The sequence below is a fragment of the Pseudorasbora parva genome, chromosome 14 (genome assembly GCF_024679245.1).
Source record: "Pseudorasbora parva isolate DD20220531a chromosome 14, ASM2467924v1, whole genome shotgun sequence".
NCBI classification, from domain to species: Eukaryota; Metazoa; Chordata; class Actinopteri; order Cypriniformes; family Gobionidae; genus Pseudorasbora; species Pseudorasbora parva.
The window spans coordinates 15,023,339-15,167,517 of record NC_090185.1 but is presented as its reverse complement, the minus strand read 5'-3'; the positions used below and the strand labels follow the sequence as shown (position 1 = coordinate 15,167,517).

Sequence of the window (144,179 nt, the reverse complement as noted above, 5' to 3'; positions counted from 1 at the left end):
CAGACCCTTTTTCTGTCATTTAAAGGTCGTTTTGCACAGAATAATATGGAGCATTTTTCCCCTTTATAAGAGTTGAAGCACCACGTAAGTCTGCCAGCTTCTTTAGCATCACGTGACGCATGCGCACGCTTGATTTGGTGACGCTGTATGCAAATCAGGCAGGAAGAGGACCGCTTTCAGCCATTGAATGGGATTTTCCATAGAAATGCATCATTTTGACAGCTTTTTAGTTGCTATAGCGCCACCGAGTGGCGGTCCGCCGTGTCCTTTTTCACGCAGCCACAGAGTGAGCTCTTACATAGGCGTGCTGAGTTTGGTGACAATATCTCGTTCCGTTGACGAGTAATAGCCAATTGAGTAAAAGGGGCCCCTCCCACCTCAAACTTTTTGGTGGCCCTTAGGGACCGTGAACCCAAATTTGCACTTTTTTTTAATAATTATTGACATTCAGACTCCAGAGAATCTGGCTGCGCTGGTTTGGTTCCGGTCGGGCCAAAAACCTAGGACTAGTTCGCAAAAGTAGGTTTTTGGAAAATGCCAAAATTCCCGAAATTTTTCCCAGGGTGACGAGGCAATCCGAGGCATGCGTTTTGTCCGCCCCGAGCCAAGGATTCCAACGATATAAGACACTTGAGCCCACGCCTAACGGTTAAGGAGTTATGAGCCGTTTTGTACTTTTGCTTGCTGTAGCGCCCCCGTCAGGCCGATCGGGGCGTGCCTCGGTGGCGTAGGTAGTCGGTGTGAGTACCACCAGCCCTGAAAGTTTCAAGTCTCTGCGACTTACGGTTTGGTCTGCCCGATCAGTTTTAGATGGAGAATGATGCATCATGGGAAAATTAACAATAACAATAGGGTTTCAGCCCTTCAGGCTTGAACCCCTAATAAAAAGGGCATAAAAAGAGCCTTAAAAAGCCTATAAAAAAACAACGATAGGGTCTGAGAACTTGATTTTCGGGCTGCTGGTTACAAAAACTTTATCAAGCGTTTTGACATGCCCATCGGGGGGGAAAAATGTCGATTTTCATATTTCCAGCTCATTTATCATGCGAATGTGGTGCTTTTTTTAACCTTTAAAACTGTAAAACCTCTACCGATGGCCCGATCTCCGTAAAAGTTTGCACGCTTCTTTGGGATAATATGGCGCACGTCCTCAGCCGATTTGGTGAAGTTTTGCGCAGAGCAGACCCTTTTACGGTCATTTAAAGGTCGTTTTGCACAGAATAATATGGAGCATTTTTCCCCTTTATAAGAGTTGAAGCACCATTAAAGTCTGCCAGCTTCTTTAGCATCACGTGACGCATGCGCACGCTTGATTTGGTGACGCTGTATGCAAATCAGGCAGGAAGAGGACCGCTTTCAGCCATTGAATGGGATTTTCCATAGAAATGCATCATTTTGACAGCTTTTTAGTTGCTATAGCGCCACCGAGTGGCGGTCCGCCGTGTCCTTTTTCACGCAGCCACAGAGTGAGCTCTTACATAGGCGTGCTGAGTTTGGTGACAATATCTCGTTCCGTTGACGAGTAATAGCCAATTGAGTAAAAGGGGCCCCTCCCACCTCAAACTTTTTGGTGGCCCTTAGGGACCGTGAACCCAAATTTGCACTTTTTTTTAATAATTATTGACATTCAGACTCCAGAGAATCTGGCTGCGCTGGTTTGGTTCCGGTCGGGCCAAAAACCTAGGACTAGTTCGCAAAAGTAGGTTTTTGGAAAATGCCAAAATTCCCGAAATTTTTCCCAGGGTGACGAGGCAATCCGAGGCATGCGTTTTGTCCGCCCCGAGCCAAGGATTCCAACGATATAAGACACTTGAGCCCACGCCTAACGGTTAAGGAGTTATGAGCCGTTTTGTACTTTTGCTTGCTGTAGCGCCCCCGTCAGGCCGATCGGGGCGTGCCTCGGTGGCGTAGGTAGTCGGTGTGAGTACCACCAGCCCTGAAAGTTTCAAGTCTCTGCGACTTACGGTTTGGTCTGCCCGATCAGTTTTAGATGGAGAATGATGCATCATGGGAAAATTAACAATAACAATAGGGTTTCAGCCCTTCAGGCTTGAACCCCTAATAAAAAGGGCATAAAAAGAGCCTTAAAAAGCCTATAAAAAAACAACGATAGGGTCTGAGAACTTGATTTTCGGGCTGCTGGTTACAAAAACTTTATCAAGCGTTTTGACATGCCCATCGGGGGGGAAAAATGTCGATTTTCATATTTCCAGCTCATTTATCATGCGAATGTGGTGCTTTTTTTAACCTTTAAAACTGTAAAACCTCTACCGATGGCCCGATCTCCGTAAAAGTTTGCACGCTTCTTTGGGATAATATGGCGCACGTCCTCAGCCGATTTGGTGAAGTTTTGCGCAGAGCAGACCCTTTTACGGTCATTTAAAGGTCGTTTTGCACAGAATAATATGGAGCATTTTTCCCCTTTATAAGAGTTGAAGCACCATTAAAGTCTGCCAGCTTCTTTAGCATCACGTGACGCATGCGCACGCTTGATTTGGTGACGCTGTATGCAAATCAGGCAGGAAGAGGACCGCTTTCAGCCATTGAATGGGATTTTCCATAGAAATGCATCATTTTGACAGCTTTTTAGTTGCTATAGCGCCACCGAGTGGCGGTCCGCCGTGTCCTTTTTCACGCAGCCACAGAGTGAGCTCTTACATAGGCGTGCTGAGTTTGGTGACAATATCTCGTTCCGTTGACGAGTAATAGCCAATTGAGTAAAAGGGGCCCCTCCCACCTCAAACTTTTTGGTGGCCCTTAGGGACCGTGAACCCAAATTTGCACTTTTTTTTAATAATTATTGACATTCAGACTCCAGAGAATCTGGCTGCGCTGGTTTGGTTCCGGTCGGGCCAAAAACCTAGGACTAGTTCGCAAAAGTAGGTTTTTGGAAAATGCCAAAATTCCCGAAATTTTTCCCAGGGTGACGAGGCAATCCGAGGCATGCGTTTTGTCCGCCCCGAGCCAAGGATTCCAACGATATAAGACACTTGAGCCCACGCCTAACGGTTAAGGAGTTATGAGCCGTTTTGTACTTTTGCTTGCTGTAGCGCCCCCGTCAGGCCGATCGGGGCGTGCCTCGGTGGCGTAGGTAGTCGGTGTGAGTACCACCAGCCCTGAAAGTTTCAAGTCTCTGCGACTTACGGTTTGGTCTGCCCGATCAGTTTTAGATGGAGAATGATGCATCATGGGAAAATTAACAATAACAATAGGGTTTCAGCCCTTCAGGCTTGAACCCCTAATAAAAAGGGCATAAAAAGAGCCTTAAAAAGCCTATAAAAAAAACAACGATAGGGTCTGAGAACTTGATTTTCGGGCTGCTGGTTACAAAAACTTTATCAAGCGTTTTGACATGCCCATCGGGGGGGAAAAATGTCGATTTTCATATTTCCAGCTCATTTATCATGCGAATGTGGTGCTTTTTTTAACCTTTAAAACTGTAAAACCTCTACCGATGGCCCGATCTCCGTAAAAGTTTGCACGCTTCTTTGGGATAATATGGCGCACGTCCTCAGCCGATTTGGTGAAGTTTTGCGCAGAGCAGACCCTTTTACGGTCATTTAAAGGTCGTTTTGCACAGAATAATATGGAGCATTTTTCCCCTTTATAAGAGTTGAAGCACCATTAAAGTCTGCCAGCTTCTTTAGCATCACGTGACGCATGCGCACGCTTGATTTGGTGACGCTGTATGCAAATCAGGCAGGAAGAGGACCGCTTTCAGCCATTGAATGGGATTTTCCATAGAAATGCATCATTTTGACAGCTTTTTAGTTGCTATAGCGCCACCGAGTGGCGGTCCGCCGTGTCCTTTTTCACGCAGCCACAGAGTGAGCTCTTACATAGGCGTGCTGAGTTTGGTGACAATATCTCGTTCCGTTGACGAGTAATAGCCAATTGAGTAAAAGGGGCCCCTCCCACCTCAAACTTTTTGGTGGCCCTTAGGGACCGTGAACCCAAATTTGCACTTTTTTTTAATAATTATTGACATTCAGACTCCAGAGAATCTGGCTGCGCTGGTTTGGTTCCGGTCGGGCCAAAAACCTAGGACTAGTTCGCAAAAGTAGGTTTTTGGAAAATGCCAAAATTCCCGAAATTTTTCCCAGGGTGACGAGGCAATCCGAGGCATGCGTTTTGTCCGCCCCGAGCCAAGGATTCCAACGATATAAGACACTTGAGCCCACGCCTAACGGTTAAGGAGTTATGAGCCGTTTTGTACTTTTGCTTGCTGTAGCGCCCCCGTCAGGCCGATCGGGGCGTGCCTCGGTGGCGTAGGTAGTCGGTGTGAGTACCACCAGCCCTGAAAGTTTCAAGTCTCTGCGACTTACGGTTTGGTCTGCCCGATCAGTTTTAGATGGAGAATGATGCATCATGGGAAAATTAACAATAACAATAGGGTTTCAGCCCTTCAGGCTTGAACCCCTAAATATTAAATGATAATTAAATTCTACATCTTTTCCTTCCTTTTGTCTCTATTAATTGGACACAGAGCAAGTCAACAGCCAGATTCTTTTTCCCTCCTTGTGTCAATGACCATCTTTTGGACAACTGTCAAGTCAGCAGTCTTCCCCAGTGTGTAGCCTACAGAACAGACTGAGAGACCATTTAAAGATCTTTGCAGGTGTTTTGAGTAAATAAGCTGATAAGAGTGTGGCACCAGGTGTCTTCAGGATTGAACCTTTTCACAATATTCGAATTTTCTGAGATTTGGGATTTTCCTTAGTTGTCAGTTATAATAATCAAAATTTAAATAAACAAACATTTGAAATATATCAGTCAGTCATTATATGAATGCATATAATATACATGTTTTACTTTTTGAATGGAATTAGTGAAATAAATACTTTTTTTGATGATATTCTAATTTTATGCCCAGCTCTGTAATTACACCAAAAACTGAATAAGCACTAAAGCCTAACAATTGTATTTTCAATATGACTTTAAAAGGTTTGTTATTCAATCTTTACGGTCTACTCAATCCCCATTTTTTTGTTTGCCACAGCCCTGAACACATGCTTTTTTTCCCTTAAGACTGAGCACACATTTCCTCCACCCATAGTCTACTAATGGCGAAATACAGAATGCATTGTGTGAAAATATACAAATGGCTACATTTAATACAAAATAAAAAAATACTTACCATGTGAGAGCCAAATCCACAGGCAAAAGAAGAAATACTTATGAAACATATTCAGAATTTTACAAATATCCGGAAAAAACTCCTCATGATTTAGTAGAGCGCGTTTTGCTTGATAAAATCCAAAAATGCACTAGACGAACTCCACGTAGTTATTAAAGTAAAACGTCTAAAACAAAAAAACAACATTTTGAAGAATTAAGTTAATAGAAGTAGCCTAGTACTTAAAGCTGTGAATTGTAACTATCGTTTCGCCAGATGGGATAAACAAAAGCCCGTTACAAAGTGGTTGAGCTTCGGCTGGTAAATAAGATATAGCCTATGCCTATTCACGATTCATCCATCCATTAAAAAACGCACATTTAGTTTCGCGAAAATTTTGAAAAATACAACTTTTTAAAAGTTGAGCCCAAAGCCCCAAACCCCAGTTCGCAGACTTCCAGATTTCAGTTTCTGGAACGCCAGCTCCTCCTCCAGCTTGAGTGAATGTTTGGTTCAGTTCCGTTCAGTTCTTGAGGCATCTTTACAGTAACGTGTATTAGAGGAAAATCAGCTCTTTCATCGACACAAACAGGATGAAAAAGGTGAGTTTTAACTGTTACAGTGCAGATTTTTGCATGATTATTTTGTCTTTGCTCTACTTGTGGTTTGTAGCTCTAAGCTTCCACTGCTTCCTGTCATTTTCCTCTCAGAAAAAAAACCTACATTTTTTCATATCACTCTATACCTATCAACTGAATGTATGTATGTTTTCCCCTCATCGAGTTCCTAGACCTGAGTTATAATTTATTACAGATTTTTGCTGAGCTAATAAATCACAGAATCGGTTTGTATATTATTACAAAGAAATGGTGATTAACAGCCCAGTCAAACCAGTGCAAAAAAAATTACATAAACTCTCATAAATCTCGAATGCTTTAGAACACACTTAAAACATTTTTTTCAAATAAGACACCTGGCAGATTATTGCTGAAGTGAAGAAAGTTTTACATTTTTAATGACTATTTTTATCAGGCCCGTATAACCTTATTGAGTAATCACATTCATTATGTTTTAAGTGTTCACAAAGCAAGTGCCAAAACTTTTATAAAAGTTTTGTAGTATTGCAATAAAGTAAAAAATGATTTAAAACAAACCCAAAATGTAATATTTTATCATTATAATAAGGCCTATAAAAATACATAGCCAACAAACATATGTTCCCTCCATCTGCCACCCTGACTCCTCATTATTGGCTGGTTACTATCTCAGCTAGGGATATGGAGGGAGTACTCTGGGTTCAGTCCAAGTCCAAGCTCGGAGCCCTCCTCATGGACAGCATCCCAAATATGCAGGGGCCTGGGACTGGGGGGATAAAGGGTACTGAGTAACCAGGGCCCGAGGCGGGGGCCTTAGAAGTCAGTTTTCTATATATACACATACATGGTACGGGGTACATTAATACATGAAATAGACATTTGTCAGCACCTTTTTTTTTTTTTTTTTTTTTTTATCAATTTATTCACTTTTTGAGCACAAATAAAATGTCTAGCTTTAAAGGGATAGTTCACTTTGAAATAAAATTTTGATATGTTTTAGCTTACCTCATGGGCATCCGAATTGTAGGAGTATTTGTTTCCCCAGCAGTTTCAACCAACCGTTCTTGTCTGTGCCTCACATAATGCAGGTCTATGGTCACCACCTCAGAGAGCATACACAGAGAAGTCCAAATTAAACAATCCCCCATCGTAAGTACACACTGATGGCCTAAGACACGAAACGAGCGGTTTGTGTAAGAAAAAGAACAGTATTTAAATCGTTTTTACCTCTTGTACATCACTACGTCCGACTGATCCGAGTGCGCGCGTGCGTGTTTCCTGTTGTGACATTCGTGCGTTCTGGCTTTAGTCTGCGCAAGCGCGGAAAGCGCCGGAAGTGGATCTCTCGCGCGTGTCCGTCTCTCATTGTTTACACAGAAATTCAGGAAGTGTTACCTTTCACTGTGCAGATCTAAACATAGTTAGACGTACAGGACATCGCAATGGAAGAAGATTTTGATATATTAACAGACAACGTTGAATTTTTTTCACAACCATATTTATTTGAACCAGAATACACTGATCAAGAACTCAGAGCGATGGAGGAAGCATCCGCTGCATCAGCACGTCTTCAAGCCTCAGAGAGAGATCTCTTCAAAATGGGTGGTGTTCTTGTAGCAAGTGTTGTGAGATGCCAACAGAAGTGGAGAGCATATGTTGTCATGAATGGAACATAGCAATGCCACAACTACAAGACAAAAATATATTTTAAACTTTACCAGTACTGGTATTCTAGCTTGATAGTGAGTACTTAAAGATATCTTATTTGTTTATATTCATACTGATAAAGTTCGATGTTTTATTACATGTGATTCTGACATGATATCACTACATGCACACTGCGCCTCTGAGGTAAATGTCTTCCAGCCGGGCGGTCGGTGAGGCGCGTTCATGTATTGTGGGGGCGTGGCTTTGGAAAGAGCCCAGAAGGGAGAAGGTGGAGTGAATGGAAATAATGAGCTGTCTTTAAAACAGTCGGGAGAGGTCTACAGACACTCAAATTTTATACTTTCTTTTTTAGAGTACTTACATTTTAATTATGTATTGATATATAAAGAAAGTTTAAATAATTTTGAAAAAAAAAAGTTTTTTAACCAATTCCTACCTACCCTACCTTTAAGGGGGGAGGGGGGGGGAATGCTGTTTCATGCATACTGAGCTTTTTACACTGTTAAAGACTTGGATTCCCATCCTAAACATAGTCAAAGTTTCAAACACTAATGTTGGACGTTTGATGGACGTTTTTTTTCGAGTATGGCTCGGCTTGACGTCGATAGAGCGGAAGGTCCTTGTATGAGCCGTACGGGCTCTTCTCCCGGAAGGGTGCGCGCGTTCGTGACTAGAGCGAGAGAGGAAATGCACTGCGCCCATAAACCATCGCTCAGCTGCAGATCCACTCGTCCGTGAACACTTCTGTCACGCCGCGTTCCACTTTATTCCAATGGGTGACGTCAGCGAGTAAACACACACAAATGTTGACTAAATACAGAACATACCACGGAGACGGACGTCCTGCTGTTGTTGCTTCTCCTGTTCAATTTATTTCAGCCTCCAGATCTGATTCTGGATCATATCTGTATTAGATGAATCTGATTGATAGCCACCATGGTTTATTTAGGGTTGTTTTTTTGACAAGCCAGACCCACATCAAGATGTTTGATCTGGAAACTCACCATAGACAGGGCTCAATCCGAGGGGCGGATAAACGGTTGTCTTTCAAACTCCCTCTGCACGCGATAGGATAGAGCTACAACCAACCAGAGCAACGAAGGTGAAGCAGAGCTTGTTGATAGATTAAACATTCGCCGTATCCGGACGGCAGCAAAACTCAGAACACATCTTCCCTTTTTAAGAATAACTTCAGTGCCGTTCTTTGTTCTTTTCTCAGAGAAAAGCTTAACTCCAAGTCTTCCAGAGTCCTGGTCAAAGCTGATTTGAAAGACCGCCGTTCGCCAGTTTCTGTGTTTACTAGAAGCACGCAAACGCAACTCGGCCGTCGTTATCATGGCCCCGCCCACCGACTCTATACACAATATGATTGGCCTGGCAAGAGTTAGGGGAATACAGCTCAGAAGAGTATTGAGAGTTGCTAGACGACACTTGCGGGCAGATTAAATTTGCTGCCGCTAGGGTGCGTCTAGATTTCTAGGCTAGTTTTCTTCTCCAAGCTTGAGGACGTCACCGCTTTGTGCACACTCGTCATTCATTAGCTCCGCCCACACGATACGCCTCCAGGCACTCGTTTTTTTCCGGAAAGACTCTGTACAGCCTATATTTATTTTATAAATATAATAAAACTAGACTTTTCGGAGATATGAAGGATGCAATACTACTCTATAGGTACTCAAGATTGACGAGATTGACTGAAACTGAGTGTTTCACCCCCCCTTTAAAATGTTTCTTCTAATATTTTTATTATTTAGGCCTATATTTCAATTTGTCTAGTAATTAAGGTTAAAATAGAGAATTCCAATTCAAAGAGGTAAATTAGAGTCATTTTGTTGCTTGAAAAAATAATTTTAATTTGTAATGCCATTATCCTTTGCCTTATGGTTCTTTAATAAATATACATGTATCTAATGTAGTTGCTCAAAAACAGTCTGCCATTTGAATAAATAGGCTATTTAGATAGGAACTGGCACTGAGAACGCCTCTGCGTGTCATGAAGCACTCGTGAAATCAGTCCAATGGCGTGACGGGACGTCAGGCGGGTGACGTCATTGACCAGGAAGCTATAAAGCGCCCCTGACCCAAACGATGTTAGCTTCTGATGTCTTCACAAGCTCTGTGTGAAATTGTCTCTGTCTATTTATTGTTGTTTGTCCAAAAAAAAAAAAAAAAAAAGCATATATAATGGCGAGCAGACATGTAGCCTATTTTTGATCGTGTTCCTCTCAGCTTCATTACGAGTGGGGATACACCCGACCCGATTAATGTGTTGTTTGTTTGGAGTGGCGAATGCTGCACGGTCAGCTCTAGTAAAAAGGAGCTGACAGTGTTCATTCATAAAATTCCCGACGTGCAACATGCACTATCGAGAGTATCTGCACCTGTTGGCTTCTTCTCGAGGGGAGAAAGAGGCAGCGTGTAGATCACGGGGTTGAGTCTATCTTGGGTTTGCCGAGGCAGTAGATCACGGGTCTGTGCAATATAGATTATATGACTCGATTTACGGATTACGGGGTTGAGTCTAGTGGCTCATCGCGTAGATTATGGGTCTCTACAATAAGAATCTGATTGCTACAGATCGCGGCTCAGATCTCGCATTTGCTGAGGCAATATAGATTATGGGTCCGCAGCATGCGTGGGGAATTGAGCAGACGGGAATTTCCCTTTCTCTCTCTCTTATGATCGTGTGCAAACTAATTAAGTAGCCTATGTGTTTGTGTGGTATACAGAATAATATGTGATCTAATAAGTGCGTTATTATCGCTATCCGTTTTTATGTATTTAGATGTATGTGTTCACATGAGGTTTAATGAAGTAATCAGTTTAAATAATTATTAAATATTAATGTTGGTAAGGACATTGAAATGTTATGGTTTGCATTAACTAAGACATTTATTAAATTAGTATGAGGATAAAAATTAACTGTTAATACGTTTGGCATGGGTGCATCTGATTGGTCGCGTGTGCGTGCGTTTGCTCATAGCTGGGGAGTTCTCACGAGACGCTTAATTCTTTCTCAGTAAAAACAGGAATGAAAAGCATCGTGCCTGATTTGTGTATTCGCAAATGTACTCCCTACAGGTATATAAAGCGTAGTGATGGGCAGACCGAGGCTTCGTGAAGCACGGAAACAGTTGAAGCAAATGTGCCAAAGCTTCGAAACAACATCCGACACCTGTTTCCATGACGCCATCTAGTGGACACTTGTGTGTATTGATCTGAAACCTTGACAGTGATCTACTGTTTGTAAAGAAAAACAACAAACAAACCCGTTTTTAACATCCGTCTGACATCTACTTGGTTTTATAACCTTTACCTATGTTTTTCATGAAAAATTAAGATTAAAATTAAATATTAAAAGAAAAAGCCACAATGTATCATTTGTTACATACATGATACATACATACAAAATATGAATTGTTCTGCTGTTGGAGGAATTTTTTTTTTTTTTTATTATTTTTTTTACATAGACCTATAATTTCTTCACCTTTTGAATAAATCCTCTCATAAAGGACACTTGTTGCTGGCATGCACAAATATTTTTTTAGCAAGTACATACAAATGAGGAAAAATTGCTGAAAATTAAGTTAATGGATCATACATTCTGGGCCAATACAATGCACAATACACACATCTCACTTTATGTGGTGTTTCCAAATGGGAATGCTCCCACATCAGATGTACGGCATCGCTTATGTGGAGCCTCCATATCTATAGATATTTTTTTATATAGAAACCAGTTTGATTGTTCATTTGCATTTATTTATCTCACACACTCACAGAGGCATATTGATAAATGTATACATTTATGAATTTTATATTTTAATAAAGAAACAAGTTTGATTTTTCACTTAGATTTATTACACACACACACACACACACACACACACACACACACACACACACACACACACACACACACACACACCTTCTGTAACACATACAAGCTCTCATATATACTGTACCAGCTCAGAATTATTTTGTTTTTTAAAGGCCTAAAGTAAACGTTATAATTCCAGGTCATTCCAGCATCTTACATTACCCTGTCAGACTTGCAACTGGGACTGGGGAGCTTCTTCCTTTAAAAAGAACTGTTTTGCACAGCTTCTTGCATATGCTTGCACTCTGCCTCAGTCCAGCCCCGGTATCTGTACACATGACGGGCGTCAAAAATATCGCTAGAAAAGCCTTATGGCTTTATAGTTTCCTGGTCAATGATGTCACCCGCCTATGACGTCCCGTCACGCTATTGGACGGATTTCACGAGTGCTTCACGACACAGTCACGCAGAAGCGTTCTCGCAGCGTTCCCTCTCTTACATAGGTAACCTTTCCCACTTCCCAGGTTCTTCCAGGTATTGATCAGGCTCAGCCCTGCTTAGCTTCAGGAGGAAAACAGTCTTGGGCTACAGGGTGAAATGGCTGCTGGAATATGATCATGATGTGTCTTCATACATGGTTGTTTAAGAAATGATATAGTGAGGAAAAGAAGTATTTGAACAACCTGCTATTTTGCAAGTTCTCCCACTTAAAAATCATGGAGGGGTCTGAAATTGTCATCGTAGGTGCATGTCCACTGTGAAAGACATAATCTAAAAAAAAAAAAATCCAGAAATCCACAATGAATGATTTTCTAACTATTTATTTGTATGATACAGTTGCAAATAAGTATTTGTTTGAACACCTGAGAAAATCAATGTTAATATTTGGCACAGTAGCCTTTGTTTGCAATTACAGAGGTCAAACCGTTCCTGTAGTTTTTCACCAGGTTTGCAGATGAAGTTTAACAGTGAAACTTTAATCAGCATCTCAAATGATGCTGGAGTATAGTTTCCTATTCCAGGAACAGAAGAAAAACTACAACCACGCAAGGGGACATTCTCAGAAAGTGTGCTAATGTTACAGCATAGTTCTCTAAAACTTATGAGCAAACAATCATTCAATAGAATATTTGTTCATTTATGTAGCCATTAAAAGTGATCTTAAAATGTTAGCATGAAAACATTATCAGGAGGGTCTGATTTCGAACACTGTCAAAAAAAAGGTACATAGCTATTTCTGGGTCGGTACCCTAAAGTACAAAACAGAAAAGGTACTAATACACTTAAAGTATTGATATGTACCTTTTAAGGTACTAATATAATATGTACCATTTAGGGGTGAGTAAGTTCACCGCACTGACAGCACTGTACCTTTTTTTTCTGAGAGTGAAGACTGCGTCCTCCAGGGGTCGCAATTGTTTTGTTTTTTTACATTTTAACCATTTTACATGATTACTTTTCTGAAGTGAGACATGTATACAGTATGCGGCCAACAAATGGACTGGTGCTGATCTAGTGCAGCTGTCCTGAAGGATTAAGTCAAAGATAATCAGAGCATGAGACACTGTAATAATACCCAAAGAAAATATAAAGGATCATTTTTAAGCACTTTTTAAAAACAGATTGAGGGTGAAGATGCAATGTAAACTGAAACACCAATGACATCTTTAAACACCAGTGGAAGCACAACTGCAGGTGTAAACAAAGGCCAAAGAAACAAATACAGAACTAAATTACCAAATAAAATAATACAAAAATAAAATATATAAAACATATGCAAAAATAAACATACTAAAACACAAAAAATATATAACAAAATATAGCCTTATACTAGCCTGACAAGCCAGACCCACATCAAGATGTTCGGTCTGGAAACCAGAGTTAGGCGATTACAGCTCAGAAGGGTATTGAAAGTTGCTAGACGACACTCGCGGGCAGATTAGATTTGCTGCCGCTAGGGTGCGTCTAGATTTCTAGGCTAGCCTTATACATAATAAATGACACAAAAAAATCAAGCAACAACAAACTCTACACTAGTACAAAAGGTTTTAACAACAATATCTAGGTGAGGGCCACCTTCAGAAACCGTCTCTTTAATACTGATATATTCTTTATGGTAATACTGGACTGATATTATGAAATGTGGCGTGAACTAAAAAGACAAAAATGTTAACCTCATCAGACTTTAAAGGTGCACTATGCAACTTTTCGCTTTTTCCGGTCAGGTAAAAACAGCTATTTTTATCATATCAGATACATTTAAGGGGCCAAGGGCTTCGGCCATCCGTCCGCTCTCTTCCCTGAACTGAAATGAAGTAGTGGGCTGTACTTTCCACACGATTGACATCAGGGTCAAGTAGGCCAGGTTGGCTGGTGGTTATGTTGCCCGCATACCGCCTCCAATGGCCGAGACTGGTATTACGATACCTGACGGGCCAGAGCTAGTAATGCTAATGCTAATTAAGGTTGATATCTCTGCAGCACTATAACTTGACATTTTTTTAATGACATCATCACCCTTATTTCTTCTCATTCATTTGATGCCTGTAGGTCATTTTTTGAGATACCCCTCGCTGCAGACTGTAGCGCGCTGACGTCACGAATATACGTCACGAATATTACGTATCGCATATCTTTAAAACGCATGCGCAATAACGTGGTGACAGCGCATGCGTGTACTATTTGCGTTATGCGGTGGTCACATGTTTTGATTTCTTGTTTGACGTCCCACGTCTTTAAAATGCATGAGAAAACTTGACTTAATAGGTTAATAAAATGTTAAAAACGCTAAAGTAATAATAAAAAACAGCAAAACGGAGTACACATATCCTTGGTTTTGACCATGCCATCTGAGGTAAAACAATATAATTATAAAGAATTACAGAGTATACTCTGTAATGGCTGTGTATTTTATTTAAACTAAGTGTAGTTTAGATTACAACTCTTTATTGTCCACGCAGGTGGAAATTCATCTTTAGCCTCACAAAAATTATTAATTTGAATTCCCAATTCAATACAGCAAACACACGAAGAAACTTGCAAGAATTACATGCCCCATGCATTACAAACGTATAAACTAATTACGCTAAGACCATAAATAAAATAAGTAATATCACTAAATAAATAAATAACCACCCTTAGTAACATAATGTACATAGATCATTAATTGTATAAAATAATGGCAGATGGTATAAATGTGTTATTTTCACATTATGTTGTAGCCTACATTGTTCTTCTTTATTTTTGTGTATTATATTTTTTGGACAGTTTCTGTTGCTTTGACAATACGGCATGTAAAACATTTATGCCAATAAAGTAGTTTGATGTTAAACTTATTACATACAGTACATTTTCAGTGTCTATATCCCATATTATAACTCATAAGAGTGACAACTTTCTTTTATTTCAAAGCAAAGCAGACATCGCTTTTATCATTATAATTACAGAATTATGTACACATACAGATTATCATACACACATATACAAACATTCAACCCGAGCAATAGCCCTCATCCTCGTTATCTGGATGAAATCACCACAGGTCTCCCCATCCGCCATCAGGAGCAGACCCGGGTGGGCAGTCCTTCGATAGTGCAGAGCAAGCACAGTGTCAATGAGCAGGGCACCCAAAACTCTTGTTTGTGTTCTGTGGAAAATGCACACCAGTTCTAGACACCTAATTTAGATAAAATATAGAACAAACAATGTTGAATAATTTTGAAGAAAGGCATTAACATCGTACAGGGTCATACCAGGACAATATTTTAAAATGTATTATTGGAAGAAGTTAGACAAAGATATGCTTGAGTGTTATTAGCTTTGTCTGTAAAGTACCTAAGAGACTTATTTTATTAAGAATAAAAACAAGATAAAAAAATTCTCAAGACAAACTTTAGATTGAAAATAGCCTGAAAGTTTGAAATAGTTTCAATAGCTATGAAGTTGGAAGATTCATTAGTTCAAAGTAGTTTACAAACTGAAAGTTTACAGTCTATCAGAAACAAAAACATGATAAATAGATAGACACAGACAGACATAACAAACAATTATATATATATATATTTTTTTTTTTTTTTTTTTATTTATTTATTTTTTTTGGCAAGACAAACATTACAGACAGACACATTACAGACTGGCATGACATGCAGGCAGACAGACACATTACAGACTGGCATGACATGCAGGCAGACAGACACATTACAGACTGGCATGACATGCAGGCAGACAGACACATTACAGACTGGCATGACATGCAGGCAGACAGACACATTACAGACTGGCATGATATGCAGGCAGACAGACATATTACAGACTGGCATGATATTCAGGCAGACAGACACATTACAGACTGGCATGACATGCAGACAGACACACACATTACAGACTGGCATGACATACAGACAGACACATTACAGACTGGCATGACATGCAGGCAGACAGACAGATATTTGATTTGTTTTCAACATAAATTCCCATAATTTTATTAATTCTTTTGAGACTCCAATTTACATTTGCATTCCATGTAAATGCATCTCTGTTTAAAGATGTTTAAATATCTATTTGGAAAAACAAGACAAAAATTAGGATTTTTATTTTATTTAATTTTTGCAATGCATGCAACAATCAATGACATGACTTCCTTAATTTAAGTCTTTCTGCTCTATTTTAAGACATCTTCAAAGCATTAATTTGTTTAGAGGCACACATGTTAAACATTAATAAATTAAACATTTATGACGCTCTATATGGCATCCCTAACAATTAAAAGCTGTTAACACAAACACACAATTGTAAAAAACAACATAAATACACTGCTTATTGACTGCCATGGAATCCATACCTTTCGAGCGAACGCTAACATCATCCTCAGGTGATTGAAGTTGAAAATGAATGTACGCGTATGCGCGAATACACAAAAGTGACATCATCGGCGCGCATGCGTATTAAATACCGACGAAACGTCACTTTGCGCATGCGCGCTAACACATTCGTGACGCAATATTCGTGACGTCACCGCGCTACAGTCTGCAGCGAGGAGTATTTGCATTTTTTGGATATTTTTACCTCAATATTTACAAATGGCACCTTTAAAGGAAGTGTATGTAACAATGTGGCCAAAACTGGTACTGCAATCACTTTTAAAGCTACACTGTGTGATATTTTCCCCCATCTAGCGGTGTAAAGGTATATGATCATCCAGAGAATATTAGTTTCTGTTCCTCTCAATTCTGATTTTGTTTTAACTCCTACGGTGGCCGATTTAGTCCAAGATTAACATGGCAATCCCCCCTTCACATTTGACACTGTGCCATCGAGTGTTAAAGGGATCCCCTGGTGTTGAGACTTGTATGGCTTAATATAACATAAATGATGTCTCTTACTGAATTATGTGGTAGAAAACCCATGAAAGATCTACGTTATTTAAAAAATCGATTTTATATTTGGACCATGGGCGGCGCCATTTTGTTTGCGTTCTAGGTTGATGACGTAGAATGGTTGCACTCCTCAATCAGCTGGCGTTACCCGTAGCTATTTTTACCACAACGCAACTCGAAAATTGTTTCAGAGTTAAACAAAACCAATGAATTGCTTTGTAATTGTACTTAAAACACACTCAAACATACATGTGCACACAAACTCACCTACACAAACAGATCGGCGGCCGGGCACACACACCTGACAGACTGCGTTGTCTCAATCGAGATGTTGGGCTGCTCAGTCTCCACGACAGGGGCTGAATCCGAAATCGACCCCCTATACCCTGAAATAGGGCATTATTTGAAGGGACGGCCATTTGTAGTGTTGTCCGACATCATAGTGGACATGTTCGAGTGCAGTCATTCAGTCTCACGTTCACCGCAATAACGAGTGTACAGCCGATTTACAACAGCTGTCCGACTTCACGCACCCAAACATACATTTGCACACAAACTCTCTCGCTCACACAGACTCACACACACCCCAACAGATTGGCGCGAACACACACACACACACACACACACACACACACACACACACATATGAGGCGCGAACAGATCGGCGCGAACACACACGCACTGCGTGCGCGCATACATCACTATTCCCTGTGTTGATATCATAGATAGACTGTTGATATGCAGTAGATTAACTGTAATGCCTAATGTATCCAGCAGAGGGAAATATCTAGGTAGGATGATGGGATAAGTTAACGTGAGGAAGAGAGTCAGGATGTTTTGGTGATGATGCATGGGATTGTTTGTGCATTAAAGTTTGAGCACGCTCAGTGAATTAACCTCAATCTTTAAACTTTCACTTTTAAGACACAAATTACTTTCGCTACTTTTGTTCACTAATACAACTTGAAGGAGTTAATGAAGACGATCGAGTGCGTGAAGTCGGACAGCTGTTGTGTGTAAATCGGCTGTACACTCGTTATTGTGTTGAACGTGAGACTGAATGACTGCACTCGAACATGTCCACTATGATGTCGGACGACACTACAAATGGACATGTGTTGTCCGACACCATAGGGACATGTTCGAGTGCAGTCATTCAGTCTCACGTTCAACGCAATAACGAGTGTACAGCCGATTTACACACAACACTTCAAATAATGCCCTATTTCAAGGTATAGGGGGTCGATTTCGGATTCAGCCCCTGTCGTGGAGACTGAGCAGCCCAACATCTCGATTGAGACAGCGCAGTCTGTCAGGTGTGTGCGCGCCCGCCGATCTGTTTGTGACTTGTGTAGGTGAGTTTGTGTGCACATGTATGTTTGAGTGTGTTTTAAGTACAATTACAAAGCAATTCATTGGTTTTGTTTAACTCTGAAACAATTTTCGAGTTGCGTTGTGGTAAAAATAGCTACGGGTAGCGCCAGCTGATTGAGGAGTTCAACCAATCTACGTTATCAACCTAGAACGCAAACAAAATGGCGCCGCCCATGGTCCAAATATAAAATCGATTTTTTTAAATAACGTAGATCTTTCATGGGTTTTCTACTACATAATTCAGTAAGAGACATCATTTGTTATATTAAGCCATACAAGTCTCAACACCAGGGGATCCCTTTAAAACACGAAAGGCAAAGCTTGAATTTATGGGTATGTCCCTCTTTGCCTAATGTACTTTAAAGATTGAGGGGCAACATGGCGACCAGCATTCAAATCCCTCACCCGTATGTATTTTCAATGGCATATTATAAACTTACGAGAATACTTTATTACTTGAAAGAAGTAAATATACATTATGAGCACATATATTTTTGAAAGAACTTAATGTTTTTAGCTAAGAATAAACTAAAAAAGTTACAGTGTAGCTTTAAATGACTGTAGAGCAGTGTATCCCCTCTCCCCCTCCCCCTGACTCGAGGTTGCCAGATAGGCTGAAGTATCCAGCAGGAACGTTTGTAGCTGCAGCTGTGGTAACTAGAGCAGAGCTGGCAACCCGGATGCTGAAACACTACTGACTTCATGATTGATAGATAGCTGGAGGGCGGTATCCAAGAAATCAAGACGCACCCTAGCGGCAGCAAATCTAATCTGCCACGAGTATCGTCTAGCGACTCTCAATACACGTCTGAGCTGTAAAAACCAAACTCTGGTCGGGCCAATCACATCGTGTATAGAGCTGGTGGGCAGGGCTTAACATAATGACGGCCGAGTTGCGCTTGTGTGCTTCTAGTAAACACAGAAACTGGCGAACGGCGGTCTTTCGAATCAGCTTTGACCGCGACTCCGGAAGACTTGGAGTTAAGCTTTTCTCTGAAAAAAGAACAAAGAACGGCACTGAAGTCATTCTTAAAAAGGGAAGATGTGTTCTGAGTTTTGCCGACCGGATACGGTGAATGTTTAATCTATCAACAAGCTCTGTTTCACCTTTGCTGCTCTGGTTGGTTGTAGCGCTATCCTATCGCGTGCAGAGGGAGTTTGAAAGACAACCGTTTATCCGCCCCTCAGATTGAGCCCTGTCTATGGTGAGTTTCCAGACCAAACATTTTGATGTGGGTCTGGCTTGTCAGGCTAAGAAAGTAATTCATTAAAATGTAACGGTATTGTGTGACATCATGTAATTCAAAGTATATTGTACAATGTAAAGCTAAGTAATAAACACATTGTATTATTGACTACAAAGTGTATATTTTTAGTAATTTGAATACGTATATTGCTTGTGTGTTCTGAAGATACTGGTAATTAATTTGTAATTCACTTATAATACAAATAAAGTATACTATAACACAGTGTACTTATAATACAAATAAAGTACTCTATAACACGAATAATGTATACTTATAATACAAATAAAATATACTTAACAAAAATAAAATATACTTATAATACAAATAAGGCACATTTAATATAGTAAATTAAGCATGTAATTAGTCCCTATACTTAAAGTGTACTAATACTTAAAGTTGTTCCAATTTAGCACACAAAAGTACACTAAATACACTTAAAGTTATGCTTTAACACAACTTAATTGCCCAAATTTGCCCACTGGCCCCTGTCCATCATGGCCTCCTAATAATCCCCATATAATGATTGGCTTCATCACTTTCTCCTCTCCACCAATCAGCTGGTGTGTGGTGAGCGTTCTGGCGCAATATGGCTGCCGTCGCATTATCCAGGTGGATGCTACACATTGGTGGTGGTTGAGGAGATTCCCCCTTTCTATATGTAAAGCGGTTTGGGTGTCTAGAAAAGCGCTATAAAAATGTAATGAATTAATATTAATATTATTATTATTTTTATAATTACAACTAAAATATACTTAGTACAAAATTAGTTGTGTCAAAATAGCACACTTCAAGTTAATTAGTCATTAACACACTTAAAGTATACTGAAAATAGTCTGGCCACAAGTATACTTAGCATGCTTTTTTTTTCTACTATAAGGAGTATTTGAAATTAACATTATTTCTTAATGTCCAGTGACATATCAGGGCTATTTTATGATTAATTGAAATACATTTCTTACATACACTTCCTTTAACTTTAGCTGCTCCTAAATGAAATGTTATGAAACCGGGTAAACATTAATAATGTTAAGGTGATCAGATTTGATGAATTGCCAAAATTCATGGCATTGACCTTCACAATAAAAATGTTGAATCTTAAATTCATGCTGAAATAGTTGAGTACACCGTGAGATCTTCTTCAACAACATCCTGCAAGGAAACAGAATCACAATAAAAAAATTAGGTCAAGAAGGTTAAAAAACAAGCCATACAGAAGCGAGAGATGGATTAATGTAACATAAGAGCTGTAATTCCCTCAAATGAGTGACAAACGTTTCGCATCATTATACCATTAAGGCTGGCCACACACTTGAAGATTTTAAGTCCGATTTTGAGTCCGATTTGCACCCCAAAGCGATCGGGGGGCGTGGCCCAATTCAATGCTTGTAGCAAACTACTTTTTCTCCTCAATCGTGCGGTGTCATTACGATTATTTCCCGATCGCGGCAGCGCCCACACAATCAAACATATTACGCTTCACCCAGCGATGCACAGACCGATCGGCGGCAGACTTTAAGCAGTGCATGCCGGTTAGAAATTCTGTCCGACTTGAGGCAGCGCGGACGGTACATGACCGTGACCTATGTCAACAAAGTACCGCGAGAGCGATTCAAGACTAGCCGGCTGATGCAGCCGCTGCAGATCCTCAAGAGGGACTGCAGGAGGACGCAAGAGCTCTGATGACGACACAGCTGATCCATGATTGGCCAATTCACCGCATGACAGCGATCGTGTGTTTAGTGTTTATTCTAAAACCTTATGTTACGCTAATGCTCACAAATCATTAATTTATGATAGTAAGACCTCTTTTCATGTAGTTGAGATATGTTGTCATGTTTATCAAACTAAAACTGATAAAAACCGTTGACAACACTTCATTGATAGTGTATGTTTATATATTGAACTTTAATCTTGTCCAGATAGATGCTTTATTAAAGTGTTGAATGAAATGTCATTTGAAACATCTATGTATTTGAGAAATATTGCATTTATTTAACTTCAGCTGTGATAAAGTTTGCAAACGCAGTCCAAGCGTCACCAAGGGAAGCAGAAAGTGTCCGACTTCACGTCTCCGTTTGCAGCTCCTCCCCGCCTGCACTCGACTACTCTCACCGATCGCATGCATCCAGCCGCAGCCGATGTCGAACACACCTACAGATTTGACTCTTGATCAGGCTGCCTCTGGCGTGGTACCCGCGACAGCCAATGAGAAAACAAGCTTCACCAACCAGATGTTGCGTGCTTCTATAGTTGAAATATATAAAACATTTAATATAAAATATATTAAATCGAGTGACTCTAGACTTTTTAATCTGCAATAAACACTGCGCATTATTTTCGTTCGGGACGAAACAAGTGATTGGCTTGGGCGACTGTCACTCTCTCTCGCTACCATGGCTACCACCGCTTTCACTACACGATCTGCCCACATGCGCGCACCCGTTTGAGCAGTTCAAGAGGCACGAAACCTAGGCAAAAAAATGGCAGAAAATATATTTTAAACTTTATCAGTATCGGTATTCCAGACATGATGTGACTACATGCAAACTGCTCGTCTGAGGTAAATATTAATGCGTCTTCCAGCTGAGCGGTCGGTGTAGCGCGTTCATGTATTTTGGGGGCGTGGCTTTGGAAAGAGCCCAGAAGGGAGAAGGTGGAGTGAATGGAAATAATGAGCTGTCTTTAAAACAGTCGGGAGAGGTCTACAGACACTCAAATTTTATACTTTCTTTTTTAGAATACTTACATGTTAATTATGTTTTGATATATAAAGAAAGTTTAAATACATTTGGAAAAAAAAGTTTTTTAACCAATTCTTACGTAAAGGCTGGCCACACACTTAAAGAAGTGTTAAGCCCTATTTTGAGCCCGACGTGCACCCCAAAGCGGATGGGGGGGGGGGGGGGGGGGGCGTGGGCCGATTCAATCTTTGTAGCACTTCAATGTTCAACTACTTTTTGTCTAAAATATCCTCAATCGTGTGGCGTCATTACGATTATTTCACTGCTCCTGATCGCGGCAGCGCCCACACAATCCCAAATTGTAATCAAACATGTTGGTTTGACTCTTGATCAGGCTGCCTCTGGCGTGATACCCGCGATAGCCAATGAGAGTAAGCAAGCTTCACCAACCAGATGTTGCGTGCTTCTATAGTGGAGACTTGGCAGGCTATTGTAAAAGATGATAACCTGTATAATTTTTTCTCCTTTGTTTTTCTTCACTCCAGGAGAACTAGCTGACGATGTTGATCATCCTCCATCTGTTCTTCTCAAGTCACGTTTGATCTCGTAAGTCCCTGTGAGATCTCATCTCACTGTGAAAATGTTACTACAACCGAGAGATGTGTGGTGTGGCGGTTCAGACACATCTTCTGTGTGCATTCAGAGGATTATAATGCTAAAAATCAATTGAAACTGCCTTTATGTCTTTGGTCTCCCACAGTTTTAAAATCGATTAAGATTTGAAAATCGTCTAGTGTGTCCCAGGCCTTAGATGCATGTCAGCACATGCTAAGTCACACATTCAATTAACAACATTAATTTAAAGAAGCAGAGAAACGTAAATTTACAGTATCTTACCGTACTCTGAAACGGATGTGTAGAGAATGTTGGATCAGCATACTGCATCTCTGTATTAATGTATAAACTGTTTTAATAAAATCAGACATTTAATAAACCAAAATACATCGAATTAAAGCAACACTATAGGTAACGTCTCGGTTACGTATGTAACCCTCATTCCCTGAAGGAAGGGAACGGAGACGTTACGTCAATACTGGCGAAATGGGGGTTTCGCTTAGAAAGCCAGCTGCCTTCAATCCTAATCAAAATGATCCTATGACATGAAAATGTCATGGGTCTGTGGAATTTGCCTAATGCAACCCCGCCCCACTGCGTGGGTATAAATGGCTGACCGCCCCAGCCATACAAGCGATACAGCGGATGTGGCATGGGGATGTAACATTTCTGTCTCCTTCCTTCAGGAAACGAGGGTTACATACGTACCGAGACGTTCCCTTTCACTCAGTACACTTCGAGTTATGTCAGTACAGTACTATGTCAGTAAATGGGGGTCCATGGGCGTAGATTACGCGGGGGACGCGGGGGACGTGTCCCCCTCACTTTTAATAAAATGTATTTTCGTCCCCCGCACTTTTACTGGGTCTCACCGATCCTAGTCGAACCAGCGTTACCCTGCGCGGGGGCGGGCAAGGTAACAGCGACGCTAAAAACAGCTTTCTTTAATCTCGGTTGATAGCGCGCTTATTGAGGTCACGGGCAAGTGTATTTACATAGAAACCAATGTGAATAGCCTACATCAAGATTTAAATACAGAGACAAAAAATAATCTATGCATGACATGTAATTTTATTCGAATCTAAATATGAGGAGGGCGCGCTCACAGAAAGTCCAAAAGTGTATTCGTAGAGGTAATATCCAGTCACGCTGGAGCTGCAGCTGAAGGAAAACAATCGTTATGAGTGATGAAACGTGACGACGACAATCAGACGATTGCGAAAATATATGCTTTATGTGTGTTTTTCAAGTCATCTCAATGTAGGGTATTTATTGAAAATAAAGTAGCCTGAATAATGCAGCTTTTAATGTTTAGTATCTTCTGCTCACCAAGGCTGCATTTATGTAATCAAAAATAGTTAAACAGTAATATTTTGAAATATTATTACAAATTAAAACAGCTTTTTTCCTATGTGAATATATAGTAATTTATTCCTGTGATCAAAGCTGAATTTATCATCATTACTCCAGTCTTCAGTGCCACATGATCCTTCACTAATTATTCTCATATGATGATTTTATAATCACGAAACATTTATGATTATTATCTGTGTTGAAAACAGTTGTGAAGCTTAAAAATGTTGTGGAAACCATGATAGCCTACATGTTATTTTTCAGGATTCTTTAATGAATAGAAAGTTCAATGGACAGCATTTATTTAATAAATTATTAACTTATGTAATATTAAAAATATCCCTTGTGATCAATTTAATGCATGTCTGATCAACAAAAGTATTAATTTCTCTCTTTTTTAATTTTACCACAAATATTTAGATGGTTTCCACAAAAAATTAAGCAGCACTATGAGCAGCACAACTGATAATAATCATAAATGTTTGTTGTTCATCAGATCCTCATTTGGGAATGATTAGTGAAGGATCATGTGACACTGAAGACTGGAGTAATGATGATAAATTCAGCTTTGATCACAGGAATAAATTACATTTTACTATATCTTCACATAGAGAACAGCATGGTTTACATCAGAATATATATTTTTTTTTTACATTGCATAAAATCTATGGAGTCTTAATGCACAAGTGTTTGTAGTATATAACCCAATCATAAAATTGGCACAAAAAATAGGAGAATAATGTTATATATAGATATTAATTAGTGGTTATTGTTCAGCAGTGTATTTGATATCTTGCCCAATTAAAAGCAAGAGATGCGATTAAATTCTATTGATCCAAAACTAAATAAATGGCATTACGACATTTCTGTCCCCCTCACTTCTGAAAAGATGGCTACGCCCCTGTGGGGGTCCCAATCTAATCACGCCACAGTGGCTGTCTTCCAGTATCCTGGGCTGACCTGTGCACCCTTCCTCGAATTTAACATGACGAGGGGCCTGCTCAGCTACCAAGGTACACTGGGAGGCATGTCCCACTTGGAGAAATGCAATCATAGTGCCTACCCATAGGGAGGATTTAGGAATACACGCATGGCCCACCTATGGGCTGCATACGGAAGAACCTGGAGTATCCAGCCGCAGGTGGAAAATTTTTCAACCCCAGGGGTGGCAAGGGTCTTGCCAAGGGGAGACATGCGTTTAAGGAGATTTACCGTGGAGAATACACATGTGATGGTTGGCCTGCTGGGGAACCGTGCACACGGGGCTCCTAGCCTGACACAATGGAATGGGCTGGGACCATTCGGGCATGCAGTCTGGTGCTGGAATCAACGGGCTGGAGGAACACGGGGCCTTCAGGGAGCCTCACCTGAGCGAATAAGCGCACGTATCCAGTCCGTGGAGTGGAATAGCGCAGCAAGCGAGACACCTGAGCATCTCCAGTTACTGGCCATCTGGGGCGAGTATACGAAAGGACACGGGCTCCACTCGCAGATTATAGAATCCGGCGAATGTGTTCGTGACGCCCAGCGTGTCATATACAAATGTCTCTCAGCGAGGCGTTGTGCACTAAACTCCGCATACCCATGGCATTTTTATGTCATTGGATTGTTTTAGATTGAGATTCAAGGCAGCTGGCTTTCTAAGCGAACCCCCATTTCGTCAGTACTGACGTAACTCGGAGTGTACTGACTGAAAGGGAACTTTTGGTGCTCAATGGTTAACAAACAGAACTCCATGCGTCTTGCGGAAGAACAGTGTAGCTGGAGCTACTTCTTCCTGTTTATGTCTATGACTAGTCACGCAGGTACTGGACTACTCCGAACCGGATTAAAATAGTCTGAACATTATATTATATTATAATATTATAAGTGTAACGTAGTAATACAGGATAAGACAAATAACAGTTGGGAAAATGGATTCATGATGTACTCACTCATGATCTACATTTTGTAAATTTTGAGCACAAAAAAGTATCATAGTGCTGCTTTAACCTGAAATATATATTCATATCAATACTTGCCTTTTTGTCCTGGCTTTTTACATTTTCTGAGGTACATCAAAACTCCAACAGCAGCCATGACCACCAGCAGCAGCACTAGAATAACAGCTATTGCCGTCCTGAAACTGGAACGATTGTTCATTGCTGTAAATGCTGTACACAGAAAAAAAGTCAGTGTAATCTGAATATAATACATTGGAAACTTTTAAATACAACATTATAGTTATGAAATGTGATTTAACATGTTAGGTTTCAAATAAGCAAGGTGTTTAACTTAAGTACTTATGTATTTTGATCTCCATGATAAATATTCTTACTATAAAGTCGTCATCTTTTATTTATATACCGTAGTGCTTTTAACAAAACACATTATTTCAAAGCAGCTTTACAGTGATAACAGGAAAATAATGCAACAAAGTTTGTTTTCAACTATCAACAACTTCAACAGTCAACAACTGGACCTTACTTTTAAGCTCATAACTTATACAAATATAAAAAATACCATTTGTTTCACTAAGTTCATGTATTTCCTATTGAAGCAGGATGTTTGGGTGGGACAAAAAGAAGATTTTGTATCCTTTTATACGGTTGATGGGCAAAGTATGTGCCAATAGACTTCAGATAAACATTTGTATATGATAATATACGAATAAGCGAGAACACATTTAAAGTGCCCCATTATTTTATAGTATATAAAATGTATGCCTCATATAGTTTCCTAATTTAGTTTTGGATGCCTCCAACAACGAGTTTACATGCATCAAAGGTCAATGCTTGTACTCCTTTTTTTGACCTCATCCATTGATAGTGAACGCACACTTGCGGCTGTTGAACATGGTGTTGGACATGGACAAGTTAAAAAATATAAAAATACTGTTGGGTTTCCACAGAAATCGATCATTTCACGTCAATGTGTCTCCACGAGCCGCAGGGTTTAATGTGGATTCGTATGTCTGTGTTTTTTACTCTAATATTGGCTCTCATAGAAATACACCCCATTGACATGCATTATACAAGCAACAATTGGAGTTAAAAATCTACATTTGTGTTCTACTGAAGAAACAAACACACCTACATCTTGGATGCCCTGGGGTAAGCAGATTAACATCACATTTTAATTTTTGGATGAACTATCCCAGGTCGAAAAGAAATATATTTATATTTAAATTTAAATTTTTGGGACATATTTAGTATATTTATACAGTAATATATTTTTTCTTTTTTGATATCGTATCGTGACGTATTGTATCGTAACCCTGGCATACCGAGGTGCATCGTATCGTGAGTTTAAGTGTATCGTCCCATCCCTAACTCGCGGCAGATTAGATTTGCTGCCGCTAGGGTGCGTCTAGATTTCTAGGTTAGTAAACCCTTTGAAGTTAAATAAAACACTGCTAAAAGTGATAAACATGTAAGTATATGTTGTCTAAGCTGTAATAACCCACCAAAAAAGTAGGCGCTTTTTGATTTTTTTTTAATAAATTCATTTTTGAAAGTGTGTTCCTGTGTGCTCTAGGAACCTGCTGACAGTTTGGGCTATTTCCACTAAATTCCGGAAAATAGTGAAAAAAAGACGTTTGTCTGTGTCATGTATGCAAATGGACCCGAAGGGATGACCCCCCCCCCTCCCCCCTTACCCTGCTACCCCCTCCACCACCCCCTCCCACCACCATATACAGTGATATAAATGCAATGTCCCAGTGTCATTAAATGAAATATATATGCTGGAAATGGCCCAAACTGTCTGCAGGGTGCTAGAGCACACTTGACGCTGGCTTAAGGTGGAGATCCACTTGTCCGCGGAACACTTATGATGGGCCGCACTCCACTTTATTCCCAGGGTGACGTCAAGCAACTTTAACATGCCTGCATAGCATTCCGGGAAGTAAGCGCTGCATTTGAACCGCTTTGTACGCAGAAATGACGGGAAGCGTCACAATTTCACTCTTCAGTCATGTCGCAAAAGTGGATCCCCAGGGTCACTCGCGGGAGATTTGCAGCCTTGCAGGTGAAGTACAATGTTGCGTTTCATTATTTATTTAATAAATCCTGAGAACGGAAAGTACACGGACCCTCATTCTTCGGACCAGTTCAATTACGTCACATCGCAGCCGGACCTTGATGGTGACGATAAACTGTTTTGGAAAAAAATGGCCAAACGTTATGCGATCCCTAAAAGAACATGAGAAAGTCCTGTTGTTTGGAGGTTAATAATAAATAATGTCACAAAACGTGAATAAAAAGTTGAATGAACATGAACCTGACCTTATCTCTTGTATATTCTGTTAACAGATTGCGTAATTCACGAGTGTTTACTGTCAACTGTCCCTGATGAAATGTAAGTGGTCATCAGATGCAAGTGTAATGAGCAGCTCACCAGAAAACTGAATATATGTAATTTATATTTATGTATAGAGATGGTCAGTGGAATTAGTTCAATAATATGTTTTCTAACATCTTCCAGTGTTCATTTAATGAAAAACATAGTAAGTTAATTTTGTGTGAAACCATTAATAAAAACCGTTGGGTTTGTATAATGAAATGTCTCTTCATTAGTTATGTGTGTTAGATTTGATTAATTTATTGTAATGTCCTTGAAAACAAATGCATTCAACATTGGGAAAGTAAGTCAGTAAGTAATTCATTAAAATGTAATGTAGCACATTAAAATACTGTATTGTGTGACATTATGTAATTCAAAGTATATTCTTCAATGTATAGCTAAGTAATAACACATTGTATTGTTATTGACTACAAAGTGTATATTTTTTGTAATTTGAATAAGTCAAGGTAAATAAAATATATATTATATTCTTAGTATATTGCTTGTGTGTTCTGAATATACTGGTAATTAATTTGTAATTTACTTATAATACAAATAAAGTATACTATAACACGAATAAAGTATACTTATAATACAAATAAAGTCGACTCGAATAAAGTATACTTGGAATACAAATAAAGCACTTTTAATATCACTAAGCAGGAAATTAGTCCCTATACTTAAAGTGTACTAAGTATACTTAAAGTTGTTCCAATTTAGCACACAAAAGTATACTAAATACATTTAAAGTTATGCTTTAACACTATTTAATTACAACTTAAATATACTTAGTACAAAATTAGTTGTGTCAAAATAGCACACTTCAAGTAAACTAGTCATTAACACACATCAAGAGTACTGTAATTTAGTCTGGCCGCAAGTATACTTAGCATGTTTTTTTTCACTAGGGGTTATTTGCTTCTAAGTTAGAACACTTGATGATTATCTATTCAAAGTATGTGTGACAGTGACGATTAAAAAATAACTTAAAATCAATTTATGTCAGAAGCATGATGAGGATGCTTGAGGTACTATAAATGTAAATGTTAGCATCCTCTCCGCCTCGACGGCAAACATGTTGTTCTTCACCAATGCAGCATCTACTCTACAAACTAATTACTCTAATATATGAAAACATGTACTGCAGTGTACTGTAATACATACCGGTTTGTTGTCTATGTTTTAAATCTGTTTTTAAATCTATTTCTAGTTGGAAAATGCTCTTTTGGCCTGGTGGCTAATTATTCTTTTAATTTCTAATTATTCAGGAGGACTTGGACAAAGTCTATGGTGGTTACGGCCCTCTATAAGTGAACATATATTAGCATATATTTGAGCACAAAACTCATAGACATTAAAAAATAAAAGCTATAAAAACACAATTTGTATTAATTTAACACAGGTAGAGGATAAGATATATTGTTTTACCTGAACATGGTTGACAGAGTTCCGTGATGTCCAGATGTGTGGTGTGGTTTCTGATGGGATTGTTGAGCACACAGCTGTAGGTGTTTTTATCCTGATATTCCACCTCCAGAGGTAGAGAGAGACTGATGCTGAGATCAGACACACTGATGCTGGACAATAAACTGTTTCCTTTGAACCAGGAGAGAGTCACATGACTCACATTCACAGCTGAACACACCAGTGAACAATTCTCGCTTGATGATGATGATGATGATGATGATGAACAGTTTGAGGAGTTACTGGTGATGACAGGAACAGGCAGACGAGCTTGAAAATAACAAAAATCACATCTGCTCATGAACTGATCAACATAGAGTCTCTGCCTTTGTTGTGTTGTCTCTTTCTGTGAGCTATTTTACATTTTCAGAAATTAAGATTTAGGATTAAGGTTATATGAAAGGAGCAAAATCTCCCTTTGACCTTTACACCGCTAGATGGGTGAAAATATCACACAATGTAGCTTTAATCTAAACTCTATCTCAGTCATGTAAGGACATAATTTACTCACCATAGACAGTAACGTTGAATCTCTTGTATGAAGTTCTTCTGCTGATGACGGTTAGTTTATAAAGTCCAGTGTGTTCAGATCTGATGTTTCTGATGGTCAGAGATCCAGTTTGACTGTCCATCTGAAGTCTTTTCTCAAATGCTGTATTACTGTCATATGTATAGATGTTCTGTCTGTGGATTTCAGCGATACGAGTGTCTTGGGGTCCAAAGAACCACAGTATCAGATCATCTGTCTGTACTTTAACATCAGTGTTTAGAGTGACAGAATCTCCCTCAGTCACTGACACTGACTTCACTTCATCTGAATCAGCAAACACACCTGGAGAGAAGGGGAAAAAAAGCTCCATTTAAAAAAGATTCAAGATCAACCCTTGTCAAAAAATCCTATTGGAATTTCACTTTGTCCTATAGGATCTTATTGGATTCTTAGAATCCTATAGGACATTCTGATTCATTTTAATGGAATTTCACTTTTCAATGAAAAAACACTGAGATTGGCTTAATATTGTTATATAACCATAGCAAAGCATTTGCATAGAAAAACAATCACACTTTCAAATGAAATAATTAGGTTGCGTGTTCCTTTAATAATAAAAAAATATATTAATATAAAATATATATAAAAGTGCCATTTTGTCTCACTATCTAGTGCAGGGGTGGCATTTTAAATAAAATATTATTGAGAAAGATTAACAAAATGATTGCACTAAATAATTAACACCATGAGAGGGTATTCAAACTGATAGCATAGTTTTTGGAATTGTCCCATCACAAATAAACAAATAAAATTGAAACATTGACTCTTTTTTTTAAGGATGACGTACCAATCGATAGCAGTAAACACAGACAGAAGAAAGATGTCCGGTGATTCATTTTTATGAACTTCTTAACAACTCGACGATATACAGCCAAACATGACGAGAAACATCGAGTGCGCCAAAAACCATTTCATCGATCCGGTACTCCGCTTAGAAAAACAATATCCGTTCACAGGTGGAGTTCACGTCACATCTTCAATAACAAAATATATCCATACGAGAATTAAACACCAGGTTTACATATTTGAGTCCGTTCAGTAAAAGGATCTATGCGACCAGGCGTGAGTCTCTCTCTCTCTCTCTCTCTCTCTCTCTCTCTCTCTCTCTCTCTCTCTCTCAATTCAAATGTGCTTTATTGGCATGACAATTGTTTCAATGTATTGCCAAAGCAGGGGCGTAGCCATCTTTTCAGAAGTGAGGGGGACAGAATTTTTTTTTTTTTTTTTTTTTTTTTGTGGAAAATATAATAATTTATATAATTTATCGCGTCTCTTGCTTTTAATTGGGCAAGATATCAAATACACTGCTGAACAATAACCACTAATTATTATCTATAATATTATTCTCCTATTTTTTGTGCCAATTTTATGATTGGTTTATATACTAGCCTACAAACACTTGTGCATATATATATATATATATATAGTCTAATGTAAACCATGCTGTTCTCTATGTGAAGATATAGTAAAGTGTGATTTATTCCTGTGATCAAAGCTGAATTTATCATCATTACTCCAGTCTTCAGTGTCACATGATCCTTCACTAATCATTCTCATATGAGGATCTGATAATCAACACACAGTTATGATTATTATCAGTTGTGCTGCTCATAGTGCTGCTTAATTTTTGTGGAAACCATCTAAACATTTGTGGTAAAATTAAAAAAGAGAGAAATTAATACTTTTGTTGATCAGACATGCATTAAATTGATCACAAGTGATATTTTTAATATTACAAAAGATAATAATTTATTTAATGAATGCAATAAAATGCTATCCATTGAACTTTCTATTCATTAAAGAATCCTGAAAAATAACATGTAGGCTATCATGGTTTCCACAACATTTTTAAGCAGCACAACTGTTTTCAACACAGATAATAATCATAAATGTTTCTTGATTATAAAATCATCATCTGAGAATGATCAGTGAAGGATCATGTGACACTGAAGACTGGAGTAATGATGATAAATTCAGCTTTGATCACAGGAATAAATTACAATATATTCACATAGGAAAAAAGCTGTTTAGATTTGTAATAATATTTCAAAATATTACTGTTTGAACTATTGTTGATTACATACATGCAGCCCTGGTGAGCAGAAGATACTAAACATTAAAAGCTGCATTATTCATATGATCGCCTACTTTATTGTCAATAAATAGGCTACATTGAGATGACTTGAAAAACACACATAAAGCATATATTGTCGCAATCGTCTGATTGTCGTCGTCACGTTTCATAACTCATAACGATTGTTTTTCTTCAGCTGCAGCTCCAGCGTGACTGGATATTACCTCTACGAATCCACGTTTGACATTCTGTGAGCGCGCCCTCCTCATATTTAGATGCGAATAAAATGACAGGTCATGCATAGATTATTTTTTTGTCTCTGAATTTAAATCTTGATGTATTCACATTGGTTTCTATATAAATACACTTGCCCGTGACCTCAAGAAGCGCGCAATCAACCCAGATTAAAGAAAGCTGTTTTTAGCGTCCCTGTTACCTTGCCCGCCCCCACGCCGGTTCGGATCCCGCTCGGAGCGGGTCGACTAGGATCGGTGAGACCCAGTAAAAGTGCGGGGGACGAAAATACATTTTATTAAAAGTGAGGGGGACACGTCCCCCGCGTCCCCCGCGTAATCTACGCCCATGTGCCAAAGCATTAACATTGCATTAACATTAACATTGTAATATTTTGAGCCAGATTCTGATTGGTATTTCAAATTGGATTGATTTTAGAAAGCCCTTCTTGCTTTCTCTTTCAGTTCATTCACGGCCAAGCTGAAGTTTCTGTTTGCATTGAAGTTTCTCTCTCTCTAGATTCAAATAGCTTGTCATGGTGAAAGAAATCTTTACATTGCCAAAGCATTCATAACACTATACAATAAAAACAAATAAATAAATAATAATACAAATCAAATAAAAATTACATGAAAATAAACATAGCAATAAAATGTCCAATCTTCTAATATTTACACAATTGGTAGCTCTGACCTGCTGGAGGCTCTTTTGTCGTGACAGAACCTCACGTATCTAGCAGCCAGGTTTGCGTTCTCTGGGCTTTCTCCTAGCAGGATTTAGAGTTTGTCCTTATTTGATTTTTAAAGGGGGGGTGAAACACTCCGTTTCAGTCAATCTCATGTCAATCTTGAGTACCTATAGAGTAGTATTGCATCCTTCATATCTCCGAAAAGTCTTTAGTTTTATTATATTTATAAAAGAAATATAGGCTGTACCGAGTCTTTCCGGAAAAAAAACGAGCGCCTGGAGGCGTATCGTGTGGGCGGAGCTAAAGAATGACAAATGTGCAAAGCGGTGACGTCCTCAAGCGTGGAGAAACCCATGGCTATCGAGCTCAGCTAATAGATATGATCCAGAATCAGATCCGGAGGCTGAAATAAATTGAACAGGAGAAACAACAACAGCAGGACGTCCGTCTCTGTGGTATGTACTGTATTTAGTGGCCTGTCAACATTTGTGTGTGTTTACTCACAGTTTATGAGGACATAATTCAGTTTATGGACTATTGTATGCGACTAAACCTTAGCAGTAGCAAGCAAAACGGTTTTGCACGTCAGACTAGTGTAACGTTATACATAGAACTACAATGGAGTCCATTTGAATGAGGAAGCACACAATCGTGTCGTTTACTGATGTTTACTCACGTGACGATAGCCAACAGCACAGACATTTGAAGCAGTTTTACTCACCGCCTGCTTCCAAAGCAGCCGAACCTTTATTGCTGGGACCGCTCCGTCAAAAACACACTTCTTTGGTATGATTTGGTGAAGTCCTGTGACAGCAGTGACCGTGGAAATCCACTTTGCGACGCGACTGAAGCGATGTTGTGAAGCTTTCCGTCATTTCTGCATTCAAATCGGTTCAAATGCAGCGCTGCCTTCCCGGAATGCTGTGCTGAAGCGTTGAAGTCGCTTGATGTCACCCATAGGAATAAAGTGGAGCACAGCGCGCGACAGAAGTGTTCACCGACGAGTGGATCTGCAGCTGAGCGAGTGTTTATGAGCGTGCATTTCCTCTCTCGCTCTAGTCATGCGCGCGCACCCTACCGGGAGAAGAGCCCATACAAGGACCTTCCGCTCTAGTAACGTCAAGCCGAGCCATACTCGGAAAAAAACTCTCAGAAACTTGTGAGAAACCGGAAGGAATATTTTACTCCATCAAACGTCCAACATTAGTTTTTGAAACTTTGTCTATGTTAGGATGGGAATCCAAGTCTTTAACAGTGTAAAAAGCTCAGTATGCATGAAACAGCATTTCACCCCCCCCCCCCCCCCCCCCCCTTGAAGGAAGTCTTTCTGATGGGTTGTGAAATGGGGATAGAATGTGTCTCTAATGTTTTTATAATGGGCAGAATGTCAAGAAGTGTAGCTCTGTTTCCAGCTGCTTCTCTGTGCAGTGAGGACACAGTCGCTCTTCTTTCGGCAGGCAGGTCTCTCTCTCTCTCTCTCTCTCTCTCTCTCTCTCTCTCTCTCGTTTTCAACGCCGGGCCATATTACTTCAGAGATGGTATTGGGTTAAACTCAGTGCCTATGCCGACGATGTCACGGTAATAGTAAGGTCAAATGAAGATGTGTGCAAACTGCTCTTGAGATGTATCAAAAAGCCTCCTCGGCCCGAGTCAACTGGGAAAAAAGTGCATCCTTGTTATTAGGCCAATGGGAGGAAGAGGATAGGCCGGTTCCCAAACTGCCTCAGCACTGCCTCTGGAGCTCAGAGGGGTTCAAAGTGCTGGGGGTCTTTTTTGGAACAGAGCAATACATGCAGAAAAACTGGGAAGGTCTTTATGAAAAGGTGTCTGGTCGCTTACAGAAATGGAGATGGATTCTTCCTCAATTGTTATATAGAGGGAGGCTTTGTTGTTAACAATCTAGCAGCAGCAATGCTGTGGTATCGTTTGACTGTTATTGACCCCCCGAAAGAACTGCTACAGAAACTACAAAAGGACTTTGTTGATTTTTTTGGGGGGATGGTTTCCATTGGCTTCCTGCTGGGATCCTATATTTGCCAGTAATTGAAGGAGGTCAAGGACTGATTGAAATGTCAGCTAAAGTCAGAGCCATGAGACTAAAATCTGCCCAGAGACGGCTTTTTTCTACAGATTTTATCCCTTGGGTGTCACTTGGACGAAGGGTGCGTTCACACTTGTAGTTCGGTTAGTTTGGTTCGTTTGGTCCGGACCAAAAAACAAAAACAAAACATAATAGTCCTGGTCCGCTTAGCGTTCACAAGGGCATTTTTAACAGCGAACCTAAAGTTACCGAACCAAAGGCACAGGGAGACGGTCACAACCTGATTGGTCGGCTTATATGACGTAGGAGCTCGTTTACAGAACCTTCAAAACAATGCTGTGTGTGGATTACACGCGCGGGCATTTTATGCGCGTACATATGGCATTATTTTTTTAACAGAGAACTCATGAAGAGCTCATGAAATGTTAAAAACATTCAAAACAACGCTGTGTGCTGGATTAAACGCGATCATTTTATGCGCGTCCTCTTTTTGGTCCGTTTACATGTCTTTGGTCCGTGTTGCGTTCATATATCAATCGAACTGCACCAGAGTTCGTTTGGAAGCGGACCGAGACCCATCTTTTTAGCGGTCTCGGTCCGCTTGTTTGTTGCGCACCAGGGTTCGGATGGCAGCGTTTACATATGTTCAAATGAACCGCACTAACCGAGCAATCGCACCAGGGTTCGTTTTAAACGAACCAAACATGACAAACAAACATGACGCTTGACCCGGACCCTTTGTAGTCACTTTTCAACGAACTCGGCGTACCTTTATAGTCAATTTTCAACGTGCTGGGTGCTCCATTCATTACAATGATAAACCTTTGGCATCATAAACAGACGCATTTAATTATTTGAGTTTATAAAATGATGCTCAGGTGCTGGCTAAGATGGTCTCAGCATGTGTAAGTGCTGTTGTCTTCTGGATGTTCTTTCTGAGGGTATACTGGGCTTCCTTACAGGTCTGGGTGGAGGTTGCTGGACTCTTTTGTGGTTCTGACTCAGGGCCACATCTTTTGGGGTCTTGGCGAAGGCAGGAACAGCTGTCTTGTAGAGATGACAATGGTCGTAGAGACATGTAAGGTCCAGGGTAGGGTGGTGTGCCAAGTGCACATTGGGGTGCAATTTTGAATTTATTTTATTTTTACAGCGCTTTTATTCTTGACATTATGAATTTGTCAAAAGTAGGTTTCCAGAAAGTGTCTTTTCAAAATGTTGTCAGTGAATGATGATATGGTTATGTACTAAAGAGGAAACCCATGGGGGGATCCAGGGTTTGTCTCATGACACATCTTTAAACACATATGAAGCATGGGCACATAAATGTTGTCTAATATTATATTGGTTTATATGTTGTATATTCAAAACTTTATCATTATTCTAAAGAACTCATGTGATATGCAAATAGTAGTGGCTGTGAGGCACAAGAGACAGTGGGGATGAAACTTCATGCCGCATGCAAATAGTGCTTAGGGGTATCGGGATTATCGGGATTGGTGGATAAAGATTGCCTTGCCTGTGCGCTCATTTTCAGCTACACAGCCTTAGTGATGTTCCTTGCCATAATTCACTGAGAGATTCAAACAAACTGAAACTGACATTTAAAGAAAAATTCACACTGCACCAACGGACACTGACCTGCATCTTCACAGCTAAGACATAAAGTGTCAACTTTCTCACATTTGGTGACAAAACCCAACAGTGTCACTTTCTCTTTTGATCAGCACATGTCGATGAGAAATGGGCTTAAGACGTCTGTTCAGTTTACAACATGAAACAAAATTGTAGTAGACTTATAATACTGCTACTTTTATTTCAATCATTTAAATATTTATATGTGGAAATGCAATTAGAGGCCAAGCAGCAAAAGATAAATCTTAATAAAAAAAATTAAAAAAATCTCACTGTGGCTCTTAAATGCAGACTAGAGCCACCATAAGGGGCAAAAACTGTTCAAAGTTTTCTGTTATTTACACTGAACTGATTTGAGAATATGCCTTTTCTCTCCAAAGGTATGACAAGCTACATTCAACATTTAAATCTTCACCAGTTTTGAGTCACATGACGTCCTGATCAAATGGGTGTGTTCAAAACTGTGGCTAGAATGATGAAGCTGTCTCATGTTTCCATATTTGTATAAATACACCTTGAGCAGCTTTACGTGCATTTATTGTCTAAAACCCAAAGCAGATCTTTGTATCTCTGTTCACACCTGGTTCATAAACATAAAGGACCAAAAATGCGATCATTCAACTGAGACTTTCAGTCCTTTTGTTCTGAAATAAAAGCTTGACTCTGTGCATTCACTTTAATAGAGATGACGTTCAATGTCAGGCGGAACTGACGGATCCGAATCATCGGGACTGCAGGTAAACAAGCATCACAAGAGGATAGCGAAACAACAGCTCTCTTGGACACAAATGTCTTGTTCCAGGCTGTGCAGGAGACGTGAGGAAACTTTTCTACCCTTCCAACAGATAAAAAATGTCAACGGTCATGGTTGATGTTGATTATAATCGGATACCACAACAATTTAATTCAAGATCGTTCGTTTGTTCGGCCCATTTCAAGCAAGCGTCGCTCAGCGGCAATTACAACTGTATTCCTGCAAGCAGTAAGTAGGGATTTATCCACTTATTGACTGTTTAAACAATTTCTGATTAAATCGAAAGCTTCTTAGAGACAGCATTGTCTAGATAACGTAAGATGCTAGTACAGTAACAATAGGAAACTCCATACAAAACTAAATAGTGTGTCTAATGACAAAGGGTAATATTATTTTTTATTACAAAATACAACTGTAGATACGTTGCTTACAGATTGTTCACTCGATCCTTCTAGCAAACGTCACCTTTTCCAGCATATAAGTTAAAACGATAGTCATTTGACAAGACTTTTCATTTTATAAAAATATATATATATTAGAGGTGTAACGATTCGTTTAACAATGATTTGATTCGTATCACGATTTGAGGTTGTCGATATGATTTAAGGACAATATTGGTTCATTTAGAATTATATGATCCAAAACGATTCAGTGACTTGAAATCAATTCAGTAATTTTTTAGCCAAAAATTTAAATCAGTGTGACTGTTTTATTTCAACCGAATCGAATCGTTGTTAAAACGAATCGTTACACCCATAATATATATTTATATTTTTGAGAACTAAAGTATGATGTTTTTGCATGCTTGTATTTCAGAGTACATCACAGTCACTGCGTAGCCTACATTGTGACTAACGTTATATAAACATGCAATATCGTTGACGAAAAAAGACAAGTCTAAAATCACTGATTTTGGTTTTGTCTGAGGAAAGGAAGAGCGTTCTAGCTTGCGGTTGCCAGATTTCAGTAATTTAAATCCCCCAATCAGAGCTTTTCTGTGAAAAGAACACTTATACTATCCGGTGTTTTAACTAAACATGTACAATCTGGCAACCATATGCACGCAAGCTCTTTCTCGCGCTCGGATGATCTGAAAACACCAATAAACAAGTAAGCTGCATTTCAGCAATCTCCATTTGAGATGTTCTGCTTAAAGTGTCATTCAGTCGGTCTGTGTTCTGTCAGGACTCACGAGCCGCTTCACTGAACAGCTGTGAGCTGCTGAAATAAGCCAATCAGAGCAGAGCTCAACATTAATATTCATGACTCTTCCAAATAAGGTAAAAACAGAGCACTACATCCTAGGAACAGTTTATAGGGTTGTAAATGGACCTGTGAAACTGTATCTGGACAATTTTTTCCCTTAAATAAGCTACACACCCTCTATGTAGATATCAGAGAACAATTTAACATATTGTTTCAACTCATTCTAGTGCACTTTTAATAATATGATATACTAAATAATGTAATTAATAAACTGACAATCCTGCAGTAACTATGTTCGGCAGATGACTTGGTTATTGATAGATTTTGTATAGGTGTGTGTGTGTGTCCAGTGGTCCTAGACATATATGGACCATAGAAAAAAGATGGGTGTGAACCAAACAGAGGAAGTTCCGGGAGGATATCTTGTGAATTGCAGGTCCTAACATTGCTGTATCTGTTTTTAAAGCCTCCACACACAGTCGTTGGGTTAAGACTCTTTGAAGGCTGACATATATATATATATATGATTATTAGGAACACCTGTTCAATTTCTCATTAATGCAATTATCTAATCAACCAATCACATGGCAGTTGCTTCAATGTATTTAGGGGTGTGGTCCTGGTCAAGACAATCTCCGAAACTTCAAACTGAATGTCAGAATGGGAAAGAAAGGGGATTTGAGTGTGGCATGGTTGTTGGTGCCAGGCGGGCTGGTCTGAGTATTTCACAATCTTCTCAGTTACTGGGATTTTCACATACAGCCATTTCTAGGGCTTACAAAGAAAACATCCAGTATGCAGCAGTCCTGTGGGTGAAAATGCCTTGTTGATGCTAGAGGTCAGAGGAGAATGGGCCGACTCATTCAAGCTGATAGAAGAGCAACTTTGACTGAAATAACTACTCGTTACAACCGAGGTATGCAGCAAAGCATTTGTGAATCCACAAAACACACAACCTTGAGGCGGATGGGCTACAACAGCAGAAGACCCCACCGGGTACCACTCATCTCCACTACGGGAAAAGAGGCTACAATTTGCACAAGCTCACAAAAATTGGACAGTTGAAGACTGGAAAAATGTTGCCTGGTCTGATGAGTCTCGATTTCTGTTGAGACATTCAGACGGTAGAGTCAGAATTTGGGGTAAACAGAACGAGAGCATGAATCCATCATGCCTTGTTACCACTGTGCAGGCTGGTGGTGGTGGTGTAATGGTGTGGGGGGTGTTTTCTTGGCACACTTTAGGCCCCTTAATGCCAACTGGACATCTTTTAAATGTCACAGCCTACCTGAGCATTGTTTCTGACCATGTCCATCTCTTTATGACCACCATGTACCCATCCTCTGACAGTTCCTGCACGATAATACACCATGTAACAAACCTCGAATCATTTTAAATTGGTTGAACATGACAATGAGTTCACTGTATTAAAATAGCCCCCACACAGTCACTAGATCTCAACCCAATAGAGCTTCTGTGGGATGTGGTGGAACGGGAGCTTCGTGCCCTGGATGTGCATCCCACAAATCTCCATCAACTGCAAGATGCTATTGAAGGGGGGAGTGGGCCGACACCCTTGCCTCTTTATCATATGCATCTTCATCATATGCATCTTATCCTTTTGAATGAATTTTAATAACCTCATGAATTAAATAATCAGTTATTATCCTTTCAAAATAATGAATTATTGACAATCAATTATATTTGATCATTAACACATTTAACTATTATTTAATATGATTTTGACTCTATGTCTGCTGTATGGTGTCTAATTTGCTTTCCAGAGACGGTCTGACAAAGACAGTCTGACCCCTATCTATGTGCCCTGACATAGATAGCCTGACCTCTATCTCTGGGTCCTGACCAACAGGGCCTTGGAGAGAAAGTTAGAACTTCCAAGAGGTGAATCCTGCCTGTTGTTAGTAACCCCAGGACAGGAAGGGGTGGGAGGATTTGAGTCTCCCAATTGTGATTTCTTCCCATTTATATAGTGTGATTTTTCCCATTGATAGAAGTACATTTTTGTCTTTATATTTCTTTATAGAATGAGTAGATGATATAACTCATACTTTACTTTTTGGAGATTTGTTTGTCATGTGGTGTTGATATCTTGTTCTGTTGATAAGCTCACTGCTGCGCTAACCTTGGAGGAGAGATGTGCCCTAGAGTCTTGTGTGTGTGTGTGTGTTACATGTTCTGTGCAGGTCTATGGACTGGATTGGACCGCTTTTCTCACACCCTAGACCTCTTGGCGTCTTTCTAGGACTCCCCTGAAGTCAACACTACCCCAATCTTGGGATTGTCTGATGTATACATCCTGATTAACAACAACAACATCTCCTATCTATTCTCGTGTGACACATTGTTTAGACGTTATGCCAATCAGTAATATTCCACGTGTTTGTAATGATGTAAATCATGCCCTTGAAATTGGTATAACTGGTGTGGTAATTTTGTGTAGAGTAGAGTCTGGCCTCACACCGCCCTGAGAGACTCTAAAGCTGACTCTACTGATGAAACTGCAAACTATTCTTCAGTAAAATTCTCTCCGATGATTGAACATCCTGACTCCTGGTCTTCATTTCGCATATCTGGTCTATGGGTCAAAACTGTAACCCCTAACACTATCCTATCAATATGAGCCAACATTTCTAAAGAATGCTTTCAGCACCTTGTTGAATCAATGCCACTTAGAATTAAGGCAGTTCTGAAGGCGAGAGGGGGTCAAACACAGTATTAGTAGGGTGTTCCTAATAATCCTTTAGGTGAGTTTTACATGAGTGAGCTTTAGGTGAGTTTAATTTATATATATACAGTAAATTACACAAAATACATTATATGATTATGATATCTAGTCAGTTAGTACAGTTTAAAAACACTATACAAGAAAGGCATGGTCTTCTTTTGTATGTTGGGGCGGCAGTGGCTCAGTGGTTCATGTAGCTTGTCTACAAACCGGGTGGATCGATCCCCAGTTCCACCTGACCAAGTGTAGAAGTGTCTATGAGCAAGACACCTAACCCCAGCTGCTCCCGACGAGCTGGATGGCGCCTTACATGGCTGATATCGCCGTCGGTGTATGAATGGGTGAATGTGAGGCAAGATGTAAAGCGCTTTGGATGGCCATAGGGTCTGTTAAAAGCGCTATATAAATGCAGTCCATTTACCATATGTCTAAGATTGTGGTCTGGTTTTTATGCTCTTTGTCTTGTAACAGTTTTTACTGTGAATTTTTCAGTTGGTCTAACCCATGCGGTTGCTAGCCATGGCCATGTGATTCACTGGAACACTCTCTCACGCTGGCTATGAATATACAAGCTGCTACTTCCCTTTTCTTCTATACACTCATATTGGATTACCCTGTACACATCACTCGAATACTTTTTGTTTTTTATCTGAGAGGTGAATTTCTTTCTAAACAAAAATGCTACTCACTACATATTCCTCTTTTGTATGTAAATCACCATATTTCCATAAGTAGTACAACAAAAACAAACAACAAAAAACAGAGATATGTATTTAGTCCAACAAACACTGCCACATGAGATCCATTGTGTATTTTTATTTTCCCACCACATCTTGTAAAACCTCTAGAGCCTGAGCCAGTATACCCATCACTCATCTGGTTAATTTGTCAATAAAGCAATGTTATTTCCCGAATGCTTGGAAGTCAGCAGTAATAACACCGATTTTAAAGAATGGTGATCCTACTAATGTAACCAATTACAGACCTATTAGTATTCTTCCAGTAATTTCCAAAGTAATTGAAAAGGTAATTTGTAGCCAGTTAATAGAGTTTTTAAATCTGGGTTCTTTTCCTCTACATCCAATGCAGTTTGGATTTAGGGCACGTCATTCCACAGAGACGGCAAACTGTTACTTTGTTGAACAAATTAAATCCAGTCTTGATGGAGGAGGTGTTGTTGGTGCCGTCTTCCTTGATTTTAAGAAGGCTTTTGACACTGTAAATCATAATGTACTTTTATCTAAATTGTCAAAGTTTAATTTTTCTATTAATACATTAACATGGATGGAATCATATCTAAACACAAGGAAACAATGTACAAGAATTAATGATACATGCTCATCGTTTTTTGACTGCACTATTGGAGTCCCACAGGGATCTATTCTTGGACCAGTTTTATTTAGTTTATATATTAATGATCTACCCACTGTGTGTCCAGAGGTCCAATTTCAGATGTATGCAGATGATACAGTAATTTATACCCATGCTAAAACAAAAGAGCAAGCTGCTATCAAACTGACTGCTGCACTGGATAAAATCTCAGATTGGTTAAATTACTCTCGTCTTACTCTTAATGTGAGTAAAACAGTGGCAATGTATTTCTCTTTTAAAAGAAATGATAAGCATCAACCAGATATTTTAATTAAAGGTGAAGCAATAAATATTGTAGAGTATTTTAAATACCTGGGTATAATTATAGATTCAAATTTAAATTTCAAGAAACATGTGAAAAAGTTTTCTAGATGTGTTAGAGCAAGCTTAATGGTTTTCCGGAATATTAGACATCAGTTACCTGTGGCTGCGGCGAAGCTTTTTATGCATACAATGATTTTTCCACATTTGTCGTATTGTGCTACAAGCTGGTCTCAAGCAAATGTAACAACATTGAAGCCATTATATAATCTCTATAAGCAAACTGTCAAAGTTTTAGACAAAAAATCAAGGAGCTATCATCACTGCATTATCATCAGAAATTATAAATTATTGACGTTTGATAGTTTTTTATTCTTTGCAGATATGTGTTTGATGTACAAGTTAATTCATGATCTTGCTCCACCACCTCTTAAACAGTGTATTACTTTCTGTAAAGACAACTCTAGGGAAACCAGGGCATCTACTAGAGGCGATTGTTCAGTTAAATTAAAAAAAACTGTATTTGGACAATCTGCATTCTCATATAGAGCAGCAGAAAGATGGAATTCATTGCCGGTTCATATTAGAGATTATACATCATTTAGTATTTTTAAAACGGAACTTAAATTATGGTGTAAGAAAAATCAGTTATGTGATCATTAATTATTTTTATTATTGCATATATGTATGTATGTATATGTGTATGTATGTATGTATGTGTATGTATATATGTATATGTGTGTGTATGTGTGTATATGTATATATATTATATATATATATATATATATATATATATATATATATATATATATATATATATATATATAATTTTTTTTTTTTATGAATTTCTATCTGATTCAATATTTCTGATATTCTGATATTATTATTATTTATTTTTTATTTTTTCCCTTCTTCTTTCTTTCTTGGATTGTAATTGAATTCTGTAATTGTATTGAACATCATCCTGCCCAGGGACCGCAGATGCAAATTAGCTATTTTAGCTAACTCTGGCACAACATTTGGGTTGTGTATGGTCCCTGTTAAATAAATAAATAAACTAAACATTATTTCTGTTTATTATTTCTGTTAATCTACACATGGGCATAGATTACGCAGGGGATGGGGGGGTCGCGTCCCCCTCACTTTTAATAAAATGTATTTTCGTACCCCGTACTTTTACTGGGTCTCCCTGATCCTAGTCGACCTGCTTTGAGTGGGATTCGAACCGGCGTTCCCTGCGCGGGGGGCGGGCAAGTTAACAGGGGCGCTAAAGACCGCTTTCTCTAACCTCGTTTGATAGCGTGCTTCTTGAAGTCACAGGGAAGTGTATTTACATAGAAACCAATGTGAATACATCAAAAAATAATCTATATATGACCTGTCATTTTATTCCAATCTAAATATGAGGAGGGCGCTCTCTCACAGAAAGTCCAAAAGCGGATTCGGAGAAGTATTACCCTGTCACTCTGGAGCTACAGCTGAAGGAAGACAATCGTTATGAGTGATGAAACGTGACGAAGACAATCAGATGATTGCGACAATATGCGTTATGTGTGTTTTTCAAGTCATCTCAATGTAGGCTATTTAGAGAAGGGGTTCAGTGAAAAATCGGCAGCTGTCAGCAGGAAGTTGCTGCCAATGGCAGCCGACAGTACCTGCCACTAAATCCGATGTCATGACAAACCAAGGGGGTAATCTAGCACTCGGAAAGCGTTCCACCCATAGGGGCGGCCATTGCTAACCAAGCCATCACCTGCTTTTAGCATCCCATTGACTCCCATTTATTTTTGAGTCACTTTGACAGTGAATAACTTTACATCTGAGGCGTTTAAAGAATCCATTTGTCCATTGTTTATTTCTAAAGAAACACGACAACGCATAAAAGGCTCCTTTACCTTGTAGCTTACACTATCGCCCCGAGTTGTTTTTGTAAAAATAGGCTAACGATTGCGTCATAACCAACGCGACTCTGTCGCACAGTTGAGAAATTACCGTATAGACCTGAAGAGACGCTCAGAAACAATCTTTCACTGTCTATGAGACAGTCGGGGGGATGTGGAGACATAAAGTCCGAAAAGTCAAGGGAGAAGAATGTGAGCCCATATGAGCCAAAAGCAACGGGAGAAAATATTTAAACAACATGATTCAGATTTCACTTTCCACAACTACTAGAAGACCTACAGCTGTCAGACAGGAGGCTCACGTCACATCTACGTCGTCAAGCTTAGTCTGAGCCTGCGCAGTTCGCTCAGCCATCAGGGAAGTGAGTGCCTCTAATTGACCTCATTTTCCGTCGTTGAAGTCTATGGGATCGCTCTGTCTATAGCTGTGTCTCATTTCAGAAGGCTACGTCCTCCGGAGGTCGCATTCGAAGGCTGCATACGTCATAAGGCCGTCTCATCTAAAAAGAGTGAGTAGGACACTCCAAATGCGACCTTCGAATGCGTCCTTCTTTTACGGGATTTCGGAGTGTGCATGAGGTGTAGCCTTCGTGGCTGGAGATAACCCACAATTCTTTGCGTCGCCGTTAACAACCGTAATATATATATATATCTTTTTATATTATATATGAAAACTGCACCACTGCCGGATATACATGCAAGCGTAGGTGTGGTGTTTAAAATTTAAGTTTAGTGCTTTTTAAATGTTTAGAACAGTACATTGCTGTCAAGACAAGAAACATTTCATAGTAATTTTCAAGTTATAAATAATTTTCATTCACATAACTGGTGTGAGAGCACAACGAGGCTGAACGTGTTGGCATAGCAACGTGATACCTCCTGCCTGTGTGTCCTACAAAGGACGTCTTGTTTAATTCTGATTGAGGACACTTCGAAATTGGACACGGAGGATGCAGCCTTCGAAATTGAATGAAATGAGACACAGCTTATGTGACAAATCCTGTCCGGTCTGCTATGAGATTGTGTCCGCTAGGTCTCCCCAGAGTGATTCTATTGGCTGAAAGAAATTTTAATAGGTAATCTGTTCAGAGCCTGATTACAATTCTTACAAAATCGCGTTTTGATTTTTGCTGTTTAAATTGTGTTAAAATAGTCTTTAATGTCTTACAAATCATATGTTTCATATACTAGTACTATATAACTGAAGCTATAAGTGCTTATATAAGTATATAAGATATATACAAGCAATAAATAATCTATTTATTTTGTGCACCTGTTCTGTATATTGCTGTTTTTTTTATTCTTTAATATTTACATTATAGGTACATTACTATGTCATGATTTTGTATTGGTACTTAGTTTATCAGTCAAAATAATTCAGAACATGTTTTTGCTCCCATTATAGCAATCAATTACATATTTCAAATAAATGTGTTGCGTGTGTGTGTGTGTACTTAGTATGGCAATGAACACATAGTTTATTTTTAAACAATTGCTTGTCCAGAACCATGTATAACAACTTTTGATCAGGCATTTAAAACCGCTACCAGCGGACACGATTTCACAGGCGGACAGGATTTGTCACCTCATGACAGCGGACGTCGTTTACAACCAGAAGTAGGCGGTACCTGTCGCTTTTAGCCAGCGGAAGCAAGGCAAATATAGAACGAGTGATTTAATTAATAACAGCCTAACGTTAATCATAACTGTGATTTAGATTTTAAATGATTAAAGCTTACTATAGTAGATAGGCTATATACATAAATATATACACCACAGGAAACACGCACGCGCACCCTCGGATCAGTCGGACGTATTGGTGTACAAGAGGTAAAAACGATATAAATACTGTTCATTTTCTCACACAAACCGCTCGTTTCGTGCCTTAGGCCATCAGTGTGTACTTACGATGGGGGATTGTTTAATTTGGACTTCTCTGTGTATGCTCTCTGAGGTGGTGACCATAGACCTGCATTATGTGAGGCACAGACAAGAACGGTTTGACCTAAAATTATCAAAATTGAAACTACTGTGGAAACAAATACTCCTACATCTCGGATGCCCATGAGGTAAGCTAAAACATATCAAAATTGAATTTCTAAGTGAACTATCCCTTTAAAGGTCCCAATGAGCGCAGTGGCCTCCATCATCTGTAAATGGAAAACGTTTGGAACCACCAGGTATCATTCTAGAGCTGGCTGCCCAACCAAACTGATCGATGGGGGAGAAGGGCCTTAGTCAGGGAGGTGACCAAGAACCAGATGGTCACTCTGACAGAGCTCCAGCGTTTCTCTGTGGAGAGAGGAGAAACTTCCAGAAGAATAGCCATCTCTGTAGACCTCCATAACATTTGAGAGGACTTGCAAAGAAGAATGGGAGAAACTGTCCCAAAATAGGTGTGCCAAGCTTGTAGCATCATACTCAAAAAGATTGTAATTGGTGCCAAAGGTTCATCAGCAAAGTATTTAGCAAAGGCTTTGAATACGTATGTATATGTTTGTTTTGTTTTTTAATACATTTGCAAAGATAAAAAAACCAAAAACGAATTGTCATTGTCATTACATTGTCACATAAATGGGGTTGTTTGTAGACTTTTTAGGAAAACAATGCATTTAATCTATTTCGGAAAAGGCAAACCTGGCAAAATGTGGAAAAAGTGAAGAACTGTGAATACATTCTGGATGCACTCTGTAGCAATGATTTCCATGTTTGTAGAGTTAGCCTGTGATGTAAATATGTAGGCAAAATAAACACGTTTTAAAATATTAATTTTTTGCGTTCAGCGTTTTAAAAATGGCGGGTGCTACATCACATGCACTAAACCAATCAGAGTGTCATCTCATTTTAAAAACCAGTTGTGCTTGCACCATGGAGGAATATACTTTGCGGAATTTGCGAGGGGAAGGACAGAACGGTTCTCCAGAGAGCAATCCTTTTATTTTTTGTATTTAAAAATGTTTGTCTGCTGCTCACATCCCTGTGTGTATAATAATCATTATTTGTGCAATCAAAACTCTTCAAATGATCCAGAACGCTGCGGCACGTCTTGTCTTCAATGAGCCCAAAACGGCTCATGTCACACCTCTCTTCATCTCTCTGCATTGGCTACCACTCACTGCCCGCATCAAGATCAAAGCTTTGAGTCTTGCCTATGGATCAACCACAAGCTCAGCACCCTCATACTTCGACTCGCTCCTACGAGTCTACATCCCCACCAGAAGCCTTCACTCAGCTAAGGAGCGGAGGCTTGTGGTACCATAACAGAGAGGCATGATATTCCTCTCCAGAACTTTTTCATTCACCGTTCCCAGCTGGTGGAACGATCTTCCCATCTCCATACGCATGGTAGAATCACTCACTTCATTCAAAAGACAGGTAAGAACTAGGGGTGTAACGATTCGTTTTAACAACGATTCGATTCGGTTGAAATAAAACAGTCACACTGATTTAAATTTTTGGCTAAAAAGTTACTGAATTGATTTCAAGTCACTGAATCGTTTCGGATCATATCGTTCTAAATGAACCAATATCGTCCTTAAATCGTATCGACAACCTCAAATCGTGATACGAATCGAATCGTTGTTAAACGAATCGTTACACCCCTAGTTTGAAACATTGCTGCTGTCTTTATGTAATATAAATGGTATTGTTTTTAGTGCGTCAATTTTGTGCAGACACCTCAAGAATTTGCCTGTTTCTCCAGGATCAGTTTAACCGATATGGTATGCTTTGCGAGCCCGAACTCATAAAAATGCATATAAATAGTACAAGTGTGCAATCTTGTGTAATGTATGCGCCAAAATGAGTTTTGCCGTGCATATGGTACACGTTTTTTCTAGGGGTGTAACGATTCGTTTAACTTCGATTCGTATCACGATTTGAGGTTGTCGATACGATTTAAGGACGATATTGGTTCATTTAGAATGATATGATCCGAAACGATTCAGTGACTTGAAATCAATTCAGTAACTTTTTAGCCAAAAATTTAAATCAGTCTGACTGATTTATTTCAATCGAATTGTTACACCCCTAGTTTTTTCATGTCCTTATGAAATGCACTTTATGGCATATTATATGTACGAACCCCCCACCACACCACCCCCAACCTACCCAAGAGCATATCATATGCACGTGAAAAACTGCGTAGCACTTGCATTATCTCAGTATACATTCCAAACAATATATATTCCAGACTATATAAATTCGACACGATTTCAAACTCGAACTATTGATACGCATTACTATAGCCCCTTTCACACTGCATATTCCCGGAACATTGCCGGGTCGCCTTCTGTGTGAAAGCAACCACGTCCCGGAATTGATTACCAAATTGAACCCAGGTCGGGGACCTAGTAACATTGCGGGATTCGACCCGGGACGAGCGCTGTGTAAACAAAAGCCAAAACTAACGCTGCAAAGTGTACGTAGTTATCGTGCGACTCCTATAGCTTGTTTTTTTCAATAATACAACCCTGCAGTGCCAGAAGAGCTAGTCGGTGTTTTAAACGCAGAGAGTGTTCGTATACAAAAGAAACTAAAATTAAACAAGCAGAAATGTGCGCAAACTGCACACAAGTCGAGACCACGGAGCTCCTTACTATCCGGGCTGAAGCTGAGATCGCTCGCCGTTATACGCCACATCCGGATGTCACGTGTCAACTCGATCCGGGACCGTTACGGGTTGTGTGTGAAAGCGCACATATTACGGCATTTCGCTGGCAGTGAGAATGGACCAAATCTAGCGGCCCAGGAACAAATGCCGGGTCGCATTATCGGTGTATTTGCCGGAATCGCAGTGTGAAAGGGGTTTATGTGATCGTGTTAAGATGATCCATCTGAAATGCATTCAGGCTGGCTACGTAGTGACACAAAAGACAATCAGGCAATTGTTGAAAATACAGGATCCCCATGGAGTGCAATAGCTAAGTCAAGTAGATCAGAATGTTCTTTTCTGCTGTCTTGAGGAGTCTGCACAAAGTTGACCCACTAAAAACAATACCATTTATATTACTTAAAGACAATGTCTCAAACCCAAAGTAAAATAAAACCGGATTAAATTTGAAAGGCGGGACATGTTTACTTCCATGCAATCCAGCTAAAATTAAGCTCTTGGCAGGATTTTGAGGGATCTCATAAATTCAGAAAAACAGAACAATTTTTTCCCAAGAAAAATATATAATAATTCTGCGATAATTAAGTCATTAATTCAGAAAAACAGAGTAGATTATTTTTCTCAAGTGAATGCAATAAGCTTCCGTAGTATGATGCTACCTTCAGTTTGAGAAACACCATAGACGAGAAACACCCTAAACCTTGAAACAAAGCCTTTGTTTTGTGTTTTTCAGAGAGAATTTTGGATTTTCTGTAAATCTTTAAGAATGCTAAAACTGAAAAGTGGTAGAAGACAAATTTAAACTATTGGAAGGAATTTTTTTTTTTTTTTTGCTTCATTTATATGTAGTTGTTCTCTGTTATTTAGTATTTGATTCTGATTTTGAATTGCCGTATTGTAATTCTGTTTGTTGCAATAAAAAAAAAAAACACCCTACATGCTGTCGCCTCGCAGTGATGACGTCAACCACAAACGCCATCAGTCAGCATCGCGTCTTCTGAGGTGAGTTGCATGGTGAGTTGAGCAGTGGACGTTTCAGCGATTATTTATTGAACTATAAACTACACAATTAGCTTAAGAAACCTTCAAATGGGTTATTTATGTATTGTTCCCATGGAGTACAGATCAATTGTGCGTCTTTGCTATAGCGTTTACCGACGGGAACGAACATTTGGAGACAATGTAGCCTCAGGATGGTTTTGCCTGTGTGTGTGTGTTTTTTTGTATTTTCTTTGTACGTGTTTCGATGTTTGGAGCGATAATATTATTGTCACTGTCACAGTGTGTGAGTGAGAACTTATGGAAGTGTCGAGAATTCAATGAAAATCTATTCGAAGTGCTGACAATTGTGTTCTACCTCTAACGTTATCTTCTGACAATACATTTTTTAATTTTTAAGATTAGGTTTTATGATCGGTTTTATGATCATTGCCAATTTCTGCACAGCAGCACTTAATGATTCCTTTTTGCTGCTATTGTGTTGTTATTAGAAAATCGATTTGTATTTCTTTTTATGTAATGGTAATGATCTGTGATCATTTCTTTATGCTGCATATCTTGATTTAAATAATCAGTTTATTCCACATTTAGAAAGTGAGATCTCTGCTGGTGATGCTTTATTAATGGAGCACTTTCATCTCATTGGTTGGGCTAATATCTTAAAGAATATGGGTAATCAAACGTTTGATGGACCACATTGACTGCCATTGTATGGGAAAAAATGACTATGGATGTCTATGGGGTTCATCAACTATTTGGTTACTGCCCTTTTTCAAAATATATTTTTTGCTCTGCAGAAGAAAGAAATTCATACTGGTTTGTAACAACTTGAAGGTGTGTAAATGATGACAGAATTTTTCGTTTTTGGGTGAACTACTACCCCTTTAAGATCATACGTAAACTGCCATTTAGATCTCATTTTAGTAGTCAACACATTAAGGCAAAATAAACAAAACACAAATGCCACTTTTGACAAGAATTCGTTTTTTAAATTCATTACAGTCTCTGATACAACAATAAAACACTTAAAATCAATGAACAAAAACTCTGTTAAATGACGAATTGAATTAATTAATAAAAATAATGTTTTATTTATATAGCGCCTTTCCCATACTCAAGGTTGCTGTACACAAAGTAGACATACATATACAATGTAAGTCATAAACATACAAATATACAGAGGAGAAAAACAATTCTAAACAGAGAAAGATTGGAAATACTGTAAGAAAAGATATGTTTTTAGTTGAGACTTGGAAGGAGGATATAGTAACGGTGTCGCGTAGAGAAAAGTGGAGGGAATTCCAGAGTTTCAGGGCCACAGCACTGAACGATCTACCACCCATAGTAGAGAGACGGAACCGAGGTACAGTGAGTAGAGTCTAGACAAGGCTCAGACAAATAATGTGGAGCAAGTCCATGCAGACATTTAAAATTTTAAAGTAGAATTTTGTATTGGATGCGGACAGAGACAGGTAGCCAATGAAGATTATAGAGCAAAGGGATAATGTGGTCCGATTTTTTTTGGACTTGATGGATGACTCTGGCAGCAGAATTTTGTACATATTGTAGTCTAGCGATAGTTTTATAGCTAACTAAGTTGAATTAAGTTATTTTAATTGTAGTATGTATTTATAATTTCAATATTTGTTTGTTCTTATGACTATACTGCAGATAAAGGTCAGAATATAAAATTATAAAAATGTTAAATTGATAGACTAAATATGTATAATATATATATTTTTAAAATACATTCAATAACTTTACCCTTGACAGATGGATATATAGACATCATTTAAATATTTAAAGGGTACATTCTGCCAATCTTATGTTAATATTGAATACCTAGTAGTATTGCATCATTCATGTGTCCGAAAAGTCTTTAGTTTCATCATATTTATAAAAGAGCTGAACTTTTGAAGGTGTGCAGTGGGCAGAGCTAAAGAGTCAGATTGCTCTGGTTGATGTGTGCATGTGCTCATCCGGGAGACGTGCTCATACAAGAAATTCCGCCCTTTATGATGTCATAAAAGGCCATATTGGGAAACAAAAACTTTCAGAAATGTATTTGAATCCTGAAGGAGTTTATTTGGCACATAAATTCTCTGATTTTTTTCATTTTTTAAAAAACATTTTGGCCATGTTTAGCATGAGAATCCAACTATTATAACAGTGTAAATAAGTCAGAATGCATAAATTCATCTAACTCCTTTTTTTTTGTTGCTGTCATTTTGTTGTATTATGCAATTTTTACCAGATCTGCTCTTCCTACCACACAGGAATTACCCCTTTGTGAAGCTTCTGCTACAACAATTCACCAATAAATGAATGCTGGGATTTTCCCATCAACCTACAAGAAACTTTGAGAACATGAATGATCCAGAACCCTGCAGAATAAAGCATGAATATACTGAAGAACAAAGAGGTTTGTGTTCATACTTGAATCTTCATTAATGCACATTAAGGTTATAAAACTTCAAGCAGTTCATCAGATGTAATGGTTGTATTTAGAAAATGTATAAGAGCTATAAAATATCATAGTTAAAGGAGCAAATAATATACAGGGCATTTTTCATAAAATTGGTAGTTTAGTTGTCAACAAATGGTTTGTGTAAAGGGGTTTAAAAAACATTCATATTGATTGTTAAAATCAGTTGGTCAGTCTAGATATTATAGGAGCTGTTTGTGATTCGTAATCATATTACTAAAATGTTAAAACATTTCCAACCCTGGTTGATCTCTTTCTCAGCCATTGGCAGAATTGTTATGTAAGAGTGAGCCTAACGGCATCGATGTGATGTGATTTGATTCAGCATTTTTTTAATGCATTCATAGGATTATTTAAATACTTTATTTAAATGTTTAATGTGTCTTAGTCAGAGTAAGAATTACACAGCGACTTTCAGAGGGTCAGAGAGTGAGAGCAAAAAAAACTTGTCCATTATTGATGTTAGGTAATGTTAGTTCTTAATGATGTTACATAACTTTATTTTAATAGATTGTAAAAATTGGCATTTGTCGAAATTTACACAAGCCACAATTTAAAAAGGCTTTAAAAGTATTGTTAGTTGTTAACAACATGTTAACTATTGTGTAGGATAGTGTTAATGGCTACACAACCTTATTATTAGTGAGGCCAGCAGGGTGCGCTCACCCTGTGGTCTGTGTAGGTCTTAACGCCTCAGTATAGTGATGGGGACACTATACTGTCTTTCAGATGAGACGTTAAAAACGATGTCACTGCCATGTTTTTATTATTACATGACCTACTAGCGTCATAGCGTCGTGCCATCACATCTGGGTACTTTTTGCCTACTTTTTTTATGAGTGTGAATTTGAACATAATACTTTTGTCATACTGTTTTTCGCTTACTATATAGTAGGGAAGTATGTGATTTCGGTTGCAGCCAACGTTTTCCTGCCATTGACAGAATTTTCTGGATTTCCGTGTTTTTACTTAATCCTTGTTCTGAATGCAGTCTTTGAAAAAGTACATTTTCACAGCTTTTTACTCAAAATGGTCTTTAATAAAACTAAACACGTTAATGAATAAAATGTGGGCACGCTGGGAAAAGAGTTAAATGTAGCTGCTCAGACACATCTAATAGTTCTTACAACAGCAACTTGCAATTTGTGCCTAAAATGTTTTAAAAATAATTAAAAAAATCACTGCACAAATAAATACATTTTTTTTTTTTTTAAATCAGGGTTGCAAACTTTTTTGTGAAAGTCAAGCTTTTTTTTAGCCAAAATTGTTCATTATAGTGATTGTTTTTCGGTGAACTTAACCATGACTTCCGTCTTGCACCCTGCTTTTAAATTGCTTATTCAAAAACGAAAAGTAAAATGAGCAGTTTTCAATTAATCCATGTGGAAGTTCAGCTTCTATAGAAATGAACTAAAAACGCTCCGCACCAGTGGACAAGAACCGTTATGAATGCCTGTGCGGCCATGCACATTTTACAACTAATCCTTTGCAGGTTCTCGATTAGAATTGGGTTTAAAGGGGTGATGAATTGAGAAATCAACTAAAATATTGAGATTAAAACAATGCTGTGCCTTCTATATTAGATCCAACAGGAATGGTGCAACACACTCATGTGAGTAAAAATAGGGATGAGTCATGATTTTTGAATATTCGTTTAGTTTATTTATTTATAGAATATTAAATGGGTGGTGCGATTATTGTCCTGTATTTACCAGTAACTTACATTAGCCTACCTGTATATGTTTTTGGTGCTGATGTGGTGGTGATATAGCCTGACAAGCCAGACCCACATCAAGATGTTTGATCTGGAAACTCACCATAGACAGGGCTCAATCTGAGGGGCGGGATAAACGTTTGTCTTTCAAACTCCCTCTGCAAGTGATAGGATAGCGCTACAACCAACCAGAGCAACGAAGGTGAAGCAGAGCTTGTTGATAGATTAAACATTTGCCGTATCCGGTTGGCAAAACTCAGAACACATCTTCCCTTCTTAAGAATGACTTCAGTGCCGTTCTTTGTTCTTTTCTCAGAGAAAAGCTCAACTCCAAGTCTTCTAGAGTCATGGTAAAAGCTGATTCGAAAGACCGCCGTTCGCCAGTTTCTGTGTTTACTAGAAGCAGCAAACGCAACTCGGCCGTCGTCATTATGACCCCGCCCACCGACTCTATACACGATTTGATTGGCCCGGCAAGAGTTAGGGGAATACAGCTCAGAAGGGTATTGAGAGTTGCTAGACGACACTTGTGGGCAGATTAAATTTGCTGCCGCTAGGGTGCGTCTAGATATCTAGGCTAGTGGTGATACGTTCATTTTAGGATTCTCCTTTTTATATTTTAGACATTAATTAAACTGTGAGATGCGATGGTGGAAACAACATGTGAGCATGCAACTGTCAAACGGGCTTGCGCTGTGTTCAGAGTCCAGCAGTAGTGAGCGGGCCTTCAGCGCAGCTGCAAGAGTTATGGTCTTTATCTGCTCACTTAATTTGTTTTCTCTGATCAGATATCAATTCGATTGTGAAAAGATCAGGAGTAAACGCCTTTCTAAAATTGTTTAGAGACGGATTAATATCCAGCCACTAATACAAATCATTCTATTGTGGTGTTTGTCCATGAGCTGATGATGAATTAAAAGCAGCTCATATCTGTTGCTTTCGTTGACGTGAATTGTTTTTTACTGTGGTGATGATAGTAAACATATAAACTAATATTGTGATATGCTTGAAGTGTTTTATATCTATTATCGACTTTATAGGCAAGTCAAGACAAGTCAAGTGCTGATTTGAGAGACTAAATTGATCAAATGTGTTAACTTGCTCGTCACTTTAAAAAACAAAAACTTTAATTTAACAAACAAAACCTGCTCCAAACATTTTTCTAAATTAATTTAATAAAGAAACGAAACAAAATATAACTACTTTGACATTAAAAATAAAACTGACGTGGATGTTAGTGGATGTAACAGTAATGTGTAATGGATGGGAGGATTTAAAAAAAAAGCGTGAATACACTGCAGGCTCTCTCAGTCATATCTAAGGTAAATCCTCAACACTATCATACCTTATGTTATTGAACTAATGTAGCCAGTCCCGCCACTGGCCGTCTTGATGCCCTAATCGTAATTACATTATGATGCCTGTGGCGTCAAGCTGAATGTGAGGGGTAGAAAGAGAATTTTCTTGTGCTATCTCCCTCAGCCCTTGGTGCTCTACACACTGCGCGTGGTGGGAGCACGGTACTGTGTGTAGACTATACATGCGTACATGTGGAGGGAGGAGTTGCGATTTTCGAATAATGTTTTTTTTTGTGTGTGTATGTGATAGTCACACACTGGAGAATCCTTTATTTGTTGGTTCATTGCGATTCGGGATCAGACTTGGACATGTTTGGGCCAGGGTTAAATAAGTTAATGTAAGTGACTTGCATTTTAGAAAAAATATTTTCTAGTCAGTTTCACCAACAAAAATTATTCAAAACAACTGTGCGTTCACATCGGCGTCAAAATTCGCTCTGGCTGCCCTGCCAACAACACTGTACAAAGATTTGTGGACGCTCTCACATAGATCGAATCCATGGTCTTTTTTGCACTTTATTTAAAGGGGCCGCAAAGCAAACAAGCATGATTGGTATTTGTGCAGATTGACCAATAGTAGGGTATAAGTTAACCTCATGAAATCTTTTAAATATGAAAAATGTATCGATGGAAAGAACTTAATTACAATTACATATTTGCTACCGAAAGAAACCAATTAAAAGCCAGTTGTGTGGTGTGGAGTGGCTTTTGTGTTCATGGTTAAGTGCTAGTCTAATTTTAACATGCAGTTTATAGGAGCCATTTACTAGCCTTGGTATTTATTATTAACATTCATTTGTGTGCACTACATTATTCAGTTAAGTCTGATGTCACGTGGCGGCACTTCCAGGTCCAAACGCTCAATCTCATACAATATACACACAATGTGGTGTAATACTAAAAAAAATTTTTTATCATAACCTTTATCTCCCTACCAAAATTGGCCAGACAGTGATTCATTTATTAAAATATTAATGTCTGTGACGCTGTGAGCACAGAGACTGTTGTGTAGACTGTATTTAAAATGTGTAACTTTTTAAAATCTTAGATGTTTAAAATGAATAAATAGCACTCATAAACGGCTATCGATGGCATTCTTAATTGAAACGAGTTGAGGCTTAGACCCAGAAACAGCGTTCCTTATATCATGACTTAACAAGCGGATAACCGTTCTGGTTGAAGTGTAGCCTTAAAGGGTTAGTTCACCCAAAATTTTACATTTTCCCATGACTTACTCACCCTTAAGTCATCCTAGGATGACATTCTTCTTTCAGACAAATAAAATCTAATATAATTTAATATAGAAGTTATATTAAAAAAGTCCTGGCTTATCCAATATTTTTAATGGCTGTGATTGTTGCTCTGTTTTTGAAGTCCATAAAAGTGCATCTATATCCATCTTAACTGCTCCACACGGCTCCAGGGTTAATAAGGGGTTCTGATGCAAATCGTTGTGTTTGTGTAAGAAAAGCATCCATAGTTAAAACTTTATAAAGTGAATCATCTAGCTTCCAGCGAATCGCGTTTCATATCCGGGGTGGCAGTGGCCCAGTGGTTCATCTAGGTTGGCTACAAACCAGAAGGTCCATGACAATGAGCTGGATGGCGCCTTGCATGGCTGACTCTGCAGTCGGTGTGAGTGAGGGAATGTGAGGCAAGATGTAAAGCGACTCATTCAGGTCCGTTATTTGCTGCCACCTACTGGCGGAGTTAGTTTAATTAAAAAATATATATATTTTACCATTCAAACTTGATTGTTTGTTGATATATTAATACATGAGGTTAATTGGATTACTATATTATGACTAATGATTGTTTTACTTTCATTTTAGACCTGAAGGAAGAATACGAGGAGAGTGAAGAATTTACTGAAGTGAAGGAGAAGAATGATGTCAATTCTGTACAACAAACTTCAAGCCACACACTGAAACAATCTTTTACCTGCTTTCAGTGTGGAAAGAGTTTTTCTAACAAACAAAATCTGAAACATCACATGAGAGTTCATAGCGGAGAGAAGCCTTTCACGTGTGATCAATGTGGGAATAGTTTCACACGAAAAGGATCTCTTGATGAACACATGAAAATCCACACTGGAGAGAAGCCGTACACATGTGATCAGTGTGGGAAAAGTTACAGACATTCAAGCACTCTTAAACTACATCTGCGTTCTCATGCTGGAGAAAGACCATTTTCCTGTGATCAGTGCGGTAAAATGTTTTTAAGGGCGGAATCCCTGAAGAGCCACTTGAAAGTTCACAGCAAGGAGAAGCCTCATGTTTGTTCTTTGTGTGGAAAGAGTTTTAGTCGACTGAATGTTTTTAAATTACACCAGAAAAGACATAGCGGTGTGAAAAATCACATATGCTTCGATTGCGGAAAATCATTTATTAGAGATGCTGAACTGAAACAGCACCAGAAATCTCACACTGGAGAAAAACCCTACAAGTGTTCACATTGTGACAAGAGTTTCAGTCAGGCAGGACATATGAGAATACATGAGAGGATCCACACTGGAGAGAAGCCACACATATGTAATCAATGTGGGAAGGGTTTTGCATATGCAAACTCTCTTAAGTTACATCTGCTTTCTCATTCTGGAGAAAGAAAGTACAACTGTGATCAGTGCAGTAAAAAATTTGTTAGGGCAGATTGTCTCAAGAACCACCGGAAAATTCATAGAAAGGAGAAGCCTCAAGTGTGTTCTTTGTGTGGAAAGAGTTTTAGTCAAAGAAACAGCGGTGTGAAGAATCATATGTGCTTTGACTGTGTGAAGACCTTTATTACAAATGCTGAATTGAAACTGCACCAGAGAGTTCACACTGGAGAAAAACCTTACAAGTGGTCAGCATCTTTGAATATAAATGAGAGGAGACACACTAAAGAGAGGCTGTATGACTGTGGGAAGAATTTTAGTAAATTAGCTTTTCTACTCAGTCATACAGAAACGTATAACATATAAAATCTTTCCTAAACAGCAACAAGTGACTGGACAAAGAACCGACATTCTAAGTTGCCAACAAGTGTGAGATTGAGATCAACGCTAGGATAGCGTTAAGAGGCAAAAACACTTAAGTGAGACATGGTATTTACATTTTAACTTGTCCTTCATCCTTGTGATTAGATCATCTAATTACTTGACCACTTCAGGCATATTTACCAGATGCAAAATGTACTGTAATGATGGGGCAATATTTTATGATTTTGGCATGTATAAAGGTAAATATTTTATTCCTAATGCTTTACAACAACGTTGTTTACCATTTGCACATGTAAAGTATTACATTATAAGGCATCATTAAATAATGAATATTTCTGTCCACATTTGTTTTTGATTAATGCTAATGCTAATATTAAATTGTATTCCTGTATGTAGAAATTTACATAAGACTACAAATGTTTTTTAAATTATTGCTCATGTTATCTATTGTGTAATGTTATTTACTAAATATGAAAGGGTGTTCATGAGGCGTTGTAATTTAAACACACATTGGAGATTAATATTTTGAAGAAAAAAAAGTGGTAATTAATTTTTTTTGCCCAACACACTTGCATTGTTTCAGAAAAGTTAGTTTAAACCACTGGAGTCACATGGATTACTTCAGCAGTGTTAGAATGTTCAATGTTCCTACTGTGAACAGAAATCATATCACTGATGCAGTTGATTTTTAGATGTTGTCGGATGTCAGTTTTTTCTTCTTCTTTTTTCTGTACTCTTCTTTTCTACAGTGATTTTGCTTGTTGACAGACTTGTTAAGACTGAGACTACATTATAATATATACAGATTTTGTGTTTCCCAGATAAGCACCACAGGATTGTGGTTGGGAATCCTTGATTTAGCCTGCAGTATAACACTACATTCCAAGTAATCTGAGAACACACAATGTTATGGTGGGATATACTAGTTCATCTTTAGTAATATTAAATTGTGCTTAATTGGAAGAGATTTGGGTAAAGATTCTTAAACAATTTTTATGTACACCAGGAAAGACCTGTTATAACAAAGAAACAGTAATTCCTTACGCACAATAAGCCGGTGTGGTGGGTCGTGGAACAGAGCAAATGTGATGGGACAGAAAGTCCAGGGCAAAGTCCAACCCTTGTTTTTAAGATTTGTGAATCAAATTCAATCTTTCTTTAAATTTCTCTATATACATTTTAAATGCCTAATAAATTATATTTCACCCTAAACATGACTGAAGTGGCTGTCTGCATAATTAACATTTAATATCACATTCCAAAATTCATTTGAAAGCATTTGCTCTACAAGCAGCTCGACTCAGAGTTTGGTTTCTTAGTTCTTTTTTTGTTTCATATTTGTTTAGTACCTGTTTTTGAGGAAAATATTTGCGGTTTTTTTTTTTTTTTGAAAAGGTACGCTGTCGCCTCGCAATGATGACGTCATCGCTTACGTCGTCGGTTCGTCAGCTGAGCATTCTGAGGTGAGTTGAGCAGTTCGTGGTGCAGCGCGTATTTATATATTCTACCTATTATTTAAACAATTATGGTTTGAAGGCTTTAAAGGGGTGATTTGTGTATTGTTTTCATCGGGTACAGTGCTCTTTGTGCGTCGTTTTTGGCGTTTGCTGACGCCAATGAATGGCTGTCCTGTCAACGATGAGTACGAGTTAAAATCATTAAGACGAGCGAAATTGTTTTTTCTTTTTTGCGTTTCGATGTTTGGAGCGATACATTTTATTGTTACTAAGTGTCACTTTCTTTAATTGCCACAATAACACGTAAATAATATATGTCCTTTATTGCTGTGTAGCCTAGATATCAGAAAGTCTAACTAGGCTATATTTAGATATGGACGTATGCTTATCTCTTTACCTGTAGCTTTGCATGAAATGTACACAAAAAAGAAGCAGAAGAACAGTTGTAAACATAGGCGTTACTTGTATATGTTTTATTTGTCCCGGATTGTTAGAAATAATGCTGTTAAAGAACACTTTTGTGTTCATTCATTATATATTTATTAAATAATCGGTTACTACCACATTCCATTAGAAAGTGAGATCTCTGCTGATGATGTTTTATTAGCAGAGCTGCTGAAAGCCTCTATTATATTCCTGTTTTCACCTTATTTATCTGGATAATGTCTTCAGATCACCTATAAACTGCCACCTGATTATGACAAACAAATCAAAATACAATCGTCACATCGTTGACATCTACAACATATACATTTCGTAACAGCATTTATTTTATTACAATTTTTATTACAAACGATAAATATTTATTTTAAAAACAAAAAAACACTTTTGCCTGGTTTCACAGACAAAGTTTAGGTCTAGTCCCAGACTAAAATGCATAATTAAGATGTTTTAACTGAAAGCATATTGCACTGGTATATCTTAAAATAGATCAGTGCGATTGTTTTGTCTCGAGATGCACACAAGTAAAGCTTTTTAACAATACATTTTTTTAAAGACTCACAGACAAAATATAAAAATAAATTCAGTAACTTAACCCTTTAAAATCTAAATGCTTTAAATACGTTCATTCAAACCATCCATTTATTCAAAAACTTATTTTATTATTTTTCATTTTGCCAGATGTGTTCTTCCTACCACACAGCAATTCCCCTTTTTGTAAAGCTGACAATTCACCGATAAATGCTGGGATATTCCAATCAGCCTACAAGTGAAAAACTTCATGAAAGAACTTTGAAAATATGAATGTTCCAGAACCCTTCAGAATAAAGCGGGAAGATACTGAAGAACAAAGATGTGGTCCAGAATCCTGCAGAATAAAACAAGAAGTTATTGAAGAACAAAGATGTGGTCTAGAACCCTACAGAGTAAAGCAGGAAGATACTGAAGAACAAAGAGGTTGGTGTTTATTCTTGATTCTTCATTAAAGATGGCAAATAACATCAAGGTTATCAAACTTAACGCAGTTCTTAAGATATGATGGTTGTAGTTAGAAAATTACACAATTAAAGGAGCAAATAATATACAGGACACTTTCCCTTCAACCAGTATTAAAAAATATTAGACTTAACTCTTCTTCTTTTCATTTGTTGTCAATAAATGGTCAGTGAAAATAGGTTTGAAAAACATTCATATTGATTGTTAACTAGCATGGATGCCAGCCGAACTCAGCCCTGCCCACAAAATGTTTAGGTCGGGCAGTTCGGTCTGGACTCGATCCATAGAGGAGTAATTATCTCCGGACAGAAACTGTTCGGACCAATGAAATCATGAGGGCGGGCTTTAGACGATAACGGACAGATGATCAACAGTAACGTAATCATGCACGTCATCAAAGGGGCTTGGATTATATTTGTTCAAATCCTAAATGGAGAGCTTGTTTGTATATGCATTCACCTTCACAATTTCTCTCAAAAATGATCATCATGTTGGGTAAGTACTCTGTGTATCATTAAATTCTTTTATTTTTTACAACACCGGCTAAGATCATTTATTCCAGCGCGCATGCAGACAGGGTTGCCAAATTTTTACAACAAAACCCGCCAACTACTAGCCCTAAACAATAGCTTCTCGGGGGGGTTCTCCGGAAGAAAAAAAACAGTGTTTGGGGGGTAAAATGTGTGTTATTTTGGCAAGGTTACCTGCTAAAATTCGCACTCATGGGTCTATATATCACATAATAGTCGTTTCAACCCGCGGATATAGAAAACAACCCACGGGAAAAAAACGTGGACTTGGCAACACAGTGCAGTTGAACTCTGTTGACATTTGATAATGCGTCGCTCCGTTGCTCTGATTGGTTGTAGCTCTATCCAATTGATGTCTTTCCTGGTTCGGTTGAAACACGCCTCATAATCACAGCCCAATGGAGCAGTTTCAGACTCATATTCTTACTAGAATTGAGCATGACCACGTCAGGCTAATTGTTAACATTAGTTGGTCAGAATATAAGTTGTTTTATAGTTCAATCTATTTCACAACTACATTACTGAAATATTAAACATTTTTAACCTACATGAAATGTATTTTCTCAAACATATCTAATATTTATTACTACAAAAGCCTACAGTTTGTGCCTAAAAAAATGGGAAGATCAGTGTGCAAATAAATTAATTTTAAAATATGATAGTTTCTAATTTTATATTTTATTTTAGAAAATTATATTTCTGTCATATCAGGGTTCACTTGTTCTTTTCCTTTATAGTTCTCTTTTTTTTTATGATTGACTGAAAATCTTGTTTTACTTTAATTTCAGACCTGAAGGAAGAAAACAAGGAGAGTGAAGCATTTAATGAGGCGGAGAAGAAACATCATGATGTCAAACTAATAACATCTTTGCTGAAAAGAAGTGGCAAACAATCTTTTACCTGCTTTCAGTGTGGAAAGAGTTTCTCATACAAACAAAATCTGAAACATCACTTGAGAGTTCATAGTGGAGAGAAGCCTTTCACGTGTGATCAATGTGGTAGGAGTTTTACACAAAAAAGAATCCTTAAGGAACACATGAAAATCCACTCTGGAGAGAAGCCGTACACATGTGATCAGTGTGGGAAGAGTTTTGCACAAGCAATTGCTCTTAAATTACATCTGCGATGTCATTCTGGAGAAAGACCCTTTACTTGTGATCAGTGCGAAAAAATGTTTTCAAGGGCTGGAACCCTGAAGAACCACTTGAAAGTTCATAAAAAGGAGAAGCCTTATGTTTGTTCTTTGTGTGGAAAGAGTTTTTGCCAGATGGGAGCATTAAAAATACACCAGGAAAGACACAATGGTGTGAAGAATCACATGTGCTTCGATTGTGGGAAGTCTTTTATTAGAGATGCTGAACTGAAACAGCACCAGAAAACTCACACTGGAGAAAAACCCTACAAGTGTTCACATTGTGAAAAGAGATTCAGTCAGGCAGGACATATGAAAATACATGAGAGGGTCCACACTGGAGAGAAGCCGCATACATGTGATCAATGTGGGAAGAGTTTTGCACATGCAAACACTCTTAAATTACATCTGCTTTGTCATTCCGGAGAAAAACAGTACAACTGCGATCAGTGCAGTAAAAAATTTGTCTTGGCAGTATCCCTGAAGGTTCACCTGAGAGTTCACTCAAAGGAGAAGCCTTACATGTGTTCTTGTTGTGGAAAGAGTTTTAGTCAGCTGGGTACGTTAAAACGACACCAGAAAATACATGATGGTGTGAAGAATCACATGTGCTTTGATTGTGAGAAGACTTTTATTACAAATGCTGAGCTGAAACTGCACCAGAGAATTCACACTGGAGAAAAACCATACAAGTGTTCACACTGTGACAAGAGATTCAGTTGGTCAGCATGTCTGAAAATACACGAGAGGAGCCACACTGGAGAGAAGCCGTATCACTGTCCTTCATGTGGGAAGAGTTTCAGTAAATTAGCTTCTCTACGCAGCCATACAAAAAGAACATGTCCAATGCAATAAAAACGTCCTTCCATAAAAGTCTTTCCTCGCTAGCTGCAACAAGTGTCTGGACAAAGAACCATCACCAAAAGTTGTCACAGTGAACAAGTGTGAGATTCAGATCAACAAAAGCATGCTATAACACCTATATGTAAGACATGTATCTGATATGGTATATAAATAATATAAATAAATGATTATATTACAAATTAATACATAATACTATAAAACTTCATCCTTGTGCTTAGATCTTCTAGTTATTTGGCTATTAAAGACATGTACCAAATGCAGATGCAAGATATTGTCATGATGCAATGTTTTATGGTTATGGTCATGTAACTTCACATATTGCATTTTAAATGAGGCATCATGAATTAATGAGTATTTTTGCTCTCATTTGTTTTTGGTTAATGTTAATTATTTATAAATATACTTTCACTTTTATACTTTCATTATAAATATACTTTCACTTTCATGCTTTTCCTTTTATTATAAATATACTTTCACTTTCATGCTTTTCCTTTTATTATAAATATGCTTTCACTTTCATACTTTTACTTTCATTATAAATATACTTTCACTTTCATACTTTTACTTTCATTATAAATAGACTTTCATTTGCATACTTTCACTTTTATACTTTTGGTGTGTGTGTGTATATATATATATATATATATATATATATATATATATATATATATATACTTTTACTTTGATTATAAATATACTTTAATGTCCTCAAATTATCATGGTTATATATTTACTTAAACTGTTCTGATTCTGGTAATGGCAACAATGATACATTTCAATGGTGTTCAGAATGACAATATAAAATCAGCACAGCTTACTTACATTCATTAAAAATACCCAAAGGTTAGTCATACTAATTCATCACAATATTAACACCAGTTATGCTTTAACACTTTATTGCCCATGACGATTCTTATTTTTATAAAATATTGCAGTATAATTCTAAAGGATTTAATCGTGCACATTATTATTTTCTATAATTCATGTGTCCTTGTAATCTTTAATGTAAATATTAGCTCCTCCCTCTTTGTTAAAGGCATAAGACAAAACTTTTTTCTTGATATCTAAAGGTGTTTTTTCTTCCATTTACTGGAATATGATGGCAGAATAATGGAAAAACTGATGTTTAAATAACTAATAGTAACTGTTTACCATCTGTCTTCAAACATAGATTTTTATAAATTAGCAATTTATGCGGTACATGAACATGGTGTTAAACAGCATATTGATCTGTTTTAACAAATGGTTAAGATATAATGAGAATTACTGTAGCCTTCTAATTTAACCAAGAAAAACGAGGTAAGACGTGCTAAACATTGGAGGCATGCACTAGATGTTTAATCTGGTCTATAGCGCCCTCTGATGACTGACTCGTATATAAACTCAAAGTCTAAGATTCTTTTATGTTCGCTGAGCATTTTAATAACATGACACATAACTTTTAGACAGAGTGAAAATAATATTTCGTTGTTCCGTTGTTTAAAATGTATATATTTTTATATTGAGGGGTTTCTTGTATTTGGTAAGTTTTTTTATCAACTGATTTCGTCTCGTGGTGATGACGTCATCGATCAGTCTGTTGCGAGCCTTCTGTATGTTCTGAAGTGAGATGAGCTGGTCAAGGTATATTTACACAAACATATATTTTTAGTTACATTGTTAAAATAAAGATATATATACTTTAAGCGTTACTGCTAAATAATTTAAGCATGTGAGGAGCAACGGAGGACGTTTTAAATCCATCAGAAGAGATAGCCTACACAAATGTGAGTATTATGCGAAGTCCATGTCTTTCTATGACTATTAATTCATTCTGGAAACATGAGGATATTGTTTTGTGGTACAATGTTAACGCAGGTTTTATGATCGCTGTAGTTTCTGCACATTTAAACCAGTAACATTTTAATGATCTAATGTCCTAGTTCCAATAGGCTAATAATTAGAAATAATATTTAGATTCAAGCGTAGCCTATAGTACGTATATGTTTACATATTTTATTTATTCTGTCAACTACTCTGAAAACGGGTGTCATTTGTTTGTGTGTGTATTTTTGATGTTGTATTTATCACAAAACTACACCCCTAGTAGTTTTACAGCATCTTTGATAAAGCATTTTACATGTAAAAACAGCAACAATATATTAAAAACAAATGAACAACTCCTCAGCTAAATGAAAGTTAAATTATGCTTAATTCAATGGGTATTATTTGTTGCTTGCACATCTGTACATTTATTTCAAAGTTTATTTATTATTCCCTTTCTTACATTATAGTTGAATTATCCACCCAACAATTCACATCCTGTGAGGCTTCTTCCTACATTTCACCAATAAAATCTGGAATATCCCCATCAGCCGACAAGGGAATAATTGTGTTTATTAAAACATTGAGAACATGAGTGATTCAAAACCCTGCAGAATGAAAAATGAAGATACTATAGAACAAAAAGGTTGGTGTTTTATTCTTGATTTTTAGATCTTTAAAGCTAAAATAATTCAAACTGCAGGGACATTAAATTAATTTATGAGAATAATTAAAATGATTATAATATTTTATAGCAGTTATGAACGTTCTGATTTTACACCAGGTTAAAACTTTCTTAATTTAATTTTTAGACCTGGCAGATGACAATGAGGAGAGTGAAGAACTGAGTGAAGCAGAGGAGAAACATCATGTCAAAAGTCACTTACAAACTAAAAGTACATTTCTATTGGAAAAAAGAGCCAAAAAATCCTTCACCTGTCCTCAGTGTGGAAAGAGTTTCACATTGAAAGGAAGCCTTAGGGATCACATGAAAATCCACACTGGAAAAAATCTGCACAACTGTGATCAGTGTGGGAAAAGTTTCACAAAAAAAGGAGCCCTTAAAGATCACATGAAAATTCACAGTGGAGAGAAGCCGCACACATGTGATCAGTGCGGAAAGAGTTTCACATTAAAAGGATCACTTACGGATCACATGAAAATCCACACTGGTGAGAAACCATACATGTGTGATCAGTGTGGAATGAGTTTCACAAAAAAAGGAACCCTTAAAGGTCACATGACAATTCATACTGGAGAGAAGCCACACACATGTGATCAGTGTGGTAGGAGTTTCAGAAAAGCATGCACTTTTAAAATACACCTGCGGCGTCATTCTGGTGAACGACCATATAACTGTGATCAGTGCGGTAAAAGTTTTTTTAGGGTAGATGGGCTGAAGGACCACCTGAAAGTTCACTCAAAGGAGAAGCCTTATACATGTTCTTTGTGTGGAAAGAGTTTTAGTCAGTCAGGTACTTTAATTTTACACCAGAAAAGGCACAATGGTGTGAAGGATCACATGTGCTTTGATTGTGGGAAGACTTTTGTTAGAGATGCTGAACTGAAAAAGCACCAGAGAATGCACAGTGAAGAGAAACCTTACAAATGTTCACTCTGCGACAAGAGATTCAAATGGTCAGAATATCTGAAATTACATGAGAGGATCCATACTGGAGAAAAACCTTACAAGTGTTCACATTGCGACAAGAGATTCAAATGGTCAGATTATCTGAAAAAGCATGAGAGGATTCACACTGGAGAGAAGCCGTATCACTGCCTTCCATGTGGGAAGAGTTTCACTCAGTCAGCAACTCTGCGCACTCATGCAAAAAACAGTTGTCCAAAGTCACAGTAAGTACTTCACTTTCAGAATCTGTACTTTTAGGTGCAACACTGCATCCTCATCAAAAAAATTACCAAATAATGCATTAAGCAATAAAATCTCTTATAAAAATTTCCCCTAACCAGCTGCAAGAAGCGACAACACAAAGAAACATAATCTGATGTTGTCACAGTGATCTGACTTCAGACCAGCGGTTTCACCTGTAAAATTCAGATCAAACCCATGATGGACCCAAATAAACAAAATCTAAAAATATCTATATTATGAATTGTGTATTTTGTTCAATTTATATTCTATATTTTATCCATGTGTATCTCTCTTAAGGATTTAAAACTGTGTTTAAACCTGGGTTATCATCGGTCTAAAGACTCCGCTTAACCCTGGGTTATCCTTGTTCTAAACACTGCTTTTAACCCCAGGTTATTATCACTCTTAACACTGCTTTTAACCTCAGATTATCATCATATTAAATACTGCCTTTAACCCCATCTTATCATTGTTCTAAACATTGCTTTTAAACCTGAGTTATCATTGTTCTAAAAACTGCTTTTAACCCCAGGATATCATCGTTCTAAACACTGCTTTTAACCCGTGTTTATCATTGTTCTAAAAACTGCTTTTAACACTGGGTAAAGGAACATTTTTCACTTGTAATTTAGAAGCCCGGTTAGCACTGCTTTTAACCCCGGTTATGAAACCCGGCTCCAGCGCAGGATTTAGCACTGCTTTTGGGCCAGATTTGAACAGTGTAAAAACAATAAATTTTACGGCTATATGCTTAGCAACCAACAACCAACAGCATGCCTCATATTCATGTGCTTTGGACAGTCACAGAAACACTTAACCCTACTGTTGTATAAACAAAAGTTTCAGTTTGAGGGGGAAAATATCAAACAACCAATGAAAAAGCGACAAATGGAGTAAATAGGAGAGTTCCTTCTTACCTTTATAGTCAGAAAAGTCAATTTAGGAAAGCTTTATTATTCAGCAAATTCAGCAATATTTATTGAAGATGTTCAAACACTACATATGTAAGCTTATTGCGTGTGGCGCTTGTCCAGTCAGAGGCACGCAACAAATATGCAAATTATAGGGTTTTAAAAATTTACAATGTGAAGCAGCAGTTTACCAAAACCCATGATTAATTGTTAAATTATGAGCAGTACAAAAACGTGAATCAAAATAACACCAGAATCTGTTTTCGTTAGACGAGACGAGACTATATATGTTCATCAACAACCTTTTTTTCATGACTAAAACGAGACGATGACTAGACTGCACCAATGTCCAAAAACACTGAATAAGACTAAATCAACATGCATTGATGTTAACGAAAAAAGATGACACTAAAATATTTTGCATTAAATAAAAACTATGATAAAATCTCTCTTCATTTGTGTTTACAATCGTCTCTCATCATGAGATAGAATATTAAGTTGTTACGCCTTCAAAATATTTTGTAAATGAGTTTGCGCTGTTGTTCAAGTACAGGTGTCATACTCCTGTTGCTGCCAGCCTGTGACTGAAAGACGAAACCACATGGAACATGAACACAACAACACCCATTGTCACATAAAGGAATGATGTGTATGGTTAATGCTGAATGGCGAATGTAGTTATCAACAATAAACTATTTTCACCAATGAGAATCCTTTCGGCACGCCCCAAACCTTTTGGCATGCCCATTTCTCCGACCTGCAGCTGTCCCTGTTTCTATATATATATTTATTAACCCTCTCTTCGGTCTCTATAAACTCACTGAACTTGGAGTACAATGGAAATATGGGGTGAGAAGTTGTTCTTATTCCAGCATACACCTGTCATTGTTATTATTTACTGTACTCTCCATGTATGTACAGTATGTGTGTGGTTCTTGGAAACCAGCCCAGATAGGGGACCTCGATATGTCCAGCTAAGGAAATCTGCTGCCAAGACATAGGCACATTTGTAGACGGGCTTGTTTTTCTCTTTGTCTTGCATTCCATATGATGTAATGTATATTCTCATTGGACGGATGTTACTCCACCCCTTGGCAATGTATAAAAGCTTATGTGCAGAATGTAAAGCTGAAGATGTTTTGTGAATGGAGCCATTGAGAACATGAGTGATCCAGAACCCATCACAAAGATACTGAATAACAAGGAGGTTGGTGTTTAATCTTAATTCTTCATTAATGATATTGAAGAACATTAAGGTTATAAAACTTAAAGCAGTTCATTAGATTTAGTTATTGTAGATAGAGAAGTCGTAAGAACTGTGAAATAGCAAAGTAGCAAATAGTCTATGGGACACTTTGCAGGCAGTTGGAAAAATACTTTGAAGCAGTGAAATTGATCTAACAGTCTGACCCATGTCAGGAATGCATGGGTCAGACTGTATGGGTCATAACAGTGTTTATTCATTCAGTCCTGCTTCCTCATTTAATCGTCATGAAATTAAATTAATCTAGAGTTGATATTTGTAGGTTGGTATTTTATTCCTATTCAAAAAGCTTTATGAGACATGTAAAGGAAACTGCCTGGGGTCTTGAAAGTCTGAAATGCACTGTGTAGCCACTAACATATGCATACTTGGAAAATGGTTTCAAGCACCATTTTCACTGTTGGCTATGTTGAAATTAGGCAATGAATAACCTTTATTTTGTGAAAATTAAACCTTTCTTTTCTTGTCAGCTCAGGTCTTCTCTGTGTGTGATATTGTTCTGTTCCAGTGATTTATGTGACTCAGCTTTGAAGGGAAAAGATATTGCCTATGTTTTTATTTGCAGGATTTGTTCAGTAATATGAATAGAAGCAGACTCCAGGAGAGTCCACAGCTGCCCAGATGATATATACAAATTATAGCAGTTGTAACATTTCTACTGGTGTATCTGTAGCGGTAAATCGCCTGCCCCTATTCATTAAAATAATTTAATAAAATATATATATATATATATATATATATATATATATATATATTTGTCACGAATATATGTTGACAGCGCTATATTTAGTAGTTAAAGCAAAGCAAGACAGTACCCAACCTGAATCTGTGATACAATACAAGGGCTCAATACAAAAAATGTCAAAGGCAATTATTGTCCTCTTCCTGATTTTTCATCATAGTTACTTTTGTCCTTTTCCTTCTCAATTCTCTAATGATTCTCTTATGATTGACTGGAAATGAAACCTTTCTTTCATTTTAGACCTGATGGAAGACAACGAGGAGAGTGAAGAACTGAATGAAGCGGAGAAACATCATGGTGTCATATTTGGTGAAAAATCTTTGAATTGCTCACAGACTGAAAGGATTTTATTGCAAAAATCTATTACCTGCCCTCAGTGTGGAAAGTGTTTTACACAAACGGGAACCCTGAAGAGACACATGATAATCCACACTGAAAAGAAGCCACACACATGTGATCAATGTGGGAAGAGTTTCAAAAAAAAGAGAGCCCTTAATGAACACATGAGGATCCACACTGGAGAGAATCTGCAAACGTGTGACCAGTGTGGGAAGAGATTCACAAAAAAAGGAAAACTTAATAAACACATGAAAATCCACACTGGAGAGAAGCCGTACACATGTGATCAGTGTGGGAAGAGTTTTTCACAAAAAGGAACCCTTAAGGAACACATGAAAATCCACACTGGAGAGAAGCCGCACACATGTGATCATTGTGGAAAAAGTTACAGACAGACAAGCGCTCTTAAATCACATCTGCTTTCTCATTCTGGAGAAAGACCGTTTAACTGTGATCAGTGTGGTAAAAAGTTTTACCGGGCAGATTCCCTAAAGATCCACCTGAAAGTTCATACACAGGAAAAGCCTCACTTGTGTTCTTTGTGTGGAAAGAGTTTCAGTCGGTTAAATGTTTTAATACGACACCAGAAAATACACAGCGCTGTCAAGAATCATATGTGCTTTGATTGTGGAAAGACCTTTATTACAGATGGTGAAGTGAAACAGCATCAGAGGATTCACACTGGAGAAAAACCTTACAGGTGTACACATTGTGACAAGAGTTTCAAATGGTCAGCATGTCTGAAAGCACATGAGAGGATCCACACTGGAGAGAAGCCGTATCACTGCCCTACATGTGGGAAGAGTTTCACTCATTCATCTTCTTTACTCAGTCATGCAAAAAACAAATGTCTGAAATCATGAAATCGTGTCTGAATTCATCTTCAGATCCAGCACATTTAAATGTGTCCTCACCAAACATGACTCAATAATAACAATCATTAAAATATATGGCTACTATATAAATCTGCCATAACCAGCCACAACAAGCGACACAACAATGAAACATCTTAAGGTTTTACAGTGGAGTTCATCTTCAAGACCAGTGTGAGATTCAAATCAACTCAATGGATCTCCTCCCAAATTAAAAATATTCTTGTAGGCTTTTACTTCATGATATTATACTTTATTTTATTATGCTTTATATTATTTTTTGTTCCATTTATCTTTAAATGACTTATCATGGAGTGATTAAAATAAAGGTAGAATAGAGTGTGTGCATGGTTTGAGTTGTTTTTGACTTTCTTGTTCCTGTGATGTAAATGATTTGAGACCATTTATACACACAAACACAATCCTATAAGTCTCTTGCCTCTTTAAGAACAGAAGTTAGATTTGTATTTACTTAGAATGATGAATCAGCATGGATGCCAGCCGAACTCAGCCCCGCCCACAAATGTTTTAGGTCGGGCAGTTCGGTCTGGCCTTGATCCATAGAGGAGTAATTAACTCCGAACAGAAACTGTTCGGACAAATGAAATCATCAAGGGCGGACTTTAGATGATGACAGACAGATGATCAACAGTAACGTAATCATGCTTGGATTATATTTGTTCGAATCCTAAACGGAGAGCTTGTTTGTATATGCATTCACCTTCACAATTTCTCTCAGAAATGATGATCATGTTGGGTAAGAACTCTGTGTATCATTATATTATTTTATTTTTTTACAACACTGGCAAAGATCGTGTATTCCAGATGGTGAAGTGAAACAGCATCAGAGGCTAGAGAGAAGCAATTCAATTGACTGATAGACAACTACTCTGTAAGTGTTTGTAACTTTTCTCATTTGATTGTTTGTTCATTTGTTGTTGGATAAGTGTGTCTGTGTAGTGCTGAGGTGTGTATTATTAGTTTTGGTATATTCTCTGGGTGTGTGTGGGAGTTAGCATTTGTTGAGTTAGCATTTGTTTGGTCATTGCCACATTGGAAGCGAGTTTGTTGGGGGCGTTCCCAGCTGCTTTCAATAACGATACTCAAGTGAGTATAAATAGCGTGATAGTCCGCGGCAGCGGAAGCGGCAGTGTGAAGCCCTCCTTGTGTGAAGACCGACGAGTGTAAAGACTTCAACTCTTCCCTGTGCAACTCCTCGCGAGCAAGGACCCCGGCAAGGCACTTGAGTATCATCTTCCTTTTTAATTATTTGTGTTCGGCTCTAATTCCTATCTGGCCTTTTCACCATGTGCTTTCAAATCTCAACTATAACTACTAGCACTCGTAAATCACGCTCCGTACGCACGAGACGCCGTAATCCTAATAATTTGCGCTATATCCTAACATCCTCTGCTACTTTACTCTTTATTCCAATTGGTCTCTGGAATTGCCAGTCGGCTGTAAACAAAGCAGACTTTATTTCATCTATTGGGACTCATTCTCAGCTTAGCCTCATGGCCCTAACTGAGACCTGGATCAAACCAGAGGACACTGCCACTCCTGCAGCACTCTCAAGCAATTATACTTTTTCACACACTCCTCGGCCTATTGGGAGGGGTGGGGGTACTGGTTTGCTTATCTCAAATGATTGGAAATTTGATCCATTACCGTCTCTACCGGCCAATTCATTTGAATCGCACTCAATCACTATTACTCACCCTGTTAAAATCCATGTGGTAGTGGTCTATCGTCCTCCAGGTCACCTCGGTAACTTTGTGGAGGAGTTGGATGTGTTACTTTCTAGCTTCCCTGAGGATGGCACTCCACTGATTCTGCTTGGCGACTTCAACATCCATCTTGATAAACACCTAGCTGCAGACTTCAGCACTCTACTGACTTCATTTGACCTTAAGTTAGTATCTACTACGGCTACTCACAGATCAGGTAACCAATTAGACCTGGTCTACACACGCAACTGCTCCACAGACAACACTTTAGTTACTCCATTACACACCTCAGACCACTTTCTCATCACTCTTAACCTCATACTGACTCCTGATACAAAACATACTCCTACACAGATTACCTTTCGGCGTAATCTACGCTCACTCTCTCCCTCTCGCCTATCCACTATGGTTTCATCTTCACTCCCTCCACCTGCTCAGTTCTCAGCACTGGACACTAACAGTGCTACTGACACTCTTTGCTCCACTCTAACATCCTCCTTAGACAGTTTTTGCCCCCTTTCATCCAGACCAGCCCGCCCCACCCCATCTGCCCCCTGGCTGTCTGAAGTTCTCCGTGAACATCGCTCTGGACTCAGGGCGGCAGAGAGGAAATGGCATAAATCTAAAAACAATACTGACCTTGCCTTTTATCAGTCTCTTCTCTCTTCTTTCTCTACAAATGTCTCCACTGCTAAAACAACATACTACCACAACAAAATCAACAATTGCTCTGACTCTCGCCAACTCTTTAAAACATTCTCCTCTCTCCTTTGTCCACCTCCTCCCCCTCCTTCATCAACTCTTACAGCTGATGACTTTGCATCATTTTTCACCAACAAAACAGCTCTCATTAGCAAACAGTTCTCCTCATCACTAACTGACACGCACATCTCAACAACTAACACGAACACGCTTCCATCCTTCTCTCCACTCTCCGAGGCAGATATTTCTAAACTCATCCTTTCCAATCACCCTACTACCTGTCCACTTGATCCTATTCCCACTCACCTCCTACAGGCTATTTCTTCTTCAATCACTCCTGCACTCACTCACATTGTCAACACTTCTCTTCACACGGGAACCTTTCCCACAGCATTTAAGCAGGCTCGGGTAACCCCACTGCTTAAGAAACCCTCTCTGAATCCAGCACTTTTAGAAAACTACCGACCGGTATCCCTTCTGCCTTTCATTGCAAAGACCCTTGAGCGAGTTGTGTTCAATCAACTCTCTATGTTTCTTGAAAGGGACAACCTCCTAGACAACAACCAATCCGGCTTCAAAAGCGGCCATTCGACTGAGACGGCCTTGCTCTCGGTAACTGAGGCACTGAGACTGGCAAAAGCAGCTTCCAAATCCTCAGTGCTCATTCTGCTGGATCTGTCTGCTGCTTTTGACACAGTTAACCACCAGATCCTCCTGTCAACACTTAAGAGGACGGGGATCTCAGGATCTGCTCTCCAGTGGTTCAGGTCTTACCTCTCTGGTAGGTCCTACAGGGTGTCATGGAGAGGTGAAGTGTCTAAGTCTTATAATCTGGCTACTGGGGTTCCCCAGGGCTCAGTCCTTGGACCACTTCTCTTCTCCATCTACATGTCATCATTAGGTTCTGTCATTCAGAAACACGGCTTCTCCTATCACTGCTATGCGGATGACACTCAACTCTACTTCTCATTTCAACCAGATGATCCTACAGTCAGTGTTCGTATCGCTGCCTGTCTGACAGACATTTCTGACTGGATGAAAGAGCATCATCTTAAACTCAATCTTGCAAAGACAGAATTACTTGTCTTCTCAACCAACCCAGCACTTCATCAAAATTTCTCCATTCAGCTTGGTTCATCGACCATAACTCCATCAAGGACAGCAAGAAACCTTGGAGTTGTGATTGATGACCAGTTAAACTTCACTGACCACATTACTGCAACAGCCCGGTCCTGCAGATTTGCTTTATACAACATTAGAAAGATTAGACCCTTCCTATCAGAACAGGCTGCACAACTCCTGGTTCAAGCTCTTGTTCTCTCGAGACTGGATTATTGTAATGCTCTTCTGGCTGGGCTTCCAGCATGCACTATCAAACCCTTGCAGCTGATCCAGAATGCAGCGGCGAGAGTGGTCTTTAATGAGCCGAAGAGAGCGCATGTTACGCCTCTCTTCATCAAACTGCACTGGTTGCCAATGGCTGCTCGCATCAAATTCAAGGCACTAGTTATCGCCTACAAAACAACCTCTGGCTCGGCACCAATATACCTAAATTCACTTGCTCAGACTTACACACCCTCCAGAAGCTTGCGTTCTGCGAACGAGCGGCGCCTCGTGGTTCCATCCCAAAGAGGCATGAAATCGCTCTCACGGACATTTTCCTGGACCGTTCCTACCTGGTGGAATGACCTGCCGATCTCAATTCGTGCTGCCGAGTCTGTAGCCATTCTTAAAAAACATCTTAAGACACATCTTTTCCATTTGCACTTGACCAATACAGAATAGCACTTACTGATCACCACAGCAACGACCAAAAGCGTACACTCCGGGATCATATCTACGTCTCTCATCCGGATTTGCGCCTTCAGGCGGGTATGTTACATAGTAATCATAACTATCAGAATCCAGTGTTCTGTATATTGCGTACGTGAGTTTTTGTTGTAGATGGCTATTGCTGCGCGTTTAGCTAGAATACAAAACCAACCCATTGGGCCACTGAATCTGCATTAACGACAACAGCTGGGGCAACAGCCTTAGTCCTAATGGGTTGTAGCTATCTTAGCTATCAAAATCCAGTGTTCGGCACTGTGCGGACGTGAGTTTTTGTTGTAGATGTCTGTCTTTAAAAAAAAAAAAAAAAAAAAAAAAAAAAAAAATGTATTGTGCTAATTAATTGAGATTTCCTACAGCTCTTACAGGTTTTTGGCCTTGTCTGTTCCGTTGCTTCTATTACTCTCCCCTTTTTTGTAAGTCGCTTTGGATAAAAGCGTCTGCTAAATGATTAAATGTAAAATGTAAAATGTAGAGGATTCACACTGGAGAAAAACCTTACACCTTGGTGAATCAGTGTATTCCAGCCTGATTCCAGCGCGCGTGCAGACAGGGTTGCCAAGTTTTTACAACAAAACCGCCAATTACTAGCCCTAAACAAATTCTTCTCGGGGGGTTCTCCGGGTAAAAAAATGCCCCCCATTCCCTCAATGGCTGAGGTACCCCTCCAGTAGGTAGCAAAAGTGGAGCGGATTTCAATCCACACTAAATGCATTCTGTAATTACTTTGTAGAAGAGGTGGAAACTCGAGTCTGCGACTTGGGCTTGACTCACAAACAACTGACCTGAGACTTGACATGGACTTGAAGACTGAGGAAACAATGCAAGTCTTTTGGCGTGGCATTCCCGATTACAATATCTGTTTACTACCCCACTTGACAGCACAAAACACCACCTTTTACTAATCATTCAGTCACAATTATGTGCTGCAGCAGCGAATATCACAAAACATTTCTAAACACACCAAGCCAGCGAGCATGTGACGCATTTGAAGACACACAAATTCATCACCCATTAGAAAACTAATGTAAAATAAAGTAGCAACAAATAGTAACAATATAGTCAAGCTTTACCTTACAAAACTTTTTCATTTCATTTGAAAAGTAATCATTTAATTTTCACATTTTCACAGCAGCAGAAGTCTGCTTGTGGTCCATTTTCAAGTACAAATGTCCATTTCCTTTTCATGTTTTTCCCAAAGTAGGCTATTTGCTAACATATGCATATAATCCAGATTTACCAAGTTAATTTGCATCTGGATTGCACAAACACTTTCATATGCAATTTATGACCCTGTCCGACTCATTTACACAAATGAGACACACAGATGGAAATGTTCTTCTTTGTGTCATTTACTGTAACGTTTGTCTATACACAGGTTTTGTTACTGTCGCTGCTCACTGGAAGACTACATTATCCAGCATTGCATGAGATCTACAGCAAACTACAGCAACTCAAACAGCTCAAGACACAGCCCCCCCCCCCCACAATCCTATAGAATCCTAAATGGTATAATTTTGTACAAAATTGTAGAGTAATAGTAACGATATAAAAGTGGGGTAAGTGTTATTTCAATACCGTTAAAGTAAAATTAATCGGTTTTGATAGTTCAATGCATTGTTAATTATAACAACTTGCTGAATTTTTCCCCCTAAAAATGGAACAAAGACTTGACTTGGACACTAAAGACTTGACTTGACTTGGACCTCAAAGAAAACTTTGTGGCATTTAGTAAAGCAAGAATAATTGCATAGGACTCTGGTGTACTCGCAATTACAATACAATTTTGTCCATCATATCGATAGTATCATGATACAGTGATTCTGAAATAGCCTACCCTAACATTGCGATATGTCTTGATGTAGACCTATGTGTAACAGAAGAGGTAAAACATTGTTTGTTCACAGTATTTGCATTTATTCAAGACATTGTGATGTCTGTTTCAAAAACTGACCACTGAGATGAACCTGTCTTGCAAAATGCACAGTGCCAGAAAACATAATTTCCCTTGACTACTAACGTCCACTTAAAAAGTAATAGTGTGCAAAATCCATGATATTGAGTGAATTATCTCCACACACCGTTCATCAAATACTTTCACTTAAAATCAAGTAAAGTGGATAAAACGTTATGAATATAACCAGTGTTGTGCAAGTTACTTCCAAACTGTAATATATTATAGATTACTTATTACTGCTATTTAAAAGTAATTCTTTACATTACAATATTACTGTCTCAGAATTGTAATGCGTTACATTACTCCTGTATTACTTTTGAGTTACTTTCACCAAAATAACTTCAGAAGTAGCTCTCAACATTCTAAAATGTAGGCAGAGAGCATTTTACATCCAGTAGAAGGCGATATGATGAAGCATAATGACATGGGCCATCCAGAGTAACAATACAGAGAATTGGCAAAAAAGTGAATGCTCAAGACAATGCAAGAAATCATGACGATACAACTCTGTTATAAGTATTATTTTAGAGGTAAAGTGATTATCTGGCAATATCTGACTGGGAATAGCTTAGGTCTGTTCAAAGACACAACAGAACTGTGTAAACTCTAAGTTATGACAATTTGCGCATTTGTTCTTTTCTTATTGTTGCGACATTTGCGAGATAGTTATTTCTGTTTTAGAAAAGGGTTGTATTTGACTGCATTTGCATTTGAATAGCCTATACGTTCTTGTCCTTATTATCTCTGATAAACTAAGCAATGCGCATCCATCTCGCGAATGTACAGTAGGGATGAGACGGTGGGGACATTTTCCCACCGGTTAATCAAAGTGTGATGACATCACCGGTATCTGGGCTTTTAAATCACTAGTCTATTTAACCGAAAGGAACATGCGCACTGCTGCTTGGGCATTAATAACGGGAGCGGATGCAAAACGAGTGCTTTCAAAGAATTCCTATAAAAGTTAAAAGTTCCTATTAAAAGTTCCATATGAACTGAAAACGCGCCAGTGCGCGCACACAATGAATGACAGCTCGTTAGTAAACGCGCGCTCTGTGCGGCCAAGCAGATTTGAGTTTCGGTTTAAAATTAGCCTATTATTCTTAATGAAATACACAACACAATGACAAACCCCCTTTAATAGGCGCTTTTACATTTCACTTTGAAACCAAATCTTCCGCGATCATCTGTCAGCTAAAGCTTTAGATCACATGTTCGACTCATGCTTAGCAGACTTCCGTTTTTATTTGAACGGCCTGTTCTCTAACTGAACTAAATGTATTACTATAAAAAATCTACGGTGTGCGTCACGGTGTGCAGTAGTCTTATTCTGTCATCTTCACCCAAGTGTTTAGTTTGGCTCAGTTTGGCTCAGCAGCGCGCGCCTCGTCTCGTCCATCCTTCGACGCGCTTGTCGTTGTGCTATTCTTTGAAACGACAGAGCCTTTAAACCTTCTTTAGCCACTTTTCCACTGGCCAGCGCGAGCACAGAGGCTGAAATCATGCGTGCGGCAATTCTGTAAAATCCGCAGTAAACACTTACGCCTTCACTGGACTATATCACACAATATCCAAATGTACACCAGCAAGAGGGAGATGAATCGAAGTACTGAATTGAAGGAAAATGAAGTAAATCGCTGTACATAAATATATCAGAAGCTGAGCGCAAGCGTTACTGGAAATGTACCGAGTAAAATATTACTGAAAATGGATTAGTAATGCCTTACACTACTTACAGCAAAAAGTAATAAGTTACTGTAATGTATTACTTTTGTAATGCGTTACTCCCAACACTGAATATAACATGAAACTTTATTTCAATATATAGCCATACATGGTCAATGTATGTATTGCAGTATTGTTGTGTAATGTGTAATAATGCACATTTTCTAGTATATTCATACATTTTTGTTCTGGGAGTAGTGTTTCTGTATGATTTAGTTCAAGGAGGGAGCTTACTCTTCAGCTGTTGGAAATTTGGAGAACTCTGTCTTAGTAAACTCTATGTCATCTGATTAAAGTTCAACTGTGACTTGTAGTCTGCTAAGAATGTAGCCTATTCTAAAGCTGTGTATCTGAACAGTAAACAAGAACCAGGTTAAATTAACTATTAACAGGCAATGGTTAAAATGAAAACAAAAAATGTTTGTGGCAAAGCAACATTTCAACCGTGATGATAATATAAAGTATAGTGGTAGTCAAATTTCTATTGGTTTATCTACTGGTAAATCCCCCGGAATAATTAGGCTAACTTGTAAGGAAATATAAGAAACCAAACAGTAGCCTACATTCATAATTGAGTGAGTTTTTACCGATTATTAATGTTAATGTTATTAATGTTTTTTAGCCGTATTTCTATAATTTTTTCACAACGACAACAATAAATCACTAAAGCACAGCAAATTCTCGCGATCGTCTCGCAATGATGACGTCATCTCCACCAGCGCGTTCTCTCAGTCAAAGAAGTCTTCTGAGGTGAGCTAATGCTCACAGAGCTTTGTTTATTTACCCAATCTTAACACGTTTTTAGAAGCATCATTTTTAGGGGTCATTTTATCTTGTTTTAATCTAATTCTGTGCTTTTTGAGCGTCTTGTCTGGCTTCTGTCAGCTCAAAAAACATTTAGCGTAGCTGGCAATGTGATAAACTGTGCGATTTGTTTTGTGTATGTTCGTGTTTATGATTGTTTGGATCATGCTCGAAGTAATTTACTCTTACTCACTTCATCTCAAAGTCAAGTCGCTGTGTAAATATGAGTTACTAAAACATAGCTATAACGTTTGTATGTTTTTTCTCGTCTCAGATTGTGAGAAATAATAATATTATGGTGCAGTTAAATCCTCGTTTAAAAAAAATCCTGAGACATATTTTGTGAAATTGTCTGATTATTGATAAAACTAAAATCTCTTAATTTTTAATGTCAAAAGCCCCTGTTTTACCTTATTAATTAGATCACTTGGAAATTGTCACAAAGTAATTTCATTGATGTAACAGACTGAGGCAAACTATCAACCCTTTGAGAGCGTAACAATACCTCTCTTAACTTCATTAATTTAGTAGTCAGTGATAACATGTTTCATATAAAATGGATGAAGAATAACCAAGTAAAAATCTAAATGAAGTTGAATGTAAAATATTTTCAGTTATTTTACATTTTGATAGATGCATAGTTGTGTGCAATGTGTAACTCGATAACTGATTTATTTTTTATTCTCCACAGAAATTCACCATTAAATGCTGGAATATTTTTCTTCATCTTAGTAGTAATAAAACTGAGAGAAGATGAGTGATCCAGAACCATGCAGAATAAAACAAGAATATACTGAAAATCAAGGAGGTTGGTGTTTGTTCTTCATTCTTCATTAATGATGCTGAAGAACATTAGGTTATAAAACTTCAAACAGTTAGTCATATTTAGTGGTTGTAGTTAAAATAGTCATAAGAGCTATGAAATAATAATTAAAGTAGCAAATACTAAATGGAACACATTGGGAAAATAAATTAAAGGGGTGGATTTACAATCCCATCATTTATTATGCAATGAATAGAGAGAATCATTGCTTAAATCCATGGCATCTATTATAGAAATGTTACAGGTGTCTGTAGTTAATATCTGAGAAGTGATTAATGTTCTGACTCATGTCAGGAATGCAGTTACTGTTTATTCATTCAGTCATGCTTTCACAGAATCAATATGCAGTTGTTTTGTAATTATTTTAATCAACACATACAAATGAATATAGAGTTCTATAGGTTGATGTTTTGTTCCTATTCAGATTTGTTTGACTGTTTTCATGATAGCCGTGTGAGACATGTAAAGGCAACCAACCATACCTTAAAGGTCAATCATGCATCATGCATCATGTATCTCTTTAGGGTATGTTGAAATGTGACAATAAATCATAAGTGGAAGTCCTTGTCAGCTCAGGCTTGCTCGTGTGGATGTATTGTTCTGTTCCAGTGATTTTTCTGTGACTCAACCTTAAAAGGAAAAGATATCAGAACCTATAGAAATAAAGTTAACTGATTATTCATATGCTTATAAGTACTAATGTTTCTTTATTATCATCCATTATTTCTTTGTTACCGGTGTTCAGATTCAAAACCGGTTACATCACTTGCCCAAAAACGAACATGTCTGCTTAATAAGGCATGAGCCAAACGAGTGTCTCAGCACAGACCAGCAGCAGGAGTCAAATTTCATACATCACGAGAGTGAAGAGAGGATTGCGGAAAATTTAGTTTCAAAGCGAAATGTAAAAGTGCCTATTTAAGGGAGTTTGTCATTGTACTGTGTTGTTGTTTTGTTTTTTCATTAAGAATAAGAGGCTAATGAACCTGCAATTCAAGCAACCAGCCCCTGAATTGGCACCATTTCAAAACCGAAACTAAAATGAGCATGGCCGCACAGAGTGCCCATTAACGGACGAACTGTCTTTCACGGTGTGTGTGCACTAGCGCATTTTCAGTTCATGCATATGAAAGCAAAACTTAAATAGGAATTCATTGAAACCACTCACTTTGTTTCTCGTCTTTATTAATGCCAGAGCGACCGTGTGCATGTTACTTTCAGTTAGATAGAATTAGTTATTTAAAAGCCCAGTCGGTGATAACGGTATTACCGTTGTTGTCACACAGCGATTTAACAGATGGGAAAATTTCCTCACGATCACATCCCTACTGTGATCCTATTTGGCACGCTTAATAGTCATGTAATCAGATACTGAGGAAATTATAGGAAGCCAGAAAAAAAGCTTAAATAACTAAAAAATTTAAATGCATCAAAATAATAAACTTATATTTGTTGTCTTTCTGCGACAATTACATCAGGGTTCACTTTTTAATGTCTCTATTGTTTTGTAGGCTTCTGAAAATTAAACCTTTCTTTTTTCTTTTTTTAGACCTGATGAAAGAGAACGAGGAGAGTGAGGCAGAGGAGAAACACCATGATGTCAAAACTGGTGGAAAATCTTTGAGTCTCCTTCATTTACTGAAAATAATAGGCAAAAAGTCTTTTCCCTGCTCTCAGTGTGGGAAAAGTTACACAGAAAAAGGAAGCCTGACGAGACACATGAAAATCCATACTGGAGAGAAACCACACACCTGTAAACAGTGTGGGAAGAGCTACAGAGAAAAAGGAAACCTTCAGGTTCACATGAGAATCCACACTGGGGAGAAGCCGTATACATGTGATCAGTGCGACAAGACTTTCGCACACATACAGAGTCTTAAACTTCATAGGAAAACCCACACTGGAGAGAAGCTACACATATGTAATCAATGCGGGAACAGTTATCTACAAAAAGGAGCCCTTAAGGATCACATGAGGATCCACACTGGAGAGAAACCATATCAGTGCGATCAGTGTGGGAAGAGGTTTGCAAAAAAAGGAACCCTTAAAGAACACATGAGGATCCATGCTGGATTGAAGCCACACATATGTGATCAATGTGGGAAGAGTTACAGAAAGGTATGCAATTTAAAATTGCATCTACGTTCTCATTCTGGTGAACGACCATTTTACTGTGATCAGTGCGGCAAAACATTTTTTAGGACCGATGCACTGAAGGACCACATGAAAGTTCATACACAGGAGAAGCCTCACGTGTGTTCTTTGTGTGGAAAGAGTTTTAATCACTTAGGTACTTTAAAATTACACCAGAAAAGGCATAATGGTGTCAGGAATCATGTGTGCTTTGATTGTGGAAAGACTTTTGTTAGAGGTAGTGACCTGAAGCTGCACCAGAGAATTCACACTGGAGAAAAACCTTACAAGTGTTCACACTGTGACAAGAGTTTCAGTCAGTCAGCACATCTGAAAAACCATGAGAGTATTCACACTAGAGGGAAAAACTTTACAAGTGTTCACACTGTGACGAGATTTGTTCACTCAGACTATTTAAAAATACACGAGAGGGTCCACACTGGAGAGAAGCCTGATGGGCCTTGAACACAGAAAATGGAAACGGCACCACTGCACTAAGAAATCCTTTAATTTCAATTGCTTGTGCCACGCAAGGACGGTTTGTTGCGCACCTTTGACGAGCTTGTGGGCACACCGCGGTCAAAGTTAAAAATATTTTAAACTTTTGCTGCTGCGTCTGTGACTATTACCTGCACGGCCAATAGAAACAATGCATTGGAACAAGCACGGAAAGCAAAATAGATGAACAGCTTGTAGTGTGCGTTTCTTTTGTGAGCCTGAATTCCCCAAACAAATTCCAGGTTCCCCTGGACCTGAAGATTTCATTCACCCACAGCTTCTTGCTTGTTGCTCTCTTTCTTCTTCTTACTAGCAGGGCTAGTGCTATTGTTCGCTTCTTAGCACGGGACAGATACATATTTGCTGCTGACCGAAAGGTGGAACAACAATCAAATAACTAGACATATAGAATTACCGCTTAACGTTTTGAAAACTCTGCCTACTTTGCTCTGGCCAGCAAAGCGCAAATCGCCTTGTATCTGAAGGGCTACGCTAAACCCAGCGGCCAGCGCAGCGTATTCTGCATCCTGTGTGAGAGCACCATTACCGTGTGAGACAGCGAAAAGACATGAAACTATGACACGACATTTCTCACACTCCGATTCACAAAAAATAAAGAGTAATGAAGAGAAACCACAGGGTGTTGTGTGCCTCAAAATATTAGTTTCTGTCAGTTTGAAACCGAACAAGTTAAGATGCCACTTAGGCTGCATTTACATTACATAATTCAAGTGACCCAATTCCAATTTTTTCCTCCCATGTGGAACAAATCGGATATGACCCACAAACTAGAGGTCTGGATTGCTACGGCTCTCCAGCGGGACCCGATCAGTTTTCTTGCGGTGCGTGAGTACATTTCCAAATCAAATACGGTAACCCTGGTGTACTTTGGACAGGAGTGAGCGGTCTGACAGTAGCCTGGCCGCTCCTGACACCCTTAACAAAAGCGTATACTAGCTTGAACCAACAATGGTGCCATCCACACAATTCCCAGTTTACTGCCCTGAGCGACCTGGCAATATATGTTCTTTGCATCCTATCCATGAGCGCACCTTCAAGACCTTCAGCCTTTGTGGTTGGATTTTGAACCTAGCAGGAGCAATGGATTCCAGAATTTTTCAGATCAGTTTCAGTGCTATAAATCTGAATAAATCAAATGCGCGCATTCGCTTCTGCCATGGATGGATCTGATATTCCCCTCAATGTGAGTCATATGGTACTGAAAAAGCGACGGCGGTCAATAACAACTCCCATAGTACATGACTGTTTTCAACAGCACAATGGAGAACGAAGACTCAACTTAGTTAAGTTATGCTTATTTTTAGCCTTTGTGGCAAAGAAGTATAAGCAAAATGCAGAGTTGTTACAGAAACAAAATTGTATTTGAAGAAAATCCAGGCATGATGGGAAGGGGGCAATTTTAAGCGATTTTGGTAACGTAAACTCAAAAACTTAAAAAGCAAGTACAAGGTGATCAAGACCAGAATAACAAGAGTAGTAATAGTTATATAACATTACCTATCAGTACTTCTACCTTGGGTTGTTTCGCCAAGTGTATAGAGTAAATACAAATATTGGATTTGGGTCACCATTAAAAGAAGATGTAAGCTGGTCGTCAACAAATTGAAATTGGGCATCAAGACTTGTAGTGTAAATGTAGCCTTAGAGACTTTACATCACAAAAACAAAGGCCAGTTTCAAGAGTGACAATGCAAGTAAATACAGCCGTTAACCCCTTAAATTATCATTCTATGTGTGTGTATGGAACTCCTAAAAAATCTCACAACGCACTCCCAGGAACCACTGCTTTAGGCATGGATTTTAGTGAGTGATTAAAATAAAGCTAGAATAAAGTTTGTGGATAGTTTAATTTGTTTCTGACTCTCTTGTTCCTACTAGAAATTAATTTAGTCACCATTGACAGAATGTTCGGACTTTCTGTGTTTTCACTGTTATACGATAGGGGGCGCTAAAACGTATCATCTGAAAGCGATAGCATATGCAAACAGTTGCATATGTAAAATAATGCAATTATCAAACTTTAAAAAGCATATTAATCAAAACTGCCTGTAGTTTTACCAAATGAAATTGACCCAGGACAAACTGCAGGACTGTGAAACTTTGGGGGTGTTAATGGAGTAATGACTCTGCAGTGAGGGACTAGTATCATTTACAGATGATAAGAAATAATATCCCTTCAATGGATAGTGTATTTAAACCATGCACCCAGAGCAAATCTGGTAAATCACTGGGTCCAGGGGTCCGTTCTTCGTACCTTGCTTAATACATCTGAGGTGTTTTGACAGATCCCAGATCTTCTGATCGAGATAACTGATCTCTGGATAATTTGGTTCTATAAACGAATTTGCAGATTTGATCACTCAAATGAATATCACAAATAAATCTCTCAATCAAGTGGCTGTTTCTATAGTATTTAACATTATATATATTTTTTCAAATACTTTTTTATATTATTTAAAATGATTATTGCCCCTGGTTCAGTAAGGAACTCTTGTAATAAAGTAAGTGGTATCAATACTCAAAGTGGTATCAACACTTGTTTTGTTTCAAAAAGTTGCAATCTAACCCTGTTTACATGAAATAAGCTGCTCCTTAGCCGGTTTAGCTGGCTAGCCAGATATGTTTAAGCTTAGTTTATGCCAATCCTGGGTTTTAGGTACCATTAAAGTGGTTTGGCTTTTAGCTGTGTTCATTGCCATAGTAAGAATTGAACATTTAAGCTCAGTAAGCTTCTTTTTAAATAGCTTTATTTATTAATTTTAAAGCTTATTTGAATGACTTTAATTAATAATACATTACATTAATTTAATATATAATAAAAACTTATATTAATAGCCTATATAAAGTCATAAAAATAAGCTTTAAATAAATAAATAAAGATATTATAAAATAAGCTTAATGAGCTTAAATGTTCAATTCTCTCTATATATCAACTAAACTAAATATCTTTTACATGCATTGCCATATATTTTTTCTTCAAGTTGTCCTCGTTCATTGACTGCTTGGTGTGTAAATTTGCTTAAATTCTTAATATGTTTCAATCATGTAATAATCTGCAGAATAGAGAAATTAATCTCATTGCTTCTCTTGCAAGAAGTGAATCTCTGTTCCACAGTCTCTGATTGGCTGTTCTGATGTGACCGCTAAATTCCTAGGATCAAAATCTGAGTTGACAGAGAATGCTAATGATCAGGACCCCTGATCGATGGTTTGATCAGGGTTGTGAGCCTTTGGGGTAGGGTCGTATTTGTTTTGGTGATATAAATATCAACAGCATTACCAAAAATCACTTAGCCTACTGCACCTTCAAGAGTATAGACGGCGATCTCCTCGCAGTGATGACATCACCACCACCAGTCCGCGCTCTAACTCTTTCGAGGAAGTCTTCTGAGGTGAGCTACTCACAGCTCTTCAAACATGACACAAACAAATTCAAATTCTGTGCGTTTTTTTAAGCAGCTGCCCATTTGAGGAACTGAGCGTTTGTGTGTGTGTGTGTGTGTGTGTGTGTGTGTGTGTGTGTGTGTGTGTGTGTGTGTGTGTGTGTGTGTGTATGTAAGCTAACTCGTTCTCACATGAACTTCGTGTATAAATGTGAAAGAATTACTATGGCTCACATCATCATATGTGATTAATAAAACGATAATCTATATTTAATGACAAAAGCTCCAGTTTTCACCTCATTTATTAGATCTCTTGTAAATTGTTACGCAAATAATTTAATGGGAACAAGACTGAGGCAAGTATGATCAGCATTTTTGAGATCTTAAAGAGACACCTCTTAAAGGTGCATATAACCGTTCTACAGAAACTTTTCTGTTACCCTGGAGGAAAGTAGTGATGGGTGCTTTGGAAACTGGTTTGTGAAGCTTGTTTACGTTTTCATGTTAGAATGGCTCCAATTATATCCATCTTTAAAACTCGGTTTACTTTGTGTGTGCTGAGGAATGTTTTATTGTGAAGTTGTGTTTATTTTGTATGTATACTTTTTTTGTTCTATGTATTATTAATATTATATTGCTGTTCTTGGTACAGCACTTTGGGCAAATGTATTAAATTGTGCTTTATAAATAAATGAAATCATAGAAGAGGATAAATGTAGACCTAAGTTCAGTTGTAAAAGTTAATTCTTTATGTGCGATATGTGTCATCTATGATATCGTAATTATTATTTTAACCATGTGAGAGTTTGTTGCTTTCACTGTGTGATGTAGAATATGCAGTTAAATATCCTCAAAATGATTAAAAGATACTTGCAGGCAGGGGACAATCCAACACTCTCCATTGATTTTGTATTGTGTAAAACAGTCGCCTTGTCATTTCTCACATGTAACAAAAAACAGAACAATGTTTATAAGCTGATATGACAAGGCGTACAGCAAACAAGCTAAAAAACACATAACTAAATGTAATTTTAATCCCTAAGTGTCATTGTCAAATAACGAAATGAAAGTTTTATATATTATATTTCCTGTCACTGATTAAGTTCCCCTCTAGTGGGTGTAGTTTTCAGTGTAATATAACATCGCACTCTGTCTCATTTGCCTGTATGTTTGTGTCCTTAAACCACTGCCGTCGCTCCCACCACACACTGTGTGTAGGGCACCAAGTGCTGAGGGGGGCACCACGAGAACGGTGCAGAGTGGCAGAGAGATGCGACAGAGTTGCGAAATTGCAGGCTTATTGCAGGATGTTATTTTAAATAGCACAGCATATTTTAAACTAATCGGTTAACCGGTTTCAACCGGCTAATGAGGCTTGGTGGTCGGTCAAGAAAATGTTTAGTTTTCGCCATCTCTAGTCTAAATGTATTTTTTTATAAACATATATAATCTGTGGAACACGTAGGACTATAAAATGTTTGCTCAATCATTGCATTTAGTCTGAGCATGTGTTCTTTGTCATTCAAATGTGTGTTTGCATGCCACTGTGCAGCCTGTTCACGCAGACATCATCAGCGCATTCACGTACGCTGTGCAGACAGAGCGAGAATGGCTGGCAAACAGTTACGTTCATTATTGTTGAACTTTCTCACCGGTGAATGACAATCCAATAACGTTGACTCTGGTCTCTGGCAGGGAGGATGAGATTGTATGCTTTCAATTCTCTGTAACTTGGGTGTCAAAATGATCTCCGAGCTTTGCAGTGGTGAATACAACTTGAGAAAGCATTCATGTCCAATTTACTGTAGAATACAATTTTTATGAAAACATTTGTTTGTATAATGGACCCTTTACATAAAGTAGGATGACGTGTTTCCAGTTGTCAACATCACAAAGTTTTTTTTATTTTTATAAAATGATAATTAACGCTGCTACGAGGGTGTTTCTAATACAGCAGCTGAGGGAGTGATGGCAAGTTTCACGTCTTTCTCTCTTCTGACTGCAGTAATCAGTCTCTTAATTTCACCCCATTTCTGGAAAATTGTGAGAATGCTATTGTTTAATTTATTTTGCTTTTAGAGCATTATATTTCCCCATTTACCATATAAGTACCTAACTATGATGCCTCATTTGTTCTGTGGCTACAACAATGCATTTCTGTGTAATAGTGGTTCTGCTATCAATGCCAGAGTAAAAATGAACTCTAGAAAACTGCTAAACTAGACTAAAATAACATCATAAACAATATGTAAAATATAATCCGAGAGGCTGCTCACTGCAGAGTAAATAGTTTTACATGTATTTACTTCAGCACTCCTCCTCTCCATTTCTCACTCGCAGCAGACTTAATGGTTGGAATGAAGGGGTTAAGCATTTTTAAACCTAAGCTGTCAACTTGGCATCATCTGAGAAGGAACATTTTCAGACCAGAAGTAACTTTTAAGATTTTGATTAAAGAATACGGGGACAAACTATTTTTTTTCGGTGTATTAACTTGCATAGATTAATTGTTCATCCTTAGACCTGTAATATGTGCTTACAAAGTAAATAGGATCCATTTTGATTTCAGGAGGACTTTAACCTTTTCTAACTTTTATTTTAGACCTGATGGAAGACAATGAGGAGAGTGAAGAACTGAGTGAAGCAGAGGAGATGCATCATATTAAAACTGGTGAAAAATCTTTGAGTCACTCACAAACTAAGAGTCATTTATTGAAAAGAAAAGCTAAAAAGTCTTTCACCTGCTCTCGGTGTGGGAAGGGTTACAAAGAAAAAGGAAGCCTGATGAGACACATGAAAATCCACACTGGAGAGAAACCACACACCTGTGATCAGTGCGGGAAGAGCTACAGAGAAAAAGGAAACCTTCAGGTTCACATGAGAATCCACACTGGGGAGAAGCCGCACACATGTGATCAGTGCGGCAAGAGTTTAGCATCCAAACTGAGTCTTAAACTTCACATGAGGATCCACACTGGAGAGCGGCCGTACACATGTGATCAATGTGGGAATAGTTTCACACAGAAAGGAATCCTTAACGAACACCTGAAAACCCACACTGGAGAGAGGCTGTACACATGTGATCAGTGTGGGAATAGTTTCACAAAAAAAGGATCCCTTAAAGAACACATGACTATCCACATTGGAGTGAAGCTGTTTGCCTGTGATCAGTGCGAGGAGACTTTCAGAAAGGCATGCACGCTTAAAATACACTTGCGTCGCCATTCTGGTGAACGACCATTTACCTGTGATCAGTGCAGTAAAACATCCTTCAGGGCAGATGCGCTGAAGGATCACACCAAAGTTCATACACAGGAGAAGCCTTACACGTGTTCTTTATGTGGGAAGAGTTTCAGTCAGTCGGGTACTTTAAAATTACACCAGAGAAGACACAGTGGTCTTAAGAATCATATGTGCTTTGATTGTGGGAAGACTTTTGTTCAGAGATGCTGAACTGAAGCTGCACCAGATAACTCACACTGGAGAAAAACCTTACAAGTGTTCACACTGTGAAAAGAGTTTCAGTCGGTCAGGAACTCTGAAAACACATGAGAAGATCCACAATGGAGAAAAACCTTACAAGTGTTCACAATGTGACAAGAGATTCAAAGGGTCAGGTTATATAAATATGCATAAGAGGATCCACACCAGAGTGAAGCCGTATCACTGCCCTCTGTGTGGGAAGAGCTTCACATTTTCATCTGGTTTACTCAGTCATAGAAAAAACAAATGTCTGGAATCAAACAAAAAAATCACCTAATAAAACTAAGCTATGAATCTATCTCTACTACATAAATCTGCCATGACCAGCCACGACATGCAACAGCACAATGAAACTTCATCTTCAAGACCGGCGGTTTCAAGTGTGAGATTCGGATCAACTCAAAGATGGAGTTTCTCCCAATTCAACAATATTGAACAAGTTTTATTTGCATAAAAAGAGTTTACTTCATGGTTTAAATCAAATCACCAAACTTTATGATTTTTGTATTTTGTTCAATTTATATTAAAGTTTCTTATAATAGTGAAGTGGGTCTTTTGGTCCATCACCTTATTATTATCCTTTTTTTATCCATGTTTAATCAGCATTTGGATCAGTGTGGATCAATATTACCTTTTATGCAGTTATTAAAATAAATGTAGAATACAGTATTAGCATGGTTTTTTTTTTGATTCTCTTGTTTCTACAAGAAATTATGTACAATATGCATCACTCTTAGTTTGTTAAAGGGGGGTGAAATGCTGTTTCATGCATACTGAGCTTTTTACACTGTTAAAGACTTGGATTCCCATCCTAAACATAGACAAAGTTTCAAAAACTAATGTTGGACGTTTGATGGAGTATTTCTGTGTCAAAAATACTCCTTCCGGTTTCTCACAAGTTTCGGAGAGTTTTTTTCGAGTATGGCTCGGCTTGACGTTAATAGAGCGGAAGGTCCTTGTATGGGCCGTACGGGCTCTTCTCCCGGTAGGGTGCGCACGCGACTAGAGCGAGAGAGGAAATGCACGCCCATAAACACTCGCTCAGCTGCAGATCTAGTCGTCCGTGAACACTTATGTCGTTATAGTCCGTGCCGTGCTCCACTTTAATTCTTATGAGTGACATTAAGCGACTTCAACGCTTCAGCACAGCATTCTGGGAAGGCAGCGCTGCATTTGAACCGATTTGAACGCAGAAATGACGGGAAGCTTGACAACATCGCTTCAGTCGCGTCGCAAAGTGGATTTCCACGGTCACTGCTGTCACAGGACATCATCAAATCATACCAAAGAAGTGTGTTTTTGATGGAGCGGTCCCAGCGATAAAGGTTCGGTCCTGCTTTGGAAGCAGCCGGTGAGTAAAACTGCTTCAAATGTCTGTGCTGTTGCTTATCGTCGCGTGAGTAAACATCAGTAAACGACACGATCGCGTGCTTCGTCATTCAAATGCGCTAACGGTTACTCCATTGTTGTTTTTTGTATAACGTTACACTAGTCTGACGTGCAAAACCGTTTTGCTTGCTACTGCTAAGGTTTAGTCGCATACAATAGTCCATAAACCGAATCATGTCCTCATAAACTGCGAGTAAACACACACAAATGTTGACAGGCCACTAAATACAGTACATACCACAGAGACGGACGTCCTGCTGTTGCTGTTTCTCCTGGATCATATCTGTATTAGCTTGAATCTGATCGATAGCCATGGGTTTCTCCACGCTTGAGGACGTCACCGCTTTGTGCGCACTTGTCATTCTTTATGACACGATACGCCTCCAGGCGCTCATTTTTTTACGGAAAGACTCGGTACAGCCGATATTACTTTTATAAATATAATAAAACTAAAGACTTTTCGGAGATATGAAGGATGCAATACTACTCTATAGGTACTCAAGATTGACATGAGATTGACTGAAACTGAGTGTTTCACCCCTCCTTTAACTCTTTCATGAAGGAAATAAATTAATTTTTTTATAGACTCATCGTTGAGCAGAAAGAGAGCAGCTGGAATTAAGACATGGCAGTTGAAATTACATCTAGTTCCACCTCTGTGAGTCTAATTAAATTAAATTAAAATTTATTTGTCCAGTGCTTTTCACAATACATATAGTTTCAGAACAGCTTTCCAGAAAATGCATGTCTATATTACAATTTAGCGTGAATGGTGGAGCGTCTGTTTGGTAATGATGAGTGATTTCGAAACCTTTGCAAATCTTTGTTTCCAATCAGTGGTTCAGAGTGTCTGAAACTGCCAAAGTCATGAGATTTCAGTGTACAAGGCTTTGCTATGTCATAACTGTTCCGAAACTTTCTTAAATTTCAGTGGTTCACCGCTAAATAAAATAACAATGTATACATTTTAACCGCAAATGCATATCTTGCACTAAAGTCCACAACTTCACACATTATGTAATCATGCTGCAAAGACCACGCATGACGCAGGTGGAAGGGTGAAAAACTCCATCTCACTGTCTCCAATTTCAAAATTATTTGACATTGTTGTTTTAACTGTTTTTGTAAAGGGTGTTTGCACATATTTGCTCTGGGTCAGTACTGCCGCCTAAATCACACGTGACCTTTTCAATGTGACTACGATGATCATCGTAGTCTACGATAATAATGCGTATCTACAATAATGCGAGGAGTTGTGCATCGCAGAGTTAGTGCAAGACAAACTTGTGGTTAAAAAGTATTTACTATAAGACCTTTATTCCTCTGCTGGGATCTTGTAGAGCCCTTTGAAGCTACATTGAAACTGAAATATGGGACTTGTTGTACCCGGTGAAGTCCACTATATGAAGAAAAATCCTGGAATGTTTTCCTCTTTTCGACATGAACATCTTGGATGGGGGTGAGTCCATTATCAGGAAGTGTGATTTCTGGAGTGAACTAATGGTCTCTAATGGCCCTGATTAGCTGAGCAAACCATGGGAAATCAAGCCCGGAAAATGTATTAAAAAACACTATACAGACACTTGATATTTAATCTTATTAGATGATTAGTTAATTGCCTTTGCCTTTTTATACATTCTATAAAACATTTGCAATGGTTTGTAAAAGCATTTTTATGCATGTTCTGACCAGCAGGGGTCACCAGCGTGTGATGTTTCGAATGTTTTGAAACAGTGAATCATTTAGCTAAGCAATTTACATTTACATTTATGCATTTAGCAGACGCTTTTATCCAAAGCGACTTACAACTCCGGAGAACAGGAAGGGATCCGTCAAGAAGAGGCAACGAAACACAAAAAGTGCCCCAAATACCAAGATTTGTATACTGCCCAGAGTAGCAAAAACCAGAAAAGGGAAGAAGAAAGGAGAAATAGAGGAGGAAGAGTTTTTTTTATTTTTTTATGTAAGATTAAGTGCTCATGGAAGAGAGGAGCTTTTACCTGTCTTTTGAATGAAGCGAGTGATTGAAAAAGTTCTAGAGAGGGATTTCATGCCTCTCTGTGATGGTACCACAAGCCTTCTCTCATTAGCTCAGCGAAGGCTTCTGGTGGGGGTGTAGACTCGTAGGAGTGAGTCGAAGTATGAGGGTGCTGAGCTTGTGGAAGATCCATAAGCAAGAGTCAGAGCTTTGAATTTGATCCGGGCAGCGAGTGGTAGTCAATGCAGAGAGATGAATAGAGGGTTGACGTGAGCCTCTATTCAAAATTTGTTTGTTTAACTTCACATCACTAGGTGTGGGACCTTCTATTTCCAGTCATGGCTTTGAATGAGGGAGGAAAACATTACAATGTTCCCGCCTTGGAGAAGAGCCAAATCTGTGGAAACATGTCCTATCTTGCAGGAAAACTGCAATAACAGCTGAAGTGATAGTTTAAAGCAAACTGGTTTATATATGTTAACTAGATGGAAGAACTCCATCTAGTAATATTTTTTGTGTAATTAGGGGTTTATTTTAAAAGCTATCAGGGACTAGATTGTTTTGGGTTTGAGAAAATAGTACATAGTAGAAAAAGGAAAGTGATTCAATAATAAAAGCTTAATAAAAGTTATTTTTTCTTTTATTTTGTTGCATTCCGTTTAATACAATTTTCATGAAATAATAAATGTTGAAATATGGTAAAATACAGAAATGCCGAGACATTTCTTTAAGGCAGTTGTAGCACAATCTCAAGTATCTTTCAGGTCTGGGCAAGTTTTTTAAGATTTGTAGGCAGTTCTTGCTCTGTTATGAAGCTGATACTGAATCTAATCTTTTGTAGATCATTGTAGGACAATAACTCCCAATAACGCAATGAAATAAAAAATACCTTTTACATTCTTCTTGAGTGTTTCTCAAGTGGTTTCATTTCCAGACACAGATTTTACATACACAATTGTTAATGATACTAAAGTGAAAGAAATAATACTAGAAATACCACTGCTACTGCTTTAAATAAACTTAAACAGGGTATATGCAGGAATCCTGAAGTTAATTTCAATACCTTTTTAAGACTTTTCAAAGACCTTCTCAAAATATTTTAGGACCTCATCGCACTTCAAGTTTTAATCGGCAACAAACCTTTGATAAACCGTTATAGTCGAATGTAGAATTCAAATCTCTATCGTAGGCCAATTTGTATCATTTATATTGCATATCCGTTTCGTGACGTATGAAGGGGCGAAACATTACCTAACTGCGCATTTTGCAAAATATGTGACGTCATCCGTAGAAGGCGCGCGCCAGGGATGGAAATAAACTTTTTTCAAAGTCTACCACTCAATGTTTTTACCAGCCACTTTTTTGTTTTTAACCGACACTGTGTAACTGCATGTGAAAATTAATACTACAAGCTCTACAATACTTAAGCAGTTTATTTAATCTCAAGTCTCAATGAAATACTGACATTTTCTCTTTCTCTCTTATACACACACAAAACATGAACTGATAAACATTTCATTAAATGAGTAGGGCTCTGTGCGCTCTTTTTTACTTGGATGTGGCATTTGGATGATTCGTGGACATTTATGGCTTCCAGTTTTACGTTTTTTAGTCCCAACAATAAAACTATTCATTTTGGCATCTTCTGAAGCGTGTTGACGTACCGAGCAGAACATTGTCAGTTGGGAAGCACTGAAATCAAAATTATTGGCCGAAACCAAAAAAAAGAAGAAACCAAAGCCGAAACACTGAAAGAAATTATGACAATTCTAAGTAGCATTGCATTTATGGCTAATGCTGTGACTGTGTAACTTTACTAAAAATCAAGGCATTACGATTGCATAAATTAATATTAAAGTTTCAAATAATAAATCAATTACAAATTATGCAAATATTTATTTAGCACATTGCAACAATGCACAGTATAAAATAAAATTCAAACTAAAATGTTTAACTTGACCTCACTTATGTGTACATTTAATAATAATGGACAGGTCTACTGGCCTGCAGAAAGGTACAGAAATTAAATAAAGTAATCAAATAACTGCATATTTAACTGTTTAAATGAGAGATTAATCCTTATTAAACTTACAAAAGCTATTCAATCAAGAGCATTGAGTGATGTCATTATCTTTTGTTTGACATTAAACAGACAGTAGTAACGGCTACTGCCCCTAATGGAAGGATAATATGCGTCGTCTTTCTCGACTGTGTATACTATACAGTTCACTTGAGGCATATACAGATTATGTCTGCTAGGATACTCATCAAGATGGACATGTTGATATAGTTCTTGTTTGAGTTTGTCCGTTCAAGCGCAAGACTTGAAAGAGAACTCAATGTTTGCACACTGAGACTCGCACGCTCTCGGATGATGCACAGAGACAGATCTTCTCAAGAGTCTTCATTCGCGTCTTCACACGGGGGATTACGGGGAAAGCGACTGGTCATATGCGAACATACGGCAGCACTCGCATGTGTTGATGAAAGTGTTCAAAGAGGTGAAACAGTATGCTCGGTAGGTGAAGCGAGGTTTGCTAATTTCCATCCCTGGCGCGCGCGCTCCGAGCCGATCTCAAAGTTCCCCGTTGTTTTTTTATACTTATGGGGATGAAAATAAATATATTCATGTATACTTTTTGGAGTCAAACTCTTTTGACAGAGCTTGAACAAAATGTAATACCTCATAAAATCGTGATTAAGACTTTTTAATACCTTTTAACACTTTTAACAAACTTTTAAGACCCTGCGGACACCCTGTTATAATAGACATTAAAGGTGCACTATGTATTTTTTCCGTCCGCCAGAGGACAGTAAGAGTAAAGTGTTTCTGCAGAATAAAACTGTAAACTGAAGGTAACGGAGATATGACGCCATTGACCGGCAACTCCCTCACACGTCCCGGTTCCTTGGTTAAAATAGCAATTTTCTCACGATTTACAAATAGTTGGAAACATTTGGGATATTGTAAGTACTGACCTTAACAAAATACATAACACTGGCCTAGTGGTTTTTGGATATTTTGCTTAACAAATGTTACATAGTGCACCTTTAAATAGGCTGAATGTGATTCTATATTGGTTTCTAAATTCATGTATTTTCCAAACCACTTGTCCGATGTAAGGTTTTCTCCCAAACTAGTTCACTTACAGTATCTATGATTACAGTGAGCTTCGTAACTGTGGCAAGCAGTCGAGGCCGAGGGCCGTGAGAGAACAGGGTGAGGCCAGTGGCGTGAGAGATAATGAGCACCAGCTGCGTGCCGCACCAGTCTTGTAATCTCACAAAGGATTCTAGGCCTTGTCCTCTCTCGTCATTTGCGGTTGTCGCTCCTCCTTTTATGCCTCCGAAGCTCCTCCGTGAGATTATGAGGCCGGTGCGGTGCACAGCTGGTGCTCATCATCTCTCACGCCACCGGCCTCGATATATTCTCTAATGGCCCTCGGCTTTGACTGCTTGTCACAGTAACAATTTTCATGCAGCATTGCGATAAGAATGATTTATTGTAAAATATTAAGTAATTTTGCTCCTTAGCTCATAACACTTGAGTACACTATATCAGCTTGTTTGTGGTATTCCTGTAAGAAAACACAAAAGTAAAATCAGGAACAGTGTTAATGAACAGCTACACAGATGCAAAACTTGTGAAAGTCAGACATTTTTCAGAGAAAAGCAAATTGCAGACATAAAATCCATCACAAAAGGTGGTCTATGATTAATAAAGTTGAAAGCAAGATGTTCTGCTCCCAAACTGTCACGACGATCTTAAACTTGACTCTAGAAAACCAAACAAGATGTTCATCCATCCTTTTAAATCTTACACAGTGCCACTTTTGATTACAGAGTGTGTGAATCTACTTTGATGCACTCTTCTGTGTGACAAAATTGCAGAAGTTCAGAACATGACTGTTTCGATGGCTCGTTTTCAATGAATGGCCGTTTTATACCGGAGAGGAAGTTCTGAAAGGGACATTATGCCCAACAATGGTATCTCCTATTAAATCATAATCAAAATCACTGAACGAGATGGCTCATGCATCTGTCCAAACTGACCAAACCGTACATACATGTAAGTTATAGAAAAAACGGGAGCAGAACATCTCGCAATTGAGATGTCTATGAAAAATGAACCAAGTCTTCATGCATCTCAATCTGGAACATATATGACATGATCAGCACACACAGATGTGTGATCACGCACAGATCATGCAAGTATGCACACTACAAACGTTCACAAATCACAAGATTTTAGACATGATACAGTAAAGCAGCAAAGACAATAGCAATAAAATATAAACAGCGAATGGAACTAAAAACTGTTTGTGCAACATCACTAAAGTAAGCCACTGGGAAATTTACAGATTTGCAAAAACATGTTGACTTAAAACAAATGTATTTGTGAAAATACATATATGGGCCTTGTATCTTACAGGTAGAACAGGTTTCTTAACTATTAACTGACAAACTGCCATCTTTTCAGTCTGTTGCTACAGAATTATTTGTTATACTAATATTGTTAGACTTGGATTTGTAAAGATGTGTGCACCTGTAATAGGTACACCTAAAAGAGCCAAACCCTGTCAAAGGGTTCATAGAAGTTCATCGAAGATTTTTAACTCCAACCGTTACAGTGTGCCAGTCGTATAATGCATGTGTATGAGATCTATGAGTAAAAAAAAAACTTTAAAAAAAAACACACATACGAATCCATATTAAACCCCTGGTGACAACACATTGATCTCTTAAGACACAACACGATCAGTATTTATATAATTTTTTATACCTCGAATGCATCTATGTCCAACAGCCATCCTCCCGCGATCACTTCCGTCAAGTGAGGTCAAAATACATGATATGGCATTGAGATAATCATGAGAGATTACTTCCGCCGCTTGTATCTGATTGAGAGATACACCATATTATGTACATACCTCACTCGACAGGAAGTGATGGTACGCGGTGAAGGCTGTTGGACATAGATTGCATTTGAGGTAAAAAAATAAAAATAAAAATAATATATATATATATATATATATATATATATATATATATATATATATAACCTACTGTGCGGTTTCTCTCACACACTGATCATTTCATGTCTTAAGACATCAATGTATCGTCACGAGCCACAGGATTTAATATGGATTTGTATGGATAAGTTGTTTTTACTCTTATAGTTCTCAAACTCTAAAATGTTCCCATTGACATGCATTATACAACCAGAACACTCCAACGGATGGAGTTCAAAATCTTCATTGGTGTTCTACTGAAGAAACAAACACACCTACATCTTGAATGCCCTGGGGGTAAGCAGATAAACGTCACATTTTCATTTTTGGTTGAACTATCTCTTTACGTAGAAAGGGGTGTGTGCATGCTTTTGATACAGATGGCGTCTTTATGAATCAGATTATATCCAAAATCATCTATAATTCATCTTAAAGTGCTCCTAACATTGTACACACTACATGCTACTTTCATGTAGTGTGTATCTGTGTAACATAGGTCTAAGTGAATGAAAACATCCGGCAAAGTTTTAAAATGTGAAAGTGCACCTTATATAAAGTTATTGTCTCTTTAATGTAAGGGTTGATTGAGTCAATTAAACAAGTAATTTTTTTAACGAGTCCCAAGCCGTTTTGTTGTGACGTCAGGCCGAAACATTAGCATAATTCCTGCCCACTTATTGCTTGCGCATTGTGTAGGTATCTGGCTAACTGATGTTATTACTGTCTTACTGAAATACTACTTTAATTCAGATGTGTGCTGAACTATTACTTAAAACTGCGACTATTAATGCAGATTGTCTGTGATTTAAAGGTAAAGTAAAGATAAAGGATGGACTAAGATTTGTTGCGCAAATGTAACATCAGTTATTCATACAGTTTCTGCATGTGCACCAGAGACACACACACACACACACACACACACACACACACACACACACACACACACACACACACACACACACACACTAGAAACATCTCATGATGTACCTCAAACGTAGTAGCATCACTGAGACGAGTCGGCTAAATAACTAGTTCTTCATGTTTCATCATCGGTTCGGACTCGCACTGGGATATGATGTAAAATCGATGTCATTGTTACTGTCTTTACAGTTTGTACAGTCACTGAGGCTCTAGGAAGCCTCTGGACTAGGTATGGGGGATATGGAATTGATCACAACTAGGGCTGTGCAATAAAATTATCAAAATATCGAAATGTATATATTTTGCAATATGCATATTGCAACGACACACAATATCCGAATGATCAATAGGCTACTTCAGTGTTGTGAAACGTGTACATTTTAGGTTGACACATATAGCAGAGAACAGACTGGGCTCATGACTGTTACTAATGTGACTTGCTTGACGTTAAAAGAGTTATTATATGCAATAACTTATGAAAAAAAACCTCCTTACAATCTCGCGCTGTCTGACACACACACACACACCGAAACATTTATATTAAAATTATATCATCAGATTTTGCTAAAAGTGACTGCTGGTCACTTTCAGAAGTTATAGCGATGCTTTATTTTCCCAGAAAGAATGTGAAACACATAAATAATATCATTCTCAGTTTTTAAATATTTGTAAAAAATATATAATTTAAATAGATTTTACACACTAATAGCAATATCGTATTGCATATCGAATATCGCATTTTTCTTCCATATCGCACAGCCCTAATCAAAATATTGCCTGGTATTTATTGCGATAGCGATATCAATGATGATAAATTTAGTACCATGCCCTGTGAACAGCGTTATGCCCGGGAACAAATGCCGGGTCGCATTATCGGTGTATTTTCCGGAATCGCAGTGTGAAAGGGGCTCAATAGGGGCACTTTAACATAGAGCAGAATCTTTGCTTCGATAAGAACTAAGCAAGCACAGACAGGCACAGAGATTTCATATCTGAATGATCAGTCAGTCCACTGGGGCTGAGATTTCTACAGGCAGGCGGGGAGACACAACGCACACAGCAACATTGTATCTTACCGTATTGTGCAAATGACGTGCACAGAATGTTGTTGTAGCATAATGTATTTCTTCAGTTTCAACTGTTTTAACAATAATTAACAATAAACTGTAAAAAATATTAAAGAACCTGAAATGGTGTAGGGCTGGGCGGTATGACAACATATATCGTTACCACGGTATGAAATGTCTATTGTTAGAGATTTTGATATATAATGTATATCACAATATGTAAAATTATAGCACAGTTGAGGCTCTTTGCTTGTTATGATACAGACTATCAGTGTTATTAGTATCTAATTTCACACATAGTTTGTTTCTGTATTGATTCTATATACAAATTCTGATACAATGTAAAGCTCTTGGCTCTTATGCTGCTTGTTTGTTGACGTTGTACATGCAGAATGTTGCTGTTGGTCGGTGTTGTACAAAGTTGAACATTCTTCAACTCTCTGCGACCGGTAAAAAAACGCAGAATGTTTCAGCACTCGAGCGTGAAATACTCGCTCAGTGCCTCGTTACGTTCATGGCGTTCTAAAAGTGCGGCACTCCTATTGAAAACAACTGACTACGCCAGCCAGCCACGTGAAAAAATGCTTTGATGGACACACGGCTTTAAAGTGACAGCAGCCTAATAAACCTACACTCTGCTGTGTGTGAATCAAACAAACAAAAGTAAAAATAACTTACTGCTCATGCCTAAATAACTTTTGAATTCATACAGTGAAGACTATGCAATATTTTATTTTTTACATTTGATTAACACATTTCTGTATCAATTCTAACAAGTTGAATAAACCTATTGTACCTGAAAAAAATGTTTTGTTTAATTCATATTTTTAGTTATATTGAATTGTCTTATTGTTTGTATTTTTCTTCTTTTTCTTATTTTTAATAATAGAATAATGGAAATTAGACTATATTGTGATATATATCGTTATCGTGAAATAAAACGTATCATAACGTAAAATATGAATTTGGTCATATCGCCCACCCCTAAAATGATGACACACAAAAAACTAATTTCAACTGCAGGAATACTTGCCTTGCGATGTTGTTTCACAACATTTATGGTTCTTGGTGTAACATAATAACACAATCCCTCCTGCGATTATGACCAGCAACAACAATACACCAAATATCACTGGTATCATATAGGAACGGTGACTCTGTTCTGTAATAAACAAACAGAAAACAGTACATAGTATACATTAGTCTGGCTTCAACCTGAGACACAAGACAGCAGATCAGGGAGATAAATTAATCTAATACCGTTTAAAAGTTAAAATCACAACTGAGACATTCCTAAAATTATGAACTATTTAGCTTGTCATAACGCTGACATACCTTTGGTCAGAGTTTTAACACCAGGTGTTTAAAGTAATGTTGGCCCTAATAGTCTTAAACAAAAGACACAGCTTATGAAAATACTCAAATATACTGGTATTGTGTTGCAGTTAAAGCTCACAATAATAAACCTACAAAATATTCCAATCAATACAGGTCAATAGAAAGTAATCAGCACTGCCGTACCTTCACATGTGTGACAGAGTCGAGTGTTGTCCAGATGTGTGGTGTGGTTTCTGATGGGATTGTTGAGCACACAGCTGTAGGTGTTTTTATCCTGATATTCCACCTCCAGAGGTAGAGAGAGACTGATGCTGAGATCAGACACACTGATGCTGGACAATAAACTGTTTCCTTTGAACCAGGAGAGAGTCACATGACTCACATTCACAGCTGAACACACCAGTGAACATCTGGGCACTAATGATCTTGATGATGATGATGAACAGTTTGAAGAGTTACTGGAAATTACAGGAATGGGGAGAGACGCTGGAAAACATGAAAGAAATGTTCTTCCATGAGATAAAGAACATGTGGGTTTTATCTCAGTATTATTTTTATTATTATCAATAACAAAAATAACACAATATAAATGTTTTGTAAGGCTAATCAAGAAGAAACAAAAAATGTAAATGCAAGGCTGATAAAAGAAGAAGAAATCCCTGCATCTAAACTAACCAACTGTAAGGCTGGAAAAAGCTAGTAGATGCTGGAAATGTCTAATCGCTCTGAGAAAACAAAGGAAATTAGCATCTGAACTCATTCATACAGTTAGCGTCTCTGTCCGAGACGACATCACACTGAGTGAGCCATCTATGAATGACTCTAATTTACATGCCTTTCCTTTCACATGAAACTTCCCCCAAACTCCTGCTCCCCCAAACTTGAGATCACCTGAAATGCACCAGAAATCTCTTTGTTACAATATCAATCCTCACGATAGAGTATTATATGTGTTTGATATCATTTAAAATGTCTCAGTGCGACTGGTACAAATATCTCTACTCCACAAAGGGAAAACTAGAACATCATAAACGTTTTAAGAGTTTAAAGATATCTTTCCTTGGTGTATGGTGGGTGTGGCTTTCAGCCATCTGGCCTTTGCATCAATACAAGTCTTGATCAATGCAAATTCCCATTGTGAACTTGTGTTTACATTTGAAAGAGTTTCTACATTTGTTTCTGGGTATTTAAGGAAATGTTGCAAAGAGCTCAGGGCTTGACACTTTAAACCGGTCAGCCCGTAATGCTGGATGTCTCAAGATAGCCAGCATTATGTAGTTTTCAGAAGTCAGGTATACATTTCATTCTTTACTTCAGAGTATTTGATGTTATATATGGATTACCTTTGAATTGACTATGTAATTGGCTTTATACATTTACCTGACTGTAAAATAAATTGTTACACTTTGATTGATTCTGACTTGCTCTGGAATTATTCAGGTTGGGTATAATTTCAACAAAGGGTTAAACGGAATAATTAAATGTGTACGTAAACTATTAAAAATGAATGACCAAATAAACAATTGGCATTCTAACCCAAATTCTAAATTATCATTAAATGGAGTCAGATAACGAGGAATTGGAATAAAATCCCCTTTTCCTGCTGAAAAGACGAACGCGCAGCGAACTTCACCCGCCGATCGTTAGCCTCCATTGGGACGATTTGGGCGGCCTTACACAACTGACAGATGATTTGAACAGCTATTTTGCATATGATTTATTATTTATAATTTCAACAATTTGTAGCTCATTTCGGCAGGGCATTTGAATTATAATTTGAATTATATAAGTATTATTCAGCACACTGAGTTCAGCCTAGAATTAAAAATAATAATAATAATTAGCAATTATATAGCATTTGTGAAATGATTCATATAGTTTACTCACCGTAGGCCACAACATTGAATTTCTTCACTGAGGTTTTTCCACTGTTGATGACGGTCAGTTTATAAAGTCCAGTGTGTTCAGATCTGATGTTTCTGATGGTCAGAGATCCAGTTTGATTGTCCATCTGGAGTCTGTCTCTGAATATCTCATCATTACTGACAGATATATACTCAGTGTTTATTTGCTCCCTTTTAATGATTTCAGCAATAAGAGTCTCTTGAGGTCCAAACCCCCACAGTATCTGATAATTTCTCTGAGCTTGAACATCAGTGTTTAGAGTGACAGGATCTCCCTCAGTCACTGACACTGACTGAGCTTCATCTGCCTTAACACCAAACACACCTAAACACATTCAAACAAAGGAATATTCTTTGTCATATCAAACACACAAATAAATAAATAATTTTAAAAAAATACCATTATTTATGTGAAAAAGTTAATAACTGTATTTTATTGAAAAAATATTTTAGTAAGTCTTGGATATGTTTTCTAAGCTGTCATATGCTCGGTCATGTAGCAAAGTTCCCCACCTATGGGGCATGTTACCACATTTCTCTTCCACATTTTCGGGGTAAATCAAGAAAAAAAGCATACACTGTGTTAATGAAACAAAACTACATCAGGGTTGCCAACTCTCACGCATCTGGCGTGAGACTCACGCTTTCAGGCTCTGTGTCACGCTCTCACTCCGCCCAACTCAATCTCACGCCAAATTGCCAAAATGCTTTTGATATTAAACAAAACATAAGCTTTAATTTTTTTAAAATGTGTTTTAATGAAATTCAAACAATAAACAGCGTTTTGGCGCTAATGTGACATAATGTTAAAGCCAGAGGCGTTGAAAGCGGAGTTGCATGCTTTCGTCTCCCTGCGGCGCGCGCTGGTCACGTGGCCCATGAGCGCTCAATACTTCTAGCGCTGTGCCAATGCATTTAAATGGCTTAAGCGGATACACAACAGTTTCACCATATAGATGTTTGCTGCAAGTTTTGGTAAACAGTACAGCATAGTGTTAGTGTGTATTGATTATTAAGTCAGCCATATTTACAGGATCGTTTTATTATGGAGAGTGATAGAGATGCAACATTGTTAACATTAATGCTATTCTTGTATTTAGCCCTCAGGTAGCCTATTCCTTACTAATTGGTCACACTCATACTCATTAAATTATATTTATTGAATATTTTGAGGAGATCTTTTGGTAACAAATACTATTTGTGCAACAATTATTGTCAATAAATGACTACTTAAAATATTTTTCTTCTAATATTTATATTACAATTAGTGTAGTAATTAATGTTAAAATAGAGAATTCCAATTCAAAGAGGCAAATTAGAGTCATTTTGTGGCTAAAAAATATTAATGTTTATTTGTAATGCCATTAGGTGCCTTATGGCTCTTTAATAAATATACATGTATCTAATCTAGTTGCTCAAAAATATATTGCAGTCTTTGCATTCTAATAAATATTTAGATATGATGATCAAACACTAGATTTCTTTAAATGTGAAATTTCAAAACTTGAATAACTTGCATCCTAATCTTTTTAATGAATAATGATACTTATATAAGCACTCACAACAAGTGAATATTAAGGAATGGCACATATAATTTGACCCAAGAAATGTTTAAACTAGTGCTAAAACAAACATATTTTTTCTTATTATGTACAGTATATATACTAGATATAAACTGATACTGAATCAAGATCAAAAGCATTACACCCCCCCCCCCCCCCCCCCACACACACACACACACACACACACACACAAAATCTCACTCCAACCTGAACTTAAAAGTTGGCAACCTTGCTACATAATTGTAGACATGTGGGAAATTAATGTGGAAAAAATGAATTCTCTGAACCCCAAGTGGATTTACACAAACTGAGAAAGACAAAAGGCGTCATTGTGCCCGCGCTCCCACATTTTTCTACATTTATTTGGCAGTTCCAGTCGTAACCGAATGAAATCCGACTTACCATATTTTGTGATCAGAATGCATAGACAGTTAAAAATAGTGTTTAAAATCATATTCCTCATAAGATGTCCGCAAGATTTCTGATAAATAATGTCTTCATAGCGCTGTGTAGAACATGTTTTTTGAAAGTAAACGAAGACCTCTCCGTCTCACAGTGAACTGATGAACCTTTGTTTGTGCTGCTCAGAGGAAGAGATGACGACACCACTGACTGCAGCGCTTCATGCTATGGAGTTTATTATTTAAATTATTTGTGAAAGTTAATTGTTCTTTATTATTTAGAACTTATTTTAGAACTGTTTCATTTTAATGTGTTGAAAAAATTACATGTGTTGAAAAAGCACCTTTGCGCAATATCACGAGTAAATAAATAATACAGTCACTAATTTAGAAACCTATTCAAACTCTGAAATGGACTGTTCCATTAATGTTGTTTTTTATGCAGAAATAGCGACGGTGGCAACTTAGCTTGTTGTTGTTGTTTTATTGCAATCTTTTGCAATAAAAAAAAACTTGGTTCTGGGGACTTTAAAAATATGCAAGATCAACAATATGGATATTAAAATGTATATATTGGCCTCAGTCAATGAAAACCCGTTCACACTTTGTACAGATTTTTTGACACATTGGGTTCTGGTAGGCCACTATTTCCTGTAGAACAACATGCAAAACAATAATGTGTTTAACCTATAATTTACAGTTTGTGATTGGTGCTAATATCATGGTTCCATGGGTTAGGCATGACCACTGCATACAAATATGGAAAATTATCATGATGTTTATTCAATAAAAAAAAAAAATATATAATTTAATTAAAAGGAGGAATAGGCCCTGTCCTAAATGGCACACTCTGACCCTGTCCCAAATGGCACACTTTAAAGTGTGGACTCATAGGTAGACTAGGAGGGGTTAGTGTGTCATTTGGGAAAGGAGCACTTTCGGTCTTGTGGACTCACAATGGCTACCGTGTACGTGTCCGGTAAGTCCATTAGACCGTAGGGTGTCCCATTTGTCATTTTATGTTTCAGAAGAGTGTTAAAGAAAGTGTGGACTCATAGGAAGACTGCAAGTGTTTAGGGGGAGATCTTGGCTGAGCACGTAATGAATGTTTAACATCATTCATGTATTTTGCATGAGGACATTGATACTGACCTGAAAATCTTAAATTACACTGAAATACAGAAAAGAAGAGAAAGAGATTTAAAAATGTTAAATAAAAATAACACATTTACTTATTTTTTTTTACTCATGTCATGTGGAGGCCATGCAAACAATAGCATGAGAACAGAAGTGGCCCACTGAGCAAATGCAGAAAAACCAACCACACACATCCCATAATAGAGCAGCTCTCATTTAACTGATGTGCATTTACCAAAAACAAAACAAAACCACATCGGTTCAGTGCATGTGTAGACCCCATAGCCTGTAAACCAGACCACAGCGGCTCTCGCTCTGACTCAGAAACGGAGTGTGTCACGGTGCATGATGACCCTCATGCAGAGGCCTTGCGTGTTCACTGTAACTGCAGAAAAACTATGTAAAATCACCTTTTTCCCCTGTGTTTATTCTTATATCTCAAAGAAAGCACCTGTTTCTCCAGGTTTATGTACAGGCAATGAATTTTAAATGGGATGTGGGAACGGTTGAAAAGATACTGAGATAAGTCATTACTTTTGGGAACATTCAAATTTCATTCAACCCTGGAGAAATCTTTTGTCAAAAAAACATATCAGAAATTTGCTTAAAAATGAAATAATCTCAAGTTAATCAAGCTTGAGGACAGTTACTGCATTTTAGAAGCAAAAAGTACTACTGTGCATGCGTTTTTTAGCAAGCGGCGACCTCCCGCTGTCTCTCTTCAAACCAACACGGAAACTGGGCGGAGCTAAAGAATCACGAGCTCACGCAGCTATTGCATGAGAGCGCTTGAAAGCGGCGACATCCACAAGCGTTGAAAAGAAAATGTTACCCGAATAAACCTCGGCTATCAATCAGATTCAACTAATACAGATATGATCCGGAATCAGATCCAGAGGATGAAATAAATTGAACAGGAGAAAGGGCAACATCAGGACGTCCGTCTCTGTGGTATGTACTGTATTTAGTTGCCTGTCAACATTTGTGTGTGTTTACTCGCAGTTTAAGAGGACATGATTCGGTTTATGGACTATTGTATGCGACTAAACCTTAGCAGTAGCAAGCAAAACGGTTTTGCATGTCAGACTAGTGTAACGTTATACATAGAACAACAATGGAGTAACCGTTAGCGCATCTGAATGACAAAGCACGCTTTGTGAGAACGCTAGGTTTATGTTTGGGTGGTTTAACAATAAACAAACTGACACCTATATTGGTCAGCTAAACAAATGTATTTAAACACACACCATAGATCGCATGCTCCATTGATAAATTAACTAACGTTATACACGATCGTGTTGTTTACTGATGTTTACTTACGTGACGATAGCCAACAACAGACATTTGAAGCCGTTTTACTCACCGCCTGCTTCCAAAGCAGGACCGTGAACCTTTATCGCTGGGACCGCTCCGTTAAAAACACACTTCTTAGGTAACTGTTGATTTCGTGAAGTCCTGACAGTAGTGACCGAGGAGATCCACTTTTGCGACAAGACTGAAGCGATGTTGTGAAGCTTTCCGTCATTTCTGCGTTCAAATCGGTTCAAATGCAGCGCTGCCTTTCCGGAATGCTGTGCAGGCGCGTTAAAATCGCTTGTCGTCACCCATAGGAATAAAGTGGAGCGCGGTGCGACAGAAGTGTTCACGGACGAGTGGATCTGCACCTTGAGAGCAGTGTTTATGGGCATTGTCCATTTGCTCTCTCGCTCTAGTCGCGCGCACCCTTCCGGGAGAAGAGCCCGTACGGCCCATACAAGGACATTCAAACCCGTTGACGTCAAGTCGACCCATACTCGAAAAAAAACTCTCTGAAACTTGTGAGAAACCGGAAGGAGTATTTTTGACACAGAAATACTCCATCAAACGTCCAACATTAGTTTTTAAAACTTTGTCTATGTTTAGGATGGGAATCCAAGTCTTTAACAGTGTAAAAAGCTCAGTATGCATGAAACTGCATTACACCCCCCCCCCCCCCCCCCCACGGACAATATGTCCATTTTTTTTTTACAGTCTATGGTTTTTAGTCATAACACTTCAAAGTCTGGCCTGTTTTTTTATTTGATTATTTACTGTAAATTATACACTGACGTTTATCTCCAGACTGTTAAGTCAGCTGCAGGTGATAGCTTATCATGGGGGCTTGTTGTATAAACTGCTTGGCTTTCAGTTTTTTGGTGTTTTTCCATTGACGCTTAGTAATTTTACTTTCTTTATAAGTCTTGTATATTTTTACACTGCCTTGGCACCACAATGTTCAAAACAACACGTTAACTCTGTTCTATCATGATAAAAGCAGATGTGTTAAGGAGATTTAACCAATCAGTGACAAACTTATTGGTGACGTCAAAAGGACGCTAGGTGGCGAGTTAGAAACTTCCCGAACAGTCAAGCAGAGTTAAGAGAAGAACATACATCACATGTTCCTGTATACAAACTTCCAAGTTTACCTTCTGTGTGTGCGTTCATGATAAAATGTAAGTCTATTTACTTTAAGATGTTTGTTAGTATAGTAATCTGCAGTGTTACAGCAATGACTAGTGTATATAATTGAATTGTTTATCTCCGTCGTATTCACGTCATACTGACTGCCAGAAATATAGCAGATACAGAGTATTTAAGTTACTTAAGTTCTTGACTTGTATTATATCATGCTTGTGGTTACCTAGTGCAATGTTAACACCTTTAATGGGTGTCAAGTATACAATATTGGTCGTATATTTCCGTAATCCTGTCGATATATGAGGATGACTAAGCATTTACTCAGAGACACGGATAATCCGCGATCCCCATTATATGTGCTTCAAGCGCCATCTAGCGGCGAAGTTCGGTAGTGCAGTCCAGACCCTGATAATTGTATTGATTGCAGAATGTAGACATGTATATTACTATTATGTATGTATATTGTAATTATTTATTGTAATATGTTATTCATTTGTTTATTTCAGACCACACTCATGCGAATAGAAATTAAAGAAGAGTAGTTTGAATCCTGTGATGTGTTTTGATTGACACCCTGTGGCGAGCACAATCTCCTGATCAGCTGATTAGTACAAACTCCTTTACAAGATGTCTTTTCTCTCTCTCTCTCTCTTTTTTTAAATGCATTAGCTGTGTGATAGCAGCTTTTATCTCACTCAGATTATTGACTAATGCTTTTCACCAGAAGATCACAGGGCTTAAAGGGATCCCATGGTGTTGAGACTTGTATGGCTTAATATAACATAAATGATGTCTCTTACTGAATTATGTAGTAGAAAACCCATGAAAGATCTACGTTATTTAAAAAATCGATTTTATATTTGGACCATGGGCGGCGCCATTTTGTTTGCGTTCTAGGTTGATGACGTAGAGTGGTTGAACTCCTCAATCAACTGGCGTTACCCGTAGCTATTTTTACCACAACGCAACTCGAAAATTGTTTCAGAGTTAAACAAAACCAATGAATTGCTTTGTAATTGTACTTAAAACACACTCAAACATACATGTGCAAACAAACTCACCTACACAAGTCACAAACAGATCGGCGGGCGCGCACACACACCTGACTGCTCTGTCTCAATCGCATGCATCATCACCAAAACATCCTGCCTCTCTTCCTCACGTTACTTTATCCCATCGTCCTACCTAGATATTTCCCTCTGCTGGTCACATTAGGCATTATAGTTAATCTACTGCATATCAACAGTCTATCTAGGGAACAGGATGTGTTGAACAGGATATCAACACAGGGAATAGATTGAGGGTTATGTATGCGCGCGCAGTGCGTGCGTGTGTTTGTGTGTTCGCGCCGATCTTTTGGGGTGTGTGTGTGTGTTCGCGCCGATCTGTTGGGGTGTGTGTGTGTGTTCGCGCCGATCTGTTGGGGTGTGTGTGAGTCTGTGTGAGAGAGAGAGTTTGTGTGCACATGTATGTTTGAGTGCGTGAAGTCGGACAGCTGTTGTGTGTAAATCGGCTTTACTCGTTATTGCGGTGGAACGTGAGACTGAATGACTGCACTCGAACATGTCCACTATGGTGTCGGACAACAATACAAATGTCCGTCCCTTCAAATAATGCCCTATTTAAGGGTATAGGGGGTCGATTTCAGATTCAGCCCCTGTCGTGGAGACTGAGCAGCCCAACATCTCGATTGAGACAGAGCCTGTCGTGTGCGCGCCTGCCGATCTGTTTGTGTAGGTGAGTTTGTGTGCACATGTATGTTTGAGTGTGTTTTAAGTACAATTACAAAGCAATTCATTGGTTTTGTTTAACTCTGAAACAATTTTCGAGTTGCGTTGTGGTAAAAATAGCTACGGGTAACGCCAGCTGATTGAGGAGTTCAACCATTCTACGTCATCAACCTAGAACGCAAACAAAATGGCGCCGCCCATGGTCCAAATATAAAATCGATTTTTAAAATAACGTAGATCTTTCATGGGTTTTCTACTACATAATTCAGTAAGAGACATCATTTATGTTATATTAAGCCATACAAGTCTCAACACCAGGGGATCCCTTTAATGACTTCCTCCTGACTGGACTTTTCATACATTATAGTTCCCTGTTTTTGATTTGAGTTCGCTAAAATATTTTCATGACTGTGACATAAAAGCCACATCATACTCTTTGGGAGTTGTTAAACCAAAGAAATGGCTTCATTTGTTGATATAAATAAGTAATTATTGTTAAATTCTAGTCAGTCAAACAAACAGACACACTTCAGTTCTGAGAAATTCATGTACTCCCACCCTCTATTTCGCTCCATCTCATCTCGCGCTTACAAACCACATCCTGACCACACTTTCGAGAGAAACAGAAGCAGCACGTGACTACAATAAGCATATATAATCAAAAAGAAAACTCCTATTTTAAATATTTCATATAATATTTGAATTTATTTTGTAATATTGTCATTATTTCCCTAACCCTATAAGCAACATACACAAAACGCCTTAACTCAGACACGTAAACAGACTCATGCACACGCTGATGGCATAATGAGAGCCCTGCGCCCTAGCAGTGTAGTACGGATTTGGGGGGAAATACTCTGGGTTCGGGCAAAAATCCGAGCCCGACGCCCTCCCCTGGACAGCACGCCAAATACGCATAATCTTTACTCTATTTAATTGATGTAAGTGTGAACTCGTGAATTAGACTACATTTAAATGACTGTAAATGGAGAAACAGACTTTTTGTCTTTGATTATGGTGCATTTAAATGGATGGTTTAGGGTATGACATCAGCACACACCCAAATAATATAGTATATATGATAAGACAAGACAATATAAGGAGTCACAGGTGAAACAAACATCACTGATTATCTCCTAACAAGGCCACATTAAGGGTCTGGTAGATTAGATGGTAAGCAAACAATCATTTCTCTGAATCAATGAGTTGGATGCAGGAGAAATGGTTAGGAATAAAGATTGGAGCGAATTTTGACAAGGGCCAGATTGTTATGGCAAGGCGACTGGGTCAGAGTATCTTTGAAACGGTGAGGCTTGTGTGCTACTCATGGTCAGCAGTTGTGAGAATTTAGGACCGAGGAGGGACAAACCATAAACCAGTGACAGGGTGTTAAACGCCCAAGGCTCATTGATGCACGAGGGAAGATTCTGTGAGATCAGGTGGCATGATGTCATGATGCCATGTTGTGCATCTGGAATGGAGAAAAAATATTACCTCTTAGCGCCTCCGGTGGACGTTTCACCCAAAAAGTGCAGGTAAACGTACCTGGAGGTACATATTTCGGGTGTTGCAAAAATGTAGGCAGAGTCACGTATTTCCTGGGGGCACGCACCTGGGGCCGTATTCACAAAACATTTTATCTTATGCCACTAAGGGTGTTTTCACACTTGGATCCTCTTTTAGGGTGCTTTCACACCTGCCTCATTTAGTTCGGTTGAATCGTACTAGAGTTTGTTTCCCTCTTTGGTGCGGTTCGTTTGGTCAGGTGTGAAAGCAGCAATCGCACTCGTGTGCGCACCAAAAGCGGACCAAACAAGCGTACCAAAACCTCCTTGAAGAGGTGGTCTCGGTACGATTTCAATTCAGAATTGTTTGCATACTGTGGTAAATACACACAATGTAGTAGATTATGGCCAGGGACAAAACCAGCCCGCACCGTTGTCTCTCCATTTAGAAGTTTAGGAAATACGCCATGGCCAATGAGTGATGTGGATGTTGTCACGTGTCTGCGTTTTGGTTAGTTTCAACTGGTTCGGACCAAAGCAATCAGTGTGGTGTGAAAAGGAACCAAAAAAGCTGAAAAATACAACAATGTAAAATTGTTTGCCCTTGGTTCGGACCAAAAGAACCGAACTAGAGATGTGAAAGCACCCTAAAAAAACCAAACTCAGACTCCTTTAAGTGGACCAAGAAGTGAACCAAGTGAAAAAAGTCCCAGTTTTCTTTATGTTCACACTGTCCCTGTACCTGAAAGAGGACTCAGATCCTTTTTGGTCCACTTTAGTAAGAATGTGGTCTCAGAGCCCTTTGTGCTCAGACTGTTTTTTTTCTAGTCCAATTCAGTGTTTGATGACTGACCCTGGCATTAAACATTTGATCCCATTCACTATTACTACTATTATTACTTTATGACAGTACAAATGCTGTTGTATTAAGTAGTTTATCTTCTTTTATTATATATATATATATAATATACGCAGACTCTTTTAAGACCCAGAAAACTGTAAAGATGTGTTCTCATCTCATGCAGCAGCAGTAGAAGAGGTTCAGTCAAAACGCTGCATCTGTAACTGCATGAGGGATAATGAGCCGTAAATCTCCCGCTGACATGGTGCATGCTTTATTTAACATCACAACTGACACAATATTTAGAATACTCCGAGTCAGATACGGACATTATTATTTTTGATGTCACTACAAGGAAATAACCTGGTTTATTAAAGTCATGTAAACGTGGTTTACTTGTGTTGACAGTGTACTGGTTTGCATGTAAACGCACGCCCACGCCCATCAAAACCGAGCATTCTGGAGACACCCTCAAAACCAGTGTAGAAAATAGCCTATTACTTATTCATTATGATGTTTTTGAATGTAAAAACCACACAAACATCATTAGTTGACCTCCGACAACAGTATTAAAAAATAAAAAAGCCAGTTCATGACACCTTTAAAACCCACAAAGCTGCTGAACCCAACTTTAACTTAGGAATAGAGAGTAAGAATTAGGAAGGGGTTGACCTTGTTGCTGTAAATGATGTCATCACGCTTACTAACTATGACCACGTGATTGGCTGATAGGAGAGGGGTCTCTCTGTCAGTCATTTAATCATAGAAATATTGTAAAATGAGGTGTCATGTTGCCATATTCAAAAAAAGATTTTAAATCATTCTTAGAGTCACTAATTAAACATGTATATGCTCAGATAATTGTTAGCCTCGTACATGTCTTCATCTTCAAAATTCAAGCAACAAATGATGTTTTATAATCAACGTTTGGGAGGAGCACATTCAAATGGAGTTCGAGATAAGGCATATATACGTTTACATTTATGAATTTAGCAGACGCTTTTATCCAAAGCGACTTAAAACTGAGGAGTTCAGGAAGCGATCCGTCATGAAGAGGCAAATAAATGTAAAAAGTGCCTTAAATAGAACGTTTTGGACAGAGTAGCATAAGCTAGAATAGGAAGGGAAAAGAGAAAAATAGAGGAAGAAGAATTAGAATTATTTTATTTTCTATAATAAGATTACGTGCTCATGGAAGAGATGAGTTTTCACCTGTCTTTTGAATGAAGTGATTTTTGCCATCCGGATGAAGGGTAGAAGATCGCGCCACCACCCGGGAACGGTGAATGAAAAAGTTCTGGAGATATACACAGACAAGAGCCGACTAAACTAGTTACCTTGAAAGTTACCTTCTCCCTCCACCTCCCGACTCCTCACGGGACAATACTCTGGGTAGATAAATTCTAAGCAAAATGCAAAATGTGCTTATTTTACTCGTTTACGCCATCCGATCATTTGCAAGCGTGAACTTGTGAAAACCATAGCTAATTGGACATTATTATTATTACTTTCCATTTTGCCTTTTTATTATGATAGAACAGTGAGTGGACAGGAAGGGGAGTAGGAGAGAGAAAGGGAGGACAGGATCGGGAAAGGAGCCAGAACAAACTCAGAACGATAAAATGCTTTGTGATATAATTTTTAGAGCAAAAATTAAGGAGTCCTAAAATTAGGACCGGCACCCCCATTATTTTTAAGAGTTTCATCTAAAACTACAAATTAAGAGCATTTAGCTTTAAGAGGTTTTGTGAATACGGCCTCAGGAGTTTATTTGTACTAGCTGGAATCCATCCACACACATATATAATGTAAGACGATATAATCAAGATATAATCAACAGAAATAGTGTGGGGGGGGGGGGGGGGGGGGGGGGCTTTATTTCCACAAACTGAATCTACAATAAAGATAAGGGGAGATTGAGCAGCTGTCACACAACTCAATGAAGCTTTTGTTTCAGCTTAGAGAGGGAACAAACAACATGTGAATGGTGGGAAGCAACATCATCATTAAACTTTAAACCTCCACAGGTGCAAAATTATCAAATGACAAAACGAAATACTGTATTTAGAAACCTATTTATCACAGGTTTTATATATATATATATATATATATATATATATATATATATATATATATATATATATATATATATATATATATATATATATATATATTTACATTGTAGAATAACAGAATAACACTAATAATAACATTTGATGTACAGATGGGGACCAAACAGCCATCAACCATCTGCACACCTGATCATCTCCTTTAACTCCTTCAGCATGAGAAGACTCTCCTGAGATGTTCAGTTCATCATATATTGAGTTTCACTGTGTTGATAGTTCACAGCTGTCTCTGTTCTGTCCATATCCAGTAAGCTCATCTATGAGGAAGAGACATTCGCCATCACAAACAGGAAGTAGACCTCAGACCATCATCTATTCATGAATGTGAAATATTTCAAAAGTAAAATCAGATAAAGTGTTTGCTGACCTCCGGCAGATCTCCTATCTGAAGACTGTAGATCATCTGTGTGTATTCTGACATGATTGGCTCTTCTGTGATAGTCAGGTCTGCAAACACAAATATGTGGAGGATTTTGATTTTATTAAACATCAGTATTTTCTTTGCTTTCCTGCCATCTAGTGGAAAAATGATGACATGACAATGGACAATTACAGGAGTTTACATGACTGGTAATATGTGGCAATATTGAAATATTTGAAAGGGGTAATGAATTGAGAAATCAACTTTCCCTTGAGATTTTGATATATAAAAGGTCATGGTAATATAAGTTTCAGAGCTGAAAACTTCCTTGTTAGTCAAAGGAAAGCTTTTATTGACACCAGACCCAACAAACAATCAATCTCAGAATATGCCACACCTTGACATCATCGTGTGGTGAAGCACTGCCTCAAAAGAAAAAGAGCAACGCCTGATTCTGTAGCCCCGCCCACAGTCTCGTGCCACTAACAGGACACAGGCCTACATACAGCTAAACCGCATGGAATTTCTATCTAAGCATAAGCAGTAAACATACCACATAAGTTTCATTCAGATTCTAACATTGTGAACGCATGGATGAATATCCAGCTCACGTGGGGAAGATCACGTGTCTGTTCCTTCATTTAACCACAGTCGTTTGTAACGTAAACAAGAGACTGATTTGCCGACAGGATGCGATTACATGAATGAATGAATGAAGCAGCACACACTAATGTGAGTAAAACATGTTTTTATGTGAAAGTATTGCATTGTTACAGATCGAATTGAGTATGTGTGTCTAACTGAACATACTGAACATACCTTAACACTTAGAACATAGAACATACCATACTTAAGCCTAGTTCAGACTGCACGATTTTCAAACTCGTCGGGTCACTGCTCTATTCACACTGCATGACCATATGGGGTATCATTTAGTCACTGCTGTGTTCACACTGCACGATGGTTTGACGACAGAGGAGTTCACACTGCATGACTGAACAAGAGGAAGAATCGCCGACAACTCTCTCTCTCTCCGGTGTGCAAACTACGTTTCCCAAACACACGTACGATGTGACAAGTAAACAACGCGAGATCCCACGTGCGTCAGACCGGAGTTCTCGCGAGAGACTTGGAATTGTTATTAAAAATGATAAACTGCACAAAGTTTGCTTCAAATTGTATTTGCGCTGATTTGTGGAGAAAAAGAAAAAAGATTATGGCGGAAGAAATTGTTGGAGAGACAGAGGGAGCCAGGATTGTGTTCTGCAAAGACAGTTTGAGGTAAATAAATAATTATTTAATGTGCTGCTGCCTTGGCTGGATGTGCAAATGTTTGGCCTTTGTTTCTGTTTGATAGAATTGTAAATATATCTATTAAAATACTGAAATTCTGCTCTATAACTCCTCCCTGAACCTCCTGCTGCCCTGTATCTCACTCTCTCATTGGCTGTCGGTGTAATTTTCAGTCAGAACGCTGTTCACACCATAGAAATCCATAATAAGGACTAGATATCTTACGGCGGAGTCACCATCGGCATCACCGGCGGCCATCTTGTCACAGGCAGGCTTTCTGTTGGGCTCTTGTGGAACCTGATGTAAGCTGAGTGGTCTGTCCGAACATAAATACTCTTATCTCGCTGAAATCTTGACGGATTTACAAATGGTTTGGTTTCTTACAAACGTTATTAACATGGCTACAAATCAGGATGCTTTAACACGTTAAAATTGCAGCTTTTCGTTTCGATAAACGACTTAATCGTGCAGCTTGTGTATTACGGCTAACTTATATGCACGTTATCAAGGGGGCTGAGACCACAATCGAGCTGTTCAAAGCTGTTCAGTTTTATTGACACCAATAACGATTTTATGACAACCAATCTTTTGTCTAGTTAAAATAAACTTAGTTTGCATGTTTTTTTGTTTATTTAATTTTTTTTTAAATACAAAATATTTTATTATATTCTTATTAAAAAAGCATATATATATATATATATATATATAGAGAGAGAGAGAGAGAGAGAGAGAGAGAGAGAGAGAGAGAGAGAGAGAGAGAGAGAGAGAGCTAGCTCTGGGAAAAATTCAGAGCTGTATATGTGTATAAATATATATAATTTCACCCATCTGTTCTGATCAATGTTACTTTCATATTTAAGTCCATGGTTATAATTATTCATAAGTATGTAGTGTCATAACTACATCTCTGTCATTTATAACAAACGAAACAGTTTGAAAATCGGTTGAAAATTGAGCAAGTTATGGTTATTTAAAAGTACATGCACCATTAAAACACGAGTGACGAGTGAGCGAGCTGCCTGTGACAAGATGGCCGCAAGTTGCGGACGGCGACCTCCATTGGCCAATAGCGCGCACGAGACATCTAGCCTTTATTATGGATATCTATGGTTCACACAGCAGGAGTTTGAATCGCCGACAGGTCCAGATATTTAGCATGCCAAATATCTCACCGGCGTCGGCGACTCGTCGGCGATTCTCTCTGATCGCGTCTTTGATCATTCATACTGCGTGATTGTCACTCGCGTGCACGAGCACCGATTTGCCTGTGATCTCGGGCATTTGTCGGCGATTTCACAAAACCTGTCGGCGACTCAAAATCGGGGCAAAAATCGGGCAGTGTGAACTAGGCTTTAGGGATCAGACTCGGGACATGAATGGGCCAGGGCTTGCAAAAGCCAGTGTCCTGGGGCTTTGTTTTCCAGACAGGGCTACCAAAACGTAAGCCCCGTCTGCTGAACAGACTATATATCTTAAATGGTGAAATAACATTAATTTCTTGATGTGCATTGTTCAGTCTCTTGACTTGATATTTGAAGGGTGTGCGTGTATGGTTCACAGTTAGTCAACGATCATAACATTCCAATCAATCGCGGGTGGATGAGGTGAAATTTGTTTAAATGGGGGGGGGGGGGGGTAACTTTTTACACTGTTAAAGACTTGGATTCCCATCCTAAACAAAGACAAAGTTTCAAAAACTAATGTTGGATGTTTGATGGAGTATTTCTTTGAAAAATACTTCCAGTTTCTCACAAGTTTCGGAGAGTTTTCTTCGAGTATGGGTCGGTTTGACGGTGATAGAGCGGAACGTCCTTGTATGGGCCGTACGGGCTCTCTCCCGGAAGGGTGCCCGCGCGCGTACGCCCATAAACACTCAGTTGCAGATCCAGTGGATCCAGGCGCCGCGCTCCACTATATTCCTATGGGTGACTTCAACGCTTCAGCACAACATTCTGGGAAGGCAGCGCTGCATTTGACCCGATTTGAACGCAGAAATAAAGGGAAGCTTCACAACATCGCGGATTTCCACGGTCACTGCTATTACAGGACTTCACCAAATCATACCAAAGAAGTGTGTTTTTGACGGAGCGGTCCCAGCGATAAAGGTTCGGTCCTGCTTTGGAAGCAGCCGGTGAGTAAAACTGCTTCAAATGTCTGTGCTGTTGCTTATCGTCGCGTGAGTAAACATCAGTAAACGACACGATCGCATGCTTCGTCATTCAAATGAGCTAACGGACTGTATTGTTGTTCTATGTATACCGTTACACTAGTCTGACGTGCAAAACCGTTTTGCTTGCTACTGCTAAGGTTTAGTCGCATACAATAGTCCATAAACCAAATCATGTCCTCATAAACCGCGAGTAAACGCACACAAATGTTGACAGGCCACTAAATACAGCACATACCACAGAGACAGACGTCCTGCTGTTGTTGCTTCTCCTGTTCAATTTATTTCAGCCTGATTCTGGATCATGTATTAGCTGAATCCGATCGATAGCATACTTGGGTTTCTCCACGCTTGAGGACGTCACCGCTTTGCGCTCGTCATTATTTAGCTCCGCCCACACGATACGCCTCCAGGCGCTCGTTTTTTTCCGGAAAGACTCGGTACAGCCCATATTTCTTTTATAAATATAATAAAACTAAAGACTTTTCGGAGATATGAAGGATGCATTACTACTCTATAGGTACTCAAGATTGACATGAGATTGACTGAAACTGAGTGTTTCACCTCAGACGAAATTCTGGCAGTGTCAGAAGATTTGGCGCACAATCCTGCAGTGTAAGGCCCTCCTCCGACGGCCGTCAAATATCTCCGTTTTTCAAGACAAACTATGACCAGAACGAGAGCTAGAGATTTCTTTGTAGCCAGCATTTCAGTCCTGCGAGTATTGCAGCTCACCGTCACTGAACGCATCATTCATTGATGATATAAAACTCTGGACGCATCTGTCTTTAGCGCGCCTTGACTATCGTACAGTCTGACATTAATGGCAACTGAGATCGTACAGTGTGATATGGCTTACATCAGCGATCATGTTCGTACAGTCTGACAAGCAACATTCGCAAAGGATTTTGAAAAATTGCACAGTGTTCAGGACCCTTAAAGGGGGGGTGAAATGCTGTTTCATGCATACTGAGCTTTTTACACTGTTAATGACTTGGATTCCCATCCTAAATATAGACAAAGTTTCAAAAACTAATGTTGGACGTTTGATGGAGGATTTCTGTGTCAAAAATACTCCTTCCGGTTTCTCACAAGTTTCGGAGAGTTTTTTTCGATTATGGGTCGACTTGACGCTAAAAGATCGGAAGGTCCTTGTATGGGCTCTTCTCCCGGTAGGGTGCGCGCGCGAGAGAGGAAATGCACGCTGTAAACAGTAAACTGCTCTCAGCTGCAGATCCAGTCGTCCGTGAACACTTATGTCGGTTATAGTCTGCGCCGCGTTCCACTTCATTCCTCCACTTTGACATCAAGCAACTTCAACGCTTCAGCACAGCATTCCGGGAAGGCAGCGCTGCATTTGAACCGATTTGAACGCAGAAATGCTTCAGTCGCATCGCAAAGTGGATCTCCAAACTCCAAGAATTGTGTTTTCGACCGAGCCGTCCCAGCGATAAAGGTTCGGTCCTGCTTTGAAAGCAGCCGGTGAGTAAAACTGCTTCAAATGTCTGTGCTGTGCTTATCGTCGCGTGAGTAAACATCAGTAAACGACACGATCGCGTGCTTCGTCATTCAAATGGACTAACGGACTTCATTGCTGTTCTCTGTAACTTATAACGTTACACTACTCTGACGTGCAAAACCGTTTTGCTTGCTACTAAGGTTTGGTCGCATACAATAGTCCATAAACCGAATCATGTCATGTTGACAGGCCTCTAAATACAGTACTTACCACAGAGACGGACGTCCTGCTGTTGCTGTTTCTATTTCAGCCTCCGAATTAGATTCTGGATCATATCTATTAGCTGAGATAGCGATGGGTTTCTATTTTTTTACAGTCTATGGTTTCTCCACGCTTGAGGACGTCACCGCTTTGCGCATATGTCATTCTTTAGCTCCGCCCACACGATACGCCTCCAGGCGCTCGTTTTTTTCCGGAAAGACTCGGTACAGCCCATATTTCTTTTACAAATATAATAAAACGAAAGACTTTTCGGAGATATGAAAGATGCAATACTACTCTATAGGTACTCAAGATTGACATGAGTGACTGAAACTGAGTGTTTCACCCCCCCTTTAAGTCTTCAGTGCGGCACGCCCATCAAAACGGAGTGTTTCTTGAGAGAGCCTCAAAACCAGTGAAAAAAGCGTATTAGTTATTAGCTATGATGTTTTTGAATGTAAAGATAATGAGCACGTTATTACTTGACCTCAGACAACAGTATATATATATTTTTTTTTAAGTCAGTTCATGACAGAGTCCTGCAACGGGTCGGGTACCCGCGGGTATCCGCGGGTACCCGCATAAAAGTGTCTAAAACGGGTGGATTGTGACATTTATAAAATTCACGGGCGGGTATGCGGGCGGATAATTAACTCTGTGCGGGCGGGTAGTAGCGCGTATGGGCGGATGAAAAATATGTGCAATATTTCTGTGGCAAAGTGAACGAGAGAGCGAGAGCGAGACCAGGGCGTGATTGTGAATGAGCGTCACCTGCGAGCCACACCGGTCTCGAGTCCTCTGAGGGAGCTCGGAAGCATATAAGGACGAGAGATCACCACACCTGGATTTGACGTTGAGTTGTTTACTTTTTATTATGTGTGTGCGCTTGGCAGATGTCTATGAGGGGCTGCCCACGTTACTTTCGTTTTGTTTGGTTAAAGTCTTTTAAATGTTCGCCGGTTTCCGCCTCCTTCTTCCCCCATCGAACATATTGTAGGCTTTTACAATTTCTATGTCCAAATTATCATTACACACACACGCAACAACGATATGCCATTTGACCCATCACGTCACCACCACTGCGACATTGAAACTTTTGTTGATGCCTCTCATAGCGCGGATGAAGCGAGCGTTGCAGGAGTAGCAATGGATGAAGTAAAAGTAAAGTTGGTGAGTGGAGTAGCTATATGAAATTGTTGACAATGAGTCTTTAAAGGCACTTTTGCCTGTTTCATTAGCCCATTCATGACGCTGTTGATGTTGAGAGGGGGGCAGGATAAAAAATAAAGCATTTTAATTTGAATGTTTTAGCGTGTGTGATTTATTGCGGGCACGGGTCGGGTAACGGGCCAAATATTAACGGGTCTGGGCGGGTACGGATTTAATTTTGATATTTTCACGGGTCACGGGTCGGATCTGGTGCTAAACCTTGCGGGTACGGGCGGGGGCGGGTCTCCAAAAATGGACCCGTGCAGGACTCTGGTTCATGACACATTTAATACTTCACCCCCCCACCAAAAATACAACAAATACAACATTCATGTATTAATAATTAAATGATTAATTTTTTTTATATCATTTAATGTTATATATTTAATCATTTTAATATATAAACAAAGTATTAATAATAATAAAATGGGATATACTATATACAGTTGTTAGTAATACTTGCCTTTTTGTTGCACTTGATAAAATGTCCTGCAGCCACAGTTTATCAGTATAACAGCAGACATGAACACCAACAGACACACACTGATTATTATCAGAATAAAATATGAACGATGGCTCTGTTCTGTAATGTACATGGAGAGAGAAAACGTTCAGTCTTTCCATTATGAATTCAGACAAAAAAATACAATTACATGTCAGTCTATAAATAGAAACAATCAGTCTTACAAAGAGCAACATCAGCAATAATATCAGCGCTGACGTACCTGCACATGTGTGACAGAGTCGAGTGTTGTCCAGATGTGTGGTCTGTTTGCTGATGGGATTGTTGAGCACACAGCTGTAGGTGTTTTTATCCTGATATTCCACCTCCAGAGGTAGAGAGAGACTGATGCTGAGATCAGACACACTGATGCTGGACAATAAACTGTTTCCTTTGAACCAGGAGAGAGTCACACGACTCACATTCACAGCTGAACACACCAGGGAACATCTGGACTCTGATGATGATGATGATGATGAACATATTGAAGAGTTACTGGAAATTACAGGAATTGGTAGAGGAGCTGAATGAAAATACAACATGATGAATGCCAAAGCAACTCAAATTAAAATGATGCAGAGTATTTTCTTAATCTGTTAGAGTAATTAAGTCGAAATATATGAAAAACTTGAAAAACAAATAAGGCATTTTTATTTTTGTTTTTTTATTTATGTTTTTACATTGACATGTAAATGCTAAGCTTAGAAGAAACTCAGGACCCTATGTTCAGGACCAGACAAGGTGTAAATAGAATATCACTTACTCACCATATGCCGTAACATTGAATTTCTTCACTGAGGTTTTTCCACTGATGATGACGGTCAGGTTATAAAGTCCAGTGTGTTCAGATCTGATGTTTCTGATGGTCAGAGATCCAGTTTGACTGTCCAGTTGGAGTCTGTCTCTGAATATCCCATCATTACTGACAGATATATACTCAGTGCTCATTTGCTCCCTTTTAATGATTTCAGCAATAAGAGTCTCTTGAGGTCCAAACACCCACAGTATCAGATAATTTGTCTGAGCTTGAACATCAGAGTTTAGAGTGACAGGATCTCCCTCAGTCACTGACACTGACTGAGCTTCATCTGCCTTAACACCAAACACACCTAAACACATTCAAACAAAGGAATATTCTCTTTTTTTATATTAAAAAATAATACATAGGAAAAATTACTAATAATAAAAAATCTACAAAAATATAGAAATGGCAGGTAAATGGTAAATGACAAAGCATTTAGGAAGTACAAAAATGTATTCACATATGTATTTCTACATTGCATGAAACGAAATCCGACTTACCATATTTTGTGATCAGAATGCATAGACAGTTAAAAACAGTGTTTAAAATCATATTCCTCAAAAGATGTCCGGAAGATTTCTGATAAATAATGTCTTCATAGCGCTGTGTAGAACGTGTTTTTTTAAATGTATAATCAAAAAACCTGTCCTCTACAAAACTAAAGTGTTTTTCTGTATTTATAGCCTACACCTACGCTCACACAGAGGAAGAGATCACGGAATGCTGCTAGCATCGACTTCTCACACTTTCTAGAGATTTTTGACACACTGGATTCTGGTAAGCCACCATTTCCTGTTGAACAACGTACAAACATAGTAATGTGTTAAATTAACAGTTTGTGATTGGTGCTAATATCATTCTTTAAATGGTTTCAGGGGTTATGCATGACCACTGCATGCAAATATGGAAAACTATCATGATGTACAGAGAATTAAAAGGAGTCATAAAAGGTAAAAGAAAAATAGAGGAAAGTGTGATATTCTGAACCATATGGAAGCCCGTTTCCACAAAATAAAAAAATAAAGAGTAATTGCACCTTTTTATCTCAGAATTGCAATAAATTGTGCGGCAATTGTTATAAAATCACAATTCTGACAAAAAAAGTCAGAATTGTGACTTTATCATGCAATTGCTAGTTTATATCTCAGAATTGGGACTTTATAACTCGCAATTGTGATAAATAAAAAAAAGTCAGAATTCTGAGATAAAAAGTTGCAATTACGCTTTTTTATTTTTTTTATTTAGTGGCGGACACGGGCTTCCATAGAACCAGGATATCTCATACTGCCACACTGTAAAAAAAAAAAAAAATACAACTTATGTTTTGTATGACAAATACAGCTTATAAAGTTTATTCAACTATTTAACATTAAAAAAGTTGAGAGAACTCAAACAAAGTTTGTACAACTATTGACCCTAAGTTGAGAAAACTCAAATATGCGCTGCAGCTGGTTGCCTTAAACTTTTAAGTTTTCTCAACCTTTTATTTATTTTTTTTACAGTGCATCTGATGTTTTGGAGAGGCTGAGCATGTAATAAATCTTTAACATCATTCATACAGTATATTTTGGATTAGACATGAGGACATTGCATGAGAACAGAAGTGGTCCACTGAGCAAATGCAGAAACACTAACCACACACATCCCATAATAGAGCAGCTCTCATTTAACTGATGTGCATTTACCAAAAACAAAACAAAACCACATCGGTTCAGTGCATGTGTAGACCCCTAGCCTATAAACCAGACCACAGCGGCTCTCGCTCTGAGTGGAATCAACATGAGGGTCTTCATGCACCGTGACACACTCCGTTTCTGAGTCAGAGTTAAAATAAACCATAAGAGGCCTTGCGTGTTCACTGTAACTGCAGAAAAACTATGTAAAATTACTTTTCCCCCTGTGTTTATTCTTATATCTCATGGAAAGCACCTGTTTCTCCAGGTTTCTGTACGGGCAATGGACTTTAAATGCATATCAAGCCCATGGGAATGGTTTGAAAAGGTGGTGAGACAAATCAATACTTTTGGGAACAGGTACAAATTAAACAAAATTAAATAATCTCATATTAATCAAGTTCAAGGACAGTTACATTTTAGCAGCAAAAAGTACTACTGTGCATGTGTCGTTCTGCTTGGGTTTTAGTCATAACACTTCAAAGTCTGGCCTTTTTTTTATTTGACTATTTACTGTAAATTATACTCTGACGTTTATCTCCAGACTGTTAAGTCAGCTGCAGGTGATAGCTTATCATGGGGGCTTGTTGTATAAACTGCTTGGCTTTCAGTTTTTTGGTGTTTTTCCATTGACGCTTAGTAATTTTACTTTCTTTATAAGTCTTGTATTTTTTTACACTGCCTTGGCACCACAATCTTCAAACAACACGTTAACTATGTTCTATCATGATAAAAGCAGATGTCTTTTTTCTCTCTGGGTTTTCCCGTAATGCATTAGCTGTTTGATGGCAACTTTTATTTCACTCCGATGAATGACTAATGCTCTTCACCAGACGACCACAGGGCTTCGCTAAAATATTTTCATCTATGTGGCATAAAATGTATGTACTCCCACCCTCTACATCAGTTTCTACATTTCTCCATCTCATCTTACACTGAAACCACATCCTGACCGAACTGTCGAGAGAATCAGTATGTGACTACAAAAATGATGTATAATTAAAAAGAAACACCTTTTTACGAAACACCAACTTACAAAATACTTTACCGCACACAGGAAAACAGACTTACATGCGTGCCGATGGCATTACGAGCGTCCTTGTGGGTGTCATGTAATTTGTCACAATACATGGTTACATTTGAACGATGTCATCATTCAAACGAGGGCTGTCCCGTCTGGTCCGAGCCAACAGAAGGTCTACTCTTCCCTACAAAACAAAAAGGCAGTAACTGCATTTTTGGTCAAAAATGAGTTATCATTTTCATGACATTCAAGGCATCCTTTGTTATGTGACAAAACATCTCATCTCAAATGTGTCGTTTTGGAGAAAAACGTTTGTTTGTACATGCAGTAACTGCAAAAAGCCCTAGTAAAACAAAGCATGAGTACAGTAACATCCAATACTGTATTCTTGTTATGTATTACCTAACAAAAAATAACCGTGTTCCTGCGCAGTGAAGTTACTGTTTCCATGGTGAACACATAATATATAGAATAGAATAGAATATAACTGTCCATAAACACAGCTATCGGTGCAAGAGTTATTCTTTAACTTGACAGTTGTTTTAACTTAAAACAGTCTCTTCGCGGCCGCTGTTTAAAGAATGTCCACTGTTTAGAGAAGTTAGCGAGTTGAGCAAAACTGACATCTTTCTCTTTACTGTAAGCATCCATTCTTTCAACAAAAAATCAATAAATATACATATATTGATAAGGGTGAAAAATATTGACCTAAAATGGTCAAATTAGATTGGGTTTGGTATATCCATGTTCAGGAAAACAAATGGTTCCAGTTATTTCAAATACAGTGTATCTAACACTCCCAGAGCCCAAGTTGTGGCAAAATAGTTTTTGGAGAATCTGTAGTTACTGCCTTTTTCCTTGGTATGGTGCCACGTTTTGGGTAAATAATACAAAGCAAGACTACAGTAACTGCAAAATAGGGGTAAAATATCAAATTAAAAATGAGGATTGTAAAGGTTAAACACTCTAAAAATGGCTGGGTTAAAAACAACCCAATTGGCAACCCAGCGCTGGGTAAATATTGGACAGAACACATGCTGTGTTAAATTAACCCAGTGGCTTTTTTACCCAGCAGGCTGGGCTGTTGAGAGAACCCAAAATGTAGTCATTTTTTTTACAATTTGCTATTCTGGGTTATTCTTGCTGGGTTGTTCTTAAAAAATCTCCTGTGCTTTAGCCTACTGCAAAACTAGAGAATCGTGAAAGAACAAATGAATAATGCATGTTCAGACTGTTAAAACAATCATTTTTATTGCTTGACAAATGGTACAATACACAAATGTGTTAAAATTGGCAATAATGACAACTACAAACCTAATTTATTCTGTCAATTTATTCAAGTTAAAACGAACTTTTATTTTGACGGGTTGCCGTGACTTTTGAGTCTCTGTGTTCATGATGACACGCGCCCCCGTCATTCACACAGACGCAAAACATGGAAGAGTAATATTTCAATAGTATTTAATATACACAGACACTGGTATATATTCGGCTACAGTCTGGAGCCCTGCGTGACGCAACTGAACGCAACTGCGGGACCGAATATAGTCTACTTCGGTGTATACTTGGTGTGTACTACTTCGGTGTATACTTCGGTGTATACTACTTCGAATATAGTCTACTTCAATGACCATTGGCGGTCATAGAAGGAGCTCGAATCGCAAGTAAGTCTATCCGAAATACTCTGTATTTGCTGTATTGCTTGGTGTTTTAATTACTAGAAGGAAGATACATTTCGTTTCTGCACTTATTCTTTTTTATTCATAACTTTATTCCGGGAGCTACTCACAAATTGCACTTTAACCAGGGCAGTTTGAAGCGCGCTGTACCAATCACCAGCCGTTATTAAATAATAATTGTTGGCTTTTAGCACAGGTAGTGAGTGATAGTTTGGTTTCGATTTGAGTCGTTGGCAGACCGTTGCGTTGATTAATCTTTGGGATAATTATAAAAGTGGTTTATGTTCCACTTTAACCACTTGTCTAGATACTATCTGCCCTCTGTCTTCTAGGCCAGCTCGCGCTACTCCCTCTAACCCTTGGTTATCTGATGTTCTTCGTGAACACCGGACCAAACTTAGGGCAGCAGAGAGAAAATGGCGCAAATCAAACGACCCATCTAACCTGAGTAAGTACCAATCTCTGCTCATTTCCTTCTCACAGGACGTCCATACAGCTAAATCCTCATATTTCCACAACAAAATCAACAGCACCTCAGACTCACGCACACTTTTCAGAACTTTCACCTCTCTGCTCTGTCCCCCTCCACCACCTCCCACCACCTCTCTTTCTGCAGACGATCTTGCCAATTTTTTCACAAACAAAACCACACTCATCAGCAGTTAGTTCACACCTCCACACACACACACTTTTGAATCAGCCACATCCACAGCCAAACATCTTCTTTCCTCCTTCTCTACACTCACTGAGGACGAAGTATCTAAGCTTCTCCTCTCCAGCCATCCCACTACCTGCCCTCTAGATCCCATCCCCTCACATCTCCTACAAGCCATCTCCCCTACACTCTTACCAGCACTCACACACATCATCAACACATCTCTCTCCACCAGCATCTTCCCCACCACATTCAAGCAGGCTCGGGTAACCCCACTGCTTAAAAAACCCACATTAGACACATCACTTGTAGAGAACTACAGACCTGTTTCTCTCCTACCATTCATTGCGAAAACACTAGAAAGAGTTGTTTTGAACCAGGTCTCATCTTTCCTCTCACAGACTAATCAACTGGACGTAAACCAGTCAGGCTTCAAAAAGGGCCACTCTACTGAGACGGCATTACTGTCAGTTACTGAAGCCCTGCGGCTGGCTAAAGCTGCATCCAAATCATCAGTCCTCATCCTCCTTGATCTGTCTGCTGTCTTTGACACTGAATCATCAGATTCTTCTGTCCACCCTCTCATCACTGGGCATCACAGGGACTCCACTCCACTGGTTTGAGTCCTATCTCACAGGTAGGTCTTTTAAGGTTGCCTGGAGAGGAGAGGTATCCAAAACACATCAACTGACCACGGGGGTTCCTCAGGGCTCAGTGCTTGGACCTCTCCTCTTCTCCATTTACACTACATCACTAGGACCCATCATTCAGGCACATGGTCTCTCTTATCATTGCTATGCTGATGACACACAGCTCTACCTCTCATTTCAACCAGATGATCCCACAGTAGCTGCACGAATCTCAAACTGTCTGGCGGACATCTCGGCATGGATGAAAAAACATCACCTGCAGCTCAATCTAGCAAAGACTGAGCTGCTTGTTTTCCCTGCTAACCCCACCATACAACACGATTTTACCATCCAACTAGGTTCATCTCTGATTACTCCTTCGGGGTCGGTCAGAAATCTTGGAGTAATCTTTGATGACCAGCTGTCCTTCAAAGACCACATCTCGAAGACGGCCCGGTCATGCAGGTTTGCATTGCACAATATCAGAAAAATCAGACCGTTCCTTACGGAGCATGCAACACAGCTTCTTGTCCAAGCCCTGGTCATTTCTAGACTTGACTATTGCAATGCGCTTCTGGCTGGACTTCCATCTTGTGCAATCAAACCGCTGCAAATGATCCAGAATGCTGCAGCACGTCTTGTATTCAATGAGCCCAAAAGGGCTCATGTCACACCTCTATTCATCTCTCTGCATTGGCTACCACTCACTGCCCGGATCAAATTCAAAGCCCTGACTCTTGCTCATGGATCTTCCACAAGCGCAGCACCAGCATACTTCCACTCACTCCTACGCGTCTACACCCCCACCAGAAGCCTTCGCTCAGCTAATGAGCGGAGGCTTGTGGTACCATCACAGAGAGGCATGAAATCCCTCTCTCGAACTTTTTCTTTCATTGTTCCAGGTTGGTGGAACGATCTTCCGTCCTCCATACACACAACAGAATCACTCACTTCGTTCAAAAGACAGGTAAAGACTCATCTCTTCCATGAGCACTTAATCTTACATAAAAAAATAAAAAAAATCCCCCTCTATTTCTCCTTTCTTCTTTCCTTTTCTGGTCTTTGCTACTCTGAGCAGTGTACAAATCTTAGTATTTAGGGCACTTTTTGTGTTTCGTTGCCTCTTCTTGACGGATCGCTTCCTGTTCTCCTGAGTTGTAAGTCGCTTTGGATAAAAGCGTCTGCTAAATGCATAAATGTAAATGTAAATGTCCTTGTGAGTTGATGCTATACAGATATCGTCACATTTTTAAAATTTCAGTATGTACTTGGTACCGAAGTGTGACATCCCTACATAAAACCATGTTTTAATTTTCGTAAGGGGATCATGGTTCCATGTAATCACAGACTTTAATAATATCGTCTCACATGCCTACCTAAACTAACACGAGTCAGTACATTGGATCGGATTCTGAGGTAAAACTTTTGTCGTCTTAACGTCGTAAGCTTAAGAATTGTTGCCGCGAAGAAGAAAAAAACAACAATAATTATGCTAATTAAAATGATTATTAATGAAAACATGAACTTATCTTAAAACATCTGCAACCAGTGGCTTTGCCTTTTGCATTGTCCTTTCAAAATGACAGTTTGGGAGCGAATTTAAACGAATCAAGGCGGGAAGCACGTGAAACAACCAAGTGCTGGGAAGAATCAACCAAGCATTGCGACCCAGCAGGTTTAACCCAACGACTGGAAGTTTTAAACTACCCAATGGTGTTTAAAATATGATCAAATAAACCTACAAAAATTACCCAACAGTCTTAACCCAGCATTTTGGGTTAAAAAACAACCCAGCATTATTTAGAGGGAAGGTGTACAAGGTTCTTAGACTAAAAAATGGTTAGGAAAAAAATGGTGAACCTTTCCCAAAACATTTTTTTGGGGAACCAAAAATGTTTCTTCTATGGCATCACTGTGAAACCCCATTTTTGGTTCTTCCTGGCACCTTTATTTTAAAGGTTTACTGTGGTATAAGTTAAACAACATTTTAATGATGATTATGGGAGGAATGTGTCACAACACGCACTCTGCTGCATAGCCACAGACCAATCAGAGCGCCTATGATGACCGCTTTCCACCAGTGAAAGGGCCTACAATGAGCATGTGAGAGTTGGAACTGTACCTTGGAGTTAGTGGAAGAAGGACATCTGGTCAATTGAGTCCTGTTTTCTTTCACATAACGTGGATGGCTGTGTATGTGTGTCATATACCTGGGGAGGTGATGGCAGCAGGATGCAATGTAGGATGACGATGGAAGCCGGTGGAGGGAGTGTGATGCTCTGGGTAATGTTCTGCTGGGAAACCCTGGGGTTCAAGTGGATGTAAATTTGAAACCTGTCACCTACTGATACATTGTTACACACCAGGTACACACATTCATGACAATGGCATTCAAACAGACCTTGTACAGCAGGATAATGCACACTGCGCACATTGTTCAGGAATGGTTTGAGGAACACATTGCCCTGACCTCCAAATTCCCCAGATCTGAGGTGTCAGAAACCACAGGACACCTTCAGGGGTCTTGTATAGTCCATGCCTCGGCAGGTCGGCGCTGTTTTGGCAGCACGCAAAAGAACAACAAAAATATATGTTATAATCTTTTGCCTTGTCATGTATTTTTTTTTTCACCTTTTTCCTATACACCTTATGATGCTTTCCGCAAATTATGGGTGCAACAACCATTAAACTGTGAACAATCTGTGAACAGTGAGTTGTTTTTTATATATGTACAGTGGACAAAGGAAAAAAAGGATGAAAAGAGCTCTTGCCTTAGATGTTCTTCTTGTCACATTAAAATACAATATATGTTATTAAAATATGTTATTCTTTTAAAGTCTAAAAACCGAATAGGGACATTTTACAGCTCATTCAAACTGATGAATAATAATGATTTGTATCACAACCTTATAATTTGAATTTTTTTGATTGTATTGGTCAACAAATCCAGTCTCAATTTATCCACTTCCTGCAGTATCCTCCCACAGGCTTAAGTATCATTTCTGTCAAATCAATATTCTATGAGATATATAATAGCATCATCTCATCGTGTCTGACTTGAATTACCCTTGTTAGGTTTCTTTCCACAGGACAAACCGTCATGCAGGTCAGAAACGTGATACGTGCACACCTGGAGTTTATTTGTTATAGCTTAAATCCATCCACACACATTAAACATCCCCATCTGGTGTGTGAAAAGGAGCAGAGCTTTATTACCAAACCGTCACACTGAATCTACAGTAAAGATCAAAGTCCTAAAGGGCAAGAGCAGCTGTCACACAACTCAATGGAGCTTTTGATAAGAGGTGAATGGTGGGAAGCACCCATCAATCTGTATTCAGCATTATTTAATTAATCTCTAAACCTCTACAGGTGCAAAATGACCACAACCAACGCTCAGGTCATCTTACAAGGATTATTGTTCATCTTGATGTTCTTCTCTCCACTTTTACTGGGAATTCAGATTAGAGGATAGAAATAGCACTAATAATAATGAATGACTTAAGTGCACCATCAAACAACCGTCAACCTTCTGCTCTGCTGAACATCCCCTTCAGCATGAGGAACACGAGCTTTTCTTCAGTAAAAACGATCACCTGAGATGTTCAGTTCATCATATGACAGGAATTGACGAACAAGTTGGAAAACACAGAAAAAAATGAATGTCAAAACAATGCAAAGTATTGCCTTAATATAACGTTTATAAAAAAAGAAAAGAAGTCAATAACATTTCAATATAAAGCTTACAAAAAACACAGGACACATACACTCACCTAAAGGATTATTAGGAACACCATGCTAATACGTCTGTGTTTGACCCATTTTCTCCTTCAGAACTGCTTTAATTCTACGTGGCATTGATTCAACAAGGTGCTGAAAGCATTCTTTAGAAATGTCGGGCCATATTGATAGGATAGCATCTTGCAGTTGATGGAGATTTGTGGGATGCACATCCGGGGCACGAAGCTCTCGTTCCACCACATCCCAAAGATGCTCTATTGGGTTGAGATCTGGTGACTGTGGGGGTCATTTTAGTACAGTGAACTCATTGTCATGTTCAAGAAACCAATTTGAAATTATTTGAGCTTTGTGACATGGTGCATTATCCTGCTGCAAGTAGCCATCAGAGTATGGGAGCATGGTGGTCGTAAAGGGATGGACATGGTCAGAAACAATGCCCAGGTAGGCTGTGGCATTTAAACGATGCCCAATTGGCACTAAGGGGCCTAAAGTGTGCCAAGAAAACATCCCCCACACCATTACACCACCACCACCAGCCTGCACAGTGGTAACAAGGCAGGATGAATCCATGTTCTCATTCTGTTTAAGCAAAATTCTGACTCTACCGTCTGAATGTCTCAACAGAAATCGAGACTCATCAGACCAGGCAATATTTTGGTGAGCTTGTGCAAATTCTAGCCTCTTTTCCCGTAGTGGAGATGAGTGGTACCCGGTGGGGTCTTCTGCTGTTGTAGCCCATCCGCCTCAAGGTTGTGCATGTTGTGGCTTAAAAAAGGCTTTGCTACATACTTCGGCTGTAATGAGTGGTTATTTCAGTCAAAGTTGCTCTTTTATCAGCTTGAATCAGTCGGCCCATTCTCCTCTGACCTCTAACATCAACAAGGCATTTTCGCCCACAGGACTGCCGCATACTAAATGGTTGTGTATGAAAAAATCCCAATAACTGAGCAGATTGTGTGAAATACTCAGACCAGCTTGTCTGGCACATGCCACTTTCAAAATTACTTAAATCACTTTTCTTTCCCATTCTGACATTCAGTTTGGAGTTCAGGAGATTGCCTTGACCAGGACCACAACCCTAATTGAAGCAACTGCCTTGTGATTGGTTGATTAGATAATTGTATTAATGAGAAATTGAACAGATTTTACTAATAATTATTTAGGTGAGTGTATAATTGAATGCTAATTAGCATAATCATATGACTGAACAGTTTACTCACCATAGACAGTAACATTGAATCTCTTCAGCAGTTTTTTTTTTATTTTTTACTAATGATGATGTTCAGTTTATAAAGTCCAGTGTGTTCAGCTCTGATGTTTCTGATGGTCAACGATCCAGTTTGACTGTCCATCTGGAGTCTGTCTTTGAATCTCCCATTATTACTGACAGATATAATGTTTGTTTGGTCCCTTTTAAAGATTTCAGCTATTTAGTGTTTTGAGGTCCAAAAATCCACAGTATCTGAAGATCTGTCTGTACTTTAACATCAGAGTTTAGAGTAACAGATTCTCCCTCAGTCACTGACACTGACTTCACTTCATCTGAATCAGCAAACACACGGGAAAAAAAAAAACACCTAAAGAGTGCAGTCTGAAAGTGACGATCCTCGATCCTCGTGGTGTGATGAGCAACAGAAATTCATGAAATAATCCAGCTACACACCCCAATTTCTAAAAATTTCAAACAAAATTGTAAAATCCTTCTAAATTATGAATAAAGTACAACACATTGTGCGACTGCAAACTTCTAAGACACAAAAAGATTTGTTGAGTAATTTGCCTATAGCCACTGACGTAAAAAATAAACAGACTGCAGCCGTCAGCATGAAACGTCACAAAAAAACTGACAAGACAACAGATAGCCTACCTTTTCTGATATTAGAGGTTTAAAATAATGCTTATATAATGGATTTTAATAAAGACGTGAACAAGGATCTTCAGTAGTTCTGCTTATAGTCTTAAGTAACACAATGCATTACTTTTCATAAAAATAACACGATTTTAATTAATTGTGTTACTTTGTTACTAATGGAAAGTATTTTTAGGGAGTAATGCAATATTGTAATGCATTACTTAATTTTTTTTATTTTTCCCAACACTGCACTATGACAACAATAATCGAGATAATCTCACATTACCATTGTAAAATATTTTCCTCAGATCTTCAATCTGGGGCCTGTACTATGATGGTGGTTTAACAAACTCAGGGTTACAGGATTAGTTTTGAGTTGACAAAACCAAACCAATCTATTCAGGCTTTGTTGATCCCATGATGCTGATCATCAGCTTGCTCTGTCAACTCAGGCTGAGTTCAGGAGTTTAGCTATGACATCAGCAGTGAACAGCCAATCACACGCGAATCACCGTGAGATCAGCGAAACTTTAATTTCGCTCTTCTGCAGATTATTAGGCCTACATGATTGAAAAATATTAAGAATAAAAAAAATGTACTCAATAAGAAGAAAAGAGCTGTCTATGAAAGAGGAAAACTTAAAGAAACAATATTATATGTCAATGCAAGTAAAAGTTATGAAAGAAAATTGAACATTTAAGCTCAGTAAGCTTCTTTTTTTAATAGTTTTATTTATTGATTTTAAACTTATTTGTATGGCTTTATGTAGGCTATTTACAGTGTATTAATTTTAGCAAAGTGCCTATTAATGATTGATTAACTAAAATGATAAATGTGTAATTGATTAAGGGTCTAATAATTACATAATTATATCTAAATTATTCAAAATTATTTTTATAAATAAGCATGGCTAAAAGCCAGACACTTTAGTTTTTAAAAACCATTTGCTATGTGGTGACCTTTAATTTGGAGCAGAAACTTTATTGCATCAGAGGTGTGTAACTTTACTCACAGCTGATTGGTCCAATTTCAGTTTGAGCTCTCTAATCCAGAACATAACCTGCCCTGGAGCAGGTTAGCGGTGGAGCGTAAGTTACTATGGAGATGAACACAGCTAAAAGCCAAACCACTTTAATGGTACCTAAAACCCAGGATTGGCACAAACTAAGCTTAAACAAATCTGGCTAGCCAGCTAAACCGGCTTCATGGTACAGGCCCCAGGTCATCAATGGAGATTATATATAAATATGCTTTGTCCCTTAGGTTGTGCAGTTACATTATTATTTCCCAAAGAAAGCTTCATGGAAAGCATCTACTTTTCTGAGTTTACTTCTTTCTTTTTGTACCTTTTCACCCTGATTCTTGGAATAGGGTATCATATGGCTGTATAATAACTAAGCACACAACGCAGCTATACCGTCATGACTGATTTGTTATAAAGCCAAGCCGGGTGCAAGAGACATGTAATAGATACTCAGATAGCATCATTGAAAAAAAATGTAGATTCAGTGTTGATGCGTCAATGCCACTTACATTGAATTAACGTTACAAAGTGATGTAGCTTTAGCATCACTCTTGCTCCCTCAGTTACTGTTGAAACAATGGTTATATTTCAACAAAAAATGTATAGTAATATCATTGAATCAACATTACGAAGTGATGTTGGTTCAATGTCATGCGTTTGCACCTGCATTAAAAGTTGGATCAATGGTGAAATAAAAATGGTTATGGTAACGCTGTGAAACAACATCACAGTATGATTTATTCTACATCACTGTTGTTGAAACTGAAAATAGAACTGAAAAGGACCACTTCAAATTTAGAGAAAACCTTTTAAAATATAAATGACACCACTTCAGCAGTTGAGTCAATTTATTTAATTTAACAGTTTACCACAATCAGTACAAAAGATATAAAAGATCATTCTTTAATAAATAAGAGAGAGGGGAGCAATGGGACAAAAGCATCACAACCTTTAAAAATAAAATTAGTTTCAGAAGTCTGTCATTGAAAAATCTGGCTGGCTCCTTTACTGACTTCACTTAACGCCGTAGAAGTCAATGGGAACGCTCCGTCCATTTCTTTTACTGAAATGGAAAAACCGGAAACCGGAAAAAATATCGGTGTCATTTCTAAATCACAGAGGTCCCTAGATAATACTAATCTGTGCGAATAACTTCTGCTAAACACACACACACACAAAAGGGATATTTTAATTAATGTTGGTAACCAGACAGTTGGCATGTCAGTCACTTTCTCAATAAACACAAGATGTTTTTTTTATCATTTGTTTTTCAGTGGAAACTGAATGGAGATCAGTTACATTCCCTAACTTTAATAGTGATTCAGGAATATGAATAATTACCTGATCAGTAATTGTAAGCAGGAGATGAGACACAGGTCAGGTGAGTGTATGTCAGTGTTATCATGAGGGTGCTTCTCATTTTTTTATTGTCCATCTTCATCCTCCTTCACTCCTACTAAAGGAGAAATGTGCTCTGAAAGCACTGATGGATGAAGACATGGGCTGTGTGCAGTGTGACATTCCTGCTCATGTTCATGTCTCTTGCACTCCAAGAAATCTGTTAAATGATTTTAGAACTCTTTTCGGGAATTCCCCAATAAACATTAATAAAGCAAGATGCATTTTTTTTTAAGAATGTAGACAAATATTTCTAATTACTATCAGTAAGAATACAAATCAAATGCAAATCACAAGCACACAAAATAAAGGATCAGAAATAAAGTAGATGGAGCAAGTCATGTATGTCAGGTGGTTCAACACTCAAGACTGTATCGGATGCACCTGTGTTTTCTCTAATGAAGAAGCATCAATTAAACTTCTGAGAAGTAGTATACATGCTAAACCAAAGTGCCAATTCCAAACTACCATTTTTCAACAGACTTGCTAAACTCATGAAGGCCTATCCCTAAACCAAACCCCCAGTGGATTAGAGCAAATCAGGGAAAGCAATTAAAATGCAGATTGTGGTTTGAAAACGCCCCACACACACACATGCATGATCTTGTGCTCATCAACTACAAATCACTGTTAGTTCAATGTCACTGAGTGCGTTTACATGCACATTCTTAGGCTGATTATGTCTAATAAGCCGACAATGAACATGGTCAGGTAAACGCGGTAACCCGTTTTCTTTTATCGGAGTATTTGGAATATTCCGAGTCAGATATGACATTATTATTTTGTGATGCCATTACATGGAAATAACCTGGTTTATTAATAAAGTCATGTAAACGTGGTTTACTTGCATTGTCAGTTTACTGGTTTGCTTGTAAATGAGGAAAACTGGTTATTTCAACAAGCTGATATTTGTGAGTAACCAGCTTTCTGGTGTGCATGTAAACGTGCTCACTGTCTCCACCCATGTGTGCTGTCAAGGGCAATCTAGCACTCGGAAAGCGTTCAACCCCTAGGGGCGGCCATTGCTAACCAAGCCATCACCTGCTGTTAGCATCCCATTGACTCCCATTCATTTTTGAGTCACTTTGACAGTGAATAACTTTACATCTGAGGCGGTTAAAGACTCCATTTGTCCATTGTTTATTTCTAAAGAAACACGACAATGTATACAAGGCTCCATTACCTTGCATCTTACACTATCTCCCCGTAGAAGCTGTTTTTGTAAAAATAGGCTAACGATTGCGTCATAACCAACGCGACTGTCGCACAGTTAAGAAATTACCGTATAGACCTGAGGAGACGCTCAGAAACAATCTTTTACTGTCTATGAGACAGTCGGGGGGACGTGGAGACATAAAGTCTGATAAAGTCAAGGGGGAAGAATGGAGAGAAGCCCTTAGTGAGCCAAAAGCAACGGGAGAAAATATTTCAACAACGTGATTCAGATTTCACTTTCCACATCTACTAGAAGACCTACAGCTGTCAGACAGGAGGCTCACGTCACATCTACGTCGTCAAGCTCAGTCTGAGCCTGCGCAGTTCACTCAGCCATCAGGAAGTGAGTGCTCCTTACTGACCTCACTTTCCGCCGTTGACGTCAATGGGATAGCTCTGTCCATTTCTTTTACTGTCTATGTGTGCTGTTGACTTTCATCAAAGTTTCAATGTTGATCCAACATACTTTAAACATACTTTTTGATCCAACATATTTTCAACATACTTTTTTATTCTAGCTTCTTGCATTCCTTTTTTATCAACATTTGAATATGAGAGTTTCATAAAAAAAAACCTTTTGAACAAAAATCTGAGAAAAATCACGTTTTTGTGAAAGGCTGTTTCCAGATCAGATTCAGAGCGATGATCAAACACAGATGGAGGAGATTGAGTCCATCAATACTACTAATGCTTACACAGTCCTGTAGCTTGTCCTGGGCCAACATCTCATTAAATTTCATTCAGTGACATTAGGCAGTTTCGATTTAAATGATGTTTAATGTTGATGATCACGTTATTTTTCATATGCATAGGATTACATATGTTTGCTTGTTTTACTGTCGTATTCGCGTGTGTTTTGATCAGGATATTCAGTATTCATTCAGAAGGTGAGTAACAGAGCCCCCTATAACAGTGTAAACAAGGAAAATACAATTTTTGGCCTGGAAGCGTTCTCACAAATAATGGAAAATTGTGTTTTGCGAAGAAAGAGTTAATAATAATAATAATAATTCATTACATTTATATAACGCTTTTCTAGACACCCAAAGCGCTTTACATTGAAGGGGGGAATCTCCTCAACCACCACCAATTTGCAGCATCCACCTGGATTATGCGACGGCAGCCATATTGCGCCAGACCGCTCACCACACACCAGCTGATTGGTGGAGAGGAGACCGAGTGATTAAGCCAATCAGGAGAGGGGGATTATTAGGAGGCCATGATGGACAGGGGCCAATGGGCAGATTTGGCCAGGATGCCGGAGTTACACCCCTACTCTTTATCGAAGGACATCCAGGGATTTTTAACGACCCAAGAGAGTCGGGACCTCGGTTTAACGTCTCATCCGAAAGACGGTGCTCATTGACAGTATAGTGCCCCCATCACTATACTGGGGCATTAGGACCCACACAGACCACAGGGTGAGCGCCCCCTGCTGGCCTCACTAACACCTCTACCAGCAGCTACCTGGTTTTCCCAGTTAGTCTCCCATCCAGGTACTGACCAGGCTCAGCCCTGCTTAGCTTCAGTGGGAAACCAGTCTTGGGCTACAGGGTGATATGGCTGCTGGCAAATAGCAGAGCTCTAATAACAGACTGTGTGCTCATCATCTCAAAACAACTGCTGAATACTCTGTCTGATCCCGCCCATCAGTCTCCTGTAACAAAAGAAATTCAGGAGACATCAGAAAACAGAGCTGATAAAGGCTTAAAAGTGCAGTGTGTACATTTTAGTGGCATCTGGTGAGGTTGTGAATTGCAATCACCCATCGCTCACCCCTCCCTTTCTGAGCACATAGAGAAGCTACGGGGGCTACTGAAGAATTCATTGTAAGGAGACCTGCGGTGTATGGAGATCGAATTGGCTAATTCTAAGTTAATAAAAACATAACGGTTCATTATGCAAGGTCTTTATACTTCACTGAAACCATAGTTATGTATATTATATGGTATGTATTTCTGTCAACAGATCATCGTAAATACTACACACTGCACCTTTACAGCAGAACGATAAAAGATCAACTTCACAAAATAACAGCTATAAAGAATGTAGCACAAATGTTCCACAAAAGGATAAAGGATAGTTCACTTTAAAATGAATATTTCCTGATAATTTACTCACCTTTAGTCACAAAGAAATTAAGTTTGAAAAACATTCCATGATTTTTCTCCACATAGTAGGCTTCAATTAGCCTAGAAATCTAGACGCACCGTAGTGTCAGCAAATTGAATTTGCCGCGAGGGTAGTCTAGCAACTTTCGGTAGACCTATGAGCTGAAAAAAACAAACTGTTCAGGCCAATTACATTGTGTATAGAGTTGGTGGGCGGGGCTTAACATAATGACGGCAGAGTTGCGGAGGTTCCACGTGCTACTTGTAAACAAAGAAACTGGCGAACGGGGGTCTTTCGAATCAGCTTTGAGCGCGACTCTGGAAGACTTGAGTTAAGCTTTTCTCTGAGAAAAGAACGGCACTGAAGTCATTCTTAAAAAGGGAAGATGTGTTCGGGGTTTTGCAGACCAGATACGGCGAATGTTTACTCTATCAACGAGCTCTGCTTCACGTTGCTCTGGTTGGTGGTAGCGCTATCCAATTGCGTGCAGAGGGAGTTGGAAAGACAGCCGTTTATCCCGCCCCTCGGATTGAGCCCTGCCAATGGTGAGTTCCCAGATCAATCATCTTGATGTGGCCAGGCTAGACTTCAATTGCAACCAATAGGTTAAAGGTCCAAATCAATGCAGTTTTGAAGGGCTTCAAAGGGCTTTAGAGCACTCTGCATAATCCCAGCTGAGGAACAGGGATGATTTTGAGAAGAACATTAGTTTTTCGGCAGAGTCAGTACTTCACGAGCATGGCCTTTGCGACATGGTGGTCGCACCCATACATCGTAAAGAAGCAGAACACCGAAGTTGAGCATTTAAAAAGTATGTACATTTTAATTTTTTTAAGAAAATAACAGACAGTTTTGAGGTGAAAATTGTAAGCGGTCCCCTTACAATGAAATCGCCATTTTGTGCCATCATCACTCTCAAAAATGCTGGGTTAAAAACAACCCAAGTTGAGTTGAAAATGGACAAACCCAGAAATGGGTTGTGTGAACCCAGTGAATGGACCCATTCAAACAACCCAGCTTGGGTTGTTTTTAACCCAGCATTTTTTAGAGTGATGTTTCTTCAGTAGCCCTAAATGGACAGACTTCTTTATAAAGCGCTAGTCACTCTATGCTCTCCTCCATGACAATTTTTTTCCTGTGTCAGCCCCCGTAGCTTCTCTATGTGCTCAGAAAGGGAGGGGTGAGCGATGGGTGATTGCACTTTACAACCTCACCAATAGATGCCGCTAAAATGTACACACTGCACCTTAAGCCTTTATCAGCTCTGTTTTCTGATCTCTCCTGACTTTCTTACAGGAGATCAATGGGCGGGATCAGACAGAGTAGTCAAGAGTTGTTTTGAGATGAGCACACAGTCTGTTATTAGAGCAAGGACAGACAAAGCATGTTGAAACATCCCAGAATTTAAACAAGCCAAACCTCAAATGCATTGCTGGTGCTGTTTACTTCAAGTGACTGCATTTCAGTAGAACTGGTTATTAGTAGCTTCTAAAAGATTTGATCTTTTATTAAGAAAGTAAGACCTAAGAAACAACAGACATTTCCGATATGATGGCCATACGTCGTGAAGAAGCAGAACACCAAAGTCGAGCATTTAAAAAGTATATACATTTTTTTTTTTTTTAAGATAGACAGGTTTGCTAGATAAGACCCTATTTCTCAGCTGGGATTGTGCAGAGCCTCTGAAGCCCTTCAAAGACCGTTGAAACTGCATTGATTTGGACCGTCAACCCGTTGGTTGCAATCAAAGTTCATAATGTGGAGAAAAATCCTGGAACGTTTTCCTCCAAAAAACGTACATTTCATTTTGACTAAAGAAAAAAAAAAAGACATGAACATCGTGGATGGCATGCTGGAGAGTGAATTATCAGGAAATTTTCATTTTGAAGAAGTGAACTAATCCTTTAAAATAGGGAATAAAATATATTAGAGAATTCAGTGCATCACTATTAATACAATCCTACATCTAGTGAAATGAGAGTGTTAGTATCATGTCAGAACATGCATAGAATCCAGAGAATAAAAAACACTACTGAAGTCGAGTCGCACGTAATGAAATTAAAACTTCATGTGAGAACTGTGAGGGTGATGTGAGAACATGGTGTTTAAAAATGGTAAACCTGTTTTACTTAGGCCACAAGCATCAGCACAATAACACCAATTATTCATGACGCCTGAGTGATAAATTATGCAACATCATGCATTTAAAAGCAGCCACAAGCTGA

General features: G+C 38.5%; 6 protein-coding genes and 1 pseudogene across 14 annotated transcripts; 4 read left to right on the top strand and 3 right to left on the bottom strand.

Annotated features, from left to right (window-relative positions):
* Positions 1–29,561: 29,561 nt before the first annotated feature.
* Positions 29,562–31,212, bottom strand: LOC137039745 (CD48 antigen-like). The gene is made up of 3 exons (XM_067415021.1): positions 30,970–31,212; positions 30,144–30,464; positions 29,562–29,902 (listed from the first exon to the last, which is right to left on the bottom strand). Exons 1-3 carry the CDS (start codon positions 31,016–31,018, stop codon positions 29,562–29,564), a joined length of 711 nt encoding a protein of 236 aa, XP_067271122.1. The 5' UTR covers positions 31,019–31,212.
* A 19,440-nt stretch (positions 31,213–50,652) lies between these two features.
* Positions 50,653–65,141, top strand: LOC137040153 (zinc finger protein 845-like). 4 transcript variants are annotated; one of them, XM_067415579.1, is made up of 4 exons: positions 50,671–50,716; positions 52,978–53,123; positions 58,091–58,952; positions 63,557–65,141. In XM_067415579.1, the coding sequence occupies exons 2-4, from the start codon at positions 53,027–53,029 to the stop codon at positions 64,644–64,646; spliced, it is 2,049 nt and encodes a 682-aa protein (XP_067271680.1). In that variant the 5' UTR covers positions 50,671–50,716; positions 52,978–53,026; the 3' UTR covers positions 64,647–65,141. The 4 variants fall into 4 exon arrangements, with proteins under 4 accessions (XP_067271678.1, XP_067271680.1, XP_067271679.1 ...); XM_067415577.1 differs by lacking the exon at positions 63,557–65,141 and having other exon boundaries at positions 50,653–50,704; positions 58,091–60,327; XM_067415578.1 differs by lacking the exons at positions 50,671–50,716; positions 63,557–65,141 and adding an exon at positions 50,888–50,907 and having other exon boundaries at positions 58,091–60,327.
* Positions 65,142–65,320: 179 nt separating this feature from the next.
* LOC137040157 (gastrula zinc finger protein XlCGF57.1-like) lies at positions 65,321–72,602 on the top strand. Of its 6 annotated transcripts, XM_067415589.1 has the most exons (4): positions 65,321–67,104; positions 67,271–68,278; positions 70,198–70,210; positions 71,664–72,599. In XM_067415589.1, exons 1-4 carry the CDS (start codon positions 67,050–67,052, stop codon positions 72,448–72,450), a joined length of 1,863 nt encoding a protein of 620 aa, XP_067271690.1. In that variant the 5' UTR covers positions 65,321–67,049; the 3' UTR covers positions 72,451–72,599. The 6 variants fall into 6 exon arrangements, with proteins under 6 accessions (XP_067271690.1, XP_067271687.1, XP_067271688.1 ...); XM_067415586.1 differs by lacking the exons at positions 70,198–70,210; positions 71,664–72,599 and adding an exon at positions 71,489–71,658 and having other exon boundaries at positions 65,326–67,104; positions 67,271–68,312; XM_067415587.1 differs by lacking the exons at positions 70,198–70,210; positions 71,664–72,599 and adding an exon at positions 70,362–70,449 and having other exon boundaries at positions 65,326–67,104; positions 67,271–68,312.
* Positions 72,603–83,581: 10,979 nt separating this feature from the next.
* Positions 83,582–84,120, top strand: LOC137039744 (gastrula zinc finger protein XlCGF49.1-like). The gene is made up of 2 exons (XM_067415020.1): positions 83,582–84,041; positions 84,107–84,120. The coding sequence occupies exons 1-2, from the start codon at positions 83,582–83,584 to the stop codon at positions 84,118–84,120; spliced, it is 474 nt and encodes a 157-aa protein (XP_067271121.1).
* On the top strand, positions 83,983–92,181 carry LOC137040155 (gastrula zinc finger protein XlCGF57.1-like; annotated as a pseudogene).
* A 10,672-nt stretch (positions 92,182–102,853) lies between these two features.
* LOC137040167 (CD48 antigen-like) lies at positions 102,854–107,263 on the bottom strand. The gene is made up of 4 exons (XM_067415603.1): positions 107,119–107,263; positions 105,138–105,479; positions 103,434–103,736; positions 102,854–103,005 (listed from the first exon to the last, which is right to left on the bottom strand). Exons 1-4 carry the CDS (start codon positions 107,177–107,179, stop codon positions 102,926–102,928), a joined length of 786 nt encoding a protein of 261 aa, XP_067271704.1. The 5' UTR covers positions 107,180–107,263; the 3' UTR covers positions 102,854–102,925.
* Positions 107,264–124,097: 16,834 nt separating this feature from the next.
* LOC137040737 (CD48 antigen-like) lies at positions 124,098–130,111 on the bottom strand. The gene is made up of 5 exons (XM_067416511.1): positions 130,075–130,111; positions 129,810–129,938; positions 124,918–125,259; positions 124,374–124,673; positions 124,098–124,231 (listed from the first exon to the last, which is right to left on the bottom strand). The coding sequence occupies exons 1-5, from the start codon at positions 130,109–130,111 to the stop codon at positions 124,098–124,100; spliced, it is 942 nt and encodes a 313-aa protein (XP_067272612.1).
* Positions 130,112–144,179: the final 14,068 nt, after the last annotated feature.

Bases quoted from the DNA above. Each gene is read 5' to 3' on its own strand.
- LOC137039745 (XM_067415021.1), bottom strand. From the start codon at position 31,018: ATGAATCACCGGACATCTTTCTTCTGTCTGTGTTTACTGCTATCGATT. The intron at 30,465-30,969 runs GTACGTCATCCT...CCTTCTCTCCAG, and splicing joins GTGTTTACTGCTATCGATTG to GTGTGTTTGCTGATTCAGAT. The intron at 29,903-30,143 runs GTGAGTAAATTA...GTTATTTTCAAG, and splicing joins ATTCAACGTTACTGTCTATG to CTCGTCTGCCTGTTCCTGTC.
- LOC137040153 (XM_067415579.1), top strand. From the start codon at position 53,027: ATGCTGGGATTTTCCCATCAACCTACAAGAAACTTTGAGAACATGAAT. The intron at 53,124-58,090 runs GTTTGTGTTCAT...CTTTCATTTTAG, and splicing joins ATATACTGAAGAACAAAGAG to ACCTGAAGGAAGAATACGAG. The intron at 58,953-63,556 runs AGTGTGTTCTTT...CAAACAATCTTT, and splicing joins CATAGAAAGGAGAAGCCTCA to TACCTGCTTTCAGTGTGGAA.
- LOC137040157 (XM_067415589.1), top strand. From the start codon at position 67,050: ATGAGTGATTCAAAACCCTGCAGAATGAAAAATGAAGATACTATAGAA. The intron at 67,105-67,270 runs GTTGGTGTTTTA...TTTAATTTTTAG, and splicing joins AGATACTATAGAACAAAAAG to ACCTGGCAGATGACAATGAG.
- LOC137039744 (XM_067415020.1), top strand. From the start codon at position 83,582: ATGAAAGAGAACGAGGAGAGTGAGGCAGAGGAGAAACACCATGATGTC.
- LOC137040167 (XM_067415603.1), bottom strand. From the start codon at position 107,179: ATGAGGAATATGATTTTAAACACTATTTTTAACTGTCTATGCATTCTG. The intron at 105,480-107,118 runs GTAAGTCGGATT...GAATGTGTTTAG, and splicing joins CATTCTGATCACAAAATATG to GTGTGTTTGGTGTTAAGGCA. The intron at 103,737-105,137 runs GTGAGTAAACTA...CATGTTTTCCAG, and splicing joins ATTCAATGTTGTGGCCTACG to CGTCTCTCCCCATTCCTGTA.
- LOC137040737 (XM_067416511.1), bottom strand. From the start codon at position 130,111: ATGGCTGGAGAGGAGAAGCTTAGATACTTCGTCCTCA. The intron at 129,939-130,074 runs GTGAGTGTAGAG...GATCGTCTGCAG, and splicing joins GCTTAGATACTTCGTCCTCA to AAAGAGAGGTGGTGGGAGGT. The intron at 125,260-129,809 runs GTGAGAAGGAAA...GAATGTGTTTAG, and splicing joins TTTAGCTGTATGGACGTCCT to GTGTGTTTGGTGTTAAGGCA.